This window comes from Esox lucius, chromosome 2 (genome assembly GCF_011004845.1).
Source record: "Esox lucius isolate fEsoLuc1 chromosome 2, fEsoLuc1.pri, whole genome shotgun sequence".
In the NCBI taxonomy this organism is placed as follows: Eukaryota; Metazoa; Chordata; class Actinopteri; order Esociformes; family Esocidae; genus Esox; species Esox lucius.
The window spans coordinates 13681380-13825558 of NC_047570.1; the positions used below are offsets into that span (position 1 = coordinate 13681380).

At 43.8% G+C, this 144179-nt stretch overlaps 1 protein-coding gene across 11 annotated transcripts; it reads right to left on the reverse strand.

Moving 5' to 3' along the window:
- Positions 1-2403: 2403 nt before the first annotated feature.
- Positions 2404-104230, reverse strand: LOC105015506 (SH2 domain-containing adapter protein F). Of its 11 annotated transcripts, none has more exons than XM_020054789.3 (13): positions 104057-104213; positions 103830-103937; positions 99884-100042; positions 99596-99694; positions 99302-99454; positions 99054-99164; positions 78101-78242; positions 25590-25817; positions 23982-24080; positions 14139-14306; positions 7558-7735; positions 7265-7384; positions 2404-2663 (listed from the first exon to the last, which is right to left on the reverse strand). In XM_020054789.3, exons 1-13 carry the CDS (start codon positions 104159-104161, stop codon positions 2477-2479), a joined length of 1857 nt encoding a protein of 618 aa, XP_019910348.2. In that variant the 5' UTR covers positions 104162-104213; the 3' UTR covers positions 2404-2476. The 11 variants fall into 11 exon arrangements, with proteins under 11 accessions (XP_019910348.2, XP_019910344.2, XP_019910346.2 ...); XM_020054785.3 differs by having other exon boundaries at positions 99302-99469; XM_020054787.3 differs by having other exon boundaries at positions 25602-25817; positions 99302-99469; positions 104057-104211.
- Positions 104231-144179: the final 39949 nt, after the last annotated feature.

Consider the following 144179-nt stretch of genomic DNA (forward strand, 5'->3'; position numbering starts at 1 on the left):
ACATACAATTCTATTCAAACCTACAACCTAAATTCACTAGGTCCCTTATCCAACCAACAAAATCAATTCACCTCCTGCAAACACTCTTATAATTATCGAATTCTTTGGAAATCCCAATTGGAAAATAGCTTTCGATTTCTACATCTGCGATAACTCCTATGGCTACAGGATTGCATAGCAATGCTTTAGCCCCCTCCTAGACATTTGGATTTGAAAGGACATGCCTGGTCCTCTGATTCAGGGGAAGTCAAACTGCAAGAATGAGAGGCTTAAAGAGATGTCTCCATCCAAAAGGTTGTATCAGACTAAGACAGGGCAGTGTGGGGTAGTGATAATAGAACACTCAGAATAAGACAGGGCTGTGTGGGGTAGTGATAATAGAACACTCAGAATAAGACAGGGCTGTGTGGGGTAGTGATAATAGAACACTCAGACTAAGACAGGGCAGTGTGGGGTAGTGATAATAGAACACTCAGAATAAGAGAGGGCTGTGTGGGGTAGTGATAATAGAAGACTCAGAATAAGACAGGGCTGTGTGGGGTAGTGATAATAGAACACTCAGAATAAGACAGGGCTGTGTGGGGTTGTGATAATAGAACACTCAGAATAAGACAGGGCTGTGTGGGTTAGTGATAATAGAACACTCAGAATAAGACAGGGCTGTGTGGGTTAGTGATAATAGAACACTCAGAATAAGACAGGGCTGTGTGGGGTAGTGATAATAGAACACTCAGAATAAGACAGGGCTGTGTGGGGTAGTGATAATAGAACACTCAGACTAAGACAGGGCTGTGTGGGGTAGTGGAGATAACCCATAGACAGGAGAGGAAAGACAATAAGAAACAACATTTTGAGATATGTGCATTCAATAATTCCAACATACAGAGGGGTTATATAGAGGCTGTAGGTCAGAGTTCAACCAGCAAAATGCTGTCTTCCGATTGGACAGGGTGTTTCTACAGACAGTCTTTATGAGGCTTGACAATCCTATTGGTTATGAGACACCACGACTCCTCATCAGTGTCTCAATCAGGTCAGAGAGGCAGTTGGACACAAAGCATAAATGACACAAAGCAAAGCACCACAGTAGATGAGGCCAGGCCAGAGTATTCAAACTCTGCCCAAACACGATCACATTGGCACAGATGAGTGAGGGCTGGAGGCCGCAAGGCATGCCTTCACAGAGGAGTAACACATCACTTATAGGAATTAAGAATTAGCCCAGAACTAATTACAGTCACAGAACAATTGTTTAAAGAAGCAGAACTCTGGAAATCAGCGGATTTAATTGGACTGATTTAACCCATGCATAATAAGGCATTAACCAAACATTTGTTACCAACATCACACAATATCATAGTGACTATACATACAAATGCTGATATGGGAAATTCCGTTTTTTTATTTTTATTTTTTTAAGAACCTAAAACGTGATCCGACTTACTGGTTTATAGCAAAAACCTATTTGATAACTATGGGTGCAATCTGTTGGAAATTGGAGATGTGTGTTGGGGGGGGAATCAATATCTGCAATCCCATTGTACCTATTGATCTGCAGATGGGTGAATGAAATTGATTTTCTGAGGTAGACAATGCACACATTTCATTCTCCCCATGCAAAGCCATTCTAAGACAGGCCATTGGGAGTGTAATTTGGCCCATTTTGCGACCAGACGCCACTCTCTGGCTCTCTCAAGCTAATCATTCGCTAGTGTGTATCATAGTAATCCATCTCCACATCTGCCAGTGAACTGTTAAACCGGCACCGTACATACACTGTCCAAACAATCACACACACACACAGTGACTGATACCAGAAATCCCACTTCCGGAATAGACAGAGACAGATCAGTCAGCACTGACGCCCTTAACTGTTGTTCTCACTGGGCAGGTTTATTGAGTTTGCCAGCCGCTGAGGAGTGCCCATTCAGTATGACTCAACTCCAATACATAATTTGTGCCCTGCCCCGCTTTCCTTTAAGGCCATTACATTCTTCAGGTTCCCCTTACTAAGCAAGCATTGCACTTAAACACGAAATGGAGATAAATCCGATATCAAGCGTTCCTGCGGGAAGCGGGTGGGAACAGATGGATGAGGAAGCTGCTGATGGATGAGGGACTGTCAGTCGATGATGCGTTTGGTGTTGCGGTAAATAAAAAAGATTTGAAAAAAAGCAAACCGGATGTGTGACGTGTTCTGTGTCAGCGAGTCCCAGGATGGAACGTTGTAATATGGGTAAAACCCAGGTCTGGGACCAGGGGTTGATGATTCAGCTGTGTCCTCATCATCTTCATCATGACCATCGTCCCCGCCTCCTCTCGAACTCGGTCCTTCCGAACAATCGGACAGAAGGAGATTGAGGGACAGCCCCCCCCCCCCCCCCCCCCCCCCCCCCCCCCCCGCTCCGAATAGGAGGTGGCAGGGACGGGCGTCTGACCCCTGACCCCTGTGTGACCTCTGGGTGAGGAAGTGTCACTATAGTGTCCTGATGGCCACAGGGTAGAGCAGGGACATGTGCTCAGCACCCTTGATAGGCAGCTTGCGGCTGGAGTAGAAGTGGATGATCTCCGGGACGCTGTCGAAGGGACAGCCGTTCTGGCCCAGGATGTACTTGTTTTCCTTCGTCCTTGACAGCTTCATGTGCATGAAGCCCTGGTTGCTCCTGAAGGGGTGGGTGGGGAGAGAGAAAACAGAAGAATGAGAGATCTGCACATCGTCGTGTCTCTGCTGTACGGTGGTTACCTGCGGCAGGCTCTCATTGCACAGGAAATACAGAATGTAAAAGAGTCTACTGAGAGGCAAGCAATAATCACTTAAGTCGTATCCCACTAGTTAATAAAGCCACAGTCAATTAAAAGCTCCCTGGCTTGTGCTCCCTACAGTGTTTCTGGCCTTGGATCCTTGTGCTTTATAGCTCCTCTATAATCTCCTGGCTGCTCTGAAGCCTTGTCTTAATGGGAAATGTGGCTGTATAAAAGTCATGGTGGCGCACTGGACAGAAAACTGCATGCTGGAGGGCAGTGACACAAGCCTTTGATCACAGAGGAGTAAGGCGGAGAGGACAAAGAGACGGCGAGACACAGCGGTGGAGGAGAGAGAGTATAATGGAGAGAGGAGGTGAGGAGGAGAGAGAGTATAATGGAGAGAGGAGGTGAGGAGGAGAGAGAGTATAATGGAGAGAGGAGGAGAGAGAGTATAATGGAGAGAGGAGGTGAGGAGGAGAGAGTGAGGGTGGATAGGTAAAGTCCTCGGGAGATAAAGTCTATGAAACCTTATTTGGAACATGCAGCATGGATCCACAGCATTGGGTTAGCGTTGGGCAGTGAGCACACAGTGACTTATGATCCCAGAGAATGGTTCCCCCGTTTGCTTGTGCAACGGCCGATCAGATACCACAGAATCACATCACCTGAATGACATGGTTTTCAGGATTTAGCAAAACCGGTTTCACCCGTCTTGCCAACAGAGATTGAACATTGTAATAAGACTAAATCTGTGTATGTAATAAACACGTGCACATTATCAGCAGAATGCACAAATTACCGGCCAGCGTAAATGAGAAGTCTTATTTCCCTTATCTTATAATTGCATTTGTAAAGCCCAAAGCCACAGTCTCACTGAGACACTAGCCAGAACAAAGACACGGAGATAAAACCAGCGTTAGGATCGAAGGCAAAAGGAACAGGTTCAATTAGCAGACAATCAGCATCAAAAATGACATTCCTCCAAAGATCTTTTTTTGTAAAGCTAATATTTCATCAGTTCACGAAGAAGGGACCAAAACCTGAGGGTGACACAGAAACCGTAGCAAACCCCAGTGACATCGTCAATAAGAACCCTCTTCAACACACTGCTCACTTCAAGACAGGCGGGCCTCAGCCTTGACACGTTTTGTTGCTGCACTACAGGTACGCTTTGAGAGGGGACGGCGGTAGGGGATGGGGACGAGGGAGGGAGGGAGGGACAAGCAAAGGCTGCGAAAGAAACATGCACCTAGCAAAAGAGATAGATGATCGTTTTATAAGAGACCTGAGGGACAGGACTGCAGGGTGTCTTGCGCTGCTATAATAGTCAAGTAAATACATCTAGCTATCAGCCTGCACCATTACTCAGCCTCATCAGTCAGCCAGCCAGCCCCTCCAGTTGAATATAGCCTATGTTTGTCATTAACAGGATGTTCATCATGATTGGAGGAGATGAGGATGGATCCTGTTCTCAGTCAAAGCCGGTTCGCTACCTGCAGCTGAAATGACAGCATATCAGCTCTGTGGACACTCAGGCAACAGAGCACGACTCAATGTCTCCAATGTTTTCTTGTGTTTGGTTTTTGTGTTATTATATCCTTTTTGTGCTTTTATTGTGTAATCAGGATTTATTTCTCCATGGAGGTCTGGTCTCCTGTTAAGCACGCCTATGACTTTGATACAAACCCGCTCATCATCATGGCACACAAACCGGTTGACAGCCATCATCGCTTATCTGCACCTCCCACATATTAGATTGCACCATGAATGATGCCTCAACGCAATAAATCAATGGCATCAGGGAAACTAAACTCACCCGACAAAAGATAATGATCCAGAAAGAAAGCCATGACCTTTAAAAGCGTGATTGGGCAGGAAATCTCCTGAACAGCTTTTCATCTGGTTTTATACCACAATACTTATGGCCACAAACATGTCTGACTAGAAGGATTAGGAACATATTGTCCCCCTGCCCATGTCTTAGTGCTAGAACTCCCTGTATATAGCCATGCTATCCCATTAGTTTGTGTCGTTTGTTGTGTACATATACGTTGTGTTCCTTTCTTGTATCTTTTGTATTTATTTTCTTCTCTCTTTCTCATACATGTTAACTTTGTTGGAAAAAGACCCAAGTAAACATTTCACTGTCAGTCTACACCTGTTGTTTGCATGTGACAAAAACCCTAGCACAAACATTATATTTGTTCTAGTCCCGGTTGTGGGAACAGACTAAACATTAACATACATCAAAAAAACAGACTGGATGCCCCACTTCACTGAGCCGCATACTGCCAAACCCTGTGTCTATCCAAAGACGACACTTTTGCCTCCCCTGACATGTTCAGTTTAATTACCAATGCAATTAGCTTTTGTTGTTCATTATACAACTGCACGGTTTTCTAGTTTTTCGTGTAACGTGGAATCAGACACACTTAGTGGCATGTATCTTTACGTTCACCCCTTCCATCACAATATCTGTACTACCCCAGTCAGCCTATAAAACCCGACTGCAGGATACCAGGCTGCCAGAAGGTTGAGCGACGGCAGTGACTGCTTGTGTTTAATGCACCTAAAAGAGCACTTACCAGGGAGACGAGGGGAGAGAAAAACAGAGCAGGAATGGACAAGACAGACAACCCTCAAAAGGCTCTCTAGCCTCGTGGCCAGTCAAAGTCTGGGGCATCATCAATGATGCACTAAAACACCACATGAATATTTCAGCAGCTCCAGACATAGATCACCTACACGTTAGGTCTTCCGCCTCTGCCCCAAAGGTGCCCCAGAGGATCCCCAGAGGTTCCCACGGCCGCCGACTACAAGTCGGGTCTCCGGCCGTGGAGGTCTCCTGTGGGGCAGGAGCAGACCGAACTCTGTGTCACCTGACCCCGGGCTGCCGGCTCCGTGAATCAACCCCCGGATTGTTTATTGGGTTGATCTGACCCTTCAATCTGCTTCCTTTCAGCACTGTGCCACAAAACAACCCGCCCCCCCCCGCCCGCCCCCCCAGCCCGCCCACACACACACACACACACACACACACACACACACACCCACCAGAGAGCTGTTTAGAGGAGTTCGATCAGCCTTCCTGACTGTGCTCACTGCCTGAGATGGATGACAACTCCACTGATCTGGGCAGGAGGTCCAACAAACAGTGTTGTAAACAGCCTTGTACGGTCCTAACACAGAAAGCACGGGGAAACGGAGCAATTATTTCCGTCACTCTCTTCTGGATGTTACACGGCTAGTTCCATTATTCCCGGGACAGACGTCGGTGGTCCGACATACACTCAGACGTTTATGGGTTTGAACTTTGAACCCGGAGACAATACGCTCGACTGTCACTGCGAGAGCCCACGGGAGCTGCCAGCCTGACTGGCTGAAAGGTCACAGTTTGTGGGCTCCTGCTGAAAAAGGCAGCTTCTACTGGGGATCAACAACCTCCCCTCCTCACAGCATGGGACGAGTCCCAGTGGGCCCCCGCCGGTTGACCCCAGCCCCCCCACAGCCATCCCTGTCTGTCCAGCAAGGCCTAACGACTTACTGCACCAGCCCACCCATCCAGCTGGCGGGCATTCCATCCAATCAAGCCCACCAGACTAATTGCCTGCGAGTCCCCAGGCAGACCAGAGTCCCAGAGCCCTGGTAATGAAATAAGCAGTCTGTCTGTGTCAGGGGACATGGAGCGGCTCTGGACAGCATCATCTGCCAGCAGACATGAGTCCACACGGCTCTTGGCTGACTCAACATCCAACATCTCCCCTCCGACAATAGGCTGTTCCCCAGCACTGTACTATCGTGCCTCTGCCGAATCAAATACATGAAAGAGCATTCGTGTGTGTGTGTGTGGCACAGAACTGCATTTTAAAAGCCAAAGACAGAAACAAATAAAAAATAGCACAAATCAGAGGTTGTTTTCCTGCCCCTGAGGCAAAATGGTTTTCTCAGCTAGGTATCGCTATGCGCTGGTGAAACAGCAAGCCGCTGACACTCATCTGTTGGCTGGCTCCCTGCGGTAGCTCGAAGTCCTCGGAGCCTCTGAGCCGATGCAATGTGACTGCCTCAGAGGTGAGCGCCCACCTCACAGCATGACCCTTCAAGCTCAGCGACCTTCCAGCCAAATGTCAGGCCAGACTAAACCCATCAGCGCCAGTGGCCCGGACCCTCCGCCGGGTCCCAGAGGAAGGAGGTCAGCCATGGGGGACATTATTAACTCTGTTCTGGGCACGTCAGAGGATCACAGTGCCAGCGGGGCCGGAGAGGTTACCTGGTGGGGGCCATCATGTAGCGGGAAAGGAGGGGCTGTGGGTCTTAAAGGCGATACACATCATCACACCGAAGAGACTGAGTCAGCAGTTAGTTGGGGTGGGATGGGGTGGGGGGCAGGACTCCTGGCTGAGTAAAGCACAACGGTTCTGTCCTGTACACACAGACAACTCAACGGTAACCTTTCTTCACCCTCGGGGCCATCAGCAGTGTGTGTGTGTGTGTGTATGTGTGTGTGTAAGATGGGTCTTACTTGAGTGACAGGGAGAAGTCATTCTTGCTGGTCTCGCTGTTCCTCACCAGGTAGCTGGCCTCCTTACACAGCCTCAGGAGGCACTCAGCGTCCGTCCTGCTGATGGCTCCGTGGTACCAGCTGAAGGGAGGGGCGAAAACGCACACTCAAAGATTTACAAAACGCCTCTTATCGAACGGGAAAAGATACGTAGTCTACCAAAGGTGCCAAATCCACAGAGGGCATCCGGGGAATGGAATTAACGATCAATCCTATTCAACGGCCAGTAATGACAGGTGAGGAGAATCACTTACAACTGGCTCTCCAGGGGCACACAGGGGTCGACGCGTTCCCCCAGGGCGGCGCTGCAGTAGTCCAGAGAGCTCATCTTGGTGTTGACCAGACAGCCACTGGAATGGACGCGTGGCGGACGGCCACCTTTGCCATCCTTGGTGGGCGACATTCTGGACTTCTCCACCCCATCAAACTGGACTGCGAACGAAGGACAGAGGAACATGCAGCTTTCAGTATCACAATATTACAACAGAAGCCTTCCTGGAGGGATAGAAAATATCACACTGGAAGCATATAGAATTATGTGAAAGCGTTAAAACATTTCTTTAATGCAGTGAGCATTGAAGCCCGTCTTGTGCTTACTGTAATAATCAAATATAATGAATTCGATTAAAGTGACAGTGGAGTCGGAGAAACGTGTTCTAAACATTAAGCAGATCTGTGACACACACGGACACAAAGAGCTCCTGTCACTTGTTATTAATGATTCCTCCTGGTCTTTTCCTGCATGTACGTGCTGTGCTGCAGTGAGCTGTGTAAATGAGAGGAGACAGCCACGCTTGTGTTCTCACACACACACACACACACACACAATCAGTCTGTGTAAAAAAATCCCTCTCAAGGACCTTCAGAGACAAAGGCTCGAATCAATTCTGCTACACTGTGTACACATATCAGAGGAGGAAAACAAAACAAGCACAAACTAGTCTAGGTAAATCATTGAGCCAGACCTTGAACAGCACCAATGTCACTAACTAGACAATTGACAGGCTCGTTTAGCAGATGACACTTCTCAGGGTTTGGCTGCTCGTCCCGATGGGAGATCGGCGTTGATCTGTCCAAATCGTGACACAGGGTCAGGGAGTTGCTTTTAGACCAATCAGCAACGAGCCACTCACACTGACTGTTTACACAGACAGACGTGAGAACAGAGGGGAGCGTGGGAGCGGACGAGGAGTAGAGGTTGAACCGTCAGTGGAGACTGAAACCTCAGAACTTCCTGGTTGTGGTCAGGGGTTGAGAGAAGGTGACCCAGCAGAGAGGGGAAACATTAGTGTTACCGCTACTCCACAGCACATTCCCGTAATCGATGTCACACCAGCCGTTGGAAAGAGCCCAGTTTCCAGTTGCCTTGGCATGGCTTGTCAACGGAGGTCACCCTTCGACATCAAACACATTACCAGAGTCTGGCTCTGCCAGACTGCTGAACACCACTTTAGGGCGTTAAGAGCGAGGGGAGCCACACATCAAACGGTGAGCCTCGGATGGAAGGAGGTAATTTAGCACGGTTCTAGTTGTGATCGCCGCCCCCTCCAACCACCACCGGCCAGATTCCCTCCCGGCCAGGGTTTCATTTCACCGAGTGGACACGGGTCACCCCAGACTGACAGAAGAACAACAGGTCGATGGAGAGTGGCGGACTACGTCGGTCCAGACTGGACCTCCAGTCAAAGGGTAGCATTTCACTTACTGTATAGCTGCCATAATGTTGAGTGTCCTCCCACCACTGGACAGCTGCACCACAAGTGTTTCAATCAATTTGGATGTCTTCTAGGAAACAGCCTGACGTAAATGCTTGACATGCACAACGAGAAGCACTTAACCGACTGCCTGATCCCAAGGGAGGTAATGAACTGGAGAGCAATATTCTGAGCATCCCTGACGCATTCACGTCATATACTCACCACAGCCACCACCACTGGCCAAGCTCTACTCTACACCATCATGTTGTTCCACCGATGACCACCAGGGATTGCCCTTATATCATATATAAGAGTCTAGATTAGTGGAACCAGCTAAATTGAAGGATACACCTTTAAAATCTTTTGGGTGTTTTTGCAATCTTTCCTGTTTTTGGGACCCCACTTAGATAGCGGAGTCTAAAGATTATATTAAATGAGGCCAAATTATATTTTTTTCAGTTACTCTGTAAAAGTCACACTGCGAGGATATTTCCCGATACAAATATCAGCTGCTGCTGTAAATGGCAGAAGTAGCTATTTTTGTGTATGTTTAATGTATACGGGTATGTGTGTGAGAAAGTGTTTCCATGGAGACTGACTGGGCAGCAAAGGATGTGTGTTTGCAGTCCCTCAACCCTGTCAGCTCTGACAGATCCCAACATGAAGACACAGCCAATCTGTAGCTCTGCAGTGATGCTTTCCCTGTGTGTGTGTGAGTGAGTATGTGTGTACGCGCGCATGTGTGCTTGCATGCGTGCGAGAGAGAGCGAGAACAAGAGGTATCAGAGAAATACACAAACGGCTAGGTACTGCTGTAACCCATATATTTTCTTTTCTGTTTAATAAAACAAAACTCTCTCTATAAAAACATCTCCTGAGCCTTCAAATGTGCACGTGTGTTGATGGGGGCTATAGAAGGTACATGATAGTAGAGCATGGCATCAGCGCGTTAGTGAATGTGAGACTGTTATGAGTTTTTAGAAGAACCCAAGGAGCTCCGATGTCAGCAGACCTAGGTCCCCTTCACGTTGCTGTCTGTCATCAGAGTGACAGAACATGATCTGATGCCATCAGCCCTCACATACCAGTACATGACATTACGTGTCCACATTCCATGTAGTCTACAGCTCTGAAGGAGACGGAACTGACATGCTAGGTTGTTGTCATTGGTCAGGTCGGTTTAGAGATTAGACTAACATTCACTTGAGTCAGAAACGGAGCTCTGAATTGCTGTTTAACTATGCTTTTTTTTTTTATAGAAATAACTAAACACTTCGGACACCTTGATTGCATCCTCATTCACATCTACAGTAACATCAGATGCACAGGGAGCCAGATCAATAATTTCCTTCTCTTGCTTTAGAGTCTCCTCCATCTAGAGTAGGCAGAGCAAATGGCTTTCCTCAGGGGTATTTACCCTCAACCTTCAGAGTCAGAACAGGGCTTTCACACAACCTCAAAGAGGAATTACTAAGGAGTGAGCCACTAACAAAACAAAAGCTATCATTTTATTTGTTCAAGGGTGAAAATCCTGTGTCTGCTATGATTGCCAGCCGTCTACGCCACAATATCTGGAACTGCAGCCGTGTAATAGTCCTGGAGACGGCTAGTGATATTCAGCCCAAACTCATTCCCTTTCATTCTCCACAGCACACACTGAGGACAACACGGGTAGATTGAAGAAAGGATTGGCATAGAGTTGAACTGCACCCCTACCCATCTCACCCATCACACACACACACACACACACACACACACACACACAGTCTGCCAGCCTACCTACACAATCTGTATTGTTGCTTGTAAAGCAGAGCTAATGGAATCTTTGTATCAGATTGAAGTGCCAGTCGGACAGTGATGGATGGCTGAAGGGTCCGCCCTCTGCAAACTTCCACCTATCTCTACAGGGCAGCTACCAAACTAACACAGGTAGCGGTGAAGGGGGCGGGAGATGATTGACCGGGACTTCGACAAACACAGGCCACAAAGGTCAAAGGGACATTTTCAGGATAAGAACATTCCCAGAGTAAAGCAGAGCAGGGAGAGAGACGGAGCGAGACAGACAGAGGGAAAGACAGAAAGGGAGGGAAGAATTCAACAAGCTAAAGACCACTCACCACTGCCTGTCAGTGAGACATGGGCTACACCCACCTTCAACACAATGCATTTAATAATTAAGGCAGCTAATTCATTCTAATTTACTAATGGTACTTGCATCATAAGAGTGAGTGCACTGCTTAGCAGAGAAAGCTTACGAACTACTGCTGTATTACAGGGTTACAATTAAGATTTCCAGCTTGACGTGTGCAATGATTAACAGGTCTGGAGGCTCATTGAAATGCATGGCATATTCTGTGTAATACTGAACATCAAACCATACAATGACATGGGGAGACAGACAGAGAGTGAGACAAACAGAGAGCCTGAAAAACCACCACTTTCTGTTGACAAATTTCGGGAAGCCAAGCAGGATATTTAAAAAGAAAAACATGCACATATGTACTGTGTAGTATAAAACATTACCACTGAGACCAATGGTCTAAATCTCTGATGAGTTCAACATCAAGGCGTGTTCCTTCTATGAAATCCCAAAATGTAATTCTAACTAGTTTTGCAAAGACAAAGGAACAATCCTCTACAGTCCTAAAAGCCTTCAGATTCCTTGAACAAAATGCAAATCAGGATATCTTTTAATTACATTGTTTTATATTCAACAAAGACAAAGGAAAGTGAAGTTAAGAGAATGGCCCGAACGCCCAGACAATTCATTCACGTCAGAAAACAAAGGCAACAGCTCTTCATTACATGCAGACAAAGGCTGTCTTTTCTATTTATATGTAGATGTAATTTCTGTCCGGTCAGGAATTATACAAATATGATAATGATTTTGAACTGGTGAGACAGGTTCTGTTCAGCTGAACTGGGCTCTGCCCTATCCAGGTCCATATCTAACATCATAGTGGCCTTGGTCACACATGTAGAGTGGAGACAAGGCCAGCCAGCCGCAAAGGCTTTTGCCCTGAACAACAGTTGTACAAGAACCCTGCACCAGAGCATCCAAAGGGAGGTATTCGCAACAACATCAAGGTCGTCTGATTTCAAATGGAATCTCACTTGGTTCATAGAAGGGGTTAAGTGAGCATCCTTCACTAGCCTTTAAACTGGTGGTAAGGACACCAGTCAAGGCAACCCTTGTCCTACAGAAACCCCACAAACTGCAGGGCCTAATGTCCACTGTCACATTTGAGGACCTCAGGCAGTGAAGTAGGTATTGAACTCCTGACTGCAATGCAGTTCACTTGCACGGCAGTGACAGACAATGAAACCGCTGTACAGATAGGCAGTGTCTTTACAGATGAGCACAGGAGTTTCTAGTACAAAAGAGTTCTATACAAAATAAGACCCCTTTCCAGAAATATACAACTCCAAGGAAGACGTGCGCATCAGTTTCTATTAAAACCCCTTAGAACAAAGTGATCAGGAACTGACAGCAGATCAGACAAGGGGGAAAATAACCAGAATATATATGATCTACAGAGAAGATCATGCTTTTATATACAAACCTTGATATTTTCTAGAACTACCCAAAAAAAAAAAAAAACATTTCAGACCATAATATTTTCCTCAGAAAAAAGTATTACAAATAAATAAAACCATATAGATATGCATTTTAACAGACATTGTAGACATGGTTCATAAAATGAAGATGACAAGTGGGATGGCAAAACATTTTTTGGAGTCACTGGCTGAATTAATTTTTTTCAAACCCCAGTCCCGTCCACAACCGTAATCGTTAAGAGGATGACAACCCCTCTGACCCTGTAGGAGTGGGCAGGAACTCCTTTCATCTAGACTGAAAATGACCTCTTCTGGGAATGGAGGCTTGTCTGTAGCCAGGGGGTACATGAGGTGAGGGAAGTGGAACTGGAATCTGAGGGAGGTCAACCCCCCCCTCTATATCTGACCTCTGGCCCCTGTGATGTAGTGGGACCTCAAAAAGAGAGAGGATCCTCTTACAGCCGGACACCACACTAAAACCCCCTCATATCACATACATGGTGGAAATGGAGCCATTCCCAAGGCATTATGGGACATTAATCATCCATCCGCCCTGTCCTCACCCTCGGAGCACAGCCAGCTCCTCTTACTGGCTCTCTGGTACTGGTGGGAGGACGGCTCATTGTGGTGGCTGGAATGGAACGAGGGCTACGAAGGACATTAAACACATGGGTTTCCAATTTAAAATGACACCACCCTCCAACACTACCGGGGGGAAACGGAGCCTCCTCCTCCGTGTTAGTTCTGTTACACAAAGCCCCTTCTCCTCTCTCCCTGGATAATTAGATACTGGTCGGAGAGCCGCGGCGAAGCTGCAAACATCAGCAAACACTCAGGAGCTTCCTAATTGAAAATGGGGTCATTATGTGGTGGCAGAGCCTCACAGGGATGAGGTCGGATGATGTGTGGGACATGGAGGTCCTCACCAAACTAGAGTCGTCAATTTCAGTGGGTTACTAAAGAGCAGAGGTAGTCAAACCTTGACGCCCTGTGACGCCCACGACCACCGCCGTTTCCTGTTCTACTTGACAATTAATTGCAGACACCTGGTGTCACAGGTCTGAAACAGTCCCTGATTAGGAGGGAAACAAAGAAAAGCAAAGCAATGAAACGGATGTTGAACAGGTACATCTGTGCTGACAGTAGGCTAGGGGTCACCTATACTTCCAATTACCCATTCAGAAGGCAATTAAGCTTCATTGAAACTAATGAGCCCAGGTCCACACAGCCCGGATGAGGGCCTGCGATAGTCTGCCATATGTCGGCTAATCCAGATGGAAAGGGCAGTTATTATGATAACATCTTCCGTCAAACTAACTGCAAGTAGCAGCAGAGCTGATCAATCACTTCCTCCTCGCTCAACCAGGTCACGCACAGGAAAATCACAGGCGTTACTGCAGAGAATGGGACGCCGCCTTTCAACTCAGACAATGACACCTCGGGCGAAGCCTCCAGGCGAGGATGAGGAAGAATGAAAATGAAGTGAGAAGATGAAGACGGCACGGGGACAGGGTTCCATTGATGGAGGGGGGGGGTGGAGGGGGGGTGGTCCTACGCGGGACAGAAACATTATGACCCACCAGGGTGATGCTGATCACAGCCAGCCGTCGGTCCGGGGGACTGTTGGGCCGGCTGGAGAGGCGGAGATGAGGGGGACTCCACCTCGTCCAGCAGGGCCAGGGGAGAACCGTGGTTGAGCTGGCCGACAGGAGGGGGCCATGGCAGGTCCTTGATCACTTTAATCTCTACTGCAGGCAGCCCAGGTCACCAGGGTGGGAACGGGAGAGAACAAAGGGAAGAAAGGGGAGAGGTGGAGGCAGGGAGAGATAAGAAAGGGAGAGAGGGGGAGGCAGGGAGAGATAAGAAAGGGAGAGAGGGGGAGATAAAAGGGATACAGGCAGAGAGATAAAGATAAGAGAGAGCGAGAGAGAGAGAGCGAGAGAGAGAGAGACGGACAGAGAATGGGGGAGAAGGAAAAACAGAAAGAGCAGTGTAAGAGAAATCAGGCCTGTAGAATCCCATGCAAGTACACCTCGTGTTAGTAAAGCACAGTATAGTTAATGGAACCAAAAGAAAAGAACTAGGAAGGATCAGGACTGGGCCTTCAAGGTAGCGCAGCAACCCAATACACTTTTTGCCAGTACCAAACTGACCACCACAGTTTAGGTTTGAGCCTTGACTGTACTGGTAGCCGGCTAGTAGCTGGAGCCCATTGGGCAAATTGGCCAGTGTCACCAGTGGAGCCACTGGCAGCTGGGATTTCATGGTTTCACCACACTCAAGTGACTTGGACCCCTGCAAAGGTAGCTGAGGTTGTTAGGTGATTAAGCATGTGCAGATGTACATAGACATACGCCAATTCCTGTTGAAAAAGGACCGTAGAAAAAGGCTCAATGATGAGTCTCAGATGCCTTTGAGGAAAGTCTGTCTTCTACTCTCCTAAATCCATTACTAAAGAAAGAGCAGGTCTGAAAAAGGAGGAATATTAGTTGAAGTTTGAGTCAGGGTGATAACGTACAAGTAAACAACAAAATGGGAATGGGTAAATTTCCAGAACAATTCAAAGCTTTGAACTGTTTTGGTCCCTTCAGGCTGTAACAGCAGAAAAAGAACATGCGATCACGTACAGATACTGTGTGAGAGCTAAGTCTTACCTGTCGCTCATCTCAATATCATTTAGCTGAGTCTACCATTAATATGAGACAGCCAGGCTGTTTCACCTCTCTGTGCCTCTGTTTCATGTACATTTTACAAGGAGTCAACCCTTGGGATTTTCACTGACAGGTCAAAACCCTTAATTCTGCTCAAAATGTTAGCACCAGAAATTAGCTAAAAAAATCCACTGATGAAGATATTACAACACAGAATCAAAGACTTGAGTGAACCAAAGAATGACATGTATTGTGTGAAAAGGCTCGGAGATATAACACAGCCTTGTGTCCTAGTGTAGTCCGCAGTCCAGGCCTCTTCCTCTGGTATACAAGTACTGCTACAGCATGGGTTTGAATCCGGCCCACATGCTCTTTACGCAATAATTGTATTTCCCCAATGCCTGTGTCAATAAATCATACAAATGCCAGGAAGAAAAATTAAACAAAATGAAACAGGCTCATAACTGAGTTAGAGAAACTCCCTCCACAATAAGGTAAAGGGCAATAGACAGTATAATCCCCTGGAGCCAGCTACATTCTTCCCTTCTAATGGTGGGGGGGCATTCGGCAAGCCTAGTCCCTCAGTAATGTATTGCTCATGTCCAGACGGGGTATTACCAGAGTAAATTGAGCACTGGTGCACCGGCCCATCTTTCACTGGGACTGGCCCACATGTTTAATAGCACAGAAGGCTCGATAAATAAGAGGACGCTAAGGGAAGTGCATTTTCCTATCCAACAGGGAGCTTCTGCTCACTTTGCTGCAGTGGCTAATAAAGAAACATGGCGCGACTGGAGGCACTTCAACAGCCAGGAAGAAAATGTCGCCTGTCAAGTTCCCATTGTTCTCTGGATAAATGAATCGAGTCCTTATGTTAGGTTTCATCATTGAATCTCCCTCATGATATAGACATAGCGGAAGACAATAAGATCCATTCATTTTGAGAATAAAATGAAAAACACATCATTATTGCGAGCTACAGCCACATGCTGGTCCAACATTTGTGTACAAAATTCTGATATTCTTCCAAGAGAACCTTTCGTTTCCTCAGGCTACGTAAACCATTCATTTAGAATCTACTACCCCGGGCGATGGAGTGACTGTTACCTCTTCTGATGGAGAGCAGCGAGTTGGTTGACTGCCGACAGGGTGTCGCCGGGTTTTATAGGCTGGTAAACTAGCTTTTTTTCTGTGAGCAGAACGGACACATTATGGATTCGTCCTTGTTCTATTCTGGCCTGCAGTGAATGGCCAGGGGAACTACAGAACATGCTAATGAGGAGGGGGATCAGTGTTGCAGGTGAAGAGGAAAACTAGAGAATGATTTAGTTGGACAAGCAATTAAAGATCCCAGACAGTCAAAGTGCTATGGTTAAAGTAATGAATCTGCAGGAATGTTGATATGACAAGGGCTCACATGACGATGGAGTCCTCACTATTAATTGTTTCTTTAGCAGGAAGAACGTCTATAAAATAATTGTGTCCTCTGGAAAAAAATTGTGATATCCTCACTATAATAGTTTCACCTTACTATAACAGTGTCCTCAGAAGGAAGACCTTACTATAAGTGTTCTCAGAAGGAATAAACCTCACTATAACAGCATCCTCTCAGAAGGAATAGACCTCACTATAAGTGTCCTCAGAAGGAAGACCTTACTATAACAGTGTCCTCAGAAGGAAGACCTTACTATAAGTGTCCTCAGAAGGAATAAACCTCACTATAACAGCATCCTCTCAGAAGGAATAGACCTCACTATAAGTGTCCTCAGAAGGAAGACCTTACTATAACAGTGTCCTCAGAAGGAAGACCTTACTATAAGTGTCCTCAGAAGGAATAGACCTCACTATAACAGCGTCCTCTCAGAAGGAATAGACCACACAATAACAGTGTCCTCAGGAATATACCTCACTATAACAGCGTCCTCAAAAGGAATAGACCTCACTATAACAGCATCCTCTCAGAAGGAATAGACCTCACTATAACGGGGTCCTCAGAAGGAATAGACCTCACAATAACAGCGTCCTCTCAGAAGGAATAGACCTCACAATAACAGTGTCCTCAGAAGGAATATACCTCACTATAACAGCGTCCTCAAAAGGAATAGACCTCACTATAACAGCATCCTCTCAGAAGGAATAGACCTCACTATAACGGGGTCCTCAGAAGGAATAGACCTCACTATAACGGGGTCCTCAGAAGGAATAGACCTCATAATAACAGTGTCCTCAGAAGGAAAATACCTCACTATAACAGCGTCCTCAGAAGGAATAGACCTCACTATAACGGTGTCCTCAGAAGGAATAGACCTCACTATAACAGCGTCCTCAGAAGGAACACCTCACTATAACGGTGTCCTCAGAAGGAAAATACCTCACTATAACAGTGTCCTCAGAAGGAATAGACCTCACTATAACAGTGTCCTCAGAAGGATGGTCCCAGCGAATTGGAAGAGCCAAAGGACCATGATTTAACCTCATTCGTTCATTGCTGTTTGCAGAAGTGTCCTTTCCATACTTCAACAGTCAGTAGGAGAATGACAGAGTGATTAAGGTGCGACAGAAATGGAAGCACTAGGAGATAAAATAATGTAATAACTATTTTCTTTGGGGTGAAGTAGTTGGCCTCACCGCTGAACCATATAAAAGGATCGTTCTACTTCCAGATTAACATGTAATTGTTTTAGGGGACAGTGGACGTTCTGCGGATAAGGAGCCACATCTTACTGGTCAGTGTGAGCTCAGCTCTGGTTAAACGCATGGTGCTATAATGAGGAGAGCTGTCGCATAATCACCTGAAGAATCACTAAAGTGATTCAAGTGGCAGAAGTGAAGTGGCGTTCTTCAAATCCTCCAGGTGTCATATTGTTCCCCTTACCCTGTAACCTAGTTCGATATGCTGTCAACCCAAGGCTCTTTTCTGAATAAACACCGGCTTGGTTGTTATGTGGTGGAACGGATGAGTGCATCGTCAGGCCTCAACACATTGCACTGACACACTGTGATCTGCCCAGGATTGGGAGCAGAGGGGGATGTGTTCTTGCTAACGTCTGTGGCTGAGAAAGGCATGGGGGGGGGGGGCATTTTGAAAGCCATTTTGAAGTTTGAGTCAACACTCTGTTTCGGGGGCCTTTAACAGCAACACATTTACTGCAGCAAGTCACACACAATCCAGTACTGCTCCAGATATAACTGTGTGTGAGTGTGTGTGTGTATCTAGGCTGGCATAGGCAGGTGTCAGATTGCTTAGTAGCCCCGGCCCAACAAGTGACACTGTGTCCCATGGAGATTCATGCGCTTTGCTTTGGGAAGCGATGAATCATGGGTAGAAGGTTGTTCTCTCACTCTGTATAGTCTCACGGGACACAGCGCCAGTGGAGAGGCCTTGAGCGTGAGTAGGGGACACACATAACAGCCTATTGGACACCAAATCCCCAGCGGCTGCTTGGCGCTCCACTGTCTCTCAGAGTCTCTGCTAATATACAGTCCATTCCACCCTCTCTCAAGACTTCATCACTCCAACAGTCAGGATGAATGTGTCCAGCGCAGATAGAATTTAGGCAGCAGACAGGCATTAATTACCCATCAGCCCATCATAATCATGTCCAGAGTGTGTTGACAGACGTCTTAAGAGGTGGCTTTGCCCACACCAGTACACTGAAGAATCTGTGTGGACACAAAGACCCAGCTTAGGAGAGGAGTCCCCTTATTGGGGACAAGTGATTGAAGATTGGCCAGAGCGAGGACCTGGACTCAGAATATAAGAAGACACAGTGACATTGCTTTTCTGTGACATCTTGGTCTGACCGCTCTGTGGTGAAAGGACAGTCCAGAGTCTCTGCTATAGAATATATTGCATATCTCTACCGAGCAATATAATGGATCTGTATAGTCTTTTGTCTCCATGTTGACATTCAAAATTCATACATACGAGACACATACACAAATTGTTTTCCTCATTGTGTGTTTGCCAGTCTTCATTCCATAAAGGATCTCACATTTTTTGTTGTCTCTACAAGAGGTATTTGTTTACCCCGTTCTTTTAATTAGGCAGAGCCATTTCATTAGTTTAAACAGCAGTGCCACATAAATCAATGACTCTTTCTACTGAGTGCCATTTCATTTCGTTCTGCTTAATTTGTCCTTCTAATTATTTGCATGCATATTCAAAATACGGTGGTAGAGTTCAGTTTTATGGCATTTATTACGATGTGGAAGAGAGCGCAAAGAAACTGCTTTCGCCAATACTCTCAACCCCTCATATCACAATGCAGATTAGAAAAGACCACAATTGGCTAGTGAAGCTCACTGAGGAAGGACCTGCTAAACGCCATCTCATTGGAAATCCACGCTGTCTCGGTCATCTCACTCCCTCATCCACCTTACATTTTGTCCAGAATGTTTCCATTAAATTTGAAAGTGGAGGGGAGCGTGCGAGTGATGGATGACAGACGAAGCGTGCTCATTCTGCCCAGACTGACGGCCGACCAACCAGAGGCGCTCCTGGTGGGGGGGGGGGGGAGCCGAGCTGCGGTGAGGCTGGCAGAGCGCCCGCTACGTGCGGCGAGGGGGGGCTGCAGTGGGTGGATGGCCAATGTGTGCAAGTGAAGATAACAGGCGGTGCGCCGCCCGCTCGAAGGCCGAGGAGCCATTTGAGGCTGGCGGAGGAGGCCTGTCGGGTAGGTTATCGGCCGGGAGGGCCGCGGTGGGGAAAGGGAGGCCAGACTGAGAGGATAAAGCTCAGCGGAGTGACAGGCCGTGATGGGGTACAGGGTCGGGCCGTTCATGTGGGGCATGGAAGGCGTTCTCCAGGAAGCCCCGCTGCCACACTTTAAACACACCGCAATTAGACAGATTCAATTATTTACTTAACAACAGAAGAGTTCTGTGCTCGAGATTTCTCTGGGTCATTAAGTCCTTGAAGATTCATTAAAAACCCATAAAGTGGTGTGCGCTGGTCCTGAAGACCTGGCTCGCGCTCTGACAGAGTTTCCTATTATCTCGCTGGCTGTAAGTGCATGGCGTTGTGTTGGCTGTGGACCAACTTAATGGACTTAGCAGCCAGCAACTCAGGACCAACAGATTAAATAACATTTGCTCTCCAGCCAGACAGAAGGAGGCATGCCTCAGATTTCCAGGGGCTGCCTGTCCATTGGTTAAACACGTGTGCGCGCCGTGCGCCGTGCATATCAACACAAACACACGTGCAACGCGTGCAAGCACATTTACACATTCCCAACCGAACCACCCCAACCCTGCACTCGTTTGGTCAAATTCTAATGGGTCTTCCTCACTCCTTACCACCCGTCTCATCCATCACAGTGTCATCCCCAGAGGGGGGACAACTGAGGGGTGGGGTGAGTGATTAACTGAACCGCATGTACACAACCTTCCAATAGCCTAACAAGGGGGGGGGTGAGAGGGAGGAATTTACATTTCAATTTACATTTCATCTGTCAAGAGGTAACCCAACAGTGAATAATAAGTACGGACCTGTAAAACCAAGGACATGTGTGTGAGCAGACGGCAGGCAGGCAGCAAGAGAGACAGACAGACAGGAAGAGAGACAAACAGGCAGACAGACAGGCAGGCAGACCCACGCGGTGCAGACGTCTGAGGAGAGCAGCTGTACATGCAGGGGTCGTTACACTTCATATAGTTCCAATGAAGACAGATAGTGCGTTATGCAGATGACATTACACCTCTTAGCTGCGGAGAGAGAAGGTGCTTGGTTAATAGCTCTCACACACCAACCCTCCATCATATGCGGCTGTGCATATTTCTTCATTACCTGTTAATATTTTGGGTGGCGACACTGAAATAAATGTCTATACACAGCATATATGCAGCATTTCCAAGCGACTGGGCACCGCATAGAAAATCTGAAGGGTAAACAACATAATGATTCATTTATACTAATGGGAGTTTAAACTGCAAACAATTTAAATTCTCCAATGGCTATAAAACGCATTAATACACACAGGAACTGAGGCCTGTGAGGACAGCACCCTCCTAACAGACTCAATAGGGTGATTTTTACAGTCACAGCCAGAACAAAGCGACTTCATCCATCATCCCGACCTTTGACACAGGTGAATAGCTCCTACTGACCTATTTTTACTTTTACTTCCATTTAACAAAATGCACTTTTTACTCCCCAAATTGACACCCAAAACTACTACTGAATGATAAGTAAGACAGGAAGAGGGTCAAATTCCCACTTATCAAGAGAATATGACTGGTTGCTGCTACCGCTCATTCGGCTTGGAACACAAATGCTTTCTCGTGATTATGTTGAGCGGGGAAGCGCCCCTGGCAATCCACAAATAAACATTTAAAGCACAGCAAAATTGTGCTGTCAGAGTTGCTAAATACATAGAATTGAAAATAGTTTATACTTTTGATCCCTAAGTATATATGTAATCTGCAGGTCAGAAACTCCTGGCAGCCCCCACATACATAAGTACACTTAAAACTCAAGTAGTATTTTACTGGATGACATTCATTTTCACTCAAGTTATTTTTCTATGCGTGTATATATATACAGTGGGGATAACAAGTATTTAATACACTGCTGATTTTGCAGGTTTTCCTACTTACAAAGCATGTAGAGGTCTGTCATTTTTATCATAGGTACACTTCAACTGTGAGAGATCACATTGTATGATTTTTAAGTAATTAATTTGCATTTTATTGCATTACATAAGCATTTTATAGCCTACCAACCAGTAAGAATTCCGTCTCTCACAGACCTGTTAGTTTTTCTTTAAGAAGCCCTCATCTTCTCCACTCATTACCTGTATTAACTGCACCTGTTTGAACTCGTTACCTGTATAAAAGACACCTGTCCACATAATCAAACAGACTCCAACCTCTCCACAATGGCCAAGAAGAGAGCTGTGTAAGGACATCAGGGATAACATTGTAGACCTGCACAAGGCTGGGATGGGCTACAGGACAATAGGCAATCAGTTTGGTGAGAAGGCAACAACTGTTGGCACAATTATTAGAAAATGGAAGAAGTTCAAGATGACGGTCAATCTCCCTCGGTCTGGGGCTCCATGCAAGATCTCACCTCGTGGGGCATCAATGATCCTGAAGGAGATGGATCAGCCCAGAACTACACGGCAGGACCTGGTCAATGACCTGAAGATAGCTGGGACCACAGTCTCAAAGAAAACCATTAGTAACACACTACGCCGTCATGGATTAAAATCCTGCAGCGCACGCAAGGTCCCCCTGCTCAAGCCAGCACATGTCCAGGCCCGTCTGAAGTTTGCCAATGACCATCTGGATGATCCAGAGGAGGAATGGGAGAAGGTCATGTGGTCTAAACTCCACTCGCCGTGTTTGGAAGGAGGAAGGATGAGTACAACCCCAAGAACACCATCCCATCCGTGAAGCATGGAGGTGGAAAAAAATTTCTATGGGGATGCTTTTCTGCAAAGGGGACAGGACGACTGCACCGTATTGAGGGGAGGATGGATGGGGTCATATATCGCAAGATCTTGACCAACAACCTCCTTCCCTCAGTAAGAGCATTGAAGATGGGTCGTGGCTAGGTCTTCCAGCATGACAACGACCCGAAACACACTGCCAGGGCAACTAAGAAGCATCTCAAGGTCCTGGAGTGGCCTAGCCAGTGTCCAGACCTTAACCCAATAGAAAATCTTTGGAGGGAGCTGAAAGTCCGTATTGCCCAGTGACAGCCCCGAAACCTGAAGGATCTGGAGAAGGTCTGTATGGAGGAGCGGGCCAAAATTGCATTTTATTGTAATACAATAAAATGCAAATTAATTAATTAAAAATCATACAATGTGATTTTCTGGATTTTTGTTTTAGATTCCATCACTCACAGTTGAAGAGTACTTATGATAAAAGTACAGACTTCTACATGCTTTGTAAGTGGGGAAAACCTGCAAAATCAGCAGTGTATGAAATACTTGTTCTCCCCACTGTATGTATTCATCTTTTTCTAGTATTATCAATGGATAGTTATTCCTTGACTTGTGACCAAACCTGAGTGATCAGAGACATCAACCCCCTCACACTATCTGCAGTCACCAATGGTTGCAAAATGAAGACAATGATCTTCAAACAACCTGGATATAGACGGTAAGGACCCAGTCTACCGTACCCACAGAGATGTCACCCGGAAGACTTACTGTAGGTCTACAGAAATCTTTAGAGCCAAGGCATGTTTTTATAGGAACTTACTGAAATTATTCTGAGCTCTTTGATGAAGAAGTCTGAAACTGACTCAGTTCACGACCAGGTCTTCACACGTGCAGAGCAAGAGAGAAGGGAGGGGTTCTGCTTTCAGTGAGCTCTACTTCATGACAGATTCTCAGTGGTGAAGTATCTTTTTGTGAGATATCATTATGGGCTGAATGGTACATAAAAAAGTTGAAGACATGCAATAAATCAAAGCACTTCTCTAACTTCACTCTATTTCTTCTTACCACAGAAGTCTTATCTCTGTTCTCCCACAGCAGACATCACTGACATCCCAGGGAAATGAAATGAATCACCACCAAAGGAACGAATATGAGGAGTATTTGTAAATAGCATCCTAAATGAACTCCTCTTAGTGCTGGGTGACAGGCAAAATAATGAGGGGAACGAAAGAAATGATAAAAAAACGACATACATTTTTTTCTAATGGCTGAAAGAGACATTTAGTGCAGTGTGTAACATAGAAAACATAAACCAAGTTAATACGTAGAGATGAAAACAGACAGAGAGCCCCGCCCAGGTGATGTGTGTCAGCGGTACCTGTATGTGATTTAGATGTGTTGTCCTTCCTTTTCTCTGGTTCTGATCCACTGCCATTTACAGAGCCCTCGTAGCTAATGCAGGCATAACAGAGCAGAGCTGTTCAAAGAATACAAAACATTAAATAAAAAGGTAGGAAAGGGAAAACAATTTTAAATCATAAGGATGTTGGTGTAGTAGGGTCAAATCCAAGAAAGGATTTGTGTTTTTTTCCCCTCTTTTCGTTTGACTGTTTATCGTCCAAAGCGTGAGTTTTTTGTCTTGAACAGCCCTGTTCAGTTATGGCTGTGTTAGCTATGCTGGTGCTCTCTAAACCACAGATGACATTCAGTCAAGACTCAGACCAAAGCAGACAAAGACAATGAGACGTGCAGCTATGCACACAGGCGCGCGCAAACACACAAACACACAGGAACACAAACACACAGTCATGCTCATCTAACATTCATACACCAAAGGCCTCTCACTAAAGAGGCTCCGCTCACTAGACCAGAGACCTGCAAATTAACTCAATGTTATGCTTCACCAGAGGGATGGGAATAAAAATTAACAAAGCTTTTCTGAAGGTAAGATGCCTGAAACCACCAGAAGCAGTAATACCATTTGTTAGTGCTGGAAAAAGAGTACCTGGGAAATTAGTGGGATGGGAAAGCAGTGCAAACATTGATAGTGACCTAGGACCCAGAGTGATAGTGACCTAGGACCCAGAGTGGTAGTGACCTAGGACCCAGAGTGGTAGTGACCTAGGACCCAGAGTGGTAGTGACCTAGGACCCAGAGTGATAGTGACCTAGGACCCAGAGTGGTAGTGACCTAGGACCCAGGGTGATAGTGACCTAGGACCCAGAGTGATAGTGACCTAGGACCCAGAGTGATAGTGACCTAGGACCCAGAGTGATAGTGACCTAGGACCCAGAGTGATAGTGACCTAGGACCCAGAGTGATAGTGACCTAGGACCCAGAGTGATAGTGACCTAGGACACAGAGTGATAGTGACCTAGGACCCAGAGTGATAGTGGCCTAGGACACAGAGTGATAGTGACCTAGGACCCAGAGTGATAGTGACCTAGGACCCAGAGTGATAGTGGCCTAGGACACAGAGTGATAGTGACCTAGGACCCAGAGTGATAGTGGCCTAGGACACAGAGTGATAGTGACCTAGGACCCAGAGTGATAGTGACCTAGGACCCAGAGTGATAGTGACCTAGGACACAGAGTGATAGTGACCTAGGACCCAGAGTGATAGTGACCTAGGACCCAGAGTGATAGTGACCTAGGACACAGAGTGATAGTGACCTAGGACCCAGAGTGATAGTGACCTAGGACCCAGAGTGATAGTGACCTAGGACCCAGAGTGATAGTGACCTAGGACCCAGAGTGATAGTGACCTAGGACCCAGAGTGATAGTGGCCTAGGACACAGAGTGATAGTGACCTAGGACCCAGAGTGATAGTGACCTAGGACACAGAGTGATAGTGACCTAGGACACAGAGTGATAGTGTCCTAGGACCCAGAGTGATAGTGGCCTAGGACACAGAGTGATAGTGACCTAGGACCCAGAGATACTGATGTAGGACACAGAGAGCAGGAGAAGAGGATGGTTACATACGTGCTCTCGTACCTGCGAAGGCCTTGGAGATGCGCTCCTTCTTCCACTCCCAGGGCTGGTCGTACTCCTCCGGTGGCCTCTCGTCATCCTGTGGCAGGCGGCTCTCTCTGGGGCACTGGGGACGCTCGCTTTCCGACTCCGTTCCGTTCTCCTCTGGCTCATAGGGCGTGTCATACAAGGGCAGCGACCTCTGGGAGCCCTCCTTAGGCCCACGGCCACCGCGGATCTCTGGCAGAAGAGAACAGGAAAGGGAGGAGTTAAATGGAACACACTGTCAATGTGAATGTACAAAAGCCTAAATGGACTCACTGTGTGAATATTGTACCACATAGGATATGTAAACAGCCACCCAGACAAGATTACAGCTATTATCAGCAGGATTACTTCAATCAAAAATATGCTTTTCTTTACATACTGTACAATTATAATACGACATGTCCCAAACTAGGCCGATTATAACAGCATCCCAAGGTAGGCCGGAGGCTACGGGTGTCCCAAGTTAAGCTAAATGCTACAGGTGTCCCAAGTTAAGCTAAATGCTACTGGTGTCCCAAGTTAAGCAAAATGCTACTGGTGTCCCAAGTTAAGCTAAATGCTACTGGTGTCCCTACTGTAGGTAGGCTAAATGCTGCTATCTTTGGGCAGTGACAGTCGTTTTCATGCTCCCATCTGACCCTGGATAGGACCCAGGCACGTTACTTAATCCTGCCAGAATCCCACTGAAACTGTAAAGCTCCAGTTAGTGATCCGTAGAGGCAGACACTGATGCTGGTGATTGAAACAGGTCCACATGTACAGCTGACTTTATAGCTGTATCACTCTCTGGCTTCTCGTAATGTTCAAACTGCAGTATAAATCTCAGACCAATAACTCGAGGTAACTAACTCCAGGTTTTGCATGAAGGTAGAACTATGAGAGGGGCAGCGGTGCCGTGTGTGGGAGATGAGTTGACTGACTAGGACAGAGAAAAGAGGGAGGAAGACAGAGAGGAGCCTCAGGGCCGGAGCACCTGAGACTGTGTATGACGTAGCCTGTCTGTCTGACTGACTGACTGTGTCCGCCTGCCTGCAAGCTTGCTTGCATGCGGCGCGTATTCATCATCACCAGAGCTATAAACAGCCTTGCCTGGAGCCACACAAGCCACACCACAGAACAGAACGTCAGGAGAACATCGTTCATCCCCCATCTTCTCACACAGATCAGTCTTCCTCGCCTTCTCAGCTCCACATCAATATTCCCGACCTTCTCAATTCCTCTCTGTACCTCTGTCTCTCTGAGAACTTTAGGAACGGTTGAAGACAGGGTATACTTAGTGTCAAGTGTTCCCACCTTGGCATATCCAGAGAGCAGCCTTTCGTGCCCCTGAGAATTGCTTCCTCTCTCTCGTATGCCCATATCCTCCAGTCTCCATGTCTTTCTAGTGGTAGGAAGGTGTTAGCAGGCAGCTCCTTTCCTCCAAGGCTGTGGGAAGCTGTTAGCAGCCAGCTCCACCATAGACTAATGCAATGTGAGGAGAATGAAATATTACACCACACCACTGCATAATTGCCTTGGAGCCCAAGGGAGCTCTTGCGGAAAAATGAGTAGCATGGAGCCTAATGGAGTTAGCCAGCGGGGGGCCTGAAATCTCCAATGTAATCCTGTTCTAAGCAACATCTCACCCTCTTTGATCTCACAGTTAAACGTCTTGGCATTAGGAGATCTTGGCGAGATGTGTGCCCACCTCCTGCCAGAAAAGTCAACAGTGACAGGAAGGGTAAAAAAAGAGCAAGCAAAACAGAAGGAAGGAGAGGTGGCTCCAGGAGGAAGAGTGGAGGTTGCATTTAGGGGTGAAGCGAGGAGTAAATCTTGCTTGAAGGACCCTTTAATTGGGAGCGTGTTGCCTTGAATAAACTGCTGAGGGGCATTAAGGCTCCCCACCAGGCCTGAACAAGGCCCACCGCTATTCTGTGTTTGGCTGGGAGGGGGGCTGTATGTGAGGCTGGGAGGGGGGCTGTATGTGAGGCTGGGAGGGGGGCTGCGGCAAATGGCAGGTAGCCCCCATCCCCTCCTCCCTCCCATCCTCCCTCCCCTCCTTCTCCCTCCCCCCTTCTCTCCCTCCCATCCTTCTCCCTCCCTCCTTCCCTTCCTCCCATCCTTCTCCCTTCCCCCTTCTCCCTCCCTCACATCCTTCTCCCTCCCTCCTTCCCTTCCTCCCATCCTTCTCCCTTCCCCCTTCTCCCTCCCCCCTCCCCCGTTCTCCCTCCCTCCTTCTCCCTCCCCCCTCCCCCGTTCTCCCTCCCTCCAATCCTTCTCTCCCTCCCATCCTTCTCTCCCACCCTCCCATCCTTCTCTCCCTCCCCCATTCTCTTCCTCCCATCCTTCTCTCCCCTACCCCTTCTTCCCTTCCTCTCCCTGCCTTCCTACCCATCTCTCCCTTCTTCCCTTCCTCTCCCTCCCTGTTAAGGCATGTGCTCTAAGTGGGGTGGGGACATCTGTCTGAGTAGATTACTGTGATTAGCTTGATGGTAGAGCAGAGCAGCAACACGTTTCATAGCTAGCTCCAACATCACGGCCTCCGCTAAGGGTTAGAGGTCATCCACCATGGCCCCTCCCTTCTTCTCCTCCACAGCGGATGTGAGAGTTCCTTTCCAGATGGAACACTTCCTCCAGACCTCCCTGTGACAGCCTGCGGCCACTCTCACTACTAGGTGGTCCGCAATTGACCTTTGACACTCTACATTCACACAGCAGACTAAACTGCCAGTAGAAAGCAGTGGAGTAGCACGCTCAGAAGGACAAAGCACACATTTAACCCAGTGCAGGAATGACCAAAGTCAACACTCAAGTCAAATTAGGTTATTGCCTTAACTCAGCCTCAGAGGTAATGACAGAGAGTGTGACAGAGATACAAAGAGATACAGAGAGAATTAAAAAATAAATAAATATATGGCCGATGAAGATGGTGGGGATGATACAGCGAAAACGAGATCAGATAACCGTGTGTGAGGAATTCCCTTTCGCCACAGCTTTTAGTTCGTGAACTAAATTGTCAATCCTGTGGGAAAGAGAATTCCTGTTTCATCTTAGTAGGAAACCTCTGGGCATATTAGCATGGCGGTGCGTGAGGAGCAGGTGGGGAGCTGCTGGGAACTGGGACGCTTGTCTGGATTAAAATCAAAGCCATTAGCACACACCGGTCCGGCAGCCAGGAGACCATCACCTCCGAAATCTACCATCACTCCTCCTCCCCCTTCCATTCAATTGAACCAGACGGTCAATACATCAGACCGCATAAGATGTTAGGAGTTAGCCAGCTTATCACAGCCTCTCCCGTGATCAAAGGGCATCCATCATATCATCAAATAGAAAAACGAAAACGGCCAACAGATATGCTTGTCTCCGGCCGACTACTACCTGGGCAGCCCACTTCTATAGATCCAAAAAGGATTTGCTGCTATGAAGCGCTTGGAAGGGCACAGTCCATCAAAGTTTATCTGGACTCAATTGAGAGGATCTTCTCGGCACAAGCGAGGGATTAAATGTGATTGACTTTACACTCCTGAAAAACAACGGAAGCAAAGTACAGAGGCTTCAAGGATTTGACGGTTAAGCTCCTCCAAAGAATAATTCTTATAAAAGTCTGATAGCACATTGCTTACAGTAGTTTCAATGGTATACTGTACACACACTAGTTCTGTAGCAGCGTGTTCACAGCTTCATTTGTTTGAGCTTCCAGAGCAAGTGGATACTGTTCAGTATGCAGAAGGCTGAGGAATGTGAGGTCAACAGGAACGAGTAGATTTAGCAAGATACCGACATCCCCACTGCTAGAGGTCAGTCAGGCTGTAAACTGACGTAGCGGCGGAAAAGAAAGCCTGGGCAGAGTTCTAACAATCTGTTTTCAAAGTAAATGGAAGCTAGGCTGAAGATAATTGTATCATTTGAAACCAGGGGTGAGCGTTTTCTGTTGATTGTAAAGGTAGGGCTGGTACTGGAGTAACAAATATTGTAACAAAATAAAATTGTGTGATGTACAGAGTCAAAAGGAAACCCCTTTCACTTTCTAACAGGCCACTATTTCAGTCCAGTCTTGGCGTTCATCTGCTTATGAAGGCAATTTACGACTAGCCACCTGTAACAAAGCGAGAGGTTGAGCTTGTTCAGCAACAAAGAGACAGCGTGCGAGAGGGCTTAGAAGTTGATTAACAAAGCTTGTGTACCAAGCCTTCGTTTTATCAAACCGTAGCCGGTGGATTTTCAACAGCTTCTCATTTAAGCCCCCCCCCCCCCCCCCCCATTATACCGGCGGGCCGTGAACACTGGGCAGAGTCGAAGACTATCAAGTGGTGCCAATGGCACCGGGGGCTTTGAGCTATCTGCAGAGACCAAGAGGTATTAGGTGTCAGGCTGATGACCGGCTGCCAACTGGAGGCGTCTGCTCCATGACCCGTGTCGGCACACCGCAGAGACGCGCTCGGCTCGGTCCGCCGTGAGGGCTACCGGGTCTCGCTGCCTATTGTTCCCGCTGGACCCTATAGAGGGCATAGGCGGAACGGTGAGAGTCTATCAGAACCGGCAGGTAGAGTCCGCGTGGACAGAATGGACCCTGAGACTGGGATGATAAGAAGGAAACATGGCAGCAAGGGTGGAAGGGTTACAGTCGGAGAGCGCTGGCGCCTGTCGGATGGCGCCTTTGTTACACCGACTGTCATTTCGTGTACAGTTTGGGTGCTGTAGCACAACACAGCCTGTCACATTCCTGGGTGGCCGATAGGAAGGTCGCGCTACGGGAAGGAGAAGGAGAACATTTCTCCATGAAAGAGAGTAAATAAATACAAAAAAGGACACGCTCAGAATTCCAGAGGCCGCATGGAACAGCCAACTAATTCACACAACATCCTATTCCATGTAAATTAGAGCGCCTAAAACCTGCATAGACAGCCCATCTGAACCTGTTTTAAAGCGACTCGTTACCAATGTGGTGATCTCTCTACACGCCCCCCTATTGTGAATGGGGACCACAAAGGCACACTGAGGAGAATGAAAGCCGAGCTGAGTGGGGAACACGACTTGTCCAAAAGACAGGGGGTCGGGGGGGGGGGGGGGGGTATAACGGAATATACCCATCCACAAAAGAAAAAAGAACAAAAGATGGACAATTAGCATGTCTCTTTGTTAGTGTCTCTCAAAGAAACTGAACGTCATTCAATATTTCTTTTCTTCTTCGATTCCGAATTTGGAAGCTGTCTGGAAAGCTTCTGAAATCAATAAGCTTTCGAGTCACTGTCCCACCGGTGCCCGACTGTCTGCTTGTCTGTCAGACTACGTGTTGGTCCTGCCACACTGCTACCCCGTCTTCTTTATCTTCCCCCTGCAGAAGGAACAAACGCAGCCATACCGTCCCTCCTCCCCATACCCTACAGTCACACTGTGCCACGCTTGCGCCAGGCAGCCTCCTCACGCGGGCCCTGCCAGCGCCTCAGATGTGCAGTACCTTCGGCGAGACGGGAGGCAGGATAAACCGAGCGTCCTATTCATTCGTGGCTCAGAGAGGAGGGAGTATTTTGGGCCTTGCTACATTTTCGTTGTGGTACGTGCCTCCTTGTAAACATGCCTTTTTGAAACCGGAAGCCGTAGCTACTTGTCGGCAGACTGCGGGATGAGACAAACTGACTGACAGATGTTTACTGCCAGGGCCACAGAGGAATCTTCACTTGGCAAATGCAGGGTTTTGACAGAAAACTGTTCTGCTACAGTGGTCTGTTTCCTCAAATATAGGACATACTGTAGGCCTTCAGAATGACATATAACGCCTACAGTATTGAATAATTAAACCTACGGCATTACTACAGCTGATGCCATAGGTGGATCCTAATGAGATGCGGGTGAGCAAAGCTAATCATAACATGGTAATTTGAATGTGAGTTTACCAGTGAATGGTGTTGGCAGTCAGAAATAGCCTCCTCTCTATTTTGTCGGTTTGCATGTGTTACTTTGTGTGTGTTTGTGTTGTGTGCAAGTTTGTGTTTATTTGCTTCTTTCCAGATGGCCAAAAGGGAGCAAAGAGATGCTGAGAAGGAGACAAATTCTTCCTGAACACACTGACATATATATGGATTCGCTCCCTCACAGAGCCACTGGCAGAGATGGGAAAGTCGGCCTTGAGACATTCAACGAGAAGAAAAGAACAGGAAAAAGAGAGAGTGAGGAGAGGGAGGTTGTGAGAGAAAAAGAGGGAGAGAGAACGACAGATTGAAATGGGGAGACAACAGGAAAGACGGGGAGAGAGAGGGACCGAGTGAAAGTGAGAAAACAAGATATATACATAAGGTGTTGGGGGGGAGTGAGAGAGGGAAAGCGGGAGCCAAAGAGAGAGAGCGAGAGAGAGAGGGAGGGAGAGGGAGGGAGCAAGGGGGGGGGGAGGGAGCGAGAGAGGGAGCGAGAGAGAGAGAGAGGGAGGGAGAGAGAGAGAGCAAGAGGGAGAGAGAGATAGGGAGCGAGAGAGAGAGAGAGGGAGAGCGAGGGGGGAGGTAAGAGCAATGCGTAAACATGGCAGACCTCAAAAGATTTTCTACAATACATGAGCAATACATCACCCAAAGGCTCAACACAGCCCTGATGAAAACAAATACTCAATGACTTTTTATTTATAAAGCAGAAACAGTCTGTTTCTTCTACCAGTTTGGCCCCCCAAACATATCTACTCGTGCATTGGATTGAATGTCTAGGGAAGTAAAAGTGAAGCTCCTTTATTAATGTCCTATACAGTACAAGGCATTCCAGGAAGGGAAAAAAGGGCATTTATATAGTGTTTATCCTTGAGCTGTTGATTCGCAAAATACATGAGCACACACACAGCATGCTAGGAGTATTCACACAGCACTCAGTGTCCAGGGTAACATACTACTGTACTTTGCTCTACTGCATATTTTTTAAATCAAAATTCACTCTTCAGTACAATCCATAGATCCCAACTAGAAACCTCCAAGTCAAATCCCCAATACAATACAGACTAAAATCAAGCATCCAATAACAATGAATGGATTTCCAGGGTAATTAACAAGTGCTGGCACCAGTTAGTATTTCGCTCAATCTGGGGTTAAGCATGAGATGATGTATTGACTGTCAGAGAGCCACAGCACTGCATGGTGGGAAATGGAATAGAGCAGAAGTAACCCACTGCCGGTCCTCTGGCTGTCTGTTTAACAGTCTGTCCCTGTCCACCTCTATGCAAATGTCCGTCCGGTCTCCGGCCAGAGCATGGACAGCTGCATTGATTCCCACGCGGGGCACTTCAGCGATTTCAGCCAGTTAGGAATGTTGGTGAAGGCTCATTAATAAGAGATAGATGGGATCCTGTATTCTGGGCTTGGAAAGGTAGTCTCCCTTATCTACCTACATGAATCACAAAGTACCCGGTTGCCTGACAAGCACACCTGCAGGCAAACAAAGACCAAACACACAAAAAAAAACAAAAAACAGCACAGTGTCCCAATACAAAGTCAGCAGGCACTGTGCTCGCATTTAACGCAGGTTTTTCAACAGGCTTTGCTGTGATTTGCTTTCCTTCATGTCACAGTGGCTGTGATATGATGTCATCAAAATGCTAAGACGTGCTGAGGCGGGTTTACAGGGGTGGAGAAACCAAGACTTCTATAATGACTCAGTGACAGGTCGTATAAGCTGCCGCGTGCTTTCTGGGCGCTGAGTAGCTGCGCGGGCTGCCTGCCTGCCTGCCTCTCTGGGTCTATTGTTCCCGAGCTGAGATAAGGCCGCCTCAGGATTAGCGGAGAGTGCATCCAGAGTTCAACTCCTGCGAGGGGGAGGTTGGGGTATGCTGGGAAGGGGAGAGTAGAGGAGGAGAAAAGCCGAGGAGTGGCCAGTGGCGGAGAGCGGGGTGAGGGCCAGATGTGGCTGTTGACGGCTAATCTGTCCCTGCAATCTCCCAGAGAAGGGCAGTGGGCTGATCACACTTGGATGTGGCTGGGTGAGTCGCCACTCAACCCCCCTCCCCCTTCTCTGCTGGAGGTCAACAGCCAATTAGTGTTGACCAGTGGCGCCTCCCCCCTCCCGCTCCCCAGCTAGCATATCACCCCCCCCTAAAAACAAGCACACTGCTCTGCTACTGCACTCTCCTCTCATGGGGATATACAGATGACAACTCATACATCACCAGTTAGTGGAGAGCATTCCAACGAACAAGTGAGCACATTCAGAACAAGATAATGAAAGTGTACATGGGTGAGGGAGGAGGCCCACCCATCATCCCTTTCTAAACCCGATCTCTAACGAGTTCCTTTAACAATCATCCGCATCGCTCAGAGCCAAATGAGCCAAAACTCCAGCTGGATAGCTAAATGGAAGTTTGCCTCTCTTTCTCGCAAGTGAAAGCCACAATTAGGATGGAGTTTGAATACTTCTCTGTTATGATGCATTTTCCCATGTTTGGGGGGGGGGGGGTACAGGGTAGCTCTATACTGTGTAGTAGAGAGGGAACTTTTGTAATTTCTAGTTAAATTGTTTTGAATTCTGAAATGGCACAGTGTGCCTGCATCTTTCTCTGAATTGTGCGCTTATCTGATCATCTCTGCATTAAGCATGACCAAGCAGGCAGCAATGGAGAAATCACCTCAGTATTGTGGCAGACAAACAGACGCAGTCTGTCGTCTAGAAGCATCAAAATTGAAAGGCTGTGACACAAAAGTTTCACACCGATGGCACCTGTTACAACAGCATGATTGAAGCAACGCCACCAACCTCTCTCTAATAATACATACCTCAGTTATAACGGCCCATTCACAACGCATAAGGAACTGGAAAGAGTGTGCAACTACTGGCACCATTTATAATATTTTGGACTCCATCACTCCTCCACTAGGGCCTCTATGTCACACCCACCACAATAACCTCTTCAGAGTAGAATTCTCTTCAGTTTTGCCTTCTGAAGACAGCCCAAGTCTATCAAGAATCAACACTGAACCCCTAAAAACCCTGGCATAAATATTCAGTAAATACTGTACATAACCAGTTAAGTGTAATAAAACACATGAAAAAATTAATTGTTGCTCTACATAAAGATGGCCTAGGTTATAAGAAGATTGCCAAGACCTTGAAACTGAGCTGCAGCACGGTGGCTAAGACTATACAGCGGTTTAACAGGACATGTTCTACTCAGAACAGGCCTGGCCATGGTCGACCAAAGAAGTTGAGTGTCATATCCAGAGATTGTCTTTGGGAAATAGACGTATGAGTGCTGCCAGCATTGCTGCAGAGGTTGAAGGGGTGGGGGGTCAGCCTGCCAGTGCTCAGACCATATTCCGCACACTCCATCAAATTGGTCTACATGGCTGTCGTCCTAAAAGGAAGCCTCTTCTAAAGATGATGCACAAAAAAACCTGCAAACAGTTTGCTGAAGACAAGCGGACTAAGGACATGGATTACTTGAACCATGTCCTGTGGTCTGCTGAGACCAAGATAAACGTATTTGGTTCAGATGGTGTCGGCACTGGGGAGATACAGTTCATTGAAAGAACCATGAATGCCAACAAGTTACTGTGACATACATGATCCCCGCCCTTCGAAGACTGGGCAGTATTCGGAGCAGGGCAGTATTCAAACATACAGTGGGGAATACTGCCCTGTATTTGAAACACTGCAGATTTTGCCGATTTTCCCACTTACAAAGCATGTAGAAGTCTGTAATTTTTATCATAGGTACAAACAAAAATCCAGAAAATCACATTGTATGATTTTTATGTAATTAATTTGCATTTTATTGCATGACATAAGAATTTGATACATCAGAAATGTAGAACTTAATATTTGGTACAGAATTCTTTGTTTGCAATTACAGAGATCATACATTTAGTAGTTCTTGACCAGGTTTGCACACACTGAAGCAGAGATTTTGGCCCACTCCTCAATACAGACTTTCTCCAGATCCTTCAGGTTTCGGGGCTGTCACTGGGCAATACGGACTTTCAGCTCCCTCCAAAGATTTTCAATTGGGTTCAGGTCTGGAGACTTGCTAGGCCACTCCAGGACCTTGAGATGCTTCTTACGGAGCCACTCCTTAGTTGCCCTGGCTGTGTGTTTCGGGTCGTTGTCATGCTGGAAGACCCAGCCACGACCCATCTTCAATGCTCTTATTGAGGGAAGGAGCTTGTTGGCCAAGATCTTGCGATACATGACCCCATCCATCCTCCCCTCAATACGGTGCAGTCGTCCTGTCCCCTTTGCAGAAAAGCATCCCCATAGAATGATGTTTCCAGTTCCATGCTTCACAGATGAGATGGTGTTCTTGGGGTTGTACTCATCCTTCTTCTTCCTCCATACATGGTGAGTGGAGATCAGACCAGAAAGCTCTATTTTTGTCTCATCAGACCACATGACCTTCTCCCATTGTGCAGGTCTACAATTTTATCCCTGATGTCCTTACACAGCTCTCTGGTCTTGGCCATTGTGGAGAGGTTGGAGTCTGTTTGATTGAGTGTGTGGACAGGTGTCTTTTATACAGGTAACGAGTTCAAACAGGTGCAGTTAATACAGGTAATGAGTGGAGAAGAGGAGGGCTTCTTAAAGAAAAACTAACAGGTCTGTGAGAGCTGGAATTTTTACTGACTGGTTGGTAGGCAATAAAATGCAAATTAATAAAAAATCATACAATGTGATTTTCTGTATTTTTGTTTTAGATTCTGTCTCTCACAGTTGAAGTGTACCTATGATAAAAGTTACAGACCTCTACATGCTTTGGAAGTAGGAAAACCTGCAAAATAGGCTCTGTGCACAAGCATATGGATGAACTTCCGCTTTAGCCATATGTTGGCATATCATTTTCCGGTTTACTTAAGGCGATCACCCGCGTCGCCCAAAAAAAATGTTTTTAGTAGATGTTTCCAAGACCTGCCTAAAATAAGCATTAGTGATGTCCATCGAATTGTTGATGCCTGGTCCCCTGCTCCAACAAGCAAGCGGAACAAGGGATTCAAACTCTACGTATCGAGTTGTCTGCACAACTACGAGGGTAAGTAGTTTACTGTGGTGTGCCGGCCGGCTATCGGCTAAGCTAGTTAGCGATTTGTTCATTTTTAGTGTAGTATTAGGCAGGACAATAGAACGCATACAAATTCACCCTAGCCTCAAAAATGGCAAAAGAATGCTGGCTGAGCTGGAACGCTAGTGCGTCCCCATAGCAAGTGAATTGAAACGAACCTTCGTTCAGCCTCTTCTAACCTCAATGAAGCTTAAAATTCCATAGCCTCAAAAAAGCACCAAAACAGGTCTCCTCTTTTATTTTACTACTGTAAGCTCATTTCACAACAAAACAGAAAAATAACAACTGGCATAGGAAGTAAACATCTGGTCCTATATGGTATTAATTGCGCTTAAACCTGCGTTATGTGGAAGTATATAAAAAAAATACACAAAAAAACGCCTTTTATGACTATTTCTAGTCTAGCGTTTGAAGTCATTGAATGGCGTAAGCTATATTTTATTAAAAAGAGGACATTCTCCTGATTAAAATGATGCCCCACTTGTACCTTGAAACTTAAATGAATCACGTACATTATATTTCTTTTTTTTCTGTAAAACAGCATCACTCATCTTGTTGTGAGTTTAGGTGTTTACTAATGCGGATGAGTATTAGTAAGTAAACCGGAAACTACAATACCGACTTCTAGACAAAAGCGGAAGTTCCTCACTACACTGGTGCACAGAGTCTATTGGCAGTGTATCAAATACTTGTTCTCCCCACTGTAACAACCCCAATCACAACTCCAAGACAACCACTGCCTTGCTAATGAAGCTGAGGGTAAAGGTGATGGACTGGTCAAGCATGTCTCCAGACCTTTACCCTATTGAGCATCTTTCAAATGGAAGGTGGAGGAGCGCAAGGTCTCTAACATCCACCAGCTCCATGATGTCATCATGGAGGAGTGGAAGGGGACTCCAGTAGCAACCTGTGAAGCTCTGGTGAACTCCATGCCCAAGAGGGTTATGGCAGGGCTGGAAAATAATGGCAGCCACACAAAATATTGGGCCCAATTTGGACATTTTCATTTAGGGGTGTACTCACATTTTTTGCCAGCGGTTTAGACATTAATGGCGGTGTGTTGAGTTATTTTGAATGTACACGGTTAAACAAGCTGTACACTCACTACTTTACATTGTAGCAAAGTGTCATTTCTTCAGGGTTGTCACATGAAAAGATATAATCAAATATTTGCAAAAATGTGAGGGGTGTACAGACCGATAGATAACACCACCGACCTCAGGTGAACATGCATTCACATAGCTCTCTAACAATCCAAAAAATTCCATGACCAGCAATTCAGCCAATTACCTTACTCTCCCAGCAGCAGTCAACCTTCTGGTCCTCCACTCTCTTTTACTCAGTGGGTGGGTCAAAACTGAATACCCAGGACAGATAAATAGATTACCATAGTAAGCTTTTCACCGTTTGCATGATGTAATGATGTCATTGCTCCTATTCTTCCTTTTGATGGTATCAAACAAAACATGTCACCAACAGCAGTTGAAACAATACAATACAACCACACCGGTTTTTCATGAAAGTGAAGCATTATCCATGTGATCCACAGGAAGTCGTGTGTCCGGATGCATTTGACACCAACACCCCGGGTTATCCATGCAGAGAACACCTGCTACACATCCTATAGGCATCAAACAATGGACCAAATCAATTTCCTCTCTATAAATCATACAGAACATGCTGTCAATCAAACGGCAAAAGGAGCCAGAGCCAATCCCCTTCTCAGCCTGATTCCACTTGACAGCAGAGAGAGTCTAAACCAAGAAGTCCACAGGAGATGCACACAAACATACCATTTGTACAATCAAACTCACAACCAGATCTGTCGGCTCAACGTGGCCCCAGCATAAACCCAATGACGCCCCATGCGGAAAACCAAGGAATAATACGAAGGTATAAGACATTCAAAGAAAATCACTGAATGATGTTGAAAATAATCAGTGAGCCTAAGATTGCTCGGGGAAAATACATTCATCAACTACTATTGTGCAACACCCTCCTGAGGAGCCAACTAAACAGACACACTAAAATAAAAAAATATTTTTTTATTGAAAAGTAGTGAAAGCAATTCAAGACCTCCGACAGTTACTTATGAATAATTAAGGCTTGGCTATTGTTCTCCTTTGTGACAGACTAAGAACACAGTGACTCATTTTGTTCCAAATTAGTTTGGGAATTGAGTTTGAGAAGTGATGGTAAACAACAACTTCATGAAAACACAGCCACAACGACCAGAGAGCACACAGCATCCTGTCAGTCAAGTTCAGGAAGCTTATCAACCCATATATGAACCCCCATCCACGTTCTGCTTACATTATGTTCACTCAATCCTGTTGGAACGACAACATGAAAGGGGGTTCATTTTCTACAATAAGCAAAATACTAAGCAAAAGTCAGGAGAAATAAACAAGAAAATGCTAATCATCCCCAAGGGTTCTCTGTACACAGAATAGGCTTTTCTTGTAAACAAAAGCCCCTCCCCAACAAATACAAGGCAACACTTGTTGCCTGTAAATATGAACCATCAACTTTTACCAGATGAAACAGAAGAATGAGGCCAAGATGTAACCCTTCCCCATATGGTTTTATTTGCTGTGACATCACATACATTTGTAGGCTTGACTAGAAACTCATTAGACAACACGGACAGGGATTATAGCTAAAGATTTTTTCTTTATTCCTCTGTGACCAGGGTCAAACCACTTTCTGTCAGCACTGCCATGCCAATCGGAGGCCCAAATGGAAAAGTCGTTAGCATTAGCATATTTAATTCAGCAGCCTAGAACATCATAGCTCTGCTTGGAAATGAGAGCTCACTCTTAATTTCCTCTATTAGGCTAGTGCAGAAAGGTCATCTAACACCGTGGAACTGTAGTAAGACATTCACACGCACATTCCCTCTCAATTACATATCCTGTTTTAAAGATGCAAGTCACAAGTCCTTCCAGTTCTACCAGTTCAACAATAACAACGATAACGAACTAACAGAGCCCATGTGTAGTAGCTTTTGTATTGCAACAGTCTGCCTGTGCCTCCCGTGCCTGTCTTTTACGATGCCTCTCCCTGCCTAGCTGGAGGGGCACCAAGGCTGTGGCAGAAGTCTGCCACGTGGGCCGTCCATGGGGGAGGGCTCTGCCAAACATCTGTCAGCACAACACCGACTCTCAGAGCCCAGCTCCCGAAAAAACACCTCTAATGAAAGCCAGGGCCAAGAGGGTCGGGTCGACAGTTCCACAACGCTGGCACGTTGTTTCGGAAAGGCAGTGTCACCGGGCGCACTTGTCGACACGGGGCCTGTTCAGTCACATCCAGATACGGACTCACTTGGCGTTGCAACATCTGCCTCGTTAGAAGAGAAACAACTCATCACAAAATAAAAACTGAAATTCTTTCCTGAAGAACAGATGATGACAGGTAAATAACATCACTCTCATCCCTGACATTGCTGCCAGTGTGGAAATACGCTGAGACTGGATGAATGGGACATGGTCGATGTGGAGACGTAATGTCAATGATATCACAGGGATTGTTAGGGACGCCATTCATGTGCGGAATCAGAGGGCATCACAGGTCAGTACCTGCTTCGAAGAGTATTTCCCTTGACCTCAATGCGAGTCTTCCTACTTCGTATTCGGTCCGTAAACTCACACTTCCCTTGTCCGCCTCTCTCAGCCACTGCAGCTCTCACTGTGGTATATATTTGTTGTTAGAAACAGGCTCTCTTGGGAATGCCGACCAGCCAAGCTGAATAACAATCGATCATCTTATTGGTCTACCTCTCTGTCATTGAGATGGAGCATGTGAAACAGAGGAACGAGCAGTTAGAACTGATCAGAAATGGACTGGGACTGCAGTCAACATTCACAAGGCTTGGACTTCATCAAAAAGGCAACAGAAAACAGACAGTAGCGACCAAATCTCTCTCCAACTGTATCCCATCCTTCAAGCAGCAGTATAATCATCTTCAGAGTGGTTTGGCCCAGACATTCACTTACACAGGAATGTCTTCATTGCTGCCAAACCATCTTAAAAAAAAAAAAATTATTCAAGAAGAAGCAAAGTAAACAAAAAATATAGTACAAACCAGAAAAGGAACCAGGCAAGCCTAGTTCAGTCGGCCCGCGATTAGAAAGGATGAATGTTGTTGTCCCTGGCTGGTTTCAATACGCGGTTTTATATGTGGCAGACCGTGTCTTTAACCATTACGCTATTTAAACAGCGAGAATCCAACTTTTACCTCAGCCATTACATTTTTGCTGAAATAACATGGACAACAGAATGTTTATTAAATGGAACTAAAGTGTATTCTTGTACAAAGATTACTGTAGATGGCTAGCTAATAGCACACTGTACCTATAATGAAAACAATGACTCCAATCATTCCCTGGCTGGTTAATTTCTTTAAAAAACAATAACAATATAAAAGGGTTACGTAATACAATTACATAACCCTTTTATTGAGACTCAAGGTATTTAGAGTGGATATATATTGTTGTGTGACGGATGAAAAATAGAGTGGATAAATATTTCTGAGGCAAAAATTGGAAGATCTCATAGGGGAATCAAACCTGGGTCAAAACATTGAAGGGCTAATCCCACAAGACCACAGGGCCTCCTTCTAACCAGTTCAGCTCTGTATTGTCTCAAAATGTCACTTTTACCCCAGCCATTATTTGATGAAATAATGTGGGCAACAGAACGTTTATTAACGGAACTAATGTCAACTCTTGTACAAAGATTAATGTAGATGGTCATCCACACAATAACAGCTGAATAGCTAACCACTACGCTAGGTGGACTATGAGGAAATCGAAAGCATTGTATGAATCTCAAATCGCATACTACATACTACAAGTAAGTACTTCGAGGATGATGGTGAAGTACGTGCTGCAAGTCATTTGTCGATTGAATTGGTAAAATACTGTAATGTGTAATACATTTGCTGAATTGATAATGGGTGATCATTGGTATTTCGTTTCATGAATAATTATTTAGCATAATACATTTGTAGAATCTTAATCTTATAATAAGCAGAGCAAATTCAAAGAAATGATAGGATGAGTATGCGATTTTATTTATCTTACTCTCAAAACAAAAACAGTAACATGTAACACATTTGCTGAACTGACAATTGGTGATTGTAATTCGTTTCGTGAATAAATATTTACGTAAAAACATGTAAAATCTTAATCTTCAGCAGCTAAAATTCTAAGATGTTTATGCAAAAAACAAACATCTCTCTCTCCTAAGGTGAACAGTAACATAATACATTTGATGAATTGGTAGTTGGCCATTGGTGAAGAATGTCTGGTATTTCGTTTCTTACATTTAAAAAAATCAGATTTACATTCATGAATTAGCCTACACAAGCTGAATCTCCTATTGAAAAATGGTAATGTGGGATACATACACTCACCTAAAGGATTATTAGGAACACCATACTAATACTGTGTTTGACCCCCTTTTTCCTTCAGAACTGCCTTAATTCTACGTGGCATTGATTCAACAAGGTGCTGAAAGCATTCTTTAGAAATGTTGGCCCATATTGATAGGATAGCATCTTGCTGTTGATGGAGATTTGTGGGATGCACATCCAGGGCACGAAGCTCCCGTTCCACCACATCCCAAAGATGCTCTATTGGGTTGAGATCTGGTGACTGTGGGGGCCATTTCAGTACAGTGAACTCATTGTCATGTTCAAGAAACCAATTTGAAATGATTTGAGCTTTGTGACATGGTGCATTATCCTGCTGGAAGTAGCCATCAGAGGATGGGTACATGGTGGTCATAAAGGGATGGACATGGTCTGAAACAATGACCAGGTAAGCCATGGCATTTAAACGATGCCCAGTTGGCACTAAGGGGCCTAAAGTGTGCCAAGAAAACATCCCCCACACAATTACACCACCACCACCAGCCTGCACAGTGGTAACAAGGCATTATGGATCCATATTCTCATTCTGTTTATGCCAAATTCTGACTCTACCATCTGAATGTCTCAACAGAAATCGAGACTCATCAGACCAGGCAACATTCTTCCAGTCTTGAACTGTCCAATTTTGGTGAGCTCGGGCAAATTGTAGCTTATTTTTCCTATTTGTAGTAGAGATGAGTGGTACCCAGTGGGGTCTTCTGCCGTTGTAGCCCATCCGCCTCAAGGTTGTGCATTTTGTGGCTTCACAAATGCTGTGCTGCATACCTCGGCTGTAACGAGTGGTTATTTCAGTCAAAGTTGCTCTTCTATCAACCTGAATCAGTCGGCTCATTCTCCACTGACCTTTTAGCATCAACAAGGCATTTTGGCCCACAGGACTGCCGCATACTGGATGTTTTTCCCTTTTCACACCATTCTTTGTAAACCCTAGAAATGGTTGTGCGTGAAAATCCCAGTAACTGAGCAGATTGTGAAATACTCAGACCGGCCCGCCTGGCACCAACAACCATGCCACTCTCAAAATTGCTTAAATCACCTTTCTTTCCCATTCTGACATTCAGTTTGGAGTTCAGGAGATTTTCTTGACCAGGACCACACCCCTAAATACATTGGAGCAAATGCCATGTGATTGGTTGATTAGATAATTGCATTAATGAGAAATTGAACAGGTGTTCCTAATAATCCTTTAGGTGAGTGTATGTTGAACTGTCAAGTAGCGCCAAAGCAGCCACAACTTCTTACGTTAATAGAAGAGGCTGTTTCTGTGTTGTTTGGTGATACAAAGTTGGAAAAGTCCTTGTTCTCTGAATGCGATAATCATGTCTTAGTCATAGACATACACTGTGGACTGGATAAATGTCTTGTGTTGTCTATATTTGATGCTGTGAAATGCTGGTAATATCTTTAAGATGGCAATAGTAACCCTGTTGTGATAACTTAATAGATGAGCACATTAACTGTGGAGCTTGAATGGTTAGTTTACTATCTGGTTAGTCTATCAGGCTATTTGAGAAAGTGTGTAGTGGCAAATGGGCGCTGCGTTAGCAGAGAGAGGAGTAGGAAGAGTGAGAGTTCGATTTATTATTGTCTACAATATGGTTACATGTATTTGTAGTCAAATTGATGATGTGCTCTTTAAAACTAAGTTTTTATTTTATTCATTCATAATAAACCTTGAACACACACACACTTCACCCACCTAAGATGGCAAACTGTTCCATACAGAGTTTTAAAATACCATGTAATTCCCCTGTAGGCTTGACCTCAGAGCTGTCTGTACTATCTGCTGCACGCCTGGTATTCAGTGAATGAGAGGTGTGGCAGATGGAGGGGGTGTTTAGGATTCCTCAAGTAGGTCTTTGCTGAAGGCATCTATTTCCAGCTTGCCAAGGTCCTATGAAATGCTTCAACTGTTACTCCAGAAACACACACAGGGCTCAGACCTTTTTCTTTACAAGGAGCACATGTTCGCTTAAGATGGATGTTTTCCCTATTAAAGGGATTTTGTCAATTTATAATTGTTTGCTCAAGCCGTAAGGTCTCATATCAATACATTGTTGTTCACCAAAGATACTAAATAAAACATCTATACACAGATGAAATTCTCCTTCATATAACTGAACTCCAACCTAGCATTCCAGTAACACTGACTCTAACAACAGGTGTAGACAACCAGAGTTTTATAAAATCAACTCTCTAATTCAGAACACACTATAAAAATAACATGCTAATCTATACCTTCACTTGTAGCAACTGTAGTAGAATTTGCATTACCCTAGATAAATGCATTAGATTTATACATACATTGGCAATGTAACTAGTTAGTGATTAGCATAGTATTAGGCAATGCCTCTTCCTAATATTAAGGCAAACTAACTTGCAATTTGCAGACAGCAAGACACTAAATATATTGTTTATCCAATTTAAAACATATGTTTTCACAAATGGACAAAATTATATTTATTAAATAGTATCTGTTTTTAGAAAACTTCAAACTTAATGTGTTGTAATCATTAATAACAAATGTATAGCACCTAACGACAACATTCATACCCCCTTAAATAACAAATATTAGTGCTGCTACGCCAGTCTCAACAACTAAAGGCTAGTCTCAACAGCTGACTGGCAACCTAATGGACAGGCTGACTTTCCTGTTAAACTCAATCTTTTATCTCAAAAAATAGATAAAAAAAATAATCTACTTCTCATACAAATTTGAAATTCCTTTTCTTATCAGAAGATATTTGAAAACTGGCATAACTCCTTGAAATGTCAACAGAGCACAGAGTATAACCTTTTTATTTTCAAAGCCTTTGACATTCAGCTCATATCATGCTTAACTGCGACCCACATAAGAAGCAACGTTTTCTATTTCAGAAGAATATGTTGAGTGTATTGATAACATAGTTAATGTTCTTTTTTTTACCTAAACAGCTACAGTGTGCCGGGGGTGGGCTGACAAGACCCATCCCGCTCAGAGCTACTAAGTAACACATTCCTCCACCTGCCACCTCCCTCCTCTCCCTCATACTCCCAACTTCCTTTGCTAATTTTCTTTATTTTTGGGTGTAGGGGGCGGGTGTGTGGATTCCATTCTGGTGAAGAGGCCACATATCTTACATTCATAAACAGAGTGGTATGTAGTTGTCCTTTTAAATATTGACCAATTGTCTTAACTTTTTTCTCTCTATTAATAATTGTATAGATCACGTAGCAAGGCTTCTAAAGAGCTGAGAGGAAATTATGTCTTGAGAGCCTTTGGGGGCCTTTTGCCGGTCCCTGTGAGGAAAATGTCAATTTCCAGCTCAGGGTTTAGGTCTAGGGTCAAACTTATAATTGATTTTATAGTTAGAATTGGGGTTTCTTTAAGGTCCAGGCGTTTTTGGTTCAGTTTAGGGTTAAGGTTAGTCATTACATCTAGGTAAAGGCATAAATGTTACTTTGAGGTTATGGTTTGGTTTAGGGTTAGATTAGGGCAAGGGGGCATGCAATTTTTATTTTCTGGTCCCCATGCTGTACAAACGTGTGTGTGAGAAAGTGAGAGTGAGAGTGAGAGTGAGAGAGAGTGAGAGAGAGAGAGAGAGATTTTGGAGTGGGTTGGGCCTACAGTCCTGTGATGGTGGAGATGAAAGACTCCAGTCTGACTTCTTGCACTTCCTGCTGAGACACAGGAAGCTCCCAGATTCCTGTCAGGAAGGGGTGGAGCTAAACTCTCAGTTTCTCCCTCTGTATGCCAACTTCTGTCACCTCCTCATTACTCAAAGGGACCAAATAAAATGTATTTCTTGCACCAAGTACATGGACTCTGTAAGGTTATCCAAATACTTGAGGATTATAAATATTGAATGGAAGGATACAGTACCGTTCCACACCCTTCACCAGGCAGGTCTTTTGTGAATCTTGCCAAATTTCTCACCCAGTTAGGTTACCATTGGCATTCTATCTCACAGAGACAGTGAAAATGGCCCTAACCATCTGATTACCATGCTCTCTGAGCACTGACATTTTCCTCTTGTGCTGTCTTAATTCCTTCAGACACACGGCAAAAGGATGTGGCACCATCAAACACAGTCGTAGCTGCTGAAGGATGGCTGACCTTTCTTCAGGCAATATGTGAGACACGGAGCCTCATGACAGATGAAAGTGAAGGACTGGTCGCAAACGTCCCTGGAAATATTGATGACCAGATCAGCAAGGGCTCTTCATGAACAATAGCATGGATCAAAAGATGTGTGGTCCATGTCTGGGTCCATTTTGTTTCCTATAAAAAGTACCTTTTCGGTATTAACCTTAATTTGTTATTCAGGGTTCATTTCGACAGAGTAAAGAAAAGCTGCCTTCCACTCTGGGCAGAGCATTGATACACTCACATGGATCATGTATTACAAACAGTGCAATTCAATTAAGGCAAAGGCATTTGATCACACTGAGCGAAGAGGCTGGCTCGGTCTAAAAGGTCCATTTATCACCATCAAGGACTATCCTGTGACAACGGGGAATGAGGTATCCCGACTGATTCCAAAAGGTGACACATCAGCCGATTTAAAACAGCGCATAGGCCTTTCCCAGAGATGGAGTTACGCATCATAGGTCTTGTGGGTTTTACTGCTTCTTCACTGATAGGGCCCAAGAGTGTTACCAATGTCCTTCACACTATTGTAAATCACAGTGTCTCATGAGTGAGAGGAAAATGATGAGACCATCTTAAGCACGAGCCAACTCTAAGCCTTGTTTTACATTCATCACAAGCTGTTGTCAGTGAACAGAAAAAAAGAACAATCATATTTTGTCTCCACTTTGGGTCAGTTTGTACTGATGGAGACAGTGGCAGAATATTAAAGAAAAATATTTAAAATAAACGAGTCACAAAGAGAATGAGCGTTAGGGATATTGAGAGTTATGAAGTGAAAAAAGAAAGATGGTGATGAAAGGAGGGGGGATGGGTGGCAAAGCCATGGAGTAACAGTGAGAGGGAGGGAGAGGCAGAGAGATGCCCCCCATATTGAACAGTCCTCTGCCAACTAACCCACTGGCTCCCATTCTGTACTGTGGCTAGCCCTCCGCTGCTCTCAGCCGTACACAGGCACACAGGGGGATCATGGGTAATTTGTTTGCTTGTTTGGATAATCCACCATCTGCCACACTGTGCCGGGCCACGGCCGCAGTTACGGGCTGTCAAACCATACACCCATCCAAACTCTATGGGGACGGGTTACAATCAAGCCGTTTCAATACAGACAGAAATAACTAAATCTCTATATAGGAAAACATCGACATGAGCTCAGTGGGGTTCATGGCTTATAAACAAAAAAAACATCCCTAAACATTATACACATATACTGTAATAGCTTTATTCTTCACCTCATATTTACTATAATAGCTGTATCATTCACCTCATATATACTATAATAGCTGTATCATTCACCTCATATTTACTATTATACTGTTGCAGTATTGTTCCCCACATATTTACTATAATAGCTGTATCGTTCACCTCATACTATACAAGATATACCATTCACCTCATATATACTATAATATCAGTATCGTTCACCTCATATATACTATAATAGCTGTATCCTTCACCTCATATATACTGTAATAGGCTTATCCTTCACCTCATATACACCATCATAGCTGTATTGTTCCCCTCATATACACTATAATAGCTATATCGTTCACCTCATACTATAGCAGTTTTATTATTCCCTTCATACTACAATAGCGGTATCATTCCCCTCATTTTATAAAAGCTATATCATTTACACACATACAGTATCTCACAGAAGTGAGTACACCCCTCACATTTTTGCAAATATTTGATTATATCTTTTCATGTGACAACCCTGAAGAAATGACACTTTTCTACAATGTAAAGTAGTGAGTGTACAGCTTGTATAAGTGTAAATTTGCTGTCCTCTCAAAATAACACAACACACAGCCATTATTGTCTAGACCGCTGGCAACAAATGTGAGTACACCCCTAAGTGAAAATGTCCAAATTGGGCCCAGTGTGTCAATATTTTGTGTGGCCACCATTATTTTCTAGCACTGCCTTAACCCTCTTGGGCATGGAGTTCACCAGAGCTTCACAGGTTGCTACTGGAGTCCTCTTCCACTCCATGATGACATCACGGAGCTGGTGGATGTTAGAGACCTTGCGCTCCTCCACCTTCCATTTGAGGAAGCCCCACAGATGCTCAATAGGGTTTAGGTCTGGAGACATGCTTGGCCAGTCCATCACCTTTACCCTCAGCTTCGTTAGCAAGGCAGTGGTCGTCTTGGAGGTGTGTTTGGGGTCTTTATCATGTTGGAATACTGCCCTGCTCCCCAGTCTCCGAAGGGAGGGGATCATGCTCTGCTTCAGTATGTCACAGTACATGTACATGTCATTTGTGGTTCCCTCAATGAACTGTAGCTCCCCAGTGCCGGCAGCACTCATGCAGCCCCAGACCATGACACTCCCACTGCCATGCTTGACTGTAGGCAAGACACTTGTGTTTGTACTCCTCACCTGGTTGCCACCACACACGCTCGACACCATCTGAACCAAATAAGTTTATCTTGGTCTCATCAGACAACAGGACATAGTTCCAGTAATCCATGTCCTTAGGCTTGTCTTCAGCAAACTCTTTGCAGGCTTTCTTGTGCATCATCTTAAGAAGAGGCTTCTGGGACGACAGTGATGCAGACCAATTTGATGCAGTGTGCGGTGTATGGTCTGAACACTGACAGGCTGACCCCCCATCCCTTCAACTCTGCAGCAATGCTGCCAGCACTCATACATCTATTTCCCAAAGACAACCGCTGGATATGACGCTGAGCATGTGCACTCAACTTCTTTGGTCAACCATGTCGAGGCCTATTCTGGGTGGGACCTGTCCTGTTAAACCGCTGTATGGTCTTGGCCACCATGCTGCAGCTCAGCTTCAGGGTCTTGGCAATCTTCTTATAGCCTAGGCCATCGTTATGTAGAGCAACAATTCTTTTTTCAGATCCTCAGAGTTCTTTGCCATGAGGTCCCATGTTGAACTTCCAGTGACCATTATGAGGGAGTGTGTGAGTGATAAAACCAAATTTAACAAACCTGCTCTCCATTAAAACCTGAGACATTGTAACATTAACGAGTCACATGAGACCAGGGAAGGAAAAAGGACTAATTGGGCCCAATTTGGAAATTTTCACTTAGGGGTGTACTCACTTTTGTTGCCAGTGGTTTGGAAATTAATGACTGTGTGTTGAGTTATTTTGAGGGGGACTGCAAATTTACACTGTTATACAAGCTGTACACGCACTACTTTACATTGTAGCAGTAATGGCTGTATAATTCTCACCTCATATATACACTATAACAGCAGTATCATTCTCCACAGTCATAACAGAGCTCTAGGTGTGAAATTAGGATATTTGTCTAGAATGCTTCATTTACCTCATCAGAAGATGTCAGAATTGATGTATTTTTTTGGTCTGTACAGCATATCACATAATGAAGATTGGAAGTGTGTATGAAGACCTCAACCCCTTCAACAACTCCTAATCTCCCACTGTCCCTCAGTCACCCGCTGCTAATTTCACACCGTGCTAAAGTGCCAATTAAATGTGTATAGCGTTAGTGCTAAATATAGAAGGTGCACTCACTGGAGACGTTCTTCTTCCATCTGATAAAAATGACAATCACGCTGGTGGGTTTCCTGTGACAGGAAAACATGGCCGCCTGCCAAGATGGACTAACCAGTGGAGTGTTACCATAGTGCTGTTAGCTCCCTTTACTCATGTCACTTCCCTGCACTTCTATCCCCAATTAGCATGTACTTTCCCACCAGGGCCCTCATCTTCACAACTGTTTCTGGAGCAGTATAGAACATGCATAGGCAAGTCCAGGGTGCACAAACCCTGATGCACGCATGCACACGCACGCACACACTCTTTACTGTAGTTCAAAAACAATATTTCACTTAACCTTGAAACCAATATTTTACTGAAATTCTACTTTGTTTTCTTAGTAGTTGTGGCTAATACACATTTTACATGGCGCTTTTCCACTGCATGGTACCAGCTTGACTCTACTCACCTTGCCTCTACCTGCTTTGGGAGATTTTCCACTGCATGGTACCAGCTCGGCTCGCCTCTCTTGCTTTTCCACTGGCCAAAAGTTTTTAGTACCTGCTTCGTCCAGGTTCCAAGCGAGCTGAGGCGATACCAAAAGGTGACATGAAAACGTAATAAAATATTAATTCTTAATGCTTTGTCGAGAGTCCTTTGCCGGCAATGACTGCTTGATGTCTGGAATGCATGGACATCACCAAACGCTGGGGTTCCACCTTTGTGATGCTTTGCCAGAGCTTTATTGCAGCAGTCTTCAGTTGTTTGCACCTTGTGGTGAACTCTCCGTGAAGTCTCGTGAAGTCTTCTCTTTATGGTAGTCCTGGATAATGATATGCCTACCTCCTGGAGTGTGTTCTTCACTTAGCTGGATGTTGTGAAGGGGTTTTTCTTTACCATGGAAAGTATCCTACCATCATCCACCACTGTTGTCTTCCGTGGATGTCCAGGCCTTTTTGTGTTGCAGAGCTCACCAGTGTGCTCTTTTTTTTCTCAGAATGTAGCAAATTGTTGATTTGTCCACTCAAAAATGTGCAGCCTAAAGATGGTCCGTTTCACTTGCATTAAGAGCTTCTTTGACCGCATGTTGTGGGTTCACAGCAACAGCTTCCAAATGCAATGCCACACCAGGAATCAACTCCAGACCTTTTACCTAGTTAATTGATGAAGAAATAACAATGGAATAGCCCACACATGTCCATGAAACAGCTTCTGAGTCAATTACTTTTCCAATTACTTTTGAGAGGGCTACATAATAAAGAGCTGTAATTCCTAAACCCAGCCTCCAATTTGGATGTGAATACCCTCAAATTAAAGCTGAGAGAATGTAGCTTGTATAAGGCAAGACACTAGCAAGAGTTGTTAGAACACATTCAGACAAGAAAAGCACTTCCCAGCTACTTGTCAGAAAGGGTCAAAGTCAAGACTCAAATCTATACTGTGGTCAATGATGCTTTCTGAATCAAATAAATACCCAGAGCTTGAATATGCTAGTTAACGTAATATATTAAGTAAAAGAAAATGTGATGTTTTATCTAAGTGTCCTGGGAAACACTGATCAAGACATTGATCTCTCATTCGTTTTCATGTTAAACAACAATATGTTCAAAGTGTTGCCCAGTGGGCAGCCCCTGTTCAACAACTTCCGAGTTCAGCAGTTGACTAGACTTTGATTGCATTTTATATCATGCAGTTGTCCAGTGGCAAATTGTGGAAATTGCTGAAAATTATTGTTGGCGGAAGTTGGATTGAACAATGTAAAACAATCAAAACAGGAAGAAAATCACATGTATGTATTGCCAACTTAGGGCCATAGATTACACATAAGGCATATTTGCATATTTGATGAAAATAAAACAAGAGCCCTAACAGGTGTGACACTAACAGTACACACTATAGTATTAGTTCTGAAATATAACAAGCTTTGATTATTTCCGCTGGGCACAGCTATAGGTACACAGCAATTTCTGCCCACCCATCCTTTACTGACTATAGATAATTAACATAGCCTGTATTTTTAATTCCTCCACATTCATTATCAAACGATACTTTCATCCTATGATGTTGTAATAAAAGCCTCCAGGTTTTACTGACGAAAAAAAAACTAAAACTGAGGAATTAGTTAGTAATTTGATGGAAGGTGGTATGAGCATAAAGTAGGACTATGGTGGCTCAATAAAATAGTAGAAAAGCAACCTTGCCAAAATCATTCATTTTCTTTCTTCTATTGCAAAGGTCAACTCAAAATTGTGTATTACGACGACATTGGAAAACTTCAGCTCAAAACATCCGCTCTGCAATTCACCGGTCCTGTTATAAATGGTACATTTGATTTGCTGTTTGGTTATGGGGTCACAGATACCAGCTGCATGAGAATCTGCACCTTTTGCCTTATTGGATTTTGAAGTGACCTTTAAGAATTCATGAAATGACATTAGCCAACCGAATAACCCTGTAGAAGTGCATATGGATGAATGGACAGAATACAGAATGATTTTGGACATGTGAGGAAAGTTTCAACATATAGGTTTGAAAAGGTAAGAAAAGATATCCAACTTCTATCCCAGACTTTTTTCTTCTCCCTCCCAAGACTTCATGCTATGACCCATTTCACACACAGATGATGGCACAGGGATGTGACAGAAGCATGTCCAGCTCCCAACATAGTAGCTAGAAAGAGTCTGTCCCTACTTCTCCTTTATTGGCTTCTATTATATACACTTTGTCATCTATTATATACACTTGGTGGCTGAGAGCACTCTGCACTAGGACAGGGGCTGAGGGCCAAAAGACAGGGGATGGGGGAAGTGCTGCTACAGTGTCTCTCTCTGACACTGCTCCCAAACACCACAGTACAGTTATAAACGCTGGTCATGAAGAACACCATGAAGTCCCAACCACAATAATGTGTCTACAGAAGTTCAGGCCATCCTCAAAATTGAGTGTACTGGACTTAGTAACATAGGCTACTTCAGAGACTAATTTAGCACAGCTTAGACTAGTGCAGCACGACCATCTGCAAAATAATGCTATAGAAGCCTCCAGAATGCACAGAGTGCAAATCGCTGTAATGAAGCTATTTCATTACCAAGACGACAAGCATTGCTGAATAAACAGGAAAAAAAAAACACTCAGTGCTTCATGAGCCATCTGTGGAAGTAGATTGGCAAGGAATGTTACAGTGTTTACAACACTGGTGGCAGGAGGGACACAAAGGACAGCTACTAGAGTGGAATAACATGCTGCTCCAACATTGTCCTAGCCTACAACTTCAAAGTACAACAAAAAGGTGCTGTGGGAGGAGTTAAACAATATTATTATAATAATAATACATTATGTTTATATAGCGTTTTCAGGGACCCAAAGACGCAGTACAATAGTGACATGGAACAGAAAACAAACAGAAAGGAAAATACTATGAGAAAACAATGAAGATTGAGAGTGTGATATTTGGCGTGGCTATGGTTAGGCGATGTTGAACAGATTAGTCTGTATGACAAACACAGATGATTGGTTAAGGTAACCGTAGATAAGTCATATGTTCCAAGGCTATGCACTCAGATTTAAAAACGAAACAACATGGGCACATGCTATAGGTGTAAAGGTGTGTCCAAAATATGTTAGCTTGTGTTTTGTAAACATTTTTGCATGCACACACCACACTTTCTCACTATGGAAGGTTGGTGAATCATTTAATGAGTTTGATTTTAATTAGCCATTTCAAACAGAAAAAAAAATAAAGGAAAATATATTCCAAATATGAGACTCACAAGCATAACTAAATGTCATGCTTTGTGATGGACATACAGTATGGAGGCAAGTAGCCTACATAGAGGGGATTTTACGTACTAACCAAACAGAACACAGTTTGCTTTAAGTACACCAATAATATAGCCTAGATTAAAAAAAATAAGAGGATATTGGCTCAGTATCGATCTTTTAATAAAGCTTTGGTAATTAAGATTAATTTGAGCTGTCGAATGAGCCAAACCCTTGACTTTATCGACAGTCTTGACTCTGCCTGAAATTATAACACTGAATTGTGTGCGTGAGGACAATGCAAGTCAATGCAAAGTTTAAAAGCACAATTTTGGAAAAATAATATTTGAAACACTAAGCAAAAACATTAGCTACAGACCAGTGTACTGGTAATTCTTGCTTGCATTTACGCTACTAGTACAGAAAAATTCCTACATATTGCCCCTTTAACAAAACTGGCCAAAAGACACAGACAATAGTGCCACATTAATTATTTTACATTTGAGTAATCTAGCAGATGCTGTTATCCAGAGCGATTTACAGTAAGTGCAAGCATTTTAAGAAGCTATGCGGAACAACCACACAATTCAGTAGCATTAAGTTCAATTGACACATTTTATTAGCTTTTAGCCAGAGTCAGTGCTGGAAAAAATACAAATAACACGAATAAAAAATACATTTAAAAAAATACTGCAGTATTTAAGTCAGTTTAAGTAGAGTTTCAGATGTTTTTTTAAAACATTGTTCTGGACTGGGCTATCCTAACCTCATAGGGAAGACGATGCCACCATTGGCCATAAGGACAGGAACATTTTGACTGGGTAGATTGGGAGCTGAGGCCTAGTAACCCCAGAGGTGGCAGAAGGAACAGCTTGGATAGGGATGTAGGGCTTGAGCACTGCCTGACGGTAGGGGGAGGAACCGCCCCTCGACGCCTTATGGTCTTGTATTTGATGCGAGCTTCATCTGAATGCTGGTAGTGAGCAGAAGATCGGGGTGACATGGAAAAACGCGGGACGGTTGAACACCAGGCGGGCCCTGGCATTCTGGATAAGCTGCATGGTTTTTTGGTACACACAAGAAGCCTTACCAACACTGAGCTTCAGTAATCAACCAGTGGTTCACACCCCAGTATATGTTTATGGAAATGGAAGCCAAAAATATGAGTTACAAAAAATAGAGCCCAATAAGTTAGATGAAATAGTGACATATGAGTTAAAGAAAACAGAGCACCAAGAGTCAAAGATTTACTGTAACCTGTTACCACCTAATTTCATGGTTTAACATGCAGAATGTAACAAAGATATACTAAGTTTTTTTTTTTATTTGACCTAATATAAATCTAGTCCATTTGGTAAAGGCTAAGAGACATCAGTAACAAAATCCAGTTAGGGAACACTAGAGTTTACAGAGTTCACCTAAACATCTGTCGAGAAAAGTGCCTGACAAGTCTTATATGTAGCTGCTGCAGTATTATGGACCATTTCCTCTGTGTGTAGCCTAATACTTTACATGATTTTCCCAGCAGGCCGACAGGCAGCAGTTGAAACATTGCTGATGCTTTTAAGAACAAACTGACTCCCTCAGCAAGAAACAAAGCCAAGGTTTCTCTTTAAAACAGGAAGAAAGAAGAATCGAAAAGGCCCAAACTACTGAGATACCTACTTATCAACCCTCATTCTGACACATCGCAACGACAGAAGTCGTTTTGTGTCTCCAGAACTCCAACACGTGTCCTTTGATAGTTCAACAGAGAAAGCAACCGTTATCAGTTAAAGCTGAAAACCTTGGGATGACAATTCACAAGAAAAGCTGAAGAACACATTGAACAAAAATAAAACATGTTCTGCCGAGTTCACAGACAGATGTAGCTAGGCCTGAGTTGATGGCCCATATATAGTTGGACAAAAAGGAGAGGCAAAAGAAGGGAAAGAACCCTTTGAAAGAAACAATTGGATTCTAATAATATCATTACAGTGGGTGAATGCAGGACATAAACTAGGTTCAGACTGATGTACAGGACGTCCATAAGAGGGGGAAGACATGTATACTACGAAATTAAGGAAACCCTTTTCCTTGAGTTCTGGCAATGACAGAACATATGCCAGGCATTCATTCACAAGAGTTATGGTGCCGAGCTTGACATCTTAGGGAGTAATTATGAGGCAATTTAAACTGCTATCAGGAAGCAATCTACATTGTTCAAGTAGAAGGGAGAAGGGATATATGACTGACATTTTGATATGACACAGAGCGAAATAGCATTCAAGTGATGAAATAATTCCCTCTATGATCTAAGTTAGTTGTTAACGCTACAGATATACTCACTTGCTGAATGACTACTTCAGCACCAGAGTCATGCCCTACAGACATGTCATAATGACTTGTCTCCTGACATTCATTAAGTGACACGCTGATTTTCTACCTTCTTAAATTGGGCCTAATTGACCACTTTTAAAAGCCAAGCTAGTTCCTCTATTAGGACAAAGCAGACGGCTAATTGCATCAGAAATGAAAAAGTGTCTGGGTGTATATATGTGTGAGTGTGTGTGTGTGTGTGTCTTCCCGGCTCTGTCGACTGCTGTAATAGACTTGGGCAGCTGGTCTCATCTCAGCTGCCACCCCAATCAGACTGATGGAGGTCTGATCCCCAGCCAAACAAGATGGTGGTGTGGCTGGTCAGTGGTCAATAAAGTCCTGCTGCCTCCCCATCACACTCCTAACGATGCCCCTGCACACGACACCATTCTCCACAATGCCGAAGAACGCAACTCACTAAGAACGGGCAGGAATGGTACAGTTCCGATGCCAAGAGGGTAGTGATAATCAAAACACTAATGAAAGATTTTGGAATCCTGCAGGGAATATATTTTGCAAATTTCTCATCAGTTCCTCTATTTGCGGATTCAGTGGACCAATTCTTCTGACGTGTCTGTGGAAGGCTGAGTGGGAGATCCGTGGACGGCCGTCTACAGGGAAGGTCCCCGCTGGGTTAAATGGCTGACTGGCGCCCAGGGACTTCTCAGTCACACACTGGGGACTGGCGGTGTGGACAGGCATGGAGCTCCTCGTCCCCATGCTACCAACAAGCTGCTATTCCCTCCCGCCGATCCTCGTCAGAATAGATGAGCGTCACAGAGGAATGGACCGGCAAAGACTACGGACACACTCAATCACACACTCACTGACAAACTCACTGACACACTCACTCACTCGTCATCGTCCTTACAACTAGATCAGACCACCACAGGGGTTCAGTGGAGAAACAGGGCGCTATGGAAGTTGGAACCTTAAGCCATTTCGACTTTCCTTCAATAGGCATACTGCTGGTAGATCAGCATGAATACATCTACAGTATAGACTCTGACGATATCCATGATTTGGAGTTTATACAGACAGAAAAAATGCTATTAGAGTTATTTCAAGAATCAATAATTAACTTGAATAATTTGTGGGTCAGTTGCATTATATTGCATCATAGACTGACTTGTTTGACAAGGAAATCACAAGCACACTTTCGTCCTCCAAAGTTGCAAGTAATTCTGCATTGCATGCTACAACAACAGTAAAAATTCCTGTTGTGGGTAACAGAACTTTGTTCGGCAATATTTTTCTGTCTTGGGGTAGAATGGTTGGTAGAGCTTTAGTGGAATGAGCAATAACAATGTGACTGACTGAGGCCAACCCAGCCTACCATTTCCCAAGACGAGCCTGCTTCTATCTCTGCCAGCTTCATGGTATTTAAACAGTGATTATGTCCACAGAACCAACTCTGCGACACATCTCAATTAAACAATCCTCATCCAGATGTTAAAACCCACTAATCCTTTGTTTTGCCAGCGGGGGACACAAGTCATCTCAATCCAAGAGAGCAGAAAGTGAACCTGATTTGTTTCAACTCAACTCTTTTCAGAATTTCCCTCTACATGTTACTTTCGATTCCATTGTTCATTCACAGCACCTGGCGTCAGGCATAAAGCGCATCCAAATGTACGTTTTACTGTAATAAAACCGCATTATAATATGAAACATTTGAATTAAAATGTCACTTCACTGGATAGGTGTGTCATTAGAATGTTAAGTGACTGGGGTTTCACTGCTCCTTCCAGACGGTATCATTTTCATTTTAATTGGCCAAAGGCCGATGTAGCCGAGGGACTGAAAGATGGCCGGGGTAATGACAGGACCTTCCACTTCACGGTTCTTCCAGCCCATGGCCTCTTCACATCCCACTTCAATTAGAATGGTCCTTCTGAGGATCCGTCAGCAGCAGAAACACATTTCCATATGAGAAATATCTTTATAAATACAGCCATGTCTCATACTCAAAGAAAGTTTAAAGGAGGCTCTGGGGACCTGGGTAGGATAGTGTCACATGGAGGCTCTGGCCTGCTGCGTGTAGCTGTCATCTCAGTGTTGATATTGTGTGATAAGTTGGTCAAAATTTACATTTGCTGACCACTGAGGGTCATGCTTATTTTCAGCTTCATGACCTGACCTAACTGTTTTCTATAATTAGAGGTATGACTCTGTGCAGAAGAGCTGATAACATGCTATGGATTTTAGGTTGACATCACATGCACTTCAGGAGTACAGAGCTGGCAAGGGCAAACCTAATTGATAAGAAGCTATGGTTTCTACTGGCAGCAGAATACAGCAGATCTACAGTGTTGGTATGGGGGCCCTTTCCTGAGTTTGATGAGGATTTTGCTTGTGTTGACAGGTTTGATAGACAGTCTGCCTCTCTCAGTTGCAAAGCTCAGATTAGAAGCATTTCAGAGAGCGTAGGAAGAGACCAACAGTCGACTGCAAGCGTGTCCCCAGTTTTCTGACACTACGGGAATGGTTTCAGGCAGGGAAAGCCAGTTTCACTCTCTCTTTGTTCACTGTCCCTAGTGACTCAGTTACATGATGGAACATGCAGGCACTCATTACCAAGAGACCACAAATTATTTGGCACTCTTAAAATTGTTAAAATGTTTTGTTACTGCTGCAATGACATGTACATCTGCACTAGAATTCCATTTACACATTTTCTTTCTCAGTCTCAAAAAACACCTATATGAACACAACCACAGAAATGGAGCAGGACCAAAATCAGTGACTGCAACTCCTGATATAGATAATTCATATAAATCTGTTTTGTTTTACCATGTTTGGCAGACCATATGCTCTGTCTCTCACAGACTAGAACACTGAATCAAACTCAGGCACCTAAGATCAAAGGCTTAGACAGTATTTACACTAAACTATAGTTTTATTTTGATTAATAAAACTTGTTGCAAGACTTGCGTCGTACGTAAATTATTTTAATACTTGACAGATGCTGTTGCCCGTCACCTTCCGAGATAACATCACTCTTTCCCAACAGATACTTCGGGTTGCTAACCAAATGTACAGCAAACGGAACAAACAAGCTAGCCAAATATCTAGCCATGTTGCCCTAAAGCGATATTGCCAAGCTTTGTAACGCTTTCTCAATGCAAGTCTAAATACAAAATTGTATTTATATTTTAAATACATTATTTAAATCAAATTGTTCTCACAGTAACTGTTGTAGTCTTAATAGGCCCTTAAAATCCCTATGATCTTTTCTCATAGATTGACTGTAGTGACACCATCTTTGAAGGCCTACCCCTAACATCCTCCATTAGCTCTTGGACATTACTAGGGAGAGGCTACCCAAAACGCCCCTACTTTCTCCAATGTAGATTTTTCTGTGAGAAAATGAAACGGAATTAGTATTAGGTATTGTCCTAGTAGACAAATACAGCACCATCAGCACAGTTTCTGAATGCTCTTACTGTGGATCTAACAGACAGACTGTCAGGTACTGAGCCATGTACATGAAAACTCAAAGGAGGTCAGACAGAGAAAAATCCAGGCATCTGGCTGCTTGCTCTCGTTTCACATCTACACTCCACCTTTCTTTACCGGGCTGCCAACATTTCAGCAAGGCAAGCACCCCCCCCCCCCTCCACATCCCCCAATCCCCCCGCACTTTGCAGACCCATGCATTGTTCCCACTCAACACTTCGCAGGAGCCGCCTTTAGCTCACTTAGATTTCAATCATGTATTAACTACTGATCAGAGGCAGTTAAAAGGCAGCCCACCTTTTTGATATGGCCAAGGCTCTTAACCTTCTCCTGAATAAATAATGTCTCAGTTGCATTTTGTGCAATCCTGGATACAGTCGTTCTGTCAGCTTCTGCGCAATCCTATTAGTGCCCATCAGGCAGCGTATCGGCAGAGAGCTCACGTCTGGATAGCTCTGGAAGACATCCACTCTCTAAAAGCCAAAGTGGATAAGAGGCTATTCTGAGTGCGCCAGTTGTGGAACAGATGCTTTTGTTTGGCAAGTATTAGTTAGGCCCATTCTTGAAGGGTGCAACACCATTACGAGCGTGCAATAAACCCAAATGTACACAGTTGTATCACATGTCATCTTTTGGCAACCTGAGAAGATAATGAAAAACGGGGAAGAACGAACGCTATGGGAACAGTATGCTCATACCAAAACCTGCTAGGTCCAGCGTTACGGTTTTATCGTCTTTTGCACAAGGGAGCAATTTATTACGGGTTTCTTTAAGCAGCTGTTCACATCCACATAAAACACCTCTTGCAGTTTAACTCTCTTCAGCTAGAAAGGACCACGCCAGGATCATTACAGGAATTTTAGAGACAGGCTGTACGTCAAAGTCTTCTCTTTCACATTGTTTTAAGAACCTGACCTATTTCTTTGACTGACTTCCCTGAACATTTCGTTTTCTTCCCCTGGTACATTTCCGTGCTTTCACAGAACGGAGACCTGAATAGAAATGGGAGTTTTCATCCCGGATCTCCTTTTCAATTAAACTGCCGCTTGCCAGAAGAAAAAAAAAACAGTCCCGGCCTTATGTAATCACAAGAACAGGGAAGGTTAGTGGCACAGGGAGAGAGGAATGAAAAGAGCGCGGAGGACGGAGGGTTGGCCCTCCGGTGTCTGGCTCCGTCTGACCCCGCGAGTGGGCTTCCTTTATCAGGAAACCTCTGCCTCCACCCGCCGCGGCCTTCCGTCTCTATTGACACGCTCAGTGACACGGGGGGCTCAGCCGCCTCGCCACACGCCAACACACAGTAATGGGGCCAGTCAGCTGGTTAATACACACTCTGCCCACCGGATCGCACGGCCTGCTGCCCCCGATGGAAGCGCTGCGACAGTCTCCATCTCCTTGCAGCTATCGAAGCCTACCGGGGTGGGAGGGGGGAGCAGGCCGGGAGATATATCCCAGCAACGGCTGGAGAAAGCGTTGAAGCTATTGGACAATATCGATCTCTCCTGGGAGCAGGAGGGAGCTGGGTGGAACTGGAGAACAAAGAGCAGCTAGGCTGGCAAAAACACGCTGCAGTGGCTGGAAGTAGACCGACCACGCTCCTCCTAAGCCCCCCCCCCCCCTCGCCCCATCCACAGAACCCCAGCCTTCGCTGAAAATAGTAGGTCATTCAGTCTGGTACGAGCTTAAGGCTGGAGGCTGGAGACAGAGTGGTGGTTTGTTGCGGTGAGGGGCATCAGCCTTCACGTCTCAAAGAGTCCAATTACAGTGCTCTGGATGAAGCTGCCAGACTTATGCGTGTCCCTTGGATTGAAACGGGACGATAACCTAGACATGTCCAGACTAACGGTGACTACGTTTTTAGAATCCCTAAATAGATGGAGAGATAAAAAAAAAAAAAACAACGTTCCAGCATTACAATGATCAAATTGCGTCTCTAAGAAACCCATGCCTCAATGTTCCCACTGTCATATACCGCAGCGTAACCCAGACATGGAAACACTGTGGGCTGGCTCAAGATTTTTACCAGGTAAGTTTAACTGAAAACACATTACTATGTTCAACAGCATCTTGGGAGTAATTTTGGGTTAACTAACTTGCTCCAGGACAGAATGACACCTCAGGGACTGGAAATTTGAACTAGCAATCTTTCGTTTACAGGCCCAATGCTTTTGACCAAGGGGCTTTGCTGCCTCCACTTAGTGTGGTGGTGGTCTCATCCATCCACATACAACACATTGTCTCTGCTGTTAGCCAACAGTATTCTGCAGAGCCACTACCTCAATAAAATAAAAGAAATAAACCCCCCATTTAAAAAAAAAAGAAATGCTGGTTATCCAAAGTATTGAACTCCTATATTTCAGTGGAGAGAAAAAGCAATAACACTTACATCTGTTTTACTAGCACTGACTGTGCTGATAACAACTCTACTGAAGAACAGATGTACTGAGTAGGACTGATGTGGTTGTCTTACCATCCAAAGACAAATTGATTGGATTGATTGCCCTCATGACAGCCATCACTCTTTCATCAATTTCCTGTGCCTGTCGTTACAACCGCGGAAACATAAATGGGCTCAATGGAATACACGGTGTGTTGCCTTGAAAAAACACCAAGCTTCACCTGGGATAACAGATAACACGGCTTAAAAAAAGAACGAGACGTTTCTCTTTTTTGGAACAAAGAGCAGAAATGTTTCCAAATGCCGAAATTAAATTAATTTCCGAAAACACTAGGATAAGTGCTGTTATGTCTAACAATGAGTGTGAACAGATTGGTGAAATCAAGATCCAAATGTAGATTTTTTTAATTGTTTGTGTATTCATATTCTTGATTTACTGATTCATGCAGGAAAATGCGACAACAACAGTAATTAATGAGTCAGTCTAGGAAGCAGCCCTGCTCCAACCCTTTCTACTGATCAATTAATGAATGCACACAGCCTCAGTGCATATGTGCAAATGAGGCAAATATCTGTTTTTGTTCAACACAGGGGACCAGGATGGGCCAGGGGACCAGGATGGGCCAGGGGACCAGGATGGGCCAGGGGACCAGGATGGGCCAGGGGACCAGGATGGGCCTCTGGTGTACCTGTACTGCTGCAGTGTGGGGTATGAATCTGACCTACAGCTCCTTCAGCAAAAACTCTCCATCACTAAAATGCACATGATTATTTACATAAAATTAGGAAAATATATGAGTGAATTATGGGGGGAGGGGGGGCTGTTGGCCATTTTAAAAGTTGACTACATGAATTCCCACCGTATCACCTGCCGCATCACACCCCCAGCCAAACCCATCTCTTTGTTCAGCCCAACGTCTCAGATCTGCTATCGTCCCCTCTTCCAACATGGCTGTAATCTCTGAGCCAATCTGCCTGCGTGCTTGCTAACACTAAACAGCCCCCAAACAGCCTAACCAGCACAATGGTGTTTATGGCCTGGCCTTCGGCACTGCTCTGTTATTTTAATTATTTACAACCTCTCTGAGGAGAACGGCAAACAGGGGATGAGAGCTCATTGTCATTCCAATGACTGTGTCGTACTAGCAGAGCACTCACTCCAGAGCAGTACACACTCCGTCAAGGAAAACCACCCACCTGGGGCAATCAGACCAACTTTAGTGCTCAAGTGTTTGGGCCTGGCATTAGTATGGTGAATGGGCCCATTCTGAGGGGCTGGGAGTCTGGAGTGGCTTGGGTGGCTGTCTGGAGACCCGTCAGGAGTCTCTCCCCCTACAGACACCATCTCAGCTGCCATCAACGCAGCATAATGGGCTCTGGGAGCTCCTGGGTGTAATCAGGTACATTCAAGACAGGAAACTCGCACGCGGGCATACAGTTGGGATTGTCAGCAGTCAACCCACTGATCACAGCCCACCTTTCCTTTTCCTCCCAGTTAAAATTTTCAATCAACAATAACACCGAAGAGCAAAGTGAAAAGGGTCAATTTTCATGACAAATAACAGGTTGACGCACGTCGCTAACCCGCTTCCCCGTTTACCTAGGTGGGCACACTGAAAGAGTGAAGTGAACCTGTTCACGTGCAAACGTTGTGCGAGGTAGAATTTGTGTCTAGCTCATCACAATCTGGTCGAGACTGCCAGGAAAAGGTCTACCCTGAGGAAAAGGTGTCCGCACACTGTCTGAGAAGTCAGACACATGCATTCCTAAACTCAGACAAAGTTGGACCATTCGGTTGAGACAAAAAAAGAGTCAGTGTTTCTGGATTGTGGAGGAATGTTTTGTCATCATATCCAATGTACTGTGTGATCTGCGAGTGTTGTTGCCTTTCCTAGTCTTTGAGCGGGCTCCATCTCCTCAGTCTGGGGAGGCAGCCAGGGGACAGGCAGGCAGAGGGAGGGGACAGGCAGGCAGAGGGAGGGGATGCTGGGCCAAATCTCAATGTCTCTTTGTGTGAGGGGGCGGAGGTGGCTGATGGAAGAAGAGGGATTCACGCAAGCTGACAGTCTGTTCTAAACAGACCAGCTGTTGGCTCCAGCATCCCTCCACACGGCCCACAGAGTGACCAGGCCCAGCTCTGCCAGAGGGAAGGCCACCAGCACCGGACCCACAGCCAACAAAGGTTTCTTTATCAGGGCTCCATTCAGGAGGTAACTCATTCACTCCAGACCACCACAATGACCATATGCTTCACCCAGGTCAGTAGGCTTCCTGAATCCTGGTTCACGACAGGACCACACAGTATGGATCATCACAGCCCCCGTACCACCTCCATTCCAGCCCCCCGGACTGGCCTGGCTCTGGATCTTAGAAGGCACCAAACTGAGGAAAATAACCATTTGATTTCCGTTGCAACCACGACCATGAGAGCATCCCCGGGAGCCTGCAGGTGAGCCGGGAGCCCCTGGGAGGTGTTGTGGTGGTCACAGGGCCAGGGGACGGTGGTGACAGGTGGGTCTGCAGACGGTGTACAGGGGAACCTGGGAGGTGTTGAGGTGGTCACAGGGCCAGGGGACGGTGGTGACAGGTGGGTCTGCAGACGGTGTACAGGGGAACCTGGGAGGTGTTGAGGTGGTCACAGGGCCAGGGGACGGTGGTGACAGGTGGGTCTGCAGACGGTGTACAGGGGAACCTGGGAGGTGTTGAGGTGGTCACAGGGCCAGGGGACGGTGGTGACAGGTGGGTCTGCAGACGGTGTACAGGGGAACCTGGGAGGTGTTGGGGTGGTCACAGGGCCAGGGGACGGTGGTGACAGGTGGGTCTGCAGACGGTGTACAGGGGAACCTGGGAGGTGTTGGGGTGGTCACAGGGCCAGGGGACGGTGGTGACAGGTGGGTCTGCAGACGGTGTACAGGGGAACCTGGGAGGTGTTGGGGTGGTCACAGGGCCAGGGGACGGTGGTGACAGGTGGGTCTGCAGACGGTGTACAGGGGAACCTGGGAGGTGTTGAGGTGGTCACAGGGCCAGGGGACGGTGGTGACAGGTGGGTCTGCAGACGGTGTACAGGGGAACCTGGGAGGTGTTGAGGTGGTCACAGGGCCAGGGGACGGTGGTGACAGGTGGGTCTGCTGACGGTGTACAGGGGAACCTGGGAGGTGTTGAGGTGGTCACAGGGCCAGGGGACGGTGGTGACAGGTGGGTCTGCAGACGGTGTACAGGGGAACCTGGGAGGTGTTGGGGTGGTCACAGGGCCAGGGGACGGTGGTGACAGGCGGGTCTGCTGACGGTATACAGGGGAACCTGGGAGGTGTTGGGGTGGTCACAGGGCCAGGGGACGGTGGTGACAGGTGGGTCTGCAGACGGTGTACAGGGGAACCTGGGAGGTGTTGGGGTGGTCACAGGGCCAGGGGACGGTGGTGACAGGCGGGTCTGCTGACGGTATACAGGGGAACCTGGGAGGTGTTGGGGTGGTCACAGGGCCAGGGGACGGTGGTGACAGGTGGGTCTGCTGACGGTGTACAGAGGAACCTGTGAGGACTGGGGATGGGGGCACACTGTGACTGATGCTGTTCAGACATCTGGGGCTCTGTGTGGGGTGGCGGGGTTAGCAGGCACCTCTAGGAACAGGACAAAGGTGCAGGCAGCCACACACCTGGCAGGCAGGCAGCCAGCCACCAGGCAGGCAGACAGACAAATCCCAGGCAGGCATGTGGGCAGGCAGACAGACAGACACCAGGCAGGCAGACAAACCGTCCAAAATGGCTGTCTGGACCTTGGGACATTAAAGGGGTAAAAGATAATACTCACAAATGTCTGTGTAATTTCAAAAAGCAGAAGCCTAGGCTAAATGTTTCACTCTACTGACTCAATCCAATTGACCATGAATACCTAAAACAGAAGAATAGAAACAGATTGCATTGTGTTAAGAAATAACTCCTTACACATTACAGAGCATTAAGGCACACACAAGCCTAAGGACTTGTTGTCCACAACCCAGTCATTGCCGGTCCTTCAGTCCCTCAGTAAAGCAGGCAGTAATAAGCTTATGATTTCTCACTGCTTTCGCTGAGACCATATAGTGGAAATGTCACCCGTTCAGCCCCTGTGATATTTAACGTCCAGCCTGTCCCCCTCCTGTCCCCCTGCTATTCCCCAGAGCTTTGTCAGCTTGCCAAGACGGCTACTGTCTGTGCTCAGGGCCAAATATAATCCTGTCTGACAGTACCACTCAACGCAAATACACACTGACATTATTGCAGAGCAGAACGGCCTCACGTTCCTTCTGTTCCAGGACTCTACGTTGTATGCGCACGGGCGTGTGTGGGTGGGTGTGGGCGCGCACGGTCATGTGCACGCTTGTAATCCTGCTTGCTCAGCTGCCAGACTAAGTGGCGAGGTCCCATGTCCCTTCACTTGATGACTCACACAACAAATAATATGTCTCCCTGATTTCACAAGGCCAAATTCACGCGCGCAAACACACACCGATATCAAAGAGGCAACAGTTTACACAACCAATGTGGACCGCTCACATCCACAGTGGAGGGTGATAAGGACAAGGGCAGAACCATGTTTGTTTGTCACGCTCGCCGTGCTTCAGTATCCTCCCACCAACTGGAACACACGGAATGACTTTACATGGCCGATATACACACTCCTCCCCCACTCTCTCCTCAATGGAAATCAATACAGGCTGTGTTTTCAGCAAGCCAGTCAGATGCCATTATCTACCAGAGTCTGGAAACACGGAGCGCCGTGGTGGTCTGGGTCTAACGCCAACCCCCCCCCCCCCCCCCCCCCGGGTATGGGTACATGGAGAGCAGAGGAGCCAAAAGACAGAACCCCCGCCCTGCTGGAGTCCCCCTGGAAAGCATCTGGCCCAGTCACAATGACCTGGTCCGCCCCGACAACCAGAGAACAGGCTACAGCTAGCCACATCCGGCGTGACCACCGTGACAGCCCAGCTATCAGTCATCCCAGTCGCTATCAAAAGAGAACAGTAAAGGAGACTGACCGAAAGAGAGAGGCTGTGCGATCAATACGGCCAGCGACATTTCCCGGGTTTGATGGATGTGTGGTCCGTCCTGGCTGTGGCTTGGAGCAGGTTCAGGTTAATCCCGGGCAGTCCACTCTGTGAGGTCCCCGGCCCACCTCCAGGAGCATGTCGCTGGGCTCCAGTATGGCCCGGGCCTCCTTAATCACTTTAACCAGAAAGTCAATACTGTGCATGAGTCAATTACCCAGAGAAGGGCCTGAAACTATGAGATCTGGGAGAATCACCTCCCTCCCAGATCCAGACGACCAATCTCTCTGACAGTCACATCATGCACAGCTTATTGGATTCCAACCAGCAGGAGATCTTTACATTAATAGAGACATTCATAATGTATGCTGTGGCCAGTGGCTGTCCCAGTCTCCAGTTTCTGTGGATCTTTTTCTCAGTACTAGCAAGATAAAAAAAAAAAAAAAAAAAACAGACCGACACAAAGTAGGGCCAGATCCATTGTTTTCATGGCTTGATAACCCAGACAACCTCCTACCATCGTCTCCGTTATTGCACTCTCCTCTGCTCGTCCACTCAGTCTCCCGTCCTATCAGTCTCCCCTGTCCTCCCGGTCTCCCGTCGCCTGTCCTGGGTCAGTAGTGAACCCTCTCCCTCCTCGATGGTCCTGTCTCTAATGACCCCGCTCATATCAAATGAATAGTCGCTCTGCAGAAAGCAATTAAAAGACCAGCTCCCCAAGCCAAGCCGGGGCAGCTCGTGCCTCAACGAGCCACACCACAACGAGCACCGGCTCACTCCATTGATTGATAAGATATTTGGCAAACACAGTTGAATCAGCACACAGGGATATTGACATAATTAGCTACAGAGAAGAAAGGCAGCGAGAGAGACACTAAAGCAAATCCCATGAAACTTTCAGTTCAGTCTTTAGAAGTCAGTCCAATTTCCCTCTATTATTCCTGTGATGGAATATGGAACGATACATCCTGTGTCTGAAGCTGTAATTCAATGACTATTACCTAATGCAACTAATCTTTTAAATAGGCACCTACCGTACAGCTGCCTTTTCATTGTATAGATCAGGCGTTTTGTATATTTCCCCCGGTTTTCAGATATTTTTCAGATGTTTTTAGTAGGCTTGTAATCTGTGTCCATACAATAGGGTTTTACTAAGCTGATTAATTAGCTAGCAGAATGCTACGCATGTTATGATTTACTAGTGTGACTGGTGGCTTGTCGCTTCAGAAGGCCAGAGAAATTAGACTGTTTGAGCATGTTCATATGATGTTTTCAATAATGTATGCAATAAATTGGATACTGTCAGCAACGTTTGTGTGTGTGTGTGTGAGATGTTATGTCAGCCCTCAATCTATTTTAGGCTTGGGGTCAAGGTTAAGGCCAAGGTTATATTGAGATTCACAGTTAAAGTTTTAAGGTTGAAATTAAGATAAGGAGTTTTGAGTTCAGGGTAAAAGTTGGGTTTAGCATAGAGTTAGGGTTAGGATTTTGGGTTAGGGGTATTAGGATTTCTAATGTGAAAGTTATAATTATAGTAAAACAAGTGTGGTCACATGCGTTTGCCTGTTTTTGTGTGTACATACATACGCTATTACTTATTGTAGTGATGCCTATAGAGAAGTGAGAACGGTAAATGTTCCAAGTCCATCCCACATACTGGTATTTTCCCTGAGACCACAAGGGCAGATAACAGTGTGGCCCTGGGAGGCAAACCGTGAGAAGGTCACTTCCAAATAAATGTCATGGATAAATTGGCACGGGGGCGGAGGGCCCTAGGGGGACTTCACAAGACAACAAGACTTGCATAAAGACGTCAGTCTATCACAGCAAGAACAGGAACGTTGACTCACAGCAAGAAAAGGAATGTGTGAGATAGAGATAGAAGATGGGGGAAACAAAGTGAAAGGAATGAAGGGAGAACATTTGAGAGAAAGAAAGATAGAATGTAGAGAGAATGATTGAGTGAGAGAAGCAGAGCCGGGGAGTGAGAGGAACATAGGAGAGAGAGAGGGAGAGAATGAGAGGAACATTGAGAGAGAGGGAGTGGAACAGGGAGAGGGAGACATACCGAATGGTCCACTCTCCAGTCACTCTTGTTCTTTCTACTACAGCTCACTCAAGACTCTGAATTCTCCACCGCTCTGATTACACACTGGGAGTCCCCAGAGTGCACACAGGAACACAGGGCATTCTGGGGAGGACTTCTGGATTACGATAGTTAAAAACAATATGCTGGGCTAAAATGGATCCAGGTATATTGGTTTTTTCGGGGGTTCTTTAAGTGCCTACTGCATCCAGAATTGTCTCTAAATGTCTCAGTAATGGCGTAGCTCTGCCCTAACGCTGACGCAGAGAGAGAGCATTCTCCATTACCTCCACCGGACCATCCCTCCGTCTCTGTCCACCCTTGTCGTTTGCCTCTAGCCCTCACCAACACACAGTCACCCCTTACAGAGTCCGCTCTTCCTGTGCGGGTACGCAGCACAACCACCACAGGCACAGAGTCCTCCATTCAAACCAACCAGGGCAAACCAAATCCTTCCCTGGGCAGCTCAGCCTGCCAGATCGCTCCCCGGCCGACCAGAGGGCATCAGTAGGACAGAAAATCGGAAAACTGAACACTCGACACATCAAATGACCTAGAGCTTTCTCTTTCTGACTTACTAGCTCAAGTTTCGAAACACTGAATGGAAGTGCGAACCAGGCCGGCTGATCAGCTGGAGTAACCGACAGAGAACAGGTCACAGTGTATAACTGGTGTAAATCCTGCCGACGGCCATCCCCTCCTCTGCAGATGCCTTGACAGGGATTAATGGAGTCGTTAATCTTCAAGTAGAATGAACGACTTAAAGACCCCCCACCCGTGCCGGAGTCGGCGCCTGCTGGCCATCCTGCCCGACCCAGCAGGCCAGTACCCGTCTGCCAAACCTTCCACTCTACACACATCCCGGTCTTACCTCTCAGTCAGCAACCATAATGACAGAGTGTGTGTGTGTGTGTGTGTGTGTGAGAGAGGGTGTTTCAGTTTAGCAATTAAGCAAGGCCCAAGGGGATGAGGTATACACCACATATGCTAAGTGCCGTTCTTGTGCAAGATTCAACACCCTGGATAAAGCCATTAGCTTAGGTATATTAGCCATATACCACAAACCCCTGAGTTGCCTGGCCATTACAAACCAGTTACCAACATAATTAGAACCAACATGTTTCATCAGATCCAGGGAATATGGTCTGATATTTCAGCCAATAAGCATTCAGGCCAGGACCTGGCAGTTTATAACAGACCAGTAAAACATAATAAAAATAAAAACAGTCATATACCAGTAACTAGTCAGGGGGCGAGGTTCAGGGAAGGGGGAGGAGTCTTCGGTGAAGATTGAGAACAGGGGCAAGGAGGACAGGGCTTCTAACCAGTCCTCTGCAAGTTGAGGCTGTGGTGGATCCATTAGTCAGACGTAGCTTAGCTCTCCCCAGCAGTCCAATCCAACAGCGTCACAGCAGGCGAGATGACACAACTGGCCTTTAGAACAAATGCCGGTGGAGATGGAGCTTGTGGAGATATCCAATATCTCACCGTTGATGGCTTAATTATTACGGAAAATAGAAAGACCAATCAGGTTCCGATTCATTGAGATGGACGGACATCTACACCAGTCATCACCACTCACAGGAAGGCATCAGGTTTTATGTAAATGCCCCGGTGGTTGAATAAAGACTGTAGATAATGATTACAGCACTTGGTGTGTGTGTGTGTGTGTGTAAAGTGGGAGGGAGGTGGGGGAGTAGTGCGAGTCCTCATTTCATCAATAAGTGGTCGGTCCATTTGACTAAATGCTGTTCTGACCCCACCTTCGGCCCACCTTCCCCCAACGCTTCCTGTTCCTTTGAACAGAGGCCACAGAGCGCAGGACTACACACACAAACAATGGCAGCCTACTTTTCTACACCGGCAGTCTAGTCACCCAGAAGAGGCTAAACTTGTGTAAGTGACTGCTGTGTATGGTAATGAGGTAGCGGGGCCTGCCTAACAGCAAGGCAATTACCCCGACAAGCTCAACGTTTTTCACGACTCACATCAAAAGACAACCGTTTCAAATGGGACAATGACAAAATAACAACGTGATATCAGAAAACAAGCAAAAGCTCAAATCCCCACTTCCATGCAATCAGGACACGGCACATTGTAAAGCTGAGCAAGTATACCTTTCGAGAGTTTAGCATTGTCTATACATGCCCAGGATATTCCTTAAGGTTCAGCTCGGGGCAAAACCGGCTTACAGGCCAAGAAATGTGCCGACACACGTACTTGGCTAGCTCTCGTAGCCCTGAGAAAAGCCGCCCCCAACATTGCACAGGACTCATCCTTTCCCTTTCCAGTGTGTGGCCCAGTCAACGAGGCAACAGGTAGGTCCAGAACTGAGCCAGTATCCCACAGACCTACTGATTCAGGGCCGCGGCAGAAATGTCTTGGTCTGCCAAACAATGGAGCTGCCCTACAGCCTACTTACAGCAGAATGGCAATGGAGAACCTCACCATAGGATGTGGGTGGGTGTTTGCGAGTAACTGGATAAATAGCCAAGTAGGAACCGCACCACATCTGGTTGGCACTGGGCCCTTCTTCTGCTGGGGGGAGGAAGAGGAGGACCATGTTTAATTCTTGTCCTTGGTTGGCACAGATTGAAGGCGGAAAAGTGTCAGAGAGAAAGAGAGAGAGTTCTCATTAGAGAAGTATTGAGCGAGAACTGTAGTTCTTTTACCATGACTCAGCTAGGATGGGGGAAAATGCCAATCTTTCCTTACCGGGTAATTGCACAATGCCAACTAAATAAGTATGTGGGTATTAAAGGGAGGTGGGGATGGATGGTTGGATGGATCCGGAACAACACGTTGGTTGACACAGTGAGCCATAAATTCACCAAAGACGCGAACAACCTCACACCTAATTGTTCTGCCCCGTCCCCCTGTGGCGGGGGGCTCGGTTTCCCCTCACCTGAGGTCACTTGGGTTCGACCTGGGTAGAACCAGGGCCCAGAGTGCTGCTGTTGACCGGACTGGGCTCGCTGTTTGCTCACCACAGCCTTGTCATGTCTGCTGTTTGCACAACACTCCTCCCCACACTGTGGGAAAAATCTCACATGTCAGAATGACTGGACCGGGAGGGATGTGTGAGTCAGGGTGTGTGCCTGGCCACATACCCAGGGAGTGTCTGTCACGTAGGGAGTCATTGAGAAATGTCCTGAAAACTGCCCGCTCTCACCCCTCCCCGCTGCGCCGCCCCCGGCCGAGCAGTCTTTAACTGCACGGCTCCGACAGCGCAACGCGTCCCAACAAATACAGCAATATAACAGAGGACAGGAGAGAACAGTGCAACAAGGGATTCTTCCATCTTCCAGCAGCCTCACCTGTAATTAGCATCTAGTAGAGGTGATGACGGGCTGTGTGAAGAACGGCCGGGCTGACAGCTGCCAATGTCTTGATACGTGTGTGGGCATCAGGTCTGATGCACGGCCTGTCCACCCACCCGCACGCACGCACGCACGCACACCTGTCACAAATCAGTGCGCTGAACAGCAGCTGACAGTCAGGAAACACCAGTGAGTACCAGCCACAGCCACAAGCAGTTAATGTGATTCAGACTGCAGTGTTTTAGACTCCAGCAGGCCTTGCTGTAGGGATTAGGATTAGGATTTTATTAGCTACTGCCAAAAGCAGCTGCTACTCTTCCTGGGGTCCTCACAAAACAGAACATCAGCAGTATTGTGCAAAGACAGAACTAATTACATTGAAAATGCCAATCCGCTAACATACAAGTTTAGTACAGACAATTTCATATAATCAGAATGAATAAAGTACGCTGTACTTAGTTCCATAACCAGTGGAATCCACTGCTCAACGGAGACCGTTGTTTTGTCTAAGCAAGCCTCAAAATCCACAACTGGCAGGTTCTGTGTTTCGCAAACAGTTGCAATGTCGGTGACAATACATGCAACACCTAACCCTTCCCACATCCCATGCATTCTCAGTCCTACTCATCCATTTAAACCCATGAATCACCTCAGCATGAAAGCCAAGCGAGTGACAGCAGAATGTTTACAACGGCTTGCTAGCTAGGTACCGAGCCAGCTGATTAACTAGTTCACTAGTGTAAACACGGCTCTGACAGTTGGTAACATAATTAACTCTCTCTTCAATAATTGCATTGGCGCTGTGCCGTCAAGTCTGTGTGTTGGAATCTGGGATGCGATCATAAATATAAGTGCTTGTATGTAAATCTAACGGTCCCCGATGTAATGAAGGCTAAGCAATGGCCCAGCCCTTCCCCAGAGACAAGATGGCATGACGCTCTATGTATTTTGTGGTCATGTCAGAAATCAGTCTACCATAAGATATCAGAAACGCAAGTGCTTTGACGTAACCGTGTCCCCAGGCTATGGAGTCTGAGAATGAGATGAATGAAAATACACCCACGTATTCAGAGCCAGGTCAGGGCTTTTGTTTGATAGATGTGTTAGCCAACTATGACTAAGTCAATTATATAGCCCCACAAGTGACCAAAACTTAGTAACCATTAGTTTAAAAGCACTCTAAAGTATTTTGCTGTCTACTGTAATAATTCAATTGTACTGATCCCGAAACCATCTATGACGCCTAGTAACAAGCTGCAGGGCCATGCGTTTACTCCAAGATGGCAGCCAAACTGAAAGAAATTATAGCATGACACAGAAGCATTTGTCTTTGAGGGACATATATTATCTATATCTATATCTATATATATCTAGATCATGTTTATCTATGAAGTATGCACAGTGAAGCCTGAATCCTGGGCAACAGATGGCCTTCTGTGCTCCCTAGCTACCAGTCATTGTCTCAACACTGACTGCTGCTTGAGTAGATGGGCATGGTAATGCATCTTTCGGTCCTGTAGCCTGGAGCTATACAAATCAATTAGTTTGAAGCCATTTTGAGCTAGCTGCTATCGATCTATCCGTTTGACAAGTGATTAATCAAGAGTGATTACTCTTAGCGGTCAGTGAGAAGTAACCATGCCCATGATGTTTAAGAGGACTTTTGCGCCCCATCAGTCATCAATTTTTTTAAACACTGGAACATGTCCTTAACCAATCAGAATAAGCACCTACTCTTAATACAAACGTTCCTGGGCACGTGAACAAATCTCATATTAGCCACAACTTTTGATTCACAAACAAGTCAATAGAAATGTTTGCCAAAAAGTACACTGTTACACAGTGATAACAAAATCACTTGAAGCAAACCAAACAAGAAATTATACTCACATTAGCCTTCATAATAATCAGATTCTTAACTGCTAAAGCCATTAGTTTGGAACCACTTGTCCTACAGCAGATGAAGTTAAGCAATTCAACGTAAAGAGCGGAATGTTATCCCAGAATGTTTCCGAAGAGACAATGACCGAGCAAACCAGGACACAACCATGCATCAGATGTGGCATAAAAACATTAAACCACCACACGCTTATGGCCTCAATGCTTTCCAGGTGTGACAGTTTCCTGTCCTCCAGACATTTAGTCTAGTGTAGGACATACAAGACATAAGCATATTCAAGTATCTCAAAGCAAATAACAATTTAACAAATATAGTTTGGGACGGAGCAGTTTGTCAAGTGCAGGCCAGCATCACCAACGAAAAGGCCATTTACAGCAGCAGACCAGGTCACCGTAAACAGCAGGAACAGGAATGTATCCATAGATTCTGGGTGGTCTGGATTGGTCTGACAGACAGTGAGGGCTCTGGAGAAGGGTGGATAGCACAGGGTTTACCACTGTATAGGGCAATGGGACAGCCTAATAATCATCAGGGTTTAAATGAAGGCTAAGCAATGGCTCGGTCCTTCCCCAGAGAATAGATGGACATTTCTGGTCATGACAGAAATCAGTCTACCACACACTAAGGAAGGCACTCAAGATACTGTTCCTGATCAGGCTGTCTCTTGAACATACAGGGTATCAGTGCAAGTGCATAATTATGGAGATTACTCATTAAAATGAATAAAACTTTAAATCCCATTGCATTTATTTGCCTGTCCCGGACTCCAGAAAGCCCCGTCAAGCTCTGACCCAAGTCAAACACTGACTATGGATTGTTCTGAGGCTGAAGAAAAATACTGTGTTAATGACAAAATGTTGTTTCATGAGCATAGGTGAGAAAAGGTTTGAGCATAGATAAGCTGACAATAGAGGTGCTGGTGTTGACACATGGAGACAGAGTACAAGACAAAGACACAGAGAACATGCAGAGAGAGAGAGAGAGACAGACATGCAGAGAGAGAGAGAGAGAGAGAGAGAGAGAGAGAGACATGCAGAGAGAGAGAGAGAGAGAGAGAGAGAGAGAGAGAGAGAGAGAGAGAGAGAGAGAGAGACATGCAGAGAGAGAGAGAGAGAGAGAGACATGCAGAGAGAGACAGACATGCAGAGAGAGAGAGAGAGAGACATGCAGAGAGAGAGAGAGAGAGAGAGACATGCAGAGAGAGAGAGAGAGAGAGAGAGAGAGAGAGACATGCAGAGAGAGAGAGAGAGAGAGAGAGAGAGAGACATGCAGAGAGAGAGAGAGAGAGAGAGAGAGACATGCAGAGAGAGAGAGAGACATGCAGAGAGAGAGAGAGAGAGAGAGAGAGAGAGACATGCAGAGAGAGAGAGAGAGAGAGAGAGAGAGAGAGAGAGAGAGAGAGAGAGAGAGAGAGAGAGAGAGAGAGAGAGAGAGAGAGAGAGACAGACATGCAGAGAGAGAGAGAGAGACAGACATGCAGAGAGAGAGAGAGACAGACATGCAGAGAGAGAGAGAGAGAGACATGCAGAGAGAGAGAGAGAGAGACATGCAGAGAGAGAGAGAGAGAGAGACAGACATGCAGAGAGAGAGAGAGAGACATGCAGAGAGAGAGAGAGAGAGAGAGAGAGAGACATGCAGAGAGAGAGAGAGAGAGAGAGAGACATGCAGAGAGAGAGAGAGAGAGAGAGAGAAAGAGAGACATGCAGAGAGAGAGAGAGAGAGAGAGAGAGACATGCAGAGAGAGAGAGAGAGAGAGAGAGAGAGAGAGAGATGCAGAGAGAGAGAGAGACATGCAGAGAGAGAGAGAGAGAGAGAGAGACATGCAGAGAGAGAGACATGCAGAGAGAGAGAGAGAGAGAGAGAGAGAGAGAGACATGCAGAGAGACAGTGAGAGAGAGAGAGAGAGAGAGAGAGAGAGAGAGAGAGAGAGAGAGAGAGAGAGAGAGAGAGAGTGAGAGAGAGAGAGAGAGAGAGATAGAAAGAATGAGGGACATGCAGAGAGAGAGAGAGAGATAAAACCTTAAGTAATACAAATTAAAATCAAGTTTGATTTATCACTGATCCAGTGCTGCTAATTAATTAGATTACCCTTTCATAGGAAACTGTGATTCATACGCCTCTGAGGGTTTAAACAATTACAGTGGCTTTATGTGAAGGTAAGACCATTGCATTATACTGTACCCTAACAGGCAACCATAAATAGGAGAGCTACTTGTTTTGGGTCTGAGAGTCAGTCGATGCACATCAGTAAGATCCAGCACCAAAGAACAGCACTTGAACTGCACCACAGCTAACAGCATCTCTTCAGGTAGCATTCAGAGCAGAGCAGAAAGCTGGGAGAAGACCAAGAGAAAGACGGACCACGGTGTCCTTAACAATGTGGAGGTTCACACAGCCATGGAAAACCTTTGTGAACTCGGACAGAGGGGCTTTAAAAGGGCCTTGCGTACCCCTGCACTGCCACACTGCAGGCAGTAGCTCTTCTGTGCTCCTCCCACTCGTGCTGCACGGAACCACAGAATTGTAGGATTCCAGCCTGACAAATATGCTAAAAACAGCCAGAGCCAAAACCTTGGCAGGTCATTGGTCAATCAGTAGGAACACAGTAATTACCCTGTACATAGATCGAACACCAGGAAAGTTGCCAAAAAAGCCATTTTAACATTAATTCAGTGTAATCGTGTATGTATGTGTGTGTGTGTGTGTGTGTGTGTGTGTGTGTGTGTGTAAATCACAGCGTGCTATATGACTTGCTTAATGAAACAATCAGAGCCAATCCAACTTATACCACTTTGCCTGTTGGTTTACTGAGGTCATCAACAGGGTGCCAGAAGTGGGCTGAATAAATCCACAAAAGAACCCAATTTCAAATGTTCTCTGACAGCTCAGTCAAAACAACAGCAAAACCAGAATTGGCAATCAATAGAATAAACTATAAAGAATCTGCCAGAGACGCTCAACACAGCAGAATGAGCCATTGCTGACAGTAAAACTGCATGGTCCTCACAGACTGGCAGTGTTATTAATCATTGGAAAATATTAAGCTCCTATCTTCCCACGATTATTGAGAGAACATTCAAATGTTGCATTAATACATGTAATTTAAAAGGATCTCATGGGTGAGACATGAGATAAATACACTACAGAGATTCTTAACAACATTTACGGTTTTCTTATCTGTGATTACTATTTGCTTGGTTGTTTGATCATAATCAACATTCATATCAAACTTGTTGATAGGCAATAAATGTAAAATGAAAAGCAGCAAAAATATCCACTTGACTTCTACCACATGGGAACAGCCATAAACCAAAAGCCACATTAAACCTTAATATTCAGTGGAAGGAGAAGGCCAGGGTTGAAGGTCAAACCAGTGAAACTAATGAAAACAAGAGACTGTCAGGAGAGCCATTATGTCCTGGTTTGTTGTCAAGGTATGAGACAGAAGAGAGGTGGGATGGAGAGCGTAAAGCGGTTCTTCCATTACATTGGGGCGAGAGGCATGGTGAGGGTAAAGATGATAGAACCCAACAGAGAGGTCATGGCAGGACCTTATTTCTGATCTCCCTGAACTCCCATTCTCTCCCTATATAACAGAACACTGGTTTCTGGTCCAAAGCTCCAGCATGCTTAATCAGCAAATTAATAATCTGCAAGCCTTTTCTTTGACTCTGTTGTATTTCTGTGCTTGTTTTATTTTTTGTACCACTTCATAAACATGTTCACAAGGACACCTTTTGGTGGATTTACTGAATCCTTGTGTTAGTAGAGCTATTTTCCTAAAACTAGGGAGGTCTTACTTCCTAGCAGAAAAAATAAAGTGTTCAAAATGAAGCATAAGTCTGTCGGTCGTTCCTGATGATCTATTTAACTGTAGAGGTTTTCACATTATATGGTAATATTAAGAGGAATTCTGCTTTCTATATCCCCAGAGATAAGCTGTGGTCTATAGCAGTCGTCATGCAACCATTTGACCAAATTCAATACAGACAGGCCACCAAAAACATGGTTATGTTACGACGCATTAATTCTCAAGCATCTTCCATATACACTGATACATTAAGATACAAATGAAGAGACAACTGGCACACAAACATGGCTGGTGTGAAGACTCCCAGGGACAGACGGTTGGTCTACCTGCCATCATCTTCTGGGCTTCATACGGCTCCATGTAGCCATCGTTCTCTGTGCTGGCTTGGGCTACTTTCTCTGTGCTCGGCTGGTTCCCCCCATCAGCCTCGGCATCAAACGGGTCGGCATAGTCGTCCAGGATAATGAGCTGGAGGGAGGAGGGAGAGTAGTAGGTGAGAAAGAAATGTATATATGCTTTGGATCGGGTCGGCTAAAATAAGCATTGTGATTGGACAAAACACATTTTATATTGTGGTAAAACAAGATGTTTACCACAGGTAATCCAAAACACAGAATGTTTACTTTTCCTGAAATCACTGCGACATACACTCAGCTAGGGAAACCCATGAACTTGATCTCCACTGTAAAATCTGAACAATCATGCATCAGCATGGTGTAGAATACTGTACCTTTTTAATCCTTCCCCTCCCCTCCATCTTCTCCCACTGCAGACAACTTTATCGACCACTTTTAAAAAGAAGGTTGATGATATCAGCACCTCATTTACTGTCCACTGGCCACTGGTCCACACACTAACCTTTTTTTCCCTGCTCTCTTTAGATTAAACTGTCCAACTACTAATGTTTCACCAGACAACCTGGCCCAATCGACCACCATCTTCTCCTACCTTATCCACACAATCTTTGGAAACCTTCAATTCTCCACTTCACTCATCAACTCATTCCTAACAACTGGACATGAACCAATTGGCTACAAACCCTCTGAACAAAAGCCTGCTGTTCTCCTCGCTCCCGCAGGATCATGCTCTAACCCAACAACATTCATAGAGTACTTCACCTCAAACAGGAAGTGCCACAGCGTCCAATCCAGGCACAGATCTTCCATCTGGATTACTACAAGCCACTGCTAGTTGGCCTACTACAAGTCATTGTTAGTCGGGCTCCCAGCCATCAAACCCCTATAAGTTATCCACAATGATAAGTGTTCAATCTTCCACCCAAAGTCCTCACGTCTCTGCACTTCTACACACCCTCCAATGGCTTCCATTTGATGCCTGCATCCACTACTAGACCAGTGCTGTCCGAAGTCCAAGTCTTTGGATAACACAGTCATTCTCGTGACCTGTGACATGTCCATGGAGGAGCAAAGGAAACTTGTCTCTCATGCATGGTGGAACCAGCTTCCCATTGACCCCTTTGGAAACACCTTTCAAACTCAAAGTTATTCAAACTACCGTTCATAAATTCAAAATGTTTGAACCCTTTTTCCTTCTAGCACTGACTATTTCACTATGTACTTACTATTACTGGGATGCATGAGGTTGTCCCACACTATCTTAAGGTGAACTCACTTACAGAAAGTCATTGGATGAGAGCTTCTGCCAAATAACCCAAAGATATTTTAAAAACATAAATGCAAACATGTCACAACACCAGCCAGTAGATAAAGGAGGAGAGAAACAAATGTGCACTTTCTTCTACTCTTGAGTTCCACCATCTCGTCTTTAGTCCTCCCTGCAACGGCTAATTATACCATTGCACTCTGACAGTGCCTGCTTTTCAAAGAGCAGGGAGAAAAATATGACAGACCACAACTGGTAAACTATCTTAAAAAGAAACAATTCCAAAGACTTGCACAGAGTTGGCACTGAGCCATAGCTAATTGTAGTCTTGTTCTTGTTACAGAGAATTTCTTGCCGAAGCTGGCAATTAAGTGGACATCCTGTCCTGTGCCCCAGAAACACAGCCGACTCAGAGGATCAAAATCGCTGTCCACACACAGTTACAGCATCTCTTAGCGGTGCAATTTCCTAACGCCTACAAAAACGACTCCCCCTTCGCACATATAATTTCAGTTCCAGATAAAAAAGTGAAAATCTAAAAGTTGAAGGAGGTCTGTCTCTCCCATCTGCTGTGTTGGATAGGGACTCCAAAGATAAAGGCTCACCAGAGGGTTTGGACTAAAGAAGGGTTGGACTGGCAGTACCAGGCAATGAACATGTATGGCCTCACTTCAGTTGAGACTCTAGAGAATCAATAGCGTGCCAGTCTGTTCACCCAGCGGGCAGCCAGACGGGGACTGGGGAAGATGGGCCTAAAATCTGTCAAACAAGGCAATGGAGACATGCCCTGATTCATTTTGTAGATACACTCAGTCAAGCTCATGAGGGTGTACTCAAAATTCAATGAGTGTTACTGTAACTGAAAAAGCTGTGGAACCACTGATGTGGTGGACAGGGCTGGGCAGTTCTATGATGGACCAGGCTAATACATGTTGCTGTACCTTCAACTGACTGCAGAACAGCTACAACCCCCCCCCCCTCCTCCAGACCTTTCCTAGAAACCCAACCCACAGGAACCAACCGAGAGAGGCCCGTTAAGACACCTGCCAAGCCTCTCTGGCAGGGACTAACAGGAGAAACCAAGACATCCAGTAAACTACCCAGAAAGCATTTCTCCCACTCCAGGCACAACCTGGGAAAGCACCACCCTTCCCATTCTGATGCAGTTTTGATTTCACTTCCACAAGATAAGATCTATAAAACTGAATCTAGTGAAAGTGCATATGGCTAAAGAGTGAATGTTCCCCTAACTGTGTAATGCTTCCAGGACGAAGGGAGCAGGTATATGCAGGTATCTGCTCTAACAGATCTACTACACAATGGATGTCATTCGCCACTAGACATGTTTTAAAAGCCCCATAAATGTGCTTCATACTGGCTACTGTGTTGTTACACGCCAAAGGTCTGCCACCTCCTTTTCCATCCGTTTTTGGGAACAGTAGTTTGCCACAACATAATTATAGGTTCCTCCTCTGTTTTGATTTTGTGTTTTTAAAAGAGGACACAACATCCAATGCAAACACTCTTTCGGTTTGTTTTCATACCACAAATATAATATATCGCACTCGCAACTCCCATTCAATTCTACCAGTTAGGTTACAAATGTTCCCGTCCCTGACAGTGAGCTATTTCACCGTTCCAAATGGCAGGTTTCCACAACATGCCATACGGACTATCTGGATTCCCTTTGCACTATATTTCACCTTAGGTCTTAGTGCATATGAACACAGTAACACAGCGCAAAGCAGATCCTAGCAATCCGGACACAAAATAAGAGATGAATCCACCATATGGTCGGAGAGCGTTGTTACGACCAGCCCAGAGCACTGGCAGCCCAGTCTGACTGAACACATTCCATGTGGGGGGAGAGAGAGAACCTTAGTACATGAAGCTGCCTGGCAGGCCAAACCCATCCAATATATATATATATGTAGAGTAGGCAGGCAGAGTACACCAGGAGCCATCTGTGTGCCTTCATGATAAATACAGTGGGAAAAAAATAAACTGAAAGCCCAGTATAGTAATTAAGGGAAAGTACGCCTTACGACAGGCATGACTAACCGCACACTCCCGATACCTTAACCTAGATGGTGGCAGAGGGTATGTCATGACTTGTGACAGTGCCCCACATAGAGGGCACAAATGACTGGAAGGCAGTCCTATTCATTCTACACCTTCCTTTTGGTAGTATGCTGGCGTGACAGACATCTGTAGCCGGCTTAAATAACATTATATTGGATTGTGTGGCTCTTTCATCAAACAGTGGGAACCAAAAAAAAAGACATATATATTACACCAAGTGGAAAAGAACGTTGCAATCAAGCACACTGTATATTTAGACCGGTGACTGGTCTTGTTCGCCAAATTATTTTTCACAATCAGCCAGTGAATGCTTTTCAACACCTGGTAATGTTGCTGCTGCTGAGAAGAGGAAGAGATGAGAGCCATTCTGCTTGTCCTCTGGAGCTTGAAGCTGTTGCTGATACTGAGGCCAGTTCTGGATGGCAGGTTCCAGCCTCCCGCTACCTCCACACATCGCTTATTAGCTACCCCACCAGATTTCCTTTTTTTACTCCAGAAATTTTAATTAGTGTTGACAGGGATATCTATGACTACACTTTAGGAAGATATAACCTGGAATATATTTTCCCCTGAGTTTTTAAAAAGGGTCTCAGAAGTAATATTCTGTACCGTTTGGATGATATCGTAGATTGTAATCATGGCTTTCAGATGGTCCTAATTGGCCACCTGATAGTGTTAATGTCTTTCCTTTTCACATAGCTTCATCACTCCAGATACATTCCTTGAACATTCATGTATTATACACATAATTGTATTTTCCAGGTTGAAACCTTTGGTTCCATGTAGACCCTTTTGAGTTTCAGGTAAAACCTGTGGTGAAAACTGACATAGTCCTACCTAGAACCAAAAAAATAAAAAAAATAAAAATAAAAAGTGTTCTTCCTGGCATTAAGAAAAGACTTAAAATGTAGTAAATTTGACATCCACCAACATTTTCTATTACTTTATTCAGAGAAAAGTTAACTTGATAAACTAGCATACAAATCAGTCACCATTAAAGTGAATGTTGGCAGAGGCCCCAAAACTTGGGTGTCTCCCCTGCCTTAGTGTCTTAGACCACATCCAACCATCCAAGTGGTATTTGGTAAGAGGGGATTAGTTAGCAAGCAGTGGAAGCAGGGGAACATGGAGGGAACCATTAGACTGAGGCTTTGCCAATCTTCCTTCTTGCCTCCCCGCTCTCCTGCTTGCTTCCTTGCCTACCTTCCTGGAGCCTCTGGGTTTGCCTGCCTCTCGCTGCCAGCCTGCCTGTTTCCCTGCCAGCTTGCCTGTTTCTCACCTGCCTGGGGACCCACCATCTGCCTGCTGGCTTGTCAGGCTGTTTTAGAACTAGAGCCAAGCCACAAGACGTCATGAAAGTCAAATCCACTCTCAGTAACAGCAGTCCTGCAGAAGCTTTGGTAAGTAGGAATGTACATTTTATGTAGCCTCACAAAGAAACCTTGTAGCCTTTTGAAAAGTCCCACCAAGCAGGACATATCACTACACAGCAGTAGAACAGGGAAAATGTCCTGATGTACTTCTAACCCACGTTTCACTCCTGCAGTGGCTGATGCTCATAGAAGAATTAGCCACACACAGCTTAACACTCATTGTAGGAATTAAGATGATTTAACCACAACAGGCACCTGCCACTTCACAATGGTATTCCAAACAGTTTGGATTTACAATTTGGCTCCAGTCCTCCATCATTAGAACAGTCTTCCGTCTCCACCACTACCAACAGACGAGTGGATCTAAAAGTCCGGTATCTTAGACCAACAGGAGCTAAAGGGTGGAACATCCATTGTAGTTTGTGGTCATTTCGTAGCTCATTTTGATGGAGTTGGGTGCTAAGCCAATCGGAAATGTCAAAAGTGGCCTAACTACTCAAGTAACGAAAATAAATAGCTCATTATTTTCTAAATATGATGGCCAGATATTTAAAATCAGGGACACGAACAAAGGGGGCATAATCATAATGTTAAATCGAATTACTGAATAGGTAATAAAAGACGTGCGCGCACACCAAACCAAAAAGACGGCCACCTTGAGTAGCAACCAGGCCGGCGACAGGAATGTCACAAGAATGTCACAGCTGGTCCAGACAGGGTGAGGTGTGACAGAGCTACAGGGGGCTGAAGCCACCCCCCCACTTCTAGCCCAACCAGACCACCAGAGTGGACATGCTAGGGAAGCAAGGAGGAGTAACTGAGGGAAAGGAAAAAAAGAGAACTGACGTTTGTGATTTATGTCTCCACGCCACAGGGGATTTCAGCCACTGATAACCTAATACGACTCAGGGCTTAGCAGCTCGATTGCATTAGGGCGTTTCAAAGGGCTCTTTCTGCTGCTGATGCCATTTTGTTCTTAAGTAAAAAAAAAAAAAAAGTTAAAAAAAACGCTATTATAGTATAGAGGGGCATAAGGACAGGGAAGGCAAGACTATTTATATGTACAGCAGGCTGCCAAGAATAATCCCTAAATTGTAAGGCCCAGTGCAATACATTTTTTATATATTTTTCAATTTGTTTGATGAACCAAACAATTTAGCAACCTGAAAGGAAATGGTCAACATATTTGAAAAACAAAAACTATACTGAAATGATTGTTTAACTGCAAAACAAATGGAAATTATTTTAGTTATTTTCCCCCATACTAAACCTTTGACAAAACAGGGATTTTCAAGCTTATGTTTTTGTAATGAGATTTTAAACCACTGATTCTGGCCAGCGGGTGGCTGCCACCAGACGGAGATGCGAGCTCAATCGTGGTTATTGGCTGGAGAACACACTCCCCTCCAAGGTCAAAAAGCGGTAAATACTTCTTGGTTGTGCAAGTAATGCGATGCAAAACGGCTTAGCAAGATGCACATCAGAGGCACAATCCGGATTCGAAGTAGGACGATGCATCTGTACTGCAAGGCAGCGACTTCACAGCCAGGCAGTTACTTGGAACTTCAATATTCATGCTGATTCTTTTTTCCCGTTATCAGGATGGGAACACTGGTGGGGGGTCGGATCCTCTCTGGTCGGAGAGGAGTGTCAGTGGTTTGATCCTATCAGATGTTTGTTTTGGATCGGTTCTGCCATCTATATGCTCAGACGTTGAAGGATAGCCACAGGCATGAACAATGACGGCAGTGAATACAGAACACGGGTTGGACAGAAAATGCAAAGCCCATCTTGGGATGTTTTGAGTACACTACTGCAGAGGACAAAAGCAAATGTGTGCCTAGTTGAGAACTGGGACATCGTGTCTGACAATTTAAGAAGATATGCCTTAGGTCCAAATGTTAATTGTGAATTTCATTATTTCTGCTGTACTTTGTGCGGTTTAGAGTGACCATGTTTGATAAAAATCCACAGTAAAATCCAGACTTTTTTTTGGCTGAAGATACATTTTAATGGCCCTTCAGAAAAGAAAAGTTCCTTGTTGAAAAATTCTCTCTAAAGCTTGAAAATTATAACAAATGTATGTTATCAGACCCGTGGTCAATGACCCAGGGCATGGACAGAATGTTCTTCCCCATGTGAAATAGTTTCACAATTAAGGCCCGCACTGTCCAGGGTAGAGGGGTTGGTAATCAAACATTGGTTGCCTTTAGTCATCACGCTCTGGCAATTCCTTGTGGCGGCCTGGGAGCATTTGAGCTCAATCAAGGTAGAGTAACAGAGACTGGCATCGAATCTGTATGGCAAAAATGACTGTCCTAATGATGGGAGTTGTGGCAGCAACGGTTTTGAGCAGTATGATGGGGTGTGTCAAGACTGTTTTGAGCAGTAACTCACAATGGTGATACTAAATGAAGGGGAAACATAATTATGTACGAAACAACTTAATAGGCTATCTTTATGTTTAGGTTACCGATCAAAAAAATCTTGTCTACGGTTTCTCATCTGTTGGCTGGCTGGCTCCACATGGGGAAACTAAGGTTCCAGCTTCCAGAAAACAGTTACTTTCAAACCAGGGATTGAGGTAGGAGTCATTTTGCTCTGTCTTACTTCAAGGTTTCCAGAGCAATTAATTTTAAATGGGAAATGCATCCAAAGATAACATCATACAGTGTACCCACTGAGAAAAAAAATTTCAAAATCATATTTTCAACATCTTTACAACCTAAGACCTCTCCAATGCTTGTAGGGTACCACCGAATGCTTCAACATATCTTGACCTATAAACACAGGATACATGCACTCAGCTCAGCTCCAGTCATCTGTACATAACAGCTTGGCATTAAACATACCCACAAGGCAATTCATTTAAGCAGAACCAATTGCAACGTCTGCTGTCGACAATACCCAATAAGATACTTGTAAGATTAAGAAATGTGAATCTGGTTAAGAAGAAATTATATCCTATTTTAGAGCTTGTGTCAGCTGGCGGGTTATATTCCTCTCACATACGTAAGGCTGCTTTATGCGCCCTGTACCTCAAAACACACATTATAGAAAAAGACTACAGAAATTGAGCTTTTCCCACAATGCAGCACGGTCATTCATGAAACTTTACGGAGACGTCGCTTAAGAGACAGTTTTCCTGGGATTCAGCCTGTGGGTTTATGGGGCTCAGCAAGGACGTGCCAGCACTGTACGCCTACTTAAGAATCAGGGAAGGTGCCTACTGGTAACTAATTAAATTACTATGTTTTCCATTAGCTCCGTTTTTTTCAGTCTAAGGCAATAAATGCTAAAGCAAAAATAAGTGGAGGAGAGCACTTCTCATAAAAGAAAATGGAGAAAAAAAAATCTGCCGCTTAATTCATTTGTCAATTTTGCTTTTAGCTTTATTAAAGTCCTCTCAGATGTTCCAAGGTTCATGAGGGAAAAAGACAGACAAATTTTTAGGGCTAGAGAAGACCTGTGGGAAAATAATAAAAGAGATAAAAGCACACACAGAGATCAAGATGTGCTCTGCTGTTCCGATACTAAGAACTTGATGTGAAGTGACGAAACTAGGTAGAAAAAGAGACCTCCCTTCTCAACATTGCCCATGGATACATTTCCCCAGTTCCTGTATAGATGCCTAGCTGAAAAGGAGTGGTGGAGTATTTAGGCAACACATGCTACTTCAACCAGCATGCACTGCTGTGAGAGGATCATTTTTAGCATCTTTGCACTGTGTTCAACAATCATTCTCACATGTGTCTGTGTTGTTCAAAGCACTGCTTAAACCATTTTATGTTGACTTATATATTAGCAGCTCTTTTTAGATCCAGACCACATGAAACAGCGGTCTTTAGATCTCTGGGCTGCTGCCCATGTGGGGTGGCTTTTAGCACGGCAGAAAAATACCGCTTTTTTAGCACTTGGAGAAGTTGTTCAGGGTGTCATTGTTCATATACTTTGAATGGGAACACTTGCAGACATAAAAGTGACACTATTACTGTGCAAACTGGGACGAAGTGAAAGAAACACTAGGGCTGCCATATAATGGGAGAAAGAGTACTTTGCCTTGAAAGAAGAGAGGTGTATTTGAATTAACAATGTTCCACATAGTTTCAACAGAAGATGACAATGACAACACTGAATCAAGGTTAATAATGCATTGCATTTGAAAAAAAGAAAAAAATCACCCAAAATCCAGGGGCATTCTGTTATTTGTATTCATGTCACCGCAGTTGACAACCCGGTCAAACGTCAATCAAAAACAAACATTGACCAGGTCTGTAACCAGTTCGGCGTTTTAATCTTAAGCGGCTATGATGTAGGGCCACGCAGTGTGAGGCCCAAACTGGCAGGGCAACTCCGGCTTCACAAAACACATGTTCTCCCACACTAAAATAGGGGAAACCAGGTATGAGGGAGAATGAAATCATGTTGATCATCTATGGAGGGATAGTATTATAATGACAGAGGTAGCTAAAACTATACTGAATATCTGTACTTTGATTGCTTTAAGAAAAACAGTTTTTCCGCTTTGAACACTATTTTACGTGATATTGTAGCTAGTGATGGCCATTCGAGGCTTCATTACCGTTCTTCTAGCAGCAAGATATCATATCATGCAAACCCAGATTTTATTTTTCACAATAAAAGCCATCATTGAAATATATAAGGCAACATAGTTATCAATCTAGTCGGTACATTTTATGTTTAATGTCCGTTCCAAAGTTGTTCTTGTCGGTTGTTTTTTTACAGACTAGATTGTTAACTATATTGCCTTATAAATATCAATGATAGATTTTCTTTATCAAAATAAAAGCAGAGTCCTGCCAGCACAATATTTTGCTGCTTAAATAAGGCTAATGAAGCCTTGTTTGGCCATCACTAGCTGTAGCACTGCCTGCCACTGAACGTCAGTGAAAACCTTTTGCTGCACTGCCACAGTATCGGCTTGGCTACGCCGACACGCTGAGCCAAGAGGCAAACAGTATCAACAGGACAAAACTCTGGAAAGCAGAGTGGCAGGTCACTCACTGAGCCACCTTATTTTTTTTCTTATTCACCATGAACGTTTTTCTATTTCACCGGAGCTCACTGAGCCTGTACATTCACAGGTGCTCATTTATTTCTAACCTAATAACACAGAACCTCTGCCCGGGAACCCATGGGTAATTCTTAACCATCCTCCAGGTCTCACAGGAATACGCTGCCTGCTGTAACTCCTCCGCCTTTCTCCTACAATTCCTTCTGTATTCCCTTTTGTCATATCATCCCTTCGTATTAAAGAATGTCTCCTTTCTACGCTCCCAGTTCCCTGCCACCTCAACCATGACCAAGTCCCCCCTTCTCCCCAGAGACACCCTGCTGGCACAAGGAGAACCTCGGCTGGAGGGTGGCAGCCTGGACCAGTTTAAGGTGCTTTTAATATGAGACATTCAAGATTAACACTCGAGGACATGCTTGGAAAAATCTAATTTCCTTTCTCTGCTCTCTATTGCCCCGAAATAGATTTATGATGGAATTCAAGGAAGAGGGAGAGTTGGTTGAGCCGTGCTGAGGAATAGGATCGCTCTACTAGATTCAACGCACACACACACACACAGAGAAGACGGCCTAATATAAAGTGTGGTTTGCTATGCGAGGGAAAGAGCCACAGAAGACAGAACATTACATAACTGCTAAAAGCAGGGCTTGTCAGGAATAACAACAATGTGAATCCAGTTAGCATGAACTTTTTGATTTGGGTTTGTTATTTATATCGAGTAGGGGAAAACAAAACCAGGCGGGTCCAGGAGCCAGCTCGTCATAAACAAAGCAGGGGAGTTTGATGAGAGTAGAATGACTTGATTGCGGTCGGAAGCGCCGTGGCCTCAGATAGCCTTCGTGCGGTGGGATTGCGGGGAGAAGGCGGCACGTCAGACCTAACAGCTTGGAAACTGACAATAGAACTCGCAGGCAGGCTGGGCGGAGTCCCGTATCACTGCCATCGCTACGGGGCTTTCCACATCGCAGGAGAGGGAGGGATGGGAGATAGGGAAGAAGTCTCCAAACTGACCTCTCTGCAGCTGGACCTGACCAAGAAGTCCTTAACTGAACCTCCGCCACTACAGCGTTGTGTTGATACAGTACAAGGTGTCACAATCCCAACCAGTTAGGTCAAGTTGGAACCTGAGGAATATTAACCCGGCCTGGATATATTTTAACAGAGATTCCAGCACAGAGTCAACATTCCCAGACAGCTCGAGAGTAGCGAGCCAGCGTAGACTTGTCCAGCCCCAGTCAAAAGGGAATGCCACCAAGTTGTAAACACTTCCCGTCAGGAAAGGACCACTTCCTTAATCCTGGAGCAACCCTCTTGTTCCTTATTTTCCACTAAACAAAAGCAGACACTCAGTGGTCTAGCTGCTTTACCTTTGGTCCAATCACTTAACCAAGCCATTCATATAGCGGCTGAATAAAAAAAAAGAGGCGATCACCTACAGATAGAGCCACCCCTCAATGTAAGAGCAGTAATACAGTAACATTGGTTATTATGGAAGTGAAAACAAAAAGACAAATCCACTAACCCAACCCCTAATTGTGTTCTATGAAACCCCAGAGAAACATCTGTGCCTATTCAGGCCTTAGCCAGTTCACAAGGTGCCTGAGGATACACTAACCTAGCTCCTGTAGCACGCGCACACACACACACACACACACACACACACACACACATCGGTCAGAGGGCCCAGACAACTAGCTGTCCCACTGCTAACGAAGGGCCCCCATACTGACTAAGAAGCCGGGACAGAGAACAAGTAATGGTCATAAGAGTCACAAATGGTTCAGTTTTTCAGTAGCTGAATGAAAGCAGATCAAGGAATTGTATTCCAGTAATGCTAGCTGGCAGGTGTGTTTTCATTTGTTTACATTTTTCACCAGCAGCGACCAGAGAGGAAGACTGTATGCTATGCATGCAGAGTTGAGTGGCCTGGTTTTTTTAATTATACTGAAGTAATGATGAACGGGATTTCCTCTGTGATGAGATTATAATGCGGAGTTGCTCACCCTTGGAAACGCTGAACTGACCACAACTACCTTTGCTGCCCATCTATGGCCGGCTTTCAGATCCTGATCAAGTTATTGTCATAGCCTATATATATTTTGAAATTACGTTATTAACATATTAAATATTTTGTCACCATGCACCTTAAGGACCACAAAGTAGATGAGTATTTTGAGAGACATCCTGGTCACACAGGTTTGTACACACAGGGTGTACGTCTTTAATTGGCAAATACAATCAACTCAATCCCATCCTAATAAGAACAAATACAAAAACAATACAGCACGACCCCTCCCCACACTTGACACTAGACAAATCTTAAGTTATATTTAATAAACCCATTTAGCGTGGGTGTGACAGCAGGGGTTTGAGCACTTAGGGATGAGATGGAGGGCCGTCCTACTGTCGACCAGCGGGGCGGTTAAAAATACCCAAGCTTCATTCACACTTTGTGTTTCCTGGATGGCATGAAACCTCCGGGCTCAATTTGTTGCCTTTGAATGAGTGTGTGACGACGTGTCTACACACCAGGACTCCCCTTACAGCCGGAGTCAGTGTGTCATTAAACAGTGCCATGTGTCCACAGACAACCCCCATGGCCGCAGTAGTACATCACTGCCTGCATACAGGGCTAATCATCTTGTGACTGGTTGGAATAACAAGCGGGTTGTACGGCGGAAAGCCAAAGGAATAGGGCCTAAAAACAATCAGCTGAGGTTGCTAAATCTTTCAGGATTTACTATGGAAAAAGCAATGGAGGAAAACTCTGGGCACTTGGGAGAATATTGAGATATGTTATACGTTTAAGTACACTATCCAAAGAATTTCTGAAGAAAAATACAAAAACATTTTGTAGCGTAACACACTGCAAACGTATAACGCAGTACACCATACGTAGCACACCAATAAAAACAGGACCTTTTCAGTTCGTAAATACACTTTTACAAACAGTGGCTGATATTCAACAAAGACACTGGAGTGCCTCTTTAAATTGATAATCATGTTTTCCCGCATTTTGAGAATTATGCATCATAAGTTTTTCAGAAATGGTAGATGTGATTCAAGTATCCCGATAACCTCAAAAATCATAGGCATTTCACATGGGAGTTCTATCCCCATAGATGTCATTCTGCGCACTCCTCTCTCCCATTCAGAATGACATCATTCCGGTTGGTTGAGGCGGGGTGTAAATAAATGTACTGTACAGCTTTGCTGGCCCAGCACCAGCATAACACTGGGTTCCTTCCTCTCAAACAGCTCTTCCAGGATTGCTGCCATAGGAATTCAGAAAGTGTACCTTTACTTACTCCCAGTGCCACCGTTGAAGACAGAACAGCAGAAATCCTGCCTGGGTGTTTAATGGGGGTATTGTTGTTGGAACATTTGGCTGCCCGGTCCACCTGGAAAAGCTTGATAATCTGTTGCCGTAATACAATACTGAGGGTTGCTTTAACAAGGCAGCTGGGATAACTTGAAGTTCTACAAATGGGTGCCCCTCCTGGACACTTCAGAGAACAATAATGTGATTGATATCAAATACAACAGTTCTCCAACTGGAACAGAAGGAGATGCTGCGCCAAAGCAATCATCCTAGAGCACGCTCAGCTGTAATTACGAGAATGCGTATCCATGGCAACCAACAACTACCTGGGATTTTGAGAGCAATTATAAAAATTTGCAGAAATATATATTTTTGTAGGAAAATATGAGTGAATATATAAAACTGTGGCCGGCAGCCAGGGTTTAGAGCATCTACCATCTAAGCTGTAACAAAAACTGTTGCGGACTCTAATACCCAAACCAGCGAGGTATAAAATAATGATCTGTTGTTCTGTCCCTGAGAAGGGTAGTTAACCCAAATTGCTTCCGAGGTTGTTGCAGTAAAATAAGGGGGTGGAAACAAAAAACAAATAATATTTAATGAAAAGCTTCATTTTGTTTACCACCATGGATCCAAATAGCTTTAAATTCCCTATCACAGCGCTACTTAGTCTCTCTGGTCCTCAGGAGCAATATCTTTGTTGGTTATACTGTTCAGTTATTTGCTTTCTTAAAACTGTACACCAATCAAAGAAAAGGCTCAGTATGTGCTTAAACGCTGTCCCATTATACTCTGTAACAAAGCGTGCCTTTATCACGTTCTACGTCAGCTTACCAGAAATATCCCTCTAGGATTGAGAAGATAACCTTGCTCAGGTGTTACAACAGGAAACTACTTTCCAAACACAAACAATTAGATAGAACTATGACCCATTTCAGGTTTGACAGACTTCTTCCTTGGCAATTCAGTGTAAGTAAACAGGGCTAGTGTTTGTATGGAGGTGAGAGGAGAAGGGCACTTCCTTTAACATTCTGACATTCAGCTATCAGAACCTGGCAGCTTTCATCTGATAGTCTCACATGTATAAGACGGCTTAAACATCTTGAGACGCTGCATATCCCATGACAGATTCTGGTAGCCTGTTCTCATCCACCACCGGGAGGTCAGTAGGCCAGGAAATGTTTACGTATGACATTTCTTCTATCACCACCAGGGCTGAGAGGAGAGAGGAGCAGAGTGGGAAACAGAACAACAAAGTGGTAGCAGATGCATTAATCACATTACCCTGAAGACAGGAATGCCAGAGTCAAGGCTTTAGACTAAATCAAGCCTTTGAGATAGTGAGGGAATAAAGCTGAGGAAAGTTCAGACCACCAAGCACTGCTAATCTACAAACAGCCTTGATTCTCTCACACACACACACACACACACACACACACACACACACACAATTAAACCATAAAATACTGAAACAGATTGGAACTGAGAGCCAAAAACAAAGACACGTGGTGAGCCCACAGCATGTCTATTCCACGTGTAAAGAGCGTTGTTTCAAACCCCCACGCGCTCTTGAAACGCTACTTGTAAGCAAATTACAGACAACGGTCCCTTCAAGGACATAGCCGAACAACACCTGATTGGCTCATGGCAACTCCTCGGATTCCATTATCTGCTGTGCGACCGGGGCTGGGAAGCATCGGGGAGGCTCAGGCCGCCCACAGCCAGCAATCACGTTGAAGAGACGCTACGAGGACTAACAAACTCCCCAAAACAGGGACACGTACAGTAGAGATCAGATGCATGTAAAGACACAAAGGAAATACATTTGAGAATTAAAAAATAAATATAAAAAGAAAAAGTGTGAAAAGTATGAACAAAGCACATGAACACTACGGGCCACCCGGTGGCATCATTAGACTAAAAGCCATAGGCGCTTATGATGTAGGTGAACCACCGAGCTACAGGCCATTGGAAAGGAGGAAATTACCAGGCAATAAATCTGTCCATGTGAATGTCTGTGGGACAGCTGCAGCATGTGGTGTGGTAATGATCCTATAGCACTCCTATACATACAGTGTAGTACATGTGTACTGGCTGACATAGCAAGTGCTACAGTGGGCCGTCTTACCCGGCTAGAAGACACCACTGTCCAGGGAGTCAGAGCCCATGCACTCCTCGTGGTTAAGGACCATGCAGGAATTCATACCCATAAAGGCTCACAGCCTTCCTTTTGGCACCAGGGTTTTAAAAAGAGACAGATACGCCCTACTGCTTATGTTTACACAGTTCTAGCCGCCAACACCACGGCTGTGCCCTTGAGAAGTTAGCACGGACTGCTTAGATGAGGCCAGGCTTGGTCAGGGGGAAGTGCTTGCAAGATGACGAGACGTTTTAATTAGCGGGATAATAATTGATCATTTCCCTCTCCGCACTCTCCCATGAAAGTTCTGTTGTTAGAAACAGGAAAACAACACATTACGCCAGCGGTTTTACCTGCGGCCGGCTCCTACACGCTCCTCGTCGTAACAGGAAGTGGACAATAGAGTCCATGGAACGGAAATTACCGCAAGCCTAAATAATCAAATATACATAAATCAGTATGGATGACCCACCCCACCACCACCACTGAACAACTCATTTAAACGTATTGAAAGAGCTTTGGAGTGCTGAGATTAGACAAAACACTAGACGGCGTGGAATGGGCTATTGGCAGCCCGATCATTAGGTAAGCAGTTATATAATTACCATCCACTAGTCAAGTAATTAAAACATCAATGGTGCTAACACTGTAACAGGACGGTGGTCCGGTCCTCTTTATCTGTCTCTCTGTGGTCAGCATCCAGCTATTCACTAGAGACTGCACAATTCACTAGCTTGTAGTTTCCTGTATGGTCCTCACGAATTGTGATTTATGACCTCGTACGGTTTCCTTTCATTTACAACCAAATACGAGGGGTTTCATATTTTGTAGACATGAACTAAGAAAGAAATGTCTCAGTACGTCACCACTTTCTATTTTGTTCAAAGAAAAAAATAATACAAACTTACTGATAACACATTCTCATTTGAACCAATGACCTGAGAGCAATCAGGGTTAACAGGCTTGCTCAGAACCAGAAGCATTTCTTCACATTCCTGGCTTGGAGATTTGATTTAGCAAACTTCTGTTTACTGGCCAGACGCGCCACCGCTAGGCTACCTGCCGCCCAAAACTTGAGCAACATTGAAAAATCTTAATTTCTTGTGAAATAGCATGTCAGAAGGATATTATGCAGTATTATTATAATATGCAGTATTATGATTAGATGAAACTGCCTGACACATCAAGCCTGTCTACACCCCATCTTTTGTGGCTATACAAAATGACACAATGATTGAGAAACCAAATGAAAAGAATGTTTTCACAGTATGAGGGCAGTGAGAACCTTACACATCTCAGTTGTGAATAGATAAACAGCAGAGAGTTGAAGAACAATCATATCCTAACTTGCCTGTTGACGATTTCTGAGGCTAGCTCCTTTATACTGCAAAGACCTAGTTACAACTACCACCAAAACAAGGACAGCTTAATTATTTGTTTCCAAATGCAGTTAATTTGAAAAAGGAATATCATACATTTCAGCTGACAACTATATAAGTCGGTCTAACTTTAACTGCACCAGTTGTGGATTTCATTCCTTACACTGATCCAATCAAATTTCATCATGTTCGAGACTGCAAGGTCCCAGAATAATCTACCTGGCTGCCAGCCCACAGCAAAGACGGGGGAGGCTGAGAGACAGAGGAAACAGTATTTTCCTGCTTGAGAATGCCATGGCTAAATACGCTCTAATTAACATTAGATTGTGTTCATTGTTTAATTAGCCAACATCCGTCAGTTACTGGAGGAAACTGCAAGCCTTGATTTTTCAGTTTTAATCTGATGGGCAGCCCTGGAACATTGTTCAATATAAAACACAACACGGTCATCACATTCAACTGAAGACAATGTTATTTTCAGAAATGTAAAAACAAAATCACTGTCATTATAACGACAAGGTTTTTCAGGCTTTTAAATGGCCGGCGAACTACTTTGCTCATTGCCATTTGACACTAGTAACCCAATGCATGTGAACATGTCAGTATCAACTGAACAATCTCGCTTAGCTGAACATTGTTATATTATTATTTCAAAAACCTAAGCAGTAAGTTGTATTGGCTATAATACCATGACAGAGCCTAATTAACCTATGTTGTAGAACAATTACCTTTTCTTTATTATCGTGTTCAGCTGGTGGTGAAGTGGGAGATTTTACGTTCGCAACAGCAACAGCTTGTGTTATGACACCACTGCCCGGAGTGGGGATGCTTTTTTCGATTGTTTCCACCTTTATAAGTCGGTGTTTTGGTGACCCATACTTCATGTCCGGCGACCCGATAGAACCAAGGCCAGTTCCAAAAGAAATATTTCCGCCTTCCTTGTACGGATCTTCGAAGTCCAGTTCCTTTTGTAGTTTGTAAGCAGCAAGAATGTCCGGTTGCGCGGGGCTTGGATAGAGAGAGGTTGCCCCGGAGCTTGGTTGTTGGTAGCCAGGCGCACCGGTCACAGTGGCATGACAATGTCTGTAGTCCGGTTTCGGGGGCGCAGGAGGTGGTGCTTTGGTAGTTTTGAATCCTAGGTGTTCCTTGAACCATCTGGCCATGCTGCCAGTGCATTGCTCACAAATCTATTTAAAATGTTGGTCCACCTTTCCTGCCAATATCCTACTCTTTCCGAGCCGTGTATAACTATATTTCACCACGACTGGCTTCTGACTGTTTTTCCAGCTCCTGTTCTGTTGGTCTACTGCTCTGACCAGCGCAGTCACAGGCACTTTACTGATCTCCCGCAACTCTATGACACTACCGTTCTGACAGCAGAGCGCTCTCTGTGGCAGTACGGAGTCCTCCCAGCTACGCAACACCGGAGAGCGCTTGTGCAAGCCTGGGATACATACAATTCCCTGTCCTCTTATCTGAAAACATTCACTGCCACCTACCGGACTACCGACAGCCTACTAAACGGTTGCTTTTACTTTACTCAAAATATAAATTTGGAAGATGTCTTTCATCATCATGCTCAATGTAATTTAGATTACACTAAGCTACTTTGTGTTCAGGTGCATGTTATGTCCTCTCCCACTCCACCCCCATTCCATCAATGTCCATGTGTAGGCAACAACGTGTTTGTTACATGGTTGGGCAGCACACACGTACTGAAGTGTAAAAGGCTTGCTCTCAAACTAGACTGTGAGTCTCCAGATGGCCTCTTGCTTTTCTGATTGTAGCCTACGTTGCATTGAAAATAGGAGTGAGGGACAGGTGCGCTGTAATCAATGGAACCACCGCCAATCGCTCCGCTACCGCAAAGCTTCATTCAAGAGCATCGGTTTAGTGCCCCACAAGAAGAGTAATACCTAACAAAGTAATACCTAACGTAATCCCTTAACTCATATAGGACTGAATATCCTACTCGCAGACATCTTAAAATTAAATTACGTCAGTACAAATTACGTCAGTACCTTTTTCAGGAACTGCATGCACTAAGGCATAGAGTAAAAAAAAAAAACTCCCCAAAGTCTCCAGCCCCATCACAAGGACACGGAGGATCATGTGGTAAACACTAAATTAATTCCCCCACTCAAACGTCGCTGACGCCTTACAATGACTGTTATAAGACCTCAAGGCTTAACGTACCATGCAACCGTTGGTTGATGCATCCAAAAAACGACCGCTAACTTTGCAATCTAGGGGAGGAGCATAGACCTAATCACCAATCGGCCATATTTGCTAAACCATTTGAGGAGATTGGATGATTTGATTGGTATAGGTTGCATTGTGAATGGCAATATGCCCCCCCCCCCCCACAATATTTGTATTCCCCCTTATTCACTTTACTGATTTGGATCTTTTCCAATCGTTCAGTACACCAGTACACCATGTCATTCATGAGTCTTCCGTATTAAAATGTACTAATACTACTATTTTAATCTAATACATGATAATAGACCAAATACCTGTCTTGGTCTATTAGGTTGATAATAAATGAGACTCAGAGATCCAAAAAATTAAAAGACTAATGCTATCTTCTCTTTAGTCATTGTCCTTATTATTATGAATAAATCTGATCAGTTTATTCGAGTCCACAGTTACAGTAAGCTATCAATAGATATAATAACATAAGTGATATTTATTGGAATTAACGTTTCTTACTTAGGAACGTTAAGGATGATAATATGAGATACTAGGAGACCAGAAAGATTGAAATACTTATTTCCTCATTAGCCTTCACACTTTACATTAGAAAGGGGTTAGTTATAGTAATACCAACCAGTTTGCAGCTGTTTAAATTTGAGTCAATGAGAGAAGCTTGCAATGTAGTGAATGTTGTGTTCCTTAGCTGGCAAGGTGACAGTGTTTGTGTCTACCGTCTGAAATGCACTCAATGCATGTAGCTAACGTGAGCTTAATTCAGTAAGTTTGTTTTATGTTGATATGATTCACACACAATACTAGCTGAATTTGCAGAGCTCCAGTAGCGAGCAAACTGATGGCGCAAACTAAAACAGTATTACAACACTAATTTGTGTACCTCTCAAGAATTGCTCATGCAATTGTCCCCTCCAAAGTTGATATCAGATTTTCACCCCTGCAACTGAGGCTGTCTGCATTTTGTAGTACAACTTAAAAGGAGTGTTTGAGCAAGTATATAGCCAAAGTTGGCCATTTGCAGTTATAGAAATCAAGTGTAATTCCGTGACTGATCTCACGTAATGGAATTGTGTGCTACTGAACCTAATAAGACATGTGTATTCAACTTTTTTTAGGGGCGGAGCCTGCTGTTTTTCTGTTCTACCTCATTAATAAATTGCACCCACTTGGTGTTCCATGTCTAAATAAATCCCTGATTAGGGGGTTGTAATGTAAAAAAATGGAGTGGAACTGGCTTCGAGGGACAGATTTGAATATCCCTGCCATAGGAAGTCACCAGTTTAATATTTCAAAATGGTGAACGTCCAATGGGGACACTCAGGCTACAATTACCTTTTGGACTCTGGAGTCCTCATTTCATGAGGTTAACTGCCAACCGCCTTTATTCACTATCTCAAAACCAAATGGAGGTCAGATGGCTGCCCAGTGTCCACCTTACACTTATTTCAATGTACATATTAGTGAGGGGGGGGAAGGTTGCCTGTGTAAATGCTGCCATGGAAAAAAGGGACAGCAACATGAGCCTGGGATGCAGCACAGTGGATTTTTATGAAGCAGTATTTCTTTTTAATAACTTCACACCCTCAGGCATGGAGCACAACATTCTGCCTCAGGTTTAACCCTGAAAGGCCCATAGGGAAGGCAGAGGCAGCAGCAGCAGCTTCATATATTGAAGATTAATACTAACATCTATTTTCTATCCTGAAATCTTGCCATGCACTTTGGAGACAGGTGAAGTCATTCCCCATCTCACCCAATACCTGTCTGACTTTGTTCTCACAAAGGCATATCTGATGTGGAGCCAAATTGTGCTTAACATTTTCACCACCCAGACAAATCACAGGTGTTTCTGTTATTAAAAAACCTGAAAACATATTGAAAAAGTGCTAAAAACAGGGGTGAAGACATTCACCTCAACAGGGAGAGGTTGTGAATGCAGGCATTAACCCTGGTATAGGTCCCCTCTGGAAGACAGCTGACCCTTAGTAATACTCACTTTCGTACTTTAACTTGATTGACTAGAAAGGAAAATAAAGGTTTCAGTTAAAACCATGCAGTGTGGTGGCTACGTTGTACACCACTGGGCAATACGTAATCAATGTGCAGGTGCTCACCATGTGCCCCATTCTGTCGTCACTCAGGCACTCCAGCATCTTGGCAATGCATTGCATGGCAGGTAACAGACACAGCTCCATGTAACCAGTGGAGTGCTGCAAGGCTGGAGTCTACAGAGTAACAGTCAGTTCTGTTACGAATACACTGCTGTATCTGCACTTGCACTTGCCACTCTATGATTACCTTCTTCTGGAGTTATAAAAAAATGTCATATTGGTCAAACTGTTGTCCAGTGATCAGAACTCACCCATTCACAATGAGCAGAATGATCATGGAGGATCCTCCATGATAACGAGACAGCTGCAGCAGCTGTGAGAGATGGTGGATAGTGGACTGAGTCATAGTCCAGGAGGGTCAGCTCCTGGAGGTACATAGCCAGCCCATGCCCGAAAGGATCCAGCTGGGCAAGGGAAGACTGTACACCTTCAAGATCATTCCTTGCCACAACGTGTCACTGAATAATGGGAACTGTTAGATTGACGATCAGTGATGGCACGCCAGTATGTAGCAAGCCACTCGTTTCAGAAATTCCGAAACTCACCAAGGCAATCTTCGCAGCTCTCCTCGGAAAGTGAACGGGTGGTGGTCGTCCCATTTCATAGTTCAGGGCTTTCAGAATAGTCCTCTCCATAGAGCGGATCTTAGAACAGGAGTATGTGAAGTTTGTTGAATGGGCAAAGTCCTCAACCACAGGAGGACATATTTCTTCATACTTGGAAGCAATGAGCATTGTAGTGACACCAATCAAACGGATTGTCCTAAGAGAAATGTAACAAACTTCAAATAAAAAATAAATGAAGACAAACGCTTCAGTTGTATTTGGTAATACCTGATGAAAGCGGTCAATGATTGACACAGTCATGTAGAGGGTCTCCTGGTGTAGTCTGAACAGCATCTGAATCTGCACCAGCCGGTCTACTAAAGCACTCCGAATGCTACTGCTCACATCCCGGCCCTCCAGATAACATGGTTTGATAGCCATGGCAACCTGTCAGACATTAAGAGAAGTGTCTGGGGTATTCAGGATCCTGACTAATAATGATTAATGTAGTGAAAAGGGGAAATGGGTGTTTCCACTTTCCTGGAAGCCAAATCCAAATGACATGAAATGAGATTAGGCTCAGAACAAAGATGACATGACAGTTGAGAGTCAAATTTGAAAAACCTTCAGCTTCCTTAGATGTGCATGAATGTCCTTCACATTGTCATGCCCATCAAGACATTGTCTGCAATGTCCACATCTGGCATGTTGAGCAGGGTGTGTGAAAAGGTCTGCAAACATATTGGGCCCCTTGTCCCGAGTGGTCTGTTGTCTCAGTGGCTCCTCAGAGATGGCTGGAAGGGGCTTGGCCTAAAGCAGTGGCTCCCAACCTTTCCTAACCTGGTCTAATCCCTTGGTCTATTCAATTGAACATTAAAAAGCAGAATCCTGAGCGTTTCAGCAGTTGTCCCATCCCTTGGTTTGATATCAATTATACTGACAAAAACTACTAAAACAAATAGCTCTTTAAGGTACAGCAATGTTTATTATTAAGATTAAGGGTTATGTATTGATTTTTTTTTTTTTATACTCGATAGGCATACCGTACCTTCATTAACATGACTAGATGGAACAGAAAGAACAGTATTACAGAAAGGCATCAGTAAACATGTCTGCCCGACTAATGGTGTAGTGCCCTCCCGTGTGGCCAGTTTGGATGACAATTATTCAAACTAAATTACACTAGTCAGGGGCGTAGCTTTGATTTCAAATGTGAGGGGGAGAAACACTGGCGTACTATCAATATAATTAATATATAACGTTAGCATAACTACACCACATCGAGAGGGGTCAGCTGAGGTGGCTTGGGCATCTATTTCGGATGCCCAAGCCACCATGTGTACCAGGCCCGGTTCTAGACTGCTTTGATAGAAGGGGCATTGGGAAATGTTGGCGGGGGCAGGATTTTTTTCTATCAACTATATAGTACATGATGTAAAATATAGGGCAATCGGCAGCTTCTTTTAAAGTTCTTTTAAATTCTTTTAAGTATCGTCTAATGGAAAATGTTTCAGTGATTCCCAGTTTCACAACATGATCCAGCCTGAAGGTTAATTCATATTTTATGATCATTTAAAGAATGAAAGGATATTTTAATGGTTTCAGTCTTGAAGAGTTTGGTGACGCTGTGGTGAACATTATGCTGCCTGCAACATCATCCAGTGTGGCCGGTGTGGCGGTGGGTCACTGATGGTCTGGGGAGGCCTACCCTTGAAGGGTCGCACAGACCAATAGTACCCTGACCACTGTTAGGTTCCGGAATGACCCATTGTCAGACCTTACGCTGGTGCAGTGGGCCCTGGGTTCCTCCTGGTGAAAGGACAATGCCCGGCCCGAGTGTGTAGGTAGTTCCTGGATGACGAAGGCATTGATGCCATTGACTGGCCCTCACATTCCCCAGTCCTGAATCCAATTGAAAATATCTTTGGGACGTTTTGTATCGGTGCATCCAATGCCACCAAGTAGTGCCACAGACTGTCCAGGAGCTCACTGATGCCCTGATCCAGGTCTGGGAGATGCCCCAGGACACCATCCGCCGTTTCATCAGGAGCATGCCCAGACATTGCTGGGAGTGCATACAGGCATGTGGGGTCCATACACATTACTGAGTCACATTACGAGTTGCCTTGATGCAATTCACGCAAGTTGGAACAGCCTGTGATTTCAACACTTTGATTTTCGGTGCAAGTTTGAAAGCAGCCCTGAATAGATTGGTGATTTTGCTTTCCCTTGACCTTCTCAATGAATTACACTATGCAGTAAAGATTTTGATCTTCAATATATTTTGTTTATCATGACCCGATGTTTGATTTTGGTGTTCCCTTAATTGTTTCGAGCAATGTATTTTTGTGATTCTCCTTGCTTTAGCCATTCTTAAACACTTTAAATATCCCCAAGATTTGCCTTGAAACTGTGTTAACCCTTGCTTCGTAAAATTACATCTGTATCATTTTTTGCGTCCAGGTTAACGGATTACTCCAGCCACGGTCTTTCACCATACCATGTCCGGTTGACCAAACTGAATGGGCTGCGAGGGTGCGCTTGTGTTCAGCCCATGCTTGAATAACTACGTTGGTTCTGTAACACGGTGGAAGCGGGGGTGAAGACAAGCTAGCGGCCAAAAGCGACGTGCTGGGCCGAGAAACAGGGGCACCACTTGCGCCCAAACATTCCGAAATCAGCAAAGGTGCTACGTGGCTTTGGGACAAGAAAATCAGTACATATTCCCAATGAAATGTCTATTCTAGAAAACCACTTATAATCAACCTCATTCAGTCGACGCACATAGCAAGTGTTGAGATAAATGTAGTTTAAATAATGCTGATTTAATAACCATGTATTCTTATGTTTTTGTTTTATTAAATTGTATGCTGCAGCCAGGTTAGGGAAATATGATTGAATACAATAACCATAAAAAGTTTACATTACACTCAGCCACACTCACTCAGACTTTACACCTGGCTCAGATAGAGAGACAGGATTAAAACCCCACAATTAACATACAAATGAAACTGCCTCCTATACAGCACAAAGAGACCTTCTGTCTCCAGCCCCCTGATGTTCTAGTCTAGGTTAGGACAATAGAATGTAAATTACTGTAACCTGGTTAAGATTTCACACCTGTATGCAAATAACCTGTTGATCAATGACAGAGAGTGAGAGCACGTCCTTCCTCATTGGATGGCGAAAACCAAGAGATTCGTCCAACATGTCACCATGCCAACGAAGAGCCAACACGGATGGGTTTTACTCACGAGAGTGAAAAGTAACCGCCCCTATGGCGGGAGTATTAAAACCAATGTTCGATTTTTATTCGGCGCGAATATTTTGTGGAAGCTCGAGGGTTGAGCAAATATTTGACCACTGCAGTGTATTTCATGTATTTTGACTTATCAATTCATATTAATAAATCTTTGTGCTAAATTTCCATTTAGACCGGATCCTCGTCCTTCTTCAGAAATTCTGGTACACGTAAAATTCTTAACACAAGCAAACTAGTAGCTAGGTAGACACGTGTGTGGCAGAGTTGCCCAAGTTAATTATTTATCAAAGCCCTCGTCCAGGACGAGTGGTCCCGCAATACTGCACATAATCAACCACAAAAAAATATGGTCTAAAATGGAATGTATTCGTTTCCAATACAAAACCAGTAACACAACTGATTAGACAGACTCCAGGCTCAGTTTCATATTGTCGAACCAGATATTAGAAAAATAATTCTCATTGGTCAACGTGTGAAAAAACTTTTTCTTGTTTATTTGAGGGGGCAAGACGTAAATATAAGTATGCAATGCCCTCTCCAGCTTCCCCCTAGAACCGGCCCCGATGTTTAACACATTTATATGTGTTACGCAGACAGATCCATAGCGCCCCAACCCCAGTTTAAAAACTGCAAGGACTTGTATTCAATATTTTCGCATAAGTCACTCCGAATTCCATTTTTATTCGTACGGGCTATGGGGACATCAAAGTCAGTGGAATTTAATTCCAACGCAATGCATCATTTCAGATGATGGGTAAATAAGTACATTACAGTGACCCAGACTATTCCATAATTGAGGTACGTTTTGCCTCGCGGTCCATCTGGTCTGTCATATGGTCGATGTTTACATCAGGTGCTGTTGGAGCTGCCGGTGAGTGTCTCGTAAACAGACCACCCACAAAGAGAAATACATCATTGTTATACTCCTGGACTACGAACTATATCAAAACATCTGTCAAGACGCAGCTTTACCTTGGATACTTTACATTCTTCCTGCAAGGTGATATTGGGAACTTTCACTGACAGTTTGGACCTCAAGTTGTACGGGTTATTTGAGGCTTCTGGCCTAGGTTTAGCCGCCTAAAACGGATTACAGATGTATTTGTTTTCAAAACATAGAATACGACGTATCTGCCATTATCAATAATAACGTTTAAATGGAAACCATTCTTATTAAACGGAGACCTTTGCCTACTTACCCGCCTTATTCGAGGAACCATTGTGATCAATAGCAGCGCAAAATAGCAGAGATATGTTTCAGCTCGACATTTATTAAAGTCCAGTGAAAGTGGCTGCCATGACATGTATCAACTCGAAGCAACGGCAACAGCTGTGATCAATGACATTGCGAGTGGGATTTGCTGCTCTCTAATTAGTACCTTTTCAATGTATTTCGTCAGTTAAGCTATACCATCCGAATGTAGGATATATCGGAGAAACCCCCAAAAATATACTGTCTTGAGGTTTCAACCAACCACAGTTCATGTGAATTACTCATAAATTCTCTTTAATACTTGAAACGTCTTAGGAACGAGTTTTTATTTACATGGTTTAAAACAAAGATCAAAATGAAAATCAATGGTTTTGCAGAATTTGATTTATTCCAGACAGCCATACCGACACAGCTTTTGCAATGTTTTCTCAGACTCCTCTGTAAAACCCCAGTGTTCACACAGATGTAAAGGTGAGTGATTGCAGAAGTTACACCAACAGGGACATTACAGTGGGGAGCATGCTTTATGTTGATAGACAACGCATGCACACATACATACACACACACACACACACACACACACACACACACACACACATACAAAGAGGTACAATGAGTAGCAGACTGTTTTCCTGCCTACCTTGGGTATTGTTTCTGGCAATTCAGTTTCAAGTCATGTCCAAACATACAATCATGTACCAAACAGCTCTTTGAGAAACATCAATAATTCATCCACATTTATATAGCAGGTAAACACTGCAGCTCACTCCATGCTCTACTGGGTTGACTACATTCAGACAAAACAAGTAATGCAGATGTGGGTCAAGACAAGTTACTTGTCACCAATATCTACAACTTCCTAAGCCTATACAGATGCCACAAAATCTTGCTTAGTCCCAGCAACGTTTTTCAGCCATTTAGGCCTATTCTCAATTCAAAATCTGTAACCAAATTTTGTTATGAAGTTTAATACAATACTATATGACAACCTAGCTAAGGCTGTCATCCAAAGTGACTTATTGTCATGAATACTTACAATGCATGTTTAATATGTGTTTCCTGCTGGACTTGATGCCTATGACATTTACACTCAAGTCATTTAGCAGACTTTGACGCTCAACATTTGTGTGCAGACGAGGGGGGCATCTGGACTGAGTGCTCAGTCTATATTCTCCAGCACTTTATAATGTTCATGTGTGTTCTCTGTACAAAGTCCGTCTCCTCAGTCAAGTCTGTTGACTGAGGCTTTGAATATAAACATGATACACCTGTTTTTCCAACCAAGCAAAGCAACAATACAAAGACAATGTCACTTTGTCCACTGCTGTTCCATTCAAGATTGAGTACATAAGTCCAGCCCTGCTCTGGTTCAGTTCCTGTTCCTATTGGAATCTGCTGCATGTCGATAGGTCCCCCACATCTATTCTTCCTGTTTGATTGCATGGCTTTGTTTGCTTTCCCACAACTGTCAATCACAGTGAAGACCGGAGGAAAACAGACAGCCGGCTGAAACAGAGGCAGGTGGCTCCTGCAGTTCATACAGCATCACATAGGCTGTCGTCTGCAGTCGTAGTCCCAATGAGCCCCCAGCCCCCCCCCCCCATCCAGCAAAATGAAATGTTGTATTAATGTTTCCTGCTCTGTGAGGTAAGAGAGGGATAGATTACCTTTATGATATATGCGCTGGTCTCAGCTGTGCATAGGTATAAGGAATGGGACAGAAGTGTATGCTGTTTATTATGGAGTCTCATCTCAACTGTGTTCTGTACCATAGTAACGCGCTGCTTGGCTTGACCCCATTGCGAATGTCTGCGTGGCTTTGATGTGAAATAATCATTCAGTTGAATTGGCTGTTGTTTGAGTATTCTTTTAGACAGTGTGTCTGAGTTGCAGACCGTTCTGATCTGTCTACGATGTTTGTCGGTAACCCTTTTCACCTGGTGGCTTATTCACATTTATCAAGGCCAACTGGATATCAGGGTTCTATATTTAGATAGTGCTCTGATTATGGATATTAATAATTGTCTCACCAGTCTCACTCACCAATCTGTGAGGTTTTCTCCAGAGGCAGACAATGCTCTAATAAGCAAATCCTCTAACATATTCAATAAGGCTCCTTCTTAAAGATTTGCTAGAGATATCTTCCTCATTGTCAGATATTATTCATGAGCCTCTGGAATCTATAATTATTCAGATTCTTAGCTTTTTGAAGTGAAAATCCCAAATGTCAGACCGTTCTAGCACATTTGGACTACCTGCTGGGAAAGCCTACATTTTCACTGAGGCCTTACAGGGCTTCTTAAATGCCCTGTAAAATCACGCAGGCCTATGGAAGTAGTACAAATCATAAAACAGCATTCCTTTTCTGGTATTCTGGCTTTTTATTTGCTTGTGTGAAGTTGTTCATGTCTGGCCCTCCCTGTGTGACAGCTCATTCTCCCCCAGCAGCTCTCCCCCCAACTCTTCCTTCTGGCCCTATTACTGATGCGATGTGTGCCATGCCTCTGTTCTCTGTGACGTGTGGAACACAGAGGATGACATGCTTCCTATTGAACCCTCCTAAGTATGTCATCCACTTGCACAGGATTCAGAGAGCAGACTGTATTTTCCTGTCAGTAGTTTTGGAGCTGAGTGGTTAGTTGGCTGGTTTACAATGGGGCTTCCAAAGAGCTGAAAGGAAAAGTATGGCGGTATGCATGAATACGAACGGTTCCAAGCAAACCAAGCCCAGACGTACTCTGTCTGGTGAGGGACCATTGACATGGCCTGAGTATCATGCTGGTTACATTTGGATGATGCTAGCATGTCTGTGAGTTTGTGTGAGGCCATGACTGTAGCCCTCCTGGTTTCACTGTGTGACTGTGAGTTGTGACTGTGATGGATCACACATGCATGGTGCTCAGGCCTGCCTCCTCACTCAGCGTGACACCGTCAATGACCACTGACAAATGAAAGTATACAGACGGCACAAATCTCTACAAATGGCTCAAAGTACTGCTGATTGCACTGACACTTCCTTCATAGAACCAGTTACAAAATGATCCACTGATGTCCACCATTTAGTGGTTGCCACATACAGAGTGCTTTCTAAGTCTATTTTTAGCTTTCGAAGGGTTCAAGTGATAACGTATTATGAGCCCTTAAATTAAAGATGTGACTGTGTTCAGATACTTGAATGAGTTTAATCTGTTTCACTCTATGACGCTCGCAAGCTGTGTAGGAAAAGTTATAAAAAGTTCAAAGCAATGCGTCTTTTCTATGCACAGTTATTACCTGATCATCTTCCTTGACATGTTCATAAACTTCCCAGTACTGTTCTCATACATGTCAGTCATTAATAACCATAGACCTAAATCCTTCAATTTTGTTTGCCTACCTTTACATATATGAGCATGTTTATTCAAATGATAGTAGTAGCCTCAAGGCCCAATTACATTTTTTTCAACTATCACATAATTGTTTTTAATAACCCCAATGTGTCCTAGAAGAGAGAATGAAATTGCTTGATGGACTATGTTTTGGGTATGTTAAAACAATTCATTTGGTTATTAGGGTAATATAAAAAAGAATGTTTTTAATTGAAAAATCCAGGGTCTTTATTTATTTTTCACACAACAGTGCCCAGAGGAAGAAGCCCATAATTTGCCATTCCCATGAAAGAAATTCTAATGGACTTGCTAGCTTTGCATAATCTCCATCACTTGTTTTATAATCTCTTTCCCATCCTTATATCAGCCAAGTTATCAGTATGTCGGTCGTGTCTCACCTCGTGCACTATTTCATTTAGTCAGAAATGCAATTATCAAAAAAGTCAGAATTGCTGTTAGTTCTGTTAGATTCATATTGATAGCCAGACTGACACAATGATGGAGCAAACCACTTTCTTCCTAATTATCTTTCAGCTTGATTTTTTGGGGTTTTATTGTTAAGAAACAATCTTTTGTGTAATGAGGTGAAATCATCAGTCTGACGTCATTCTGAACACACTTGTAGTTAGAACACCAGCATCCTATCAGACAGGTTAGATTTCTTCTGCGGGAAGCAGGAAAAGTATTTACTATGATGGGTGCTCTTACAGAGAACCTTAGGGAGTCTTAGGGGACTTTCTAGGAAATGGGCTCTAGATTTAGCATTTTTGGGGGCCCTAGAGAAATGTGATCTAGTGTTTTTGTGTTGGCATTATAGCTTTCTCATGTTAATGCATCGTCTGCATCAGTGTCTTATGTGCCAGGGGAAATTGGACTGATTGGGGTCTTCAAACGGTGTTAATATCAAAAGCTATAAAAGAGATGCCGCAGTAATTTTCTATCTCTTGAGACCGATTTCTTTTTGTCAATATCAACCGTTTTGGAGGCTGGAATGAGGAATGGGGTATTCATGAGTCTGGTGTTGCGGACACGTGGTCCATCCACATCCAGAACCTCCCGTCAGTTGTGTGTGTCCGACTGTGTTAAGCAGAAATCCGACATCTAAGAAAATACAACATCAGAACTGACAAACATTTGGAAGGCTTGCAACAAAGCACTCTATCTTGACCAATATCTGTCGACATTATGTGGAAGAAATGTATTATTTGGTTTATGTTGGATAGGATTATAATAAAGTTTGTGACTAAGGAGTGGCTAAGGGGGTTTTTGCTATTGTCTTACACTGGTCTGTGATTTTATTAATTATGTATTGATTTCTCACTTGTTTTTAATGTCCTGGTTGGCTGACTCTCAGGAATCTTTAGTATGCTATCAATACCCTTGTTTGTTTTTTAATTGCATATTGATTCAGTGCATTTATCCAAGCTGTTAGTCTGACTTTTTTGTGGGCAAAACCCTCCAATTAGACTAAAAGAGGACCATTGCAATCTTCATTTTCCTTCCAAGGTTAATGAAAACATTGATCAGCCATCCGTTATAGAAATATTATTGGAGTCTATCTGGGAAAACAGCAACAAGTTGATTCTTAACATTTTGTGTTTAAAGGCCTGTTTGATGCTGCCGGTCAAAATGAACTACATTTCTAATAACTTTTGCCAAATTTTCCAGCCCAACGTTCTAGAGAATGAAGTGTTGAAAGCTTTATGTTGAAATCTCATGTGCAACTAAAACACCCAGTGACCACCCAGACTTTTTGAGAACCTCTGTAACACATTTCCAGACAAATTAGACGCATCTTATAAGTGCTCAATGGGCCTCACCCCTGGGAAATTATCAAGGCAACATGCTTTTCATCGTAGTTTTATGTTTCAAGGAAGAATGAAGAGGGGGGGGAAGAGAGTTCTGAGACCCAATCTAAAGACTAGAGAGACACCGATGCTCCACAATCACCCGGCCGTGAATGATAAATAAGTAATTTCCTCGTGGGTTTGTCAACGCACAAGAGTGGAACCTCGAGACTCCATCGAAGCAGCATTTTCAGAGGTATGATTAGATGCTGAGGATGATGGATGTGTGAAGTGCGATCTGGGAGACGGGGGATGTTGGGATGTCCGGCCCCTCAACGGCGGATGACTCGCCAATAGCCGCCGTAACGATGGGCTCATTACACACAGCACAGGCTAAACTCTTTATCATATAACTAGCACGGCAAATAGGTGATTTCACTACTGCTGCTCAATTTACCACCGACTCTCACATTCCGCCCACAAGATGGAAACACATTATCACTAGATTTAAGGATCTGTAAAAAAGGTTCCAGTTGCAGAATTATGTGGTTTCCTGAACTTGTGCTATTTGATTGTAAGTATCGTGCACAAGGCAAAGTACGATGTTTGCCCAGCTTGTGCGGTGGACAATACCAAATAACCATTTGAATCCAAGATTTTATGCTTTTCATTAAATATATTTTGTGTATTAAAACCACTTTGTATAGTCTCTTAGTGTGTGGCCCTTGCTGTGATTATGCACCGGTTTCAACTGATATTCAGTTCATGGTTTTTAGATTAGATTAAACTTTATTGTCACTGACCTAGTACAAGTACAGTACCACGAGATGCAGTTAGCATCTAACCAGAAGTGCAAATAGAGGGCACAAAATGAACAAGTATTAAGTATAAGTACGTACAAGTGGAATGTATTGATGTGTAATTAATGCTAATGCATTATATATGGCAATTCTCAATGTGCAATGGAGGCAAATAGAGGACAGCAGAACGTTTACAAGTATTAAGTATAATGTATGTAAAAGAGGGCAATTGGCAATTCTAAAAAAAACAATGGTATTCTGAATTTGCAATCGTGGCAAATTGAAGGAGTATGGTAGTATGTGCAACTGAAATGCAGGGATAGCAACAATGATGTTCCTGAGGTAGACATGTTTATATAACAATTGAAAATGCAAGTACAGTGGCAGTTCTAAATGTGTAATGAAGGCAATTTTAAGGTGCAAGTTGGCATTTGCAAATTAAATACAGGAATAGCAGCAATGACACGTACCTGTAGACAACTGAAAACTTCCATATCAGACTTTGTATGTCAGTGACCGAGTCCAGTTGTACAAAGGATGGGTATGGTTAGTGATGGGTCAGATGAGTTACAGAAGATGGATAGAAACTGTTCCTGACCCTGCTGGTGCGGGAACGAAGAGACCTGTAACGCCTGCCTGATTGTAGGAGGGCGAATAGTTTGTGGGATGGATGTGAAGGGTCCCTGGTGATGCTGCGTGCCCTACACAGACACCGCTTGTGCTGGAGGTCTACGATGGCTGGTATCTGGGTACCTGTGATGTGCTGGGGGGTTTTCACCACCCGTTGCAGGGCCTTCCAGTCGGCTACCAAGCAACCACCAAACCAAACTGTGGCGCAGTTAGTCAGAATGCTCTCGAATGTGCAGTGGTAAAAGTTGACAAGGATCTTGGAAGACAGGCACACGAAGTACAGGCGCTGCACAACTTTTTGAACAGGGCTGAAGTGTTGAGGGACCAGGAGAGATCCCCAGAGATGTGGACACCCAGGAATCTGAAGCTGGACACATGCTCCACCTCAGTACCATCGATGAGAACTGGGGCGTGGCTGCAGCTTTTAGATTTCCTGTAATCCACAATGAGCTCCATGGTTTTCTTTGCATTGACGGCCAGGTTGTTGTCAGCGCACCATGCCGCCAGGCACTTGACCTCCTCACACTCTCTGTGAGGAGTTAAGATGAAGTGTGTTAAGGATGGGATGTTATTTGCATCTGGGAGACCGGGTACAACTATTCTCATTCCCTAACAATACTGCCCAAATGTGTGAAATGTCTGGTGGAACAATGCATCAAACTTGGCCTTCGTTAGACAGGCTGCAATAGGTATTGGCTTAATCTGCTTATCTTACAAACCAATCATTTTCCCCACACCTTTCCCCATCTGTCTTGTGTCATGCTATCACCACTTGCCAGTAACGTTGTTATGGGATTGAAAGCTGAGCGTACAAAGCAGCTGAGTCTAGACACTGTACTAGCAAGCAATGCAGTTACTGCTTGATTTAAACATATTTATTGTGATCTATATCTTGGTCTTTTGTAATATGATGGTTTGGGCTTAGACTAGAGTGGATATATTGTCCAGGTGTTCATTTACATGGTTAAATGTCAGAAATCCTGCTCCATTTGGAGCCATGCCTGTATTTTGAAAAATACTATATCCTAAATGGAGCAATCCCTCCTCTCCACCCTAAAGCCTCCATTTGTGGATTTACATGCGTCCCTACCAAGTTTCACCAACCTGAGGGAGTGAAAATGTTCATCATAGTAGAGTTTCTCATTAGACCCTCCAGTTGAACCATGAGGCACCACATTATTTTTGAGCGTTCACGATTCAACACAAAGTAAAGGATAGATGTGCCTACTGATGTAATATGCCTGTGTTTACGTCTGATATCCCGCCTTGACACATTTAAAATATGAAACCTCTTAAATGTTCAGGAGGAATTTAACTTGTGCGTCATGCCTATTCCATTAATTAAAAGTGTTACATGAATTGCATTGTTTATTTCACGAGTGTGTCCCGAAGTTGATGGATTTATTGATTTCCTTACCACTTTCTGGAAATCACCCTGTGAGTTTTGTCAGCAACACATTATGAGGCCGACCAACTAAGTGCGTAAGCCAGAGGGGCTAGATTGGGATTCACGGAAATACTTAATTTGGTCACTCCCACAGAATGATAGGTCAACTTTAATGGTTCTAATGCCAGGCTACATTTGGTCTGAGACAAAATGGCCTGTGGATGAGGATAGGGTACGGCTAATGATGAGAGAGAGCCTTTGCCTCACGACTGGATTTGCTTTGCTGTTGTTCACTGCATATTTCAGTCAGAGACTCCTTCCACTGCTGTTGTTTAGGTGATGTCCAAAAGAGGGGCATTTTTGTGCAAAACCAAGTATTCACAGTATCTATTATTGGATCAACCACAACCAAATGGAGTATCAAAGCCAGTACCAATTTTCGAATGCACCCTTGGCGCAAACCATCAATCAATCAGATGGATGATTGGTCTCAGAAATCAATCAGAATGTTTAGTTTTTTGCAGTCAAGAAACTGGCATTCAGATCTAGACACTTTGTGCAGAAGAAACTAACATCTGTGGGAGTGGTGTAACAGTTTGGGAAGCCAGACAGTGGAGTCTGGGCCTTGCAACAATGGCACATCTTGCTGTGATGTTCTTAGGTGGATTTATAGCCTAGCTGTAAATATGAACAGATGCTAAATAGTTTTGTAGTATTGAAGCAAGACTTGTTTCTCTTGGTCACAGAGGGAAGCAATTACTTTTATCTTTTAAGGGAAGTTGAGAAGAGCCTGCAGGCAGTTGAAGGGCTGTGTGGCTCAAAGGACACAGGGTTCATCAGTTGATGTTGCGGTTCGGTGAAATGGTGCAGATTCTGTAGTGTCACTTAGTATCGTCATATTTATTTTAAAATGATAAAGGTAATGTTTTATAGTTAGTCATATTTTATAGTGAATTATATTGTTAGTATATTTAAAAGGCCTTCCAATATTTTCAAGCCCTATTCCCCCTTTGATAATTAAGCTTTAGCAATTTTTAATGAATTTTTTTGTGAGTTACAGACATTTCTAAAACTATGCAGCATTAAGCTATTGTTAAGGCCTTCTAATTGAAACAGTTTTGCAGAGCTTTTGCATTTCATTTAAGAGGTTTTGAATGGAGTCCAGAATGTTTTGAAAGTGAGCATTATGAATGAAAAAGTCAAGTCACTGATATGGTTTTCTACAGAAGTCATGATCTTTATACTACTATTGATTTATTGCCAAGTAAGTTTCCTTGTTTGTTCTGAAACTTACATGGCATTAAAACCCTTTCTGATTCTGACTTCCCAGATTTTTTTGGAACAGAGAGCACAATCTTTTCTTTTTTCACTAGTAGATAATAATGCATTTTCATGGTAAATGTTGAGATGAACCAGGTACTTTTGTTGATGACTGTAATCTAGAAGCAGTGTAACAGGTATAACAGGTAACCCTCACAGAGCAGATTTTATTTCCTAATGAGAGTGTGAGAGAGAGTGAGACACAGTGAGAGATCCTAATGTCACTGAAAAGTAAAAACAATACACCATTAGAAACTAAGGTTACAAAAGGGTTATTTGGCTGTGGAAAGGGATCTTCATAAAAGTAGTCCAGGGTGGTCCAGCCACTGGTCTAAGTCACTGCCCCTGGTTCACTGCCCCTGGTTCACTAAATGTACCACTGTTACATATGAATCCGGCCCACAGGTCCTTCCACAAAAGCTATCTCCTCTATTTTCCCCATATTTTCTGTCTACAAAGCAAATATAAAACAGCAAACAAGATAAAATGGGAGGACCATATGGCAAAGAGCATAGCCTGTTTTCCAAAAAATTTTGATAGATACCTATAGCTACTGTTTATGTTTGGTTTCCCTTTGCCTGCAAATACATGCCCAGACATAGTCATTCTCCTTACTGCAAATTAGGTATTTGTTTACCGTGGAAAAGCTATCTCAGCCATAACTTGCAGCATTTACTAGATGTGTGTGCAGTAAAGCCTATAGAGCTCCAGGCGGTTCTCCCTGGTGACTGAGCTTTGTCTCAGACTCACATCTCTCTCTGCACACTGACTAGGAGCTGCTATAATCTTAAACCTCTTACACTGATAGCTCCAGTCAGAGGATACCTGAACATTTGTTATGACTGTACACTGATTTTTCTATTTAGTCTATGATTATACCAATTATTTTATTACAAATTATTTTCCATATTAGAGACCAAGGTTAAACCTGTCTTCTGTTACTGTGTCATAGTTGGCGTTTACACTTGGCTTTTGCCCAAGAAATGTACAAGACTTTACACTATTGTATGTATGATCAAATATATGGAAAAGATGAACATCATTTGTGGTCTCATTGGCTTGACATTCACTTCTATAGACAGGAAGTTACCTACAGTAGGATGCCATATTGCTGCCACGCAGATTATTGTGTTTATAACTACTATATAACATCACATTATTGTGATATAGTTCAGCAAGTTATCTATTATGCTTTTGTGATAATACAAGTGTAATTATGAGTTTTCAATGTAATAATCTAATAATAAAGGAAGGTAGTTTTAAGTTTGTCATATTTTAAGTCCATTGATCAGACAAAGTTAATCTCATCCATGTGAATTAGGCTAATTATATAGGCGTATCTGTTCATACTAGGTTAATAATAGAAATACAGTATTATTTACTTTTGCAATAAAAAAATTATATTCTGCATTGCTATGGGCTCTGGAAAACAAATCCCTTTTAAAACATTAAAAATGCAGTTTGCGTTTGTACTTTCTTAAATCATTTTTCCTAGTTTTACTATGGCATTATAATGTCTTGAACAGAATATGTAACTATTACTCAACTACTTTTTTGACTAAGTACTATTTTACTCTTATTTGAGTACATTTTAGGATGATTAACAGTACTTTTACTTGAGTACAGATTTTTAGTACTCTACCCACCCCTCCTAGATATTAGGCTGTGTCAGTTGTTATTGTGATATGAACAAAATGTTTGACTACTATAGTAGCTAGCCTTCGTTATGATATTAACATGCAAGTTTTCATCAGGTTAGTTATAAAGACCCCCAAGAACTAGCTGCATTGTGATCAACTTTGAACTTCTTATCAACATGTTTAGCCATATTTCATAGTAATCTATTTTTTGAAACAATGGCATCATACTGCCTGTTGGGCCCTGTCCGGGGCCTCCCCCGGGTAGGGCCACAGTGTCACCGGACCCCCCCGTCTCAGTTCCAAGGTGTGATGCTGCTATATTATTGTGCTGGGGGATATGAGGGATGTACTACTAACTTGTCTCTGTGTACTACTAACTTTCCTCCAATTTAACATTTTAGGAGGAGATGAGGTCCTGGTCCAAACCTGCGGATTACCTGGTTTGGGGGGCCCGTTGCTGTCCCTGTCCTTGTCCACCTGGTCATACTTCTGACCTAGTCTAAAATCAAATAGACTCTGGATTTAGCCCAGAGAAATGTATTTATTATTCCAATTGGACTCTTAATATCTCACCCGGCACAGCCAGAAGAGGACTGGTCACCCCTCTGAGCCTGGGTCCTCTCTAGGTTTCTTCCTAAAATTCGACCTTCTTAGGGAGTTTTTCCTAGCCACTGAAATTCAACACTACTGTTGTTTGCTCCTTGGGGTTTAAGGCCAGGTGTCTCTGTAAAGCACTTTGTGACAACTGCTGTTTTAAAAAGGGCTTTATAAATAAATTTGATTGATTGATACTGATGGAGCCTAAGCAGATTCATAATCCATGACTCACACACTTTTATACAGTGTTTCTTTACTGTTCTTATTCTGAATTTCTCTGAATTTGTACTGCATTTATTTGCAACTAACTATTATCAGATCTTTAACCAAAATGATATGAAATAAAGAAAGAGCATAGTATTTGTATATGTAATTACATAATTTCTTTAATATACAAAGCTATGCAACTCTCAATTTGTCTGTGTTCTCTTCTGTATAAAAGATTAGAACTGCTGCCACAACATCTCAACAAAGTTTAGGTCAGGACTTTAGACCATTCTAAAACTGCTAATGTTAAAACATTTCCAGCTACCTGAACCATGACGACCTTGTCAGGTCCCCCGTTATGCACTCAATCTGGAGTTGGTGTTGCATGAACAGCCCTGAACATAATTTGTTTTGCTTATGCCCTAAAGGCAAACCTGACATCAAATGATAAAGCCTATATTATTAGCCCCCTTCACTTGGATGAGATCTATGTTGTTCATCAGTCTGCTACACATATAAAATGACACCAACATCCCTCTTTCCCCAGGAACTGATCTATGTGGTAGACAGTTCCCCATGCTGTTGCCTCATGGTGAGACTATTGTGTGAACCTCTATTAAATACTAAAACACTCTTCTGGGGAACAGAGAAAAAGAGAGATTGTTTTTTAAGTGGAGCTAGTTCTGTATGGAACCTCAGTGGGCTGCCTCAGCTAATGCACCAATCAGACTTTAGGGCAACACACCTACCATAATTTGTCTGTCTGTTTGTCTGCTCACTTATCCTGCTGTTGTTTCCTGCTACGGCCAGCAGGCATTGCTCTTTTCTGATGTTTTAATCCTGTAAAAATAGTAGGGTTGAGCCCATGATTCTTGTTGTATTCTATGGGCCGGATAGTACTTTACACTCACTATGGAATCGTTCACTGCTTGCGAGAGCAGCGCTACCCTGCTGTCCTGAGGACACTGAGCCTGTCCTCTCAGAATGAGCACCGTTAGCACTCAGTGATAAAAATGAGCCCCAAGGGAGCTATCGACTCACAATATATTTAATTGAACTAAATGATATAAGGGGCTAAATTAAACATGAGTAATACTGAGCTGCCCGGAAAAAGAGTTCAATCATAAACTATAAAGGCACAGTCGTTTGCTTTTAAACATTCATCAGATAAAAGGGGTCCGGCCAGGAAGGAAAGAGTGGTGAATTATACAGCCACTCAGTTTGACAATGGCTTGTGTGTCTAGCTGCATGTTAATGACCTCTTTCTCCATGTGTCAGACTGTACCTGGTCTGCTGCACTTTGCTCGGCCCGCCCTGGTCTTTCTACTCTACTGACAGACCATCACAAAGGTCATAACCTTTCCAGACACTGACATGTTGATCCTCTGCTACACTGCTGACCACACTGCGCCTGCTAGGAGGAGCACACACACACACTCAGACATCCTCACAGGTGAATGCGTCCCCAGATCCAGACGATTTCTCAATACACGTCCAACTGTAACAGCAGAGGACAGGGAGATGGAGGTGCACGTTAACTCTGTCTACTTAGCTCACCGGCCAGATTGTCTTCACTGGTCTTACGAGGGCATAACCTGCTGCCTTGGCCGCCACCCAGAACACCACAGTTACAGTAGAGATGATGTGCTCTAACAGTAATAGGATACACAGTGGATGTCAACAGTCTTAAAAGTCTTTGGAATGTCTTTGTGCTGCCAATCTTGCATGCACATTTTTATAATGGCCTTCCAAGATATAACACTGCATTTTCGATAAGGGTGTGTTGTTGCCTTTTGATGTCCGCTGTAGCTTTTGAGGTCCTTTTCTGATGAGCTCTATTAAAAATACTGAGGTTCAGGGAGTAGTTTTAGTGAACAGCTCAATAAGTTTATGTAATGTTAGGCACATGCTGTCAATTAACTGTAAATGTTAAAGCTTTGCAGTGAAAAACATATTTATTTGTGTTCTATTAAAAGTTTGGAATAATACAGTGTAATTATTGTGATGTTTGAAAAGGCTTCCTTGAATTTTAGCCTGTTTTGGTGGGATGGTGTTTTGGCCTGCTTGGTGACATCACCAGACAGTAAATTAGTTGAGATTTCTTCCACAAACCTCTCTGTCAATAACAGCTAGTTTTCCACTCCCTGCATCCAGACTCCTAGCTCAATTCTTGCTTGAGAATTCTTGCTTGAGAAATTGGTACTTGCTAAGAAGCTATTGTTACTGTTGACCATATTAATTGAAAACAATCACAGTAGGGCACTGAATTCGTAACCAGTAATTACTTAAAACATTTAATAATAATCTCTACAGTGTAGATTTAGATCTATCTTTCTTTATATTATAGCAAAAAATATTCTAACTAAATCTTCCTTTCTTAATCCCGGTCAGCACACTTAACATTTGCTACTTGTCTCATACATCAAGTTTAATGACTCTAGCATTAGGAATTCAACACACACGAAGGTGTGGAGTGAGATACCACAGTAGTGTTTGTCTTTGCTTTTCATCACCTCCAGAGCCCTACAAAAGCCCCATTGGGTCTCACCCTGCCGTCCCCCCACCTTTCCCCACACTGTCCTAGGCGAGAGAGGAATACAAATGCCCCTGTCCCTAAAGCCCACACCCCCAACCAGAGCTCACACCGCCCCCTGCTTCACGCTCCCCGCCCTGCACCGCCTTCCTCCATCCCTGACTGCTCTCTTCCAAGGACAGGCAAAGACATCCCCCTGGGTGAGAGTAAAGTGATTTCAATCCAACACAGTTCTGTGGCGGAGGTTGGTGGACGGTATATGATTGAGACTTAAATGTTTGACTCTCTCCATTGCACCACAGAGACCATTCATACAGAAAGCCATCCATATTGGCCACTATGCGTTAGAGACTTCTGTGAGACACTGGGTATAGAAGGTGAAGGACGGATGGAGTCCGCAAGCTAGCAGTATCTCAATGGATCACAACAGAAATAATGAGAGTCAATATGCACTTCCAATGTTTTGTTTTGTAATTCGGCATGGGTTGAGATGTCATCCATGTAAATGCATTTTGTTCAGGTACAAGGTGATAGTGTGTGTGTGTGTGTGTGTGTGTGCGGATGTTTGTGTGGAATCTTGGTCTGCCAGGTATTCCTGGATAGGGCACGCATGGGCTTCATGATCCTGCTCTATAAAGTAATTTGGCTCCAGCAGGACCAAGCTGAGAGAGGTGATTAAAGAATGTCACACCTAATGGATACAGAGAGGGAGCCACAGGAAAATGGGAAAGGAGAAGGAGAGGGAAAAATAGGGCAGAATGAAAACAGAGACAGAACAGAGGATTTATAAAGAGGTTATTGTGTGTGTTTGTGTGTGTGTGTGTGTGTGTGTAAAGAAATTGGGGTGTGAGTAAGATTGGCGGTACCTTGGTTTCCCCATTTCCAGTTGTATTTACCAGAACTGGTGAGGGGAGGTAAATGAAGCTGACACAAGCCATCTGCTTTGTAATGCTGCCTCTATTCTCTGCCTACCTCAGATCCTCCATTCTAGACCATGGGACAATAGAACAACAGTCTAGACCACTGAAGAACAGAACAACAGGTTAGATCACTGGAGAACAGAACAACAGTCTAGACCACTGAAGAACAGAACAACAGGTTAGATCACTGGAGAACAGAACAACAGTCTGGACCACTGAAGAACAGAACAACAGGTTAGATCACTGGAGAACAGAACAACAGTCTAGACCACTGAAGAACAGAACAACAGTCTAGACCACTGAAGAACAGAACAACAGTCTGGACCACTGGAGAACAGAACAACAGTCTGGACCACTGGAGAACAGAACAACAGTCTAGACCACTGAAGAACAGAACAACAGTCTGGACCACTGGAGAACAGAACAACAGTCTAGACCACTGGAGAACAGAACAACAGGTTAGACCACTGGATAACAGAACAACAGTCTAGACCACTGGAGAACAGAACAACAGGTTAGACCACTGGATAACAGAACAACAGTCTGGACCACTGGAGAACAGAACAACAATCTGGACCACTGGAGAACAGAACACTAATCTAGATAACTGACTGAACACCTGGAACACATAGATACACTGGGCTCCATAGCTTACCCATGAATGCAGAATCCTATGTTGTAAAGTCTGTTCTGTGTTGCGGTTTCAAAAGGACTGTATTTTGATACTGATTTGATTTTGGATTCATAAACCTCAACTTGAGTGGCTTCAGTAAACACCAATCCAACACCCAGTGCACGTTTAACAGCGGTGGTTTAAGAGCTGCCAAAAGAGTCACCAATAAGCGACTGAGACTGTTTGGGTGGTATATATGAGACCCTGTCGGAAGGGCAGTGTCTATGTTGATATCTTTCTCTAATAAGACCATGTAGATTAGCTGGTGAGTGGGGAATGACTCCTCATTGTCTTGCCTGCTCATAGATGTTCCAGGCTGTGGCGTTTGAAGCATCATGTTCAGTGTGTCGAAATGCAGGAGGAGATGTTTTATTGCATGACCTTCTCCGCAGACATTCCCATTTCCCCTACTATATCACTCCTTCGTTTCTTACCCTCTCGACCAAACCCTCCGCCCCTCTAGGCTGTTGGTTGGTAGTTTGCAGAAACGTACACACAGCTGCTTCGAGGCAGTAATGAGGTGTGTCATGTTCAGAGTAGCAGCCAGCTGGCCTGCTCTGGTCTGGACCTCAGTGCAAAGGAGAAGGTCTGTGCCAAACTGAGCCGAGAAGGGCAGTCTGGCATGTGGGGCCCAGAGGAAAATAAATTCATTGATATTCCTTTACTACGACTACTACAAAAATACCTAAATAAATATGACTGCGGTCTCTCTGCACCTGACAGGTGTATGAATGGACAGAGATGATAGTTTGGCTAAGCCCTCCGTGGGCACATCCCTTGAACAGGTCTTGGTTTGGTCTCTGTAACAAGAGAGTAAGGAACCATGGGGGGCTGGCACCCAGCACATTCAACTGAGCTTGATACACAGCTCGCATGTCTTAGATCTGGGGCTGGCAACTCAGGATGGCAACTAAACCAGCTCTGTCCCTGCTCCTTCTATTTGGGGGCTGGAGCCTTTAGCACTTTTCCTGCAAAGACCAAAAACAGCCAGTTTGAACAACCATCACCCACTGAGAAAAATCATTTGAAAGAAGTCTTTTTAACGTCCTTTGCTCAGTGGGTAGCCTCTTCCCCCTAGACACATGGGAGTAAGGCGTAAGCACTACTGCCAGAATTCTTCCAAGCCTACCAGAGGGTTAGGGTGAATCTTCCACCAAGTCACCACTTAACAATCGCTCTCAGATCTCCTCTAGTGTTTAGACCGTGAAGGGTAGCTGCTAGGTTGCAAGCTTGGTCTGTCACTCATCACTCATTCAGGTGCTGTCAAACGTGTTAATACCTGTCAAACCCTTGCTTCCTTTGTCCTTGGGAGAATCTCAATTGGATTTTGTGGATTCGGTCTATCTCCTTTGACCTTATATAATGGATTTTGAAAGAGAGACAAGAAGAGAGGATGTCAGGAATCAGGAAAATGCATCTGAGATTGTCACATCTTTTTTGTCATTTAGGATCGTTTAGCATGGATATAAATTATAGAGAAGATGACAAACAGATCTGGCTACTAGCCGTTGAAAAACATGCCGTGTTTCTCAACCGACCCAGACCTTCACCAGTTTTCCATGTAATTTGTGTGATAATGGGGGGGGGGTTCATCAATCTAGTGACATCAAAATTATGAAAATGGGTTAGCTTCAAATTGTTCCTACTTTAGAAATCTACTTTAGAAATGGTAACATGTTTTCATGATTTAATAGAGCACTTTAAACCAAAGCTTTGTCTGCTCTAATTGAGTACGCATTGAGTAGAATGCTTTTATTATTTATTAATGTGATTTTACCAGGTAATTACATTAATTATTTGTTAAGCAGGCTACCCTGCACCCCTAGATGGGAATCAGCCCTAAACAAAACACTTAAAGCAATGCTGAAACGTTATGTGCAACCCATGAATAAAGAATTCAACTGTCAGATGTGCTATCCCTACGTAACCGGGCGTATGGTAGGTTGCAAGGGTCAGGTGGTTGTCCACATCACCTTCTCCATGCACAGAACCACATCCATCTCATATGTCCTATGGAGATAAAGTTCTTTAGAGTGTGTTGCCTATTAAGTTGTCATATTCCTCTGATCGGGAAAGATGTCATAGAGTCATAGAACAGCCTAGGTGGAGAGTCACATACCATCCCAGCCAAGCTGCACTCTTTCATCTTGCATTAAAACTACAGTGAATGTGATGGGTCCATAAAGTGATTTTTTTTTTTTTTTTTTTATTTATCCTTTATTTTACCAGGGGATGTCCCATTGAGATAATCAAATCTCTTTTACAAGGGAGCCCTGGGGCAACAGTTACACAAATTACACAGAATCACAGAAACAGTCACAACAACAAAATTAATTTACAAAACATATGAAATGATTAAAAATAACATAAAGGGGTTATTTAAAACATGCGCATTGTTCAGATTTGGATTGCCTAAGTAATTGTTTAAAATGTTCAAGTGGGATAAAAACAGAAAGCTTCAAAACTTTTTGGAGCAAATTCCAACACCAAGGAGCAACATAACTAAAAGCAGTCTTACCAAATTCAGTTGTTACACGTGGGATATTCAGAGTCAGAATGTTATTGGAGTGGAGATTGTAAATGGAATGTTTCCTGCTGTGTTTCTTTTGGTGTTCTTTTTGATTCAGTTGAATACAACGTTTAGGACAATTCTTCTCACACAGAAAGCCTAGTTCCGATAGCTAAGGTTTTTCAGTGATCAATATATCAGTTCAACACTATTTTAGCAAAAGAAAAAAGAGTTAAACAATTGATTGTTGCAAAAATGAAAGGTTGTTGTCATTCAGTGTTTCTAATAACTGTAACCATATTTTCCCCTAGTGTCAGCATTTCAACCACAGGCACAAGTCATTCCCAATGTCAGCAGGTTGCAGGTTTGAAAATGATTTAGACTTTGGACACTAGAGTTGAACGTTCTGTAGTAATTACCAAAGTGATTGTTAACGTTATATTGTCGGGAAGACAATCCATTTAATCACCTGACTACAGAGAGCTGATTCCCCTGAAAGTTACGAGCCCATAATACTGGTAATATTGGGCCAAACAGAGAGGTTGTCCTGCCTTTCTTCCCATGGGGCTGTGCAAACACCTCCTCCTTTCCCCATGCGGACCTCCATTACAACTCTGCGTCCTTGACTGCTTCGGTATGATTATGAGGCACTCCAGACAGCCATCAAATCTTCAGGTCTCTGGCCCATACTAACACTTATCTGACTCCTGCTCTCCTGGAGGAGAAATTGAAATCTCATTATCCTCACTGGCTGAGCACAGAGATTGACATTGCTTCATGTCACCTGACGCTGGGAAAAAGATGAACAGCACAGATTGTTCGAATTGTACGTCAAACCTTTCTCAGGCCAAGCGGCACTCCCTTACTTTTTTTTTTTTTTTTTACATTTAAGAATATACAGACATTGTTTAAATTAATTGGACCTCAATCCAACAAACATGCTTTGGTTTGGCTGCTGACTCCCTGGAACAGACATTGACCATCAGTTAGTGCCAGGAGGCATTCTTTGAAAGTAAAATTAAAATTACCCTCATCACAATCGTTTGTGTACACGAAAAAGTATTGTATCCTATTCCTGTCACTTGCTATTATTAGGCCTTGTTAGATTCTGTCCATTTGGGATCCATGAACAAAATGAATGCAACCAGAAGTCAGGGGAGAGCCTTTATTCAGCATGAGATTTATGATGATAACCTTCCATAGTTCTTTCATTTTTCTCTTCAAATTATTACAACGTAAACACAGTAATTTATACCAGGACACACAGGAGGTGGTCAGTGTTCATAGCCAACCATTACACAGACTATTATAAGAAATAGTTTATCCTACAAAATACCCTTGTATGGCGTATTCCAACCTATGACCTATTCAAGGGTCTATTCACAAAGTCCTATGACAGACACATACACAGTTCCTAGCAGGTGGTATGGACAGTGTGTTTGGGACTCATCAGTAATGGGGCATCGTATTTCCTACCTAGTGTCCTCCATACAGAGATAGTTAGTACTCTCATACATTGTGTCAAGCTTAATTCAATTACTTTCATGCTCAATATCAATCAGCCTATTCCAAATAAAATATGATCATATCTCAAAAAGGGGCTTGTTTGGTAGCCTGAAGTTGTATCTAGGTTGAATCTGGCTCCCATTTTAATCACTATGGCCAAATTATTAGTTTTGTATTTTAACAGAAGACTAAAGGGATGATGGCCTAGTTTGACTGGCTAACCTGATTTCTGAGGCAATTTAAAATAAGGAAATGCTCTTGAGATATATCTATACTCTTTGTATTCACATGCAGAAGGCATCTGCACCAAACCATTCAGCTTTTTTTTCACAAGGCAGGTCAAACCTGGAAGTCAGTCATAAAAGGGTGGGAGTGTCTAGAGGGCGATGAGACGAGGAAATCCCTGCTGACTAGGCCACCCGCATTTCCTGGCCAATATGCATCATCCAATGGAGCTCCGAAAAAAGGTTTTCAAGAAATGTTATTGTTTCTGAAAAATATATATGCCTATTTTGGAATTTGATGCCAGTAACATGTTTCAAAAAAGCTGGGACAAAAAGGGGCAACAAAAGACTGGAAAAGTTGTGAATTGCTTCAAAAGAAAAACCTGGTGGAATATCTCTCAACTGATTAGGTGAAATGGCAACAGGTCAGTAACATGATTTGTTATGAAAAGACCGTCCCAGAGAGGATGAGTCTTTCAGTGGGGAGGGGTTCACCACTCTGAAAGACTGCAGGCAATGTTATTGAAGAAAAAAAATTCTTAACATAAAAATGCAAAGAGTTTGGGGATCTCATCATTTACATTACATAATATCATTAAAATATTTAGAGAATCCTGAGAAGTCTCGTGAAGTACAAGACCAAAAACTCATATTAATGTGATCTTCAGGCCCTCAGGCAGCACTGCAAAGTTGAAGATAAAGTATTTTATTTATCAAATGCACCGAATAACATAGCATCATTCTGAACCATTAAATTATTTTTGACATGGCACACGACATCTACGCACACGACATCTATGCATTAAAAACAGACACGATTCTGTAGTGGACGTCACTACATGGGCACAGGAACACTTCTGAAAACCATTGTGTGTAAACACATGTAGCGCCCCCCCTAGCGTGTCTTGGCTATTTTATTGAAGTGCGCTCCCCGAATTCTTACCTGGCGAAAGATCTCTCTTTCTGTTATTAATTAATGCCCCAATGTAAATTACTAACTTCTCACTATATGTTCACTTTTATTTCTCCTCGTACTTTACTTAATTTATAATAACCACACAATATCTGTATAGCTAACTTTAAGTAAAATATTAACTATATGTCCCTCTTTCACACACTACGTAAAAGGGACACTCACTTTAATACCCATTTTGGTATAACTAAATCATTATACTGGAAAGGAATTATTGTTAATTTCAATACCCCTCGTATAAATATGTAAAACCCAAAATATAATGAGAATCTTCACAGGAAATAGTTATGAACTATTTACTTAAAGATTTTTTTTTTTATATTTACATTTATACAATTTGATTCAACTAAACAAAGTCAACAAATCACAGTCCTCAATCACCTTGAATTCCCCAAATTAAACCAATTGGAATTCTAAATCTAATGCCTAAATGTCCATCAAATGAATAAACAAACTGAATATCTTTAGTCGAAAGAAGGCCTGTTGTGGCCTGTTGTGTAGCTTGAGATCGTTGAGACGAAGCGTGCCGCACAAGCCCTGAAAAGTGAAGCCAAAACATCTCGATCGCCCCCTGGTGAGTGGTCCTAGTATAGGTCAAAAACCCCGCCTCCCCATGTTATTCTTCAAATATCTTTTTTCCGAAGCTGGATTCTGTCATTTACTGTAGTTTGTATCACGCTAATGTAAATTCAAGAGTTTGTTTTTAAAATAAGTTGGTTTTTAGTTAGTTATTTAATGCTCTAAAAACGGTGGTGTGACGTCGTGATTGACAGCTATCTGAGCCGAGGAGCCACTGAAGCGCCAACAGGCTTTTTTCGCGATCTTCGGAGGACTAAGGAGATTGGAGCTTTAAATTGAATCTCTAAATTTCTATAATTGATATAATTTCACACGGACATAATGGGTTGTTCTGTATTAGATTGTGCTAACCGATCTGGCATTTCCAATCGATCCTTTAATTTTTTTCGGTAAGTTAAATTTATAAGCTATTTAATTAGTAAATATATGTAATGGGCTAGCTAACGTTAGCTAAAAGACAACAAGCCTCGTTAATAGCCATGTTAAAAGCTAGCAGGTGATCGTTAGCTAGAAGTTACCAATTATTTTTGTATTAGGCCTATTCTAAATTAAGGTTAAACATGATGTAAGTTAGGCTATAACATATCGTATTTTAATGAGGTTGGAGTGGAACGGAGCAGACAGAGTTCACAGGAGCAGGACTCCACTTCCAAAACAGTGCAGCGTGTGCTTGCGATTGATTATGGTATGTGCATTCTGCGAGGGAGAGGGAGGGCGGGGCACAGGGGTGGGGCCGTTGATTTCGCGGCTTTACGGCTTTACTTCCTGCTCGCTACTGCGCATAACTACTGCGCTGAACTGGTCCCAAGATCGCTATCTGCGCAGACGTAAGTCCAAGATGTCAGCGCCATATCGGGACACTGGCGGCTTCAGTTTTCACCAATGGAAAAGAGCGAAGGGGCGTCGTCCATTTTTTTTTACAGTCTATGGTTGAGACCTAAAACAAAATGGTCGCTTCACGCCTCAGAGCAACAAACAAAATAAACTCACGCAACAGAACTGATGAGTCGCCGTATCGTTCTTCAACACCCAGGAACGCAATGCTTCCAATGGTCAACAGACTGGAAGAATCCCTCCGAACCTTCAGTCTTTTCCTCACGGATTAGGTTTTTCAGGCGATGCACAAAACACAGCAACCAAGCGGCTGCTCGCTGGTAACGCTCGGTTTTGTCTCGCGCGTTTGAATGGCGCGTGGAAATTAGCTGTCCACCTTTCTCCTCGTGGTGCAAATTTTAATCACAAAGTCCACGACACGAACTATCACACTACGGTAACTTATTAAGTGTCTGTAAACTCACTCTTCGCGCAGTGTACAATGTCACTTATAATTACAAACATTAAACTTGGTGTTTTACCAACTTTTAGCTCGTATATCCTCACAGCAAAATCTCCACCTCCATCTTCCTCCCCTTTCCGTTTTTTCTCCTCCCCGACCTATACCCCCGGTCCTGATTGGACACTCTCACCGGTAAATGCATTTTCAAACAACTTAATATATTAACACATATAAACATAATAGAAAAATTGTGTCAAAATGAAATATATATTACAATGACAATAACCAAAATAAAATATTGTCTTATGGAAATACTATTTTTTTTCCCCATAGGGCTACACACAGTTTGTCACTGCATCCACAAATGCAAGTATAAACTCTACATGCAAAGAAGAAACCATGTATAAACAAGATCCAGAAATGCAGCCGCCTTGGGCCGAAGTTCATTTAAGATGGACTGAGGCGAAGTAGAAAACTGACTTGTGGTCTGACAAATCAAAATTTGAAAAAAATTTGTAAATCATGGACACTTTGTCCTCTGGACTAAAGAGGAGAGGGACCATCTGGCTTGTTATTAGTAAACTGTTCAAAGTCAGCATCCATGATGGTATGGGGGTGCATTAGTACACGTGGCATGGGTGACTTGCACATCTAGGAAGTCACCATTAATGCTGAATGGTGAACAATATATACAGGTTTTGGAGCAACGTATGCTGCCATTCAGACAATGTCTTTTTCAGGGAAGGCGTAGGAGGAGTCCGGGTGGGAAACTGGCCTGCCTGCAGTCCAGACCTGTCACCCATTGAAAACATTTGACGCATTATGAAACGAAAAATACAACAGAAGAGACCCCGAACTGTTGAGCAGATGAAATCCTATATCAAGCAAAAATGGGAATACATTTCACTATCAAAACTAAAGCAACTGGTCTCCTCAGTTCCCAAATGCTTACAGGGTATTGATAAAAGAAGAGGTGATGCAACACAATGGTAAACATGCCCCTGTCCCAACTTTTTGAAACGTGTAACTGGTATCAAATTCAAAATGGGCATGTATTTTTCCAAAAACAATACAATTTCTCGGTTTCAACATCCATACGTTGATAAACAACTGTTTGCTAAGGTTAGGGATAGGGTTCGAATATAGTTAAAATGGTACTGATAGCTCTACAGAGTTATCTACTGACATCCACATTTGGAACTCTCAAAAGAAAGTTTTACCCCCATATGTAATATGCAGCAATTTTTATCTGCACCTGAATAACATTTTAACTACGTTGTCGCAAAAATCTAAGAAATTGATGGAGAGAATGAAGATTCTAAACATTACATTTCTCATTAACACAAAACAGGGAATGCTCTATTGCTGAGGATAAACCGATATCAAATAGATGGAGGGTGTGCAAAGCCAATAACTTGAATTGCATTGATTTTGACCAGTGGAATGATGCCCAACTCATTGGAGAACGTATTATGTAGTGCAGGCTTTGGCAGTGCCTATCAATAATGATCTGCTGTAGATTAATCATAGCCTTCTGTAGCCTTTGAAGCCCTTCCCTTGTATTTCCAATCTCATAAATGTGACTCTTTGAAATTGGCAATTGACAAAACAGTCAGGGAAACCGTTTTTTAATCTGACCATTCAGAATATATGAATCACCAAGCACGTGTAATGATGTCATACACAACCATTCTTCCAGGTGAATCGTAATGAGCTCCTATGTGCACCATACATTTAATTAAGTAGCAATTATCTGGGAAATTGATAATTGGCCTTATGTAACAGCCTTGGTAAAGAGTTCTAGATGGATGAGATTTATGCTTCCTTTAAGGGATTTGTCAGTTTACACACAAGCTCCAACTAAGATGTGTCTACCACATTTGAACCAACCCCTCCTAATTGGAAAGGTGCAGTGAGCTGTCAGGGTGAGCACCCGAGGGAACATTAAGGGTTAACTGCCTTACTCGGGAACAGAACAACAGATTTTTTACTGGTCAAATGCTCTAACTGCTCGTCCACATGCTGCTTGTCTATTCCTATCACAAACCCAAACCCAAACACTGACCAGGTCCCTCTCTGCTCCCTCTCTGCCAGCCTCAGAGAGAAATCAACCTCAGTGGTCACGGATCTGAATTAAGAGAGGTTCTTTTCTTAATTAACATTCCCTGTCTATCACACCTGCCCACACAATATTAGTAGACGAAACAGATGTTTTTGCCTTTGTCAGCCTCTCACAAAGGTTTGCATGCCTTGGAACTGCATACAATGTATTAAACACAACTAACCTGTGTGTGTGTGTGTGTGTTTTGTTTGGGGGGAGCGGGTGGCTGGTAGACACATAGTCCTTATTTAGTCATTATCCTCCCCCCACTCACCAACACTTCACAGCCCCACTGATGCAAACTGACACCTGAAATGCATCTAATTGAAAGGCCCAGCAGTGCTTAATTCTGTCTGACAACAAATCCATTTTAATTTTTCCCCTCCTCCCTTCATACACCAAAATGTTCATAAACTCTGTACAAAATCTCCACCTGAAAGTGATTCGCTGAGGTATTTAAAGATCAAACGCCCTTTGGCTTGTCACCACAGCAAAACGACTTCCGGACCGATACGATAACTCCAATGCAGTAGATAGTTGACCTGTTTCAGGCTCAGATAATTGGATGTGCAAATGTGATGCCCCAGAATGATCTCCTTTGATGTCAGTAACCCAGTCAGTCGGGAAGAGCTACTCGGTATATTTGTACATTGTACTCTTAACACACATCAGTGTCTCTCCTAACATGGACATCACAGGACTGTGGAGGGATTGTATTCTCCACGTAAGAGGCCCGATGGCCCAGCACCTCTCCCTTACTGCTGTCACTCTGTCATCAACTGCTGTGTGCTGTAATCCTCCTATAGACTGGCTCAGCCAGATCACTGAATTAATAGTACTCTCTGAGGGCTTCTGCCACTACCTCTCACAAATGAGCTTTGACAAAGTCCCCTCTAATTATATAAGCATTTCCCACATCTCCACTCTTCCAGGCACCATCAGCATAACTCCCGTCTGTCTGAGGTGCCCTTTAGCTCCTATCGTTGCCTCAGCCGCCGAGCCCCACCCGGTCCCCTTTGCCTGGAAATCAAATACACCTAATGGGGCGAGGAAACATTATGGCTGTAATCGAACCTGGGGCAGGATAAGAGCGTATCCGTTCGTGGCCCATGCAGATGTATCAGCACTGAAAGGGACGCAGGACGTTGGAAGAGCACTTCATAATCCATCATGAAGATCATCTAGATACACGTAGACGCTTATGTGCCCTCAAATGCCACTCGTTCCTGACTGTCCCCTGTCCTCCCCCACAGAGACGCGCAGACACATCCATCCAACGATTGCCCAAATGGGTCGTGACAGGAAATGGATTGTATGGCCAGTAGATCAGGTTCTCTGTGATGGGGGAGAGAAGGGGGACAGCTGCTGAGGAGAGGTGCTCCGCTCACCACAACCCAGCTCTGCTTTCAGGATGAAATGTTTATGCTCAGAGGACTTCAAGGTAACTTCAAGGTAAAGGAGATGCCAACTAACTGCAAGAATGACACCGTGATTACCATCAAGAAGCCACTACAGAAAAGAGAAAGCTCTAAGAGAGGGTGTTGTATCTGGATAGGAATGTAGCTCATGTGGCGAGTCACCACTGTACCTTACCAAGTCTGCTAAACTAGATCATTGGTTTCCTCTGTTACAAAGTTTCAGCCTGTCATCTGTGATGATTCTCTGTCTACGGTAACACACTGGTATACAATAATATAGTGGTGTGTTAGTGGCTCTCTGTTTATAGTAATACAGTGATGTGTCAGTGGTTCTCTTTCTACTGTAATAGAGGTGTGTCAGTGGTTCTCTGTCTACAGTAATATAGTGGTGTGTTAAATGCTCTCTGTCTACAGTAATACAGTGATGTGTCAGTGTTTCTCTGTCTACAGTAATAGACTGGTGTGTCAGTGTTTCTCTGTCTACAGTAATAGAATGGTGTGTCGGTGGTTCTCTGTCTACAGTAATACACTGGTGTGTCAGTGTTTCTCTGTCTACAGTAATATAGTGGTGTGTTAGATGCTCTCTGTCTATAGTAATACAGTGGTGTGTCAGTGTTTCTCTGTCTACAATATAGTGGTATGTCAGTGGCTCTATGTCTGTACATTAATACAGTGGTGTGTCAGTGGCTCTCGGTCTACACAGTAATACAGTGGTGTGTCAGTGGCTCTCGGTCTACACAGTAATACAGTGGTGTGTCAGTGGCCCTCTCACCTCGTCATTGCAGCACATTAATACATTAACAATAAATTATGAGGAAATCCATTAGAACAGACTTTGCATATAGATAGCCTACTTAAGGAACTGGTCATTAACATAACCTGCAGGGGGGAGTGGCGAGTCATTACACATGAATCTGGCCCTGTCCTTCCTGCTAAGTCCAGAGAGAGGTCATTGTGGCAGGAGGATGGTGGGCACACATGTTGAAGGCACATTGTCCGCACATCATTTTTGTTACCGTCTGTTCTCACCCATCTCCACAGCGTGTCCCCCACAGGCACAAGACCATGGCACCACACACATCAGACCTATTTATCATGGAAAATCAGTTAGTTCCAGATGAATCATGGATGGGATGTGAGACATCCTCGATGAGCCACGGCGGGCAACAGGCTGGATGTGACAAGTGGTTCCCTCCCTATGGACATCAAACCACAGTGACATATGTCTGCTCAGTCAGACCCAGGGGGTCTCTGGTATTCAGTACAGTGCTTTTGGGAAGTATTTGAGCACTTCACTTCTCCACATTCTGTCCTGTTATAGTCTTAATTTTAGAACAGATTCAATTATTCTTTCTATCAATCCACTTGATACCACAATGACAAAGCAAAAACATGTTTTCTGAAATTAAATATCTAATTTTACATAATTATTCAGGCCCTTTATTCAGTACGTAGAAGTATGACATTTATCTCCCCTTCTTCCTTGTATATCTTCTCAAGCTCTGTCAGATTGGATGGGAAGCCTTGGTTAACTTACAATCTGCAGGTGTTTATGTTCAATGGGATTTAAGTTTGGGCTTTGGCTGAACCACTCAAGGCATTTCATATGCAGCATGTCATATGCCTTTTACTTAGGAGGGGCTTCTGTCTAGCCACTCTACCATGAAGGCCTTTAGAGTTGTGCAAGTCTTGTTGTCTTTCTGGCAGTTTCTCCCATCTCTGCAGACAAACGCTGAAGTTCTGTTGTGTGGCCATTGTGTTCTTGGTTACCTCCTTTACCAAGGCTCTTCTTGCCTGCTTACTTAGTTTGGCTGGTCGACCAGCTCTGCTGTTTTTGTGGTTCCGCACTGCTTGCATTTCACAATGTTAGAGCTCATTGTGCTCCTGGGAATTTTCACTGTTTTAGCTATTTTTGATAACCTTCCTCAGATCTGGATAAAATGTATATGCCTATGGAGTGATCCTTGGACTTAATGGACAGATTTACGCTTTGAAAGGCACTGTGAAGGGACTTTAATACAGCCAAGTGTGTCTTTTGAAATCGATTACATTTGGTTCTGGAGACATCAAAAATGATCAAAGGACACAGAATATCATCTCAGAGTGTCATGGCAAAGGGTCTGAATACTTATGTTCAGTTTTTCAGTTTCAATGAATTCACACAAATTTCTAAAACGGTGTGTTTGTTTTGGCAATATGGGGCACTGTGTGTAGATTGATTAGATTACATTAAAGCACAAGTACAGTACAACGAAATGCAGTTTGCATCTAACCAGAAGTGCAAATAGAGGGCAGCAAATAGAAGAGGGCAAATTGATAAATAGAGCAATGGGATAAATAGATTGATGAATAATTTTATCAGTTATAAATTAAATTAAAACAAGGAAAATGTGTAGAGTCTGGATACCTTCTCACTGTACATCACAGTTTCTCCCTGATACCCTGTATTCTGATATAAAAGAGGCAATATGCTATATTCACCTATAAGCAATTTGCTTTGTTCCCAGGCAGGCAGGAGAAAGGACACACAGGCAGGAGGGAGGACATGCAGGCAGGAGAGAGGAAAGACAGGCAAGCATGAGGACGGACAGGCAAGCGATAGACAGACAAGATAGAGAACAGACAGACTGGAGAGAGGACACCAGAGAGAGGACAGACAAGCAGGAGAGAGGACTGAGAGACTGGAGAGAGGACAGACAAGCAGGAGAGAACAGACAGACAGGATAGAGGACAGATAGAAGAGAGGACAGACCATCTCTGACACTAAATCACCTCAACACCCACAGGGCTGTGTCTGAAGACAGATGAACTGCCAATCCCTGGCCGGCAAAGGAAGGAATTAGCCCGCACTCAGCTAATTATACCAATCATTATGAGCGGGTCATTAAATATGGGATAAATTAAACATCATGGGCTTTACTGTCTCATCCATCATGCACCTTCTCTCTCTACCTGAAGCAGGTTTGATCACGGGGAGATCCATCAGCCCAGTGTCTAGGAAACCATAGATTGTCCCATTGCCCCAAAAATATAGTGTTTTTTTATAGCTGTAGGCAGCAGCACACTTAAAATATCCTGCTGTCAAGTGCATCTATTTGACATTAGCTAGCTGGGTTGTCATGGAAACAGTGGCTTGTTAGGGATGTTAATGTTTAGAATCCTACTGGTTTTCAAACTGAAGGGTGTAAATATGTCCCTCTTTCATTACAGCCACCACCTACTGAAAGTAGCATTGTTTTAGTAGTTACTGATGTCTAAATTAAGACTGCAGATAACTGTATAATCCACTGAAAAAGAGGGTTCCGAGCAGAAGGATTGGATTCTACCAAAAACATCTGAATAACATTTTTTGGAGAAAAGTGTTAATTGTGGGGCAAAGTGTTCAAGAAAAAAAACTTTAACGCCATAAACCATTTTTGGATGAAAGAAGTTACTTGATACATCTTTGATTGCCAAGAATGGTTCAACTGTGCCTCTCCAAAGTAATCACCCCCTGGATCTTTCCATGTTTTGTTGTGTTAAAACATGAAATCAAAATGTATTAAATCATGAGTTTGTACCACTGATCAACGCCAAAAAACTCCATAATGTACAGTATCTCACAAAAGTGAATACCCCCCTCACATTTTTGTAAATATTTGATTATGTCTTTTCATGTGACAACACTGACGAAATGACACTGCTACAATGTAAAGTAGTGAGTGTACTGCTACAATGTAAAGTAGTGAGTGTACAGCTTGTATAACAGTATACATTTGCTGTCCCCTCAAAATAACACAACAGACAGCCATTAATGTCTAAACAACAAAAGTGAGTAAACTTTTTCAATATTTTGTGTGGCCACCATTTTCCAGCACTGCCTTAACCCTCTTGGGCATGGAGTTCACCAGAGCTTCACAGGTTGCCACTGAAATCCTCTTCCACTCCACCATGACGACATCATGGAGCTGGTAGTTGTTAGAGACCTTGCGCTCCTCCAACATCCGTTGGAGGATGCCCCACAGGTATGGAGACATACTTGGCCAGTCCATCACCCTTACCCTCAGCTTCTTTAGCAAGGCAGTGGTCGTCTTGGATGTGTGTTTGTTGTCTTTATCATGTTGGAATACTGCCCTGCGCCCCAGTGTCCGAAGGGAGGGGATCATGCTCTGCTTCAGTATATCACAGTACATGTTGGTATTCATGGTTCCCTCAATGAACTGTAGCTCCCCAGTGCCGGCAGCACTCATGCAGCCCCAGTCCATGACATTCCCACCACCATGCTTGACTGTAGGCAAGACGTGCTTGTGTTTGTACTCCTCACCTGGTTGCCGCCACACACGCTTGACACCATCTGAACCAAATAAGTTTATCTTGGTTCCAATAATCCATGTTCTTAGCTTGTCTTTAGCAGACTGTTTACTGGGCTTTCTTGTGCATCCTCTTTAGAAGAGGCTTCCTTCTGGGACGACAGACATGCAGACCAATTTGATGCAGTGTGCGGCGTATGGTCTGAACACTGACAGGCTGATCCCCCACCCTTTCAACCTCTACAGCAATGCTGGCAGCACTCATACGTCTATTTCCCAAAGACAACCTCTGGATATGACACAGAACATGTGCACTCAACGTCTTTGGTCGACCATGGCGAGGCCTGTTCTGAGTGGAACCTGTCCTGTTAAATAGCTGTATGGTCTTGGCCACCATGCTGCAGCTCAGTTTCAGGGTCTTGGCAATCTTTTATAGCCTAGGCCATCTTTATGTAGAGCAACAATAATTTTTTTCAGATCCTCAGAGTTCTTTGCCATGAGGTGCCATGTTGAACTTCCAGTGGTCAGTATGAGGGAGTGTGAGAGCAATGACACCAAATTTAACACACCTGAAGCCCATTCACACCTGAGACCTTGTAACACTAATGAGTCACATGACACCGGGGAGGGAAAATGGCTAATTGGGCCCAATTTGGACATTTTCACTTAGGGGTTTACTCACTTTTGTTGACGGTGTGTTGAGTTATTTTGAGGGGACAGCAAATTTACACTGTTATACAAGCTGCACACTCACTACTTTACATTGTAGCAAAGTGTCATTTCCTCAGTGTTGTCACATGCCACGGTCAAAATTGCTTAAATCACCTTTTTTTCCCATTCTGACATTCAGTTTGGAGTTCAGGAGATTGTCTTGACCAGGACCACATCCCTAAGTGCATTGAAGCAACTGCCATGTGATTGGTTGATTAGATAATTGCATTAATGAGAAATTGAACAGGTGTTATCCTTTAGGTGAGTGTATAAAATCTTTGTTGGCTGCTACATTAGGATTGGTTCAGGATAGACAAATCTTCGCTGGCTACAACCTTCCGTAGCTACATTATAGTAAGCCTAAAATAAAACTGTTACAGTTATATTGCGACTATTTAACCCTATGATTAATGGTGTCTAGCTAAATATTCAAACTTGGCGTGATGTTAATGCGTGACAAAATGATCAAATGTCGAAAATCTATACAAACACTCTATAAACGTAAACAAATTATGCATCTACGTTATAGTAAGCCTAAAATAAAACTGTTTACTGTTATATTGCGACTATTACTGGTGGATTGTCGAAATATGCTTTAGTATGCTTTGTGGGGTAATCCTATATCACAAACCCTTGCGCAGTAAATGACCAGTAAGCCCTGTGGTTTTGTGGGAATATCCCTGACCTTCAATATTTTCCCCTCTCAGACGTTGTTTCTCAGAAATTGTTCTGGTTGAGAAACGTAAATGTAATGTAATTGTTTTGAGTCTGCTTTGCTAGGCTGCTGTGCATCATTGGTGTTGTGAGTGGGTATTGCAGTTTGAGACATTACTGTTGTTAACTAGTGGATGAGTTTAGTTCCCACACGTGGCTGTTCTATATATGTCGGATCCTTGGAGCAATACGTCCGTAAGTGTACTTTTGGTAGTTGTATGCAGATATCATAATTAATACTTATGTGAATATGTATGCAATTATATAAAAGTTAAGATGCAATTTCATGTTAGCGTGGCTCATTCTTTTTCCTCGTGTATGCTAGTTTTCGCTGCGTGTGTATATGCGCAGGCTAATATGTGTGTGTATGAAAATGTGAAAGGGCTATTTGGTAATTATAGTTTTGTTTGTATTCCTTAGTTTTACAAAAAGAAAACAATGCGTGGAGTGAACTCTTCAATAAATCTCCATCTTCAGAAGACGTCAAACCAGCTTCATTCATTGCTTTGTTCGCTATCTGCCTAAGCATTGTTAGGACACAACTGCTAGGACAGAATAGAAATATTTATCCACTTGTTACTCTTCAGGTGTCGTACTACAATAAACATCTAATCAGTAATACAATGAATCTCATATATTTAAGAGAATAATTGTATTACGTGACCTTTTTATACTGTTATTGTTTTCTAAGGAAACAAGCTATGGATTGATTGGAGTCATTGTTTTCAATGTAGGTAGGCTGTATAGCTATTAGCTAGCCATCTACAGTAATCTTTGTACAAGAGTACACTTTAGTTCCATTAATGAACATTCTGTTGTCCACATTATTTCAGCAAAAATGTAATGGCTGAGGTAAAAGTTGCACCTGCTGATTAAATAGTGTAATGGTTAAACACACTGTCTGCCATATAGAAAACTGCAGATGGAAACCAGCCAAGGACAACAACACTCATCCCTTCTAATTGCTGGCCTTTTCTGGTTATTCAAAGACAGAACATTACAAGTCCACATTATTGGTGAAGGATAGACTTTTGCATTGTTTTTGTCTTCGCAAGTGGATTCCACAGCCAAGGATTGGAAAATGTCTCCTGACTAACAGATGGATCGGTGATGATTAAGCAGACATACATCAACGTCATTCCCTCCATACATGGGCCTGACATGCAGTACTTCTCTCTTGTTGTGTTTCCCTTAAAACCATGCAAGCCCGCTGGTGAAAATGCATTTCCAGTAATTGCGGTGTCACGGTGTGAAAATATCCCATCAAAGTAACAGCAGACTAATACAAGGTGCTCAGGCAGAGACACACGTTCTCAGTCTCAGTAGTCCTCCAGCACAACGTGCGGTCGTTCGCTCAACCGTTCAGAGCCTGCAGTGTTACTACTCCTTGTCTCTGTCTGCTTTAAGGATGGATGGCTGCTTAGTCGCCCTCCCTGTGGGGCCCTGATGGGCCCCCGTTGTGAGAGGCAAGGTGTAGGGCCTTCTTAATGACCTCGATGTGGTTTTGGGAGCAACGCTCTATCGACTGCTTTCAGCATAGAAGCAAGGACCCCCTTTGTGAACCGAATGAACTTGGAGATTGATGACGCCTGGCTTCATGAAGTTAGCCCAACCTCATCTTCTATCTCGCCCAAGGCTTCAAAACACAAGTCTGTTAAGGGGCGTAATTCATACGTATGTAAAAAAATGAAGTGGCTCTGCTGGGTTGTCGGAAAACAAATATAATGTGAACATATTTCAGACTCAGGTCAGATAGAACAGCCTGGAGTATCTCTATCTAATTGGGGGGTCGAAGGAAACAGACTAATGTCTCTTCACTTGTGTGGCGTCTGCACTGAATTCATGATAACCTTGGGTATGGAACAAACTAACAATTCCTTGTCCTTGCATCTGCTTTAAACAAAATGGTACTGCATGAACTATCAGCATCTCTGTCTCCCTCCCTCACGTTCTGGTTGTGAGCAATGATACTGCGCTTAATTGAAAGACTGTGAAACTACTTTTTCTGCCTGCCAGCATGACTGAATGAGAGGACTAGAATGGGGCTTTTATCTGCAGGTAGCAGAGGTTGTCTAACATTTTGTACTACAACAGGTATCCTCAGAAAGTTCATGCAGACAGAATGATTAGATGCTTATCAAGGGCAGGCTGCTGTTGGCGGAGCTCCTTATCTTTGCCGGGTTCTGTTAGCCTCTGGTTTCAACCAGACAGACAATGATCCTTTAAAAAAGAAATCTCACAACAGAGAGGAGAGAGATTAAGAAAGCAGTGTTCTTTTACTTTGTCCTTTAAAAACAGCAGTGTATTGTATTGTCATGGTATTTAATACATGCCTTTCCCCTTTTCACCCGTTACTGTACGTGACATAGCCTTGTATGCAGTAACACAATTCATAACTTCCTACATAGTGTAAATTATTCACTTTAATGAATGTCAAAATGTCCCTTTTCTTTTGACCGCAACCCCTCCATTTAAAGAACACTCATATTTGTTTGTGATGGAGAATCCTCCTTTCTTCTTAGTTTCGGTCTTTCATCTTTATGTCTCAAAAGCCATTTAACCAGTATAGTCACCCCATTCGTCATCCCAGGAAGTTCACTTCACCTCGGCTCTGACAACTAGTCAGCAGACCTGAACATCTGATCCTCAGGGAACGAAATAGACTTCATGTTATATCTAGAATGTAAAGAACGTAAACTCTTCTTTTCCTCCTTCTCTACCTCCAAACCTCTACTTTGTCCCCTTGACCACTTCCCCCGGTCCCCACGCTGCCTTCTCCTCCTCCATCCAGCCCTATTATGTCCCAGTTCCTACCATTGTTATTTACCATTTCTGAAGACAAAATAACATCAAATCATTGTTGGAGAAAATGGCAACCAATTTTGGTGATAAACTGGAGGGGGACAAAAAATGCTTTATGGCTGCTTATCTCGTGCAAGTTAGCTGATTTTGTTATCATGACAAGACCCTTTGCGGGAGAGTATCTGCGGTTAAAATCAATGTCAGGACTATAAGTCAGTTCCATCGCTCTGCTCTGCAGTTTAGTTGCATTAAGAATCAAGGAGATAGATGGTCTATTTCTATGAGATCATTGCCTTCCACATTGATCTTCCAGTCCAATTGTAGCCTGAGTCCAGACAGGGTGCTGATGCGTCATAGCAGAGGTAAATAACCCTTATTCACCACCGGCCAGCATCTAACACAGCCATAGCAGTACTAATAATATATAGGATTTATTTTGCTCTTCTCTAAATCCCAAAGAGGCTTTGGACCCAAACCATATGATATGCTTCCTATTGCTGTCCATTTGCTACGTCTGAAGGGGACACACAATGTCCCCACACACAATATTGACTAAGCATCTAGAATGAATCAATGGATATTGGTTTAGTTTAGGCTCAGTGTAAGCTGGTGCAGACCAGGGAGGCATATCATCACAATGACAAACAGCTCTCCTGTGGCCATCTTTGCACCTCAGGCTTAAAAGGACCATGTCAGAGAGACTAAATATCCCCCAGATCTAGGTAACCATAGCAGTGTTACAGTATTTTATAGTAGGAGTTAAAGTTACATATGTGAATCGCTGGACAGTTGTAAGGAGCAATTAGTTATTTAATGGTGAGAAACATTTCCGTTGTTCAGTGGCAAGAGAATGGATAAAGACGTCACTTCTTGGATATATTCCCTGAATGGGTTTACTGGCCTGTGATAATAACTTTAACAGTTTCAGAAGACAGAGTGAAATGCAGGTGCACCATTAATATTTACCACAGAATTCAAGCCAGAAAAATTGGCTTGTCGGGCTGGCCTTTTACTGTAATGTATGCATACTATCTCCTGATTGTGACTCTGTGGCAGTCTGAAAGGCAGACCGTGAATATATTTGAAGTAAATTTATGAAAAGCGACATGGAAAATGCCTGTGAAGGTCATTCTCTCCGTGGTGCTGCCTGCAATTATAAGCCCCTGAAATGCTGATTTGGATATATGTAATGAAATAAAGGGTGCTCTCATCCTTTCTAGTCTGAAAGTATGTAATATTAATATAAATATCACACATTGTGAAGTCCTCCTCTTCATCACTGAAAATAAGCAGGCCACTGTATTCACCATTTCAAATAATCATTATTATAGAACAACCAAAAACGCTTGTGTGTGTGTGTGTGTGTGTGTGATTTTGTGTGTGAAAACTGAATTCCAAGTAATTGAGAAGATGAGCTGTCATCCGTTGAGGGGATGAGCTGTCATCCGTTGAGGGTGGTAAGCTGTCATCCAGAGAGGGGGTTAGCTGTCATCCATTGTAGGGGTAAGCTTTCATCCATTCAGGGGATAAGATGTCATCCATTGAGGGGGTAAGTTGTCACTCATTAGGGGGTAAGCTGTCACTCATTAGGGGGTAAGCTGTCATCAGAGGCATTGAGGCATTCAGGCACTAGGACATTGCTCCTGGTGGTAGAAAGAAGCAGAGACTGTGCCCTCGGTAAGGTCAGGCTGAACAAAATGTATTTGAACACCCTCTGATCTGTTCTCCCAGGACAAATGTATAAACCTAAACATGTTTATGACAATGCGATGACTTAAAAGCTGGTTTCAGTATACATTTTGTAGCTACAGTAGACATTCATTTTGATGGAATGCATAATCATTATTCCTGTCAACTTAATGTATTGCCATGCTTTATAGCCATGTCCCTAGGCTTTGACTGATTGAACATGTCCACCTTGCAGGGACTCAGACAATCATGACAAATGACCAAATAATGTCAAAGTTTACTTCAATCCATAGAACAATTATTCCACCTTTTTTGCCATTGGCCATCTGAACCTGGTAAGTTCGGCTTGTTCCAAGTTTTATGTGACAGGGATGGTTTAGCTAAGAAATGTTCCCTTTTGTTTTATAGGCACCTCAGGCTTTTGCATTAGAGCATGGTCCAAGTTCCAGTAACTGAGGTTGTAGGGATAACTGTGACACCTGTCTGTGTCTGATTGGTGTCCAGCTGTTTGATTACAGCAGCAAGGAAGCAGGACCTTCTTCACTCCGTGACCCCTGACCACATTGCCAGACCTTCATGGCACACAGGGAAAGGCTGTTACAACTGACTGCTTGGGTCTCTAATTTTCTCTGGCAGGGAGACATCCTTACGTAGCCCAAGACAGCTAATTAGTGCACAAACTGGTAGCAGCTTCATAAACCAGACACTTGAACTTGATTAGCAAAGTATTATGATAGGAGAGAATGTGTTATGTTTAACACTGCATCTTTTCATGTCTTGAGAGCCTTTGATAATGTCTGTTTTTTCAGACTTTTTCTTTTAAAGGAACATGTTAATGGAACAATCTGTAACATCAGGGTGCTGAACACCGAGTACAGGGTTATCAAATAACATGTAGGATTAGGCACCATGCCGGTTCCCTCAGCCCAATGTTCCAGCATTTTTCCAGCGTTGGAATCAAACTCAGACTTTCAAACATCTCAACTGTATTTTTTAAATAGTACAGGCTGTGGGTTACAGTACATGCTTTTGTTTTAAACTAGACTTGTTAAAGACTACCCAGAAATTAAAGGGTTACCTGTATAGGGTTAAGAAGTGGTTTGGTCCGATACGGACGTTATGGATTATATAGGCCAATTTTGTTTAATCAATTGTTAATCTTTCTGAGATCAGTTACATTTCTAGTAAATATAAATTCACAAACATCTCAGTAAATCTAAAACTGGATCTCAGAAATGTTCATGCCGTCAAGAACTGGATTGGAAGAGTAAAACGATGTTGCTGGAAGCAAGCTTCGCTTTTTAAACACAAGGCTTGTGTTTGCTGTGTCGCACAACTAATTTGTAACTATGGTCTAACTCCAGTCCATATTTCAGAGATGGCACAGTACCATGTCAGCTTAGTCTAGTTTAGCCATTACATCTTTTTGAATTACTTGTGTTTCAGTGGCCTGAAAAGAGTAAAACCATTTCAACACATAATATTTTTATTAACCATTTTAGTGTCTTACAGATTACTGCAACAGAAGTGTGATGGCACCAGGGTGTGATAAAGGCATCTGTTAAATTAACAAAAGTTATGTCATATTAACAGTAAGCAGGTGTGCCAATTTATATAAAAATGGTTTCAATGAGTACATGGATAACTGAGAGAACATAAGGTCAAGAAAATATAGGGTTAAAAGAACATCATGGCTGAGGGAATATAAGGCTGAGAGAACATAGAATCTCTCAGATAAAAAGTAAGATGAAATCTTCATTATGGCTTTGATGTAGTCATTGACTCCATGTTCTGCTTGTTTATTTTCTGTCTCTATTTACTGTTAAGCTGCAGGCTATCAATCAAATCTAGCTGATGCAGTATGCAAAGCCAACAGTGTGTACTTGGATCAGGAATTAGGTTGGAGCAAAAGCCAGCCATATTAGTTTCAGTATGCCCAATAAGTTAATCACATGGACACAGTCTCTTTCCTTCTAGCCCCCGAAGCCATCTTAGCTGTCTCTCTCCAAACTGGCCTGTATGAACAGAAGCCGGCCGGCAACTGGGAGGCAGGCTGAGCAGCCAATGCTAAGCAGGGAATGGCCAGAGACGCGCAAAAATGATCTGATCCACTGCAGCAAGAGGTCAACCAGATGTCAGCCAGCCAAGATTTCAAATCATCAAAAATGAAACAAAAATTATTTGAATAATAGGCAATTAGCCTTGCTTGGAAATAAGATCTGTACAGTCTCCTTCCCTCCATTCCTCCCTGCATATTGCCTGCCCTGCCTACGGAATATGCATCTAAGAATTTATTGAAGCTTTCAATGTTTTACACTGGAATGTTTTTTATAGTGTTTTGCATGCTCTGGAATGACTGTGTTTAGACCTTTTAAGTCAGCTATTCCTTTGTTTGATGGGGCGCATAGCTACTGGACTTCTAAGACTTTCCAGATGCACAGTGACTGTACTCGGTTTCAGGATTTTCATAACCAGAACTGTCCATACAGGGATGAGAACTGTAACAAGTACTGAGTGGGAGGACGGGTCAGAATATTGTTTGACTCAATCAAACATATGCTTAGCGATAAGATTGTACTGTTTAAAGGAAAGGTTTGGGAAAACCAAGCCCTGTATTTTGACTATTTGTTTATTCCTCATCTTTTCTTACATGCCATTGTTTATTGACCAAGTTCAGTAAACATAGAAAATACAGTTTATCTATATATTGGTAACAATGTCCTCTTTCCCAGTGCTCTTTTCCCCAGGATGAAATGCTGAATTGTTAAAAATAATATGGAGAAAAGTCTTAGTCAGTTGCTCCGGATCTAACAATCCAGTACATCATTGATGTCACTTTGTTTGGGAAAATCTGAGACCCATACAAGATGAAGGGGCTTTGTGAAAACAAATAGTAAAGTAGTATTTTACTATTTAATTTCAAACTCAGTTTGGGGTCAAATTAAGATGTGAATGCAAACCAGTGGCCATGAATCCTTGGGAGGATCTCTTGGTTGAGAGGATCTCTAGGTTGGGAGCATCTCTAGGTTGGGAGGATCTCTAGGTTGGGATCTATAATGTTGCCAAGGTAGGGGAATTGTCCATAAATAGAGGTTGACGGTCAGTGTTTCAGTGTCCCTAAATTATCTCATTGAGCTGGGCCAGTCATTCTCCATGATTAAGATTAACCTCCCTGCTATGTCATGTGGGTATTGATGGAGCATCCCCATGGGCACACTCCCTCTTTGTCCGCTTCGCAAAACCTGTTCTTTGCAGGGCGCAGTCTGAGCAGTGACTCTCACACTGGGTAATGGAGAATATATTCATGGCATATCGCAGCAAAGTGTTAGTTGTCATTTAGGGTGTGCGCTCACTTCACAAGGGGTGTAAAGGCATCTTAGATGCTGTTCAAATCATTGACTCTGGCGGAGACACTTTCTTTGGGTAAGCAGATTTAAACCGTTATTTTAGGCCCAT

Bases quoted from the DNA above. Each gene is read 5' to 3' on its own strand.
- LOC105015506 (XM_020054785.3), bottom strand. From the start codon at position 104,161: ATGTCATGGCAGCCACTTTCACTGGACTTTAATAAATGTCGAGCTGAA. The intron at 14,307-23,981 runs GTACCGCTGACA...GGCTGCCTGCAG, and splicing joins CACATCTAAATCACATACAG to TAGAGATTAAAGTGATCAAG. The intron at 2,664-7,264 runs GTAAGACCCATC...CCACCCCTTCAG, and splicing joins GACTTCTCCCTGTCACTCAA to GAGCAACCAGGGCTTCATGC.